Below are 129,419 nucleotides of genomic sequence, written 5' to 3'. Positions count from 1 at the left end.
TACTCTTCAGTTCCTTGCTGATTGTTATATAAGTAATTTGTTGGTCAGTGAGAATCATATTCCTATCTCTGGGCATAAAATTAAGCATATCTATAATATGAAGAACTAGATAAATGTGTCTCTTTGCTAAATTCTTTTGGAGCTTAGCCTGCTTCAATTGGTGTTACAATTACAATAACTTTGCCCCTTGACCAGGAAATGAGTTCAAGCCTGCAAATTCTTTTGAAACACTTTGCGACACTGGTCTGTGATCCCAAATTGCTGGGGTCCTTTTCCCAACTTCAACATTTGGTAGCCCATATGGGGAGAGTCTGGCCTTCTCTGGCTTGATTCCTTCCTTTCATGGTAAGCCCTCCATTTTTTTTCTCCCACAATCTTATAGATGGAACACTCAAAGCCATTGGGAGAAGACTTGTCTGGGTCGTCATGAGCTCCACACTCAGCAAGTTTTCCTTGACTAGGGATGCCCAGCCTGGGGAATTTTTGTAATTTTTGACAAAGTTAACCTTTGTCACTTTTCCATCTTATTTGGGATGCCAGAGAAAATGAAGTACTACTGTTAATGGGCTGAAGCTTGAGTTGATGCACTGAGGTCTCAAGCACGTGAGGCTAAATAGTAATTGGACCATACTCTATTATATATGTTTGGAGAAAGAATGGCCCTTGCTTATTCTTTATGCAAGTCCTGATGTGTTGTATAGGAAATGATGATTTTGGTGGGTGGGGGCAGAGGGGCAGGAAGAGAAGCGGGAAGAGACTGCTGGCTGGCTTCCTGTTGCAGCTGCACACATTGCGATCATGATCCCCACTTCACTTGCGATCCCCCTTCACCTCCGATCCTTCTTCACCTCTACTGAAAATAAAGATTGAAGATTTTCCCTTAACCTGAATTCCTGACTCCGCCTGATTTTAAAATACACGGTCATCACATACTACAACATAGCTTTTGACAAAATTTTATGACTTTTGGCAAAGATGGGACAGTCCTCTTTCATGTCATTTTGTCTGTGTCTGCATCTCTGTGCAGAATGTCTGTGTCATGTTTGTACTGTGATCTACATTTTGTTACCTGGAAAGATTTAAAATGCAACCAACAAGAAAAAACCTCTATGCTGTAGTTAGAATGCTGGGAAAATTTCTTTAAAAGTCTAACATTTTTCCTTGGATTTCAGCTCTGTCCAAACTGGGGGCTGCACAAGAAGTTAGCTAATTAAAATTAAAATAACATCTTACCAGATTCTCAAAATTTTGAAAGCAATGATTAAGAAGTTTGGAAATTGTCATTTTGCAAGAAAAATTCCTGAAACATTGGGGGTAATTCCAGAAATTTATCCCATTCTGGAAGAAAAGAAAAAAAGGAAAAACAAACCAGTTAAACAGCAACTTTTGCTAATCTTTCCTTGATTCCTAGCTTGTCTGGAGTCCCCTTCTGCTCCTTTGAAAAAGCATCCCTGAAGGTTCAGGGACCTGGTCCACTTCACTCCCTGGAGTGGTCTTGAGTGTATTTCAGTTGGGGGTATTGCTAATGAAATTGATATAGCCTAAGTCCCTCTATTTGCTAACTCCTCTCATCTCAAATCAGATTAAAACTCAAATTCTGTCAAAATAGAAATAGAAGTAGAAATAGGGGAAACAACCATGGGGACTCCCACAACCTTATCCAGACCTCCCAAACCCAGTTTTGAAGGAGTGGGTATAATGTTCAATGATCATCATTCCCTGAACCCCAGGGCTCTTGAAACCACCTTCAAAGGGATTTCCTGGCACCAGTCACCCCAACTTTCAAGAGGTTCTGTCCAGGAACTTCCTGGGAAGGATCTGGGCACCCCTGGCATGGCAGTGTGAGGTGAGGAAGCCAGTCAGCCTCTGCATTTGGTAAGATCACCATTCTCTGTTTCAATTATGGATATGCATTAGTTGTGTAATTTATGGCAAATTATTTTATCTCTGTCCAGTTTTCTGATTTGCAAAAAGAAATAATTGTTGTTGTAAAGATAACATGATTGCAAAAGTGCTTAGTATAAAACATGCTATATGAATCTTAATTACTTTATAGGATATAATTGCTTCATATTTGATAACTTTAAGCGGTTTTTTTTTTTTTTTCCATCATGGTTTTCAGGACCTGGAAGGATTATTGAACTTCCTGAAAGCCATGATGAAAAAAAAATCCTTCCATGGGGTTTCATCTGAAGTTGCTTTGCCTTTAGGAACCTCAGGATTTGAGGTCTGTTCTTCTCTCTCCCTATAAAAGCTGTCTATGGTGAGAGTTCTTTTTATTTTTTTATTCATTTTTCTTAAGGTTTAAGGTCTGTTCAATGCAAAGGAGTGACAATTGCTTTAATTTGCCCTGGGGCAGTTCTGCTGATTGATTTCCAGTGGTGAATAATGGCAGCTGGGTCTGACGTTCTTCTGGAGTTCAATGGTTTACAATTTGCCTTTTACAAAAGGCAAATCTGCCAAACCACCTGTTTGCAACTAGGATAGAGTGGTCTAAGAGGCTCACAGAAGATTCCCTGGTGTGTGGGAGCTACAACACTGACTCTTAGCCCCATTTCCTTGCCCCAGTCTCCCAGTGCTGTGGTCTGGGCTTGGCAGACTGTCCCCCTGCCCGTTTGAAACAGACCTGTTCTGAAGTTCTTCCAAGGTAGCTTCTTCTAGAAATGTGTTGTACTTCAAATATTTGTGGAATCTTTGACTCCAAAACGAGTTAATCTGCTGTTGGTTTGAGAGAAGGTCAAAGGAGGTCACAGAGAATCATGTCTGTTCTCCACCATCTTCCTAACTCCACTTTTAATTATTCTTTTTTTTTTTTTTTTGCTTATATTTGGCTCCTGCATTTTTGACCTGTTTGTGAGATTTGTTTCCTCCAGGTTCCAAGCTATGAACTTATAACTATTTGTTCACCCTGAATACCATTGGCTAACTGATTCTGACATCTAGCACCTTTCTGAATGCTGCTGCTGCCATTTTCAAGTCACATGCCTCCCCCCCTCAGTCTGGACTCCACTAGGCAGGGACAGCTCTATACCTTATCAGCTTGAAGCAGCTCCACAAGATGAGATCTTCATCCCTTTGTCCCAAATGAATTTGGAGTGTGACTGATTGAGGGAGGAAATGATGTAATATAGCTTTTAGGGAAGACAGGAATGATTTTGAGGTCTGATTCTGAATAGATCACTCCTCAGTTCCTTGCTGACTGTTAGAAAGATAATCTGTTGGTCAATGAGAATCAAATTCCTGACACTACTCCTTGGTCCTTTCTTTGGGCCATAAAATGAGCATATTTATAACATGAAGAACTAGATAAATGCTTTGCTTCTGTCTCTTTGCTAAATTCCTTTGAAACTTAGCCTTCTTCAATTGGCATTAGAATTACAATAAACTTTGCCCCTTTACCAGAAAATGGGTTCAATCCTTATAAATTCTTTTGAGAGACACCTTGTGAGACCAGTATATGACCCCAAGTTTTTGGGGTCCCTTTCCCAACCTCAGCATCTGGAGAGACTTACATGAACTGATGCTTAATGAAGTAAGCAGAACCAGGAGATCTATTGTACATCCTAACAGCAAGATTATATGATGATCAATTCTGATAGACATGGCTCTTTTCAACAATGAGATAATTCAGTCCAGTTCAAATACTTGTGATGAAGAGAGCCATCTGAACCCAGAGAGAGGGTGTGGGGACTGAATATGGATCACAACATAGTATTTTTACTTTTTATTGTTGTTTGCTTTAATTTTGTTTGTCATTTTTTTTTCTTTTTGATTTGATTTTTCTTGTGCAGCATGATAGTTGTGGAAATATGTATAGAAGAATTGCACATGTTTAACATATATTGGATTACTTGCCATCTAGGGGAGAGGGTAAGAGGAAGGGAGGGAAAAAATTTGGAACACAAGGTTTTGCAAGGGTGACTATTGAAAATTATCTATGCATATGTTTTGAAAATAAAAACCTTTAATAAAAAATGATTATGTGATGATCAACTGTGATGGAATTGGTTCTTTTCAACAGTGAAATGATTCAAAGCAGCTCCAGTAAATTTGTGATGAAACTTGCCACCTGCATCCAGAGAGAGAACTGTTCAAGGTGGTCTGAGCACATTATGGTTGTTTTAACTATGGTAATAAGACAGTCTGGAAAACTAAGTTCCCAGAATAGGCATTTTAACATTTCCTGAAGAAGGGGAGAGAATAGGCTGACTTCAGGATTCATATCAATCTCAATATCAATGTGGACATAGGGAAGGTGAAGGAAGAAAGGAGGGAGAAGGAAAGGAAAAAAGGAAAGAGAAGAGAGGGAGAAAAGAAGGAAGGAATGGAAGACGGTAGGAAAGAGAAAGAAGGAAGTTAAGGCAAAGGAAGGAAGGAATTAGAAGGGAAGGAAAGCTTCTCAAATGGGCACTTGTAGTTAGGTCTTGATTGGTGTAGCTCTACTCACAGAATATGTTGTTTGTCCTCTGTTCTGGAAGAGGACAATGATTGCAGTCATAACTTTGTACTGGATCAGTCACTTGCTTGTTGTGACTGATCCAGTACATTTATGACTGTAGTTATTATTTCTGAATTATTGCTCAGAGTTTGGCAGAGCTCACTATCATTTATAGCCCTTTGCTGCCCCCTGCTGTCCATTGGACTAACACAGGGAGGTATTCTACCTGGAGCTGTCCAGTCCAGATCAGAGAATCAGAATAACACATTATGGCTGGGAAAATGCTAATGATCATCTAGCTAAAACAGAGAAGGAAGTAGAGGCTTACTGAGATTAAGCCACGTCCCACATTAAGGAAACAGTTGCTTGTATTTCTAAGAAGATATATGCTGTGCTTGCTGTCCCTGGTCAGGGTTGTCAGCTTTAGAATCTCAAAAGGCTCTGCCCCAGGTATAGAGCCCCAGGTAGGGCACTATAGGGAAGGATGACTAGAAAACAGGAACTGGCTAGTCTGAGTAGCTGTGTTTTGTCCTAAAGGACCTTTGGTCTGAGAGGAGACATAGGTCTGTCCTGGATAGTCTATGGCCTGAGGGGTAAACCCAGAGACGCCTGTCTTCAGAGAGCCTTTACTTGTTCCCAGATTCTATGGAGCTCCTAGATACTAGGAGACAGGGAAGAGAAAAATATAGACCTAAGAGACTTTGAGATGAGGTGAGCTCAGTGGCCACTGGAATGCAATCTCCAAATCTCAATTATTTCCTCAGCCCTATCCATTGTAAACTATTGCCTGAAAGGGAAAGAGAAGTATTTAATTTTTGAAGGGGGAGAGAATATGAAGGGTATACATAGCCCCCCAAACAGCCACAATCCTGAAGCTTACTTAGGATATGGCAGTCAGTGCTTTTTTTCAGATGCTAAATTTAGATAGTGTTGAGAGAACTTAGTATCATAAGAACATAGATGTAGACCTATAATGAAATAGACCCCATGGAATCCAAGTCCCCGATTTCACAGAAGAGAGAGCTGAGAACATAGAGAACTGGCTTGCTCAGGCTAACATAGCTGATAAGCTCTGGAAGTAGAATTTGAATCCATGTCTTCCCAACACCAAATCCAGTATCTTGTTCATTATGCTGTGCTACTTAGCATAGGTGGCCTTCAGTGGGGAGGAACCACAGAGCTTAGCAACTAGTGAGCAAAAACAACTAATTAAAAAAGGCAAACAGTGGGGTGAGTTCTTCCTGCCCCCCACCCTTCCCAGCATGATTTGTAGAGTTTGCCCTTGGACTGACGGCTCTGTCTCAGCCAATCCATTCTTCACACTATCCCCCAAAGCCACTTCCTTATAGAAGCCTTCTTTGATACTTCCCCTGTCCCCCAGCCAGCCACACTGCATAGTTTCCTCTTCTGCCTTTGAATTCCTAAAATATTCCTCACCCAGATTGCTTTGGGAAGCTGGTATTCCAGTTGTCTGTGATGGGCTCCGAGTCTCTCTGGCTTGAAAGGTCCAGGTTTTGGAGCAGGGCCAGGCCTTTGGAGTTGGTATGCTACAATAGGTGGGAAGAAAGACAACCTGAGATTCAGTATAGACTGAGGGGGTGCAGAGCATAAAGCTGAGGTCAGCGGGAAATAGCCAGATAGAAACAACAAGGTACAAAAGCCTCCTAGATATTGTCAAAGTCCAGTGTCCTACCTTTTGGCCTATTTGACTCTGAGCTGAGCTGAGCTAACATACAGGAACATCATAGGTATTGTGAAGGGCCAACTTCCTAATCTTTGACCTACTTGACTTCAGGCTAGCATACTGGGACACCATAGATGTTGTGAAGGGCTAACTTCCTAACCTTTGTAATACTTTACTTTGGGCTAGTTTCCTAGGGTGCCATAGATGTTGGGAAGGTTGGAGAACTTAGTTTTTCATCCCAATATTCTCACTTTTTCCCACTTTATAAGCATCTCTGTTCCTTCAAATCTCTAGCTGAAGCTACCCTGAGCTGATGAAAATTGGTTGAAGGAATTTGGCATCTATAGCTTGGGGAAGAGAAGACATAGGGAGGGCTTTTGTTCAAGTATTTGTTATATATATAGAGGAGAGATTAATCTTGCTTTGCTTGGGAATGTAGGCTGAATCAGCAGCAATGGCAGTCCTGGTACAAAGACAAGCAAAAAATGGTTCCTCCTCTCAAGGAGCTCATATATAGTTTGGGGAAGACAATGTGCCAACAGCTATATGCAAACAAGTATGGATGGGGTTAGAGTAGGTGAACTGTCCTCTGAACAAAGCTCACCAGCCCTGCACAGATAGAACTTTTTGATCTCTTTCGATCCCAGTTCTGTTGTATAATGTCTGTGTGTATTTATGATTAGGTCCTGCGTCACTAAGATGACCTAGGATTGGTAGACAAAGCCTGAAGTTCCAATGAGATCAGTCCCCAAGGCAAGCTGGGAAGGGTGCTGATAGGGATCAGCTCAGTTATAATCTCAGTCAAATGTGAAGGTCTTGAGTAATACTACCTGAGAGTATCCAATCAGAAAGCCAAGTTATATCAAACTCCCAAGGTTAAATGTCCTGTATAAATTTGACCATGGCATACAACATCTCTGCTAAAGTCCTTTTGTAACCCAAGGAGTTCTGCTTCCTGGGATTATTCTCCTCATCCCCTCCCCCATGCCTCATGGTGTCTTTCTCCTTGCTGTAGCTAACTAACTCTTTTAGCGTACTAAAACTCCTTTATGGATTTATTGTACTTCAGCCTCATTGGTATATTCCCTTTATTTTGGTTAATTGTGAATTCCACTAGGGAACTTGTCTTTTCCATTGTTTTTTTTTTTTTTTTTTAATTTTTAATAATAGCTTTTTTTGTTTTTCAAAATACATGCAAAGATAGTCTCCAACATTCATCCTTGGAAAATCCTGCCCTTTCCTTTGTTAATTGTTAATATCTGTAGAGGGCTGAAACTCTTAAGTCGATGCACTGAGGTTAGGACAGCCAAGCACTTGAGGCTAACTACTGATTAGACAATACTCTATGGGCATATGCTTGGAAAATGGCCCTTCCCACTATCCTGTGCTGGCTTGATGATTGGTGTATACAGAGAATTGTAGGAGAGACTAGGGGGTGGAGTAAGACTAGCTAAGGTCACTTTTGCAGTGGATGAGGAAGAAGGAGGTTGTGGAGATTCTACTTCCATCCCTTTCACTTCTACCCCTAAAGGCCAAGAATAAAGACTAAGGAGTTTTGCTTATCCTCACTCTGGCTGATTCTAAGGTATCCTAGTGCTAGCATGGTCGTCACAAATATCCCTTTCCTTGCTAACTATCTGCTCTCTTAAATCTATTTCATATTTACCACTCCTTGTGCCTATTTTGCTTCTTCATTTTGTCTGTAATCTCTTATCACAAATAAAAATATCTTTTGACAAAGAGAAATTGTTTGGGACAAAAAGACCTACCCAAATTGACGACTACAGAGATCATTAGGAGCATGTGAACTGCTACCGAAACCCATCTTTTGGCGCCAAACCCCAAGATTTGGTATGGAATCCCAACCTCATCATTTGATGTGGCGATTGCTGACTTCAATCTCATCATTGAGATTACTTGACTTTCTCTAGGTCTCAGTTTTCACTGTGTAAAATGAGGTACTTGGTATTTGGTGACTCAGAACTTTTGTGACTCAGGATATTGGACTTTATGGCATTATGGGACACTGGACAAATTCATTTTCTGGTAGGATGTATCCCTTGAGAGTTGATATTTAATTTTTTGTTTTTATGTTTATATCCACAGTGCTTGATATGAGAGATAATAAATACTGTAATTGGTTGACCACAAGTTCAATAGAAGTCAATGGTATGCTAAAAGGGAATCCTTCCTGACTCCTCTGTTCTAAAAAGCCTCCCATTTCTGACATTCTGGCTTCTAAGCTCTTAGGTCCTTCACAGCTCTGATATATTCCAAGACCCAGTCTGTACTGAAGCACTTTCAAGTTCTTTATTCTCAGGTTTCTTTCAGATGGGATATTCTCTCTACTAAATTATTTTTATTCTAAACTCCTTCTCAGCTCTGAAACTTCATGTTCTCTGTTCTAGAGTCCCTGCCAGCTCTGAAATTGTTGTTTAATTTCAAACACCCCACTAGTGGCAGCTCAGTAAAATCCACCTGTATGCTTTGGAAAGGCCTGATATCAGGGGGCCTTCCTCCTTTTTGGACTTGTCATTGGGCCATCCTATTCAGTCTTTGACAAACAGGACACCTGCTGACAAGTTACCTGCTATTGTGTACAAGCCCAGTGCCACAAACTTAGCACCATGTCACACAGGGCTTGGACACCTCAATGACTGCCCTGATGTAAATGTTGGAGTACATGTCTCATACCTGCTGTGGTGAGTACCTATCTGCCATTAGGGAGGAACCAGTGTCCCTCTTTATCCTTCTGAGCACCAAGGCTTTGGATTTCCTACTTCTTTTCTAGGGTGAGGGAAGGTAGAAGCATTTGAGGCAGAAATGCCAGAATTAGCACCATCCTTTCCTCTGTACTTACAGATTCCTCTTCTCCAGCCCATTTTGCCTACTCATCTGCAAAGCAGTTTCCCCTTGTCTCAAATGAATCTCCTCTTTGGTGCCCCTGCACATGAATCACTGCAATGTTCTTAGGTAACATAAGATTAGTCAAAATTTCAGTGACCAATGCCCTGTGTGCCAATTCCTTACCTTTACTGTTTCCATTCTTTCCCTCAAGTAATTTATAGAATCTAATTTCTTTTTCCCTTCACTTTTAAAGTGACCTAAATATTTTACCTCACATTTCACAAATTTCAATTTGTCTTAAGAAATTTTCAGTCCCTGTACTCCCAAATAATTTGACAAAACTGATAGTGACTTGGATAAGGTCACTCTTTTTCCTCCCTACCACAAGAGGATCATCTACAGATTGTAAGACTTTAAACAGTAAGAAATTTATCCCAGAATGTTCACATAATTCTTACATAGCCAAGTAGATGTTCCATAAATTGAATATTATACCAATCATTTTGCTTTTAAAATACCCAATACACAGAAAAATCCCAAACTACATATTGTCCATAACAAAAACATTTTCAAAAGGACAAGGACAAAAACTATTATTCTTGGAGTCCCTTTAAATAATTGGCATCAATACAGTTAATTAAAAATTCCTATTTTCACATAAAAGAATCTGAAAAGTTCTTAAAAACACCAAGTAAACTTTGTGAAATAACCCTTTCAAACTATATATCTCATTTATGATCATATTCCTTAAACAAGAAAACCAATATGCTTCAAAGAAACAAATATTCAGTCAATTATCGCCCTATGAGAGCAACCTCTCTCTTTAAAAGATTAGACTGCTTTCTTCAGCAGTTTGGTTGCAGCTGGAACAAAGGCCCCTTTTCACTGCTACCCTTCCCCCCACTCAATTTCCTACACAGGAATCCTTCTCAAGATTTAGGCAATCAGTTTATTTACTTTCTCCCAATATCAAGTTTCTTCCCAAGTCTACCAGGCTCCCCAACTTTCTCTTTCATTCTTGCTACATGTTTTAAACATATATAAAAAAAAAGCAGTAGCTATACCACCTGTCTCTATACTCACCCAGTCCAGGTATTTGGCAGAGGCCTTCCTCAAGCCCTGCAGCCACTTGCATGCTTCCTCAGGAAAATCCTTTCCTTGGGGTTTAATGCAGTCCCAACAGGAAAACAAATTTAGGAGGGCTAATCCCTCAGGGTCTCCCTCAACCCAGCCTCCTGAGAGCAGGTACCTCAAGTTTACACGTGTACATATCTTTCAAGCTTGTGGTGCTGGCCATTAAGACTCTACTTCCTTCAGTCTTCAATTCTGCTTTGCACTGAGTATCTCTGCCTCTGGTCATTGTCTAAGAGGGAGGGAGGCTGTACACCCAGAGCCAGAGACCATGGAGAAAACTGCTCCGTGGGTGTCTGTCTCTGTTCGGGGTGCACAACCATCTCTCCCAAAGACCTCATCTTGGATGAGCCCCCAACTGTTTGGGACAAAAAGACCTACCCAAATTGATGAGTACAGAGATCACTCATAGAAAGCAGAATTACTTATTAGAATCTCAAGAAGTGGACTCCATCCTTGTCTGTGAGACATATTTCACAGCAGGATAGAGCCAGAGCCTTGAAAATGCTTACAGCTTTTATACATTTCACACTAAAGAACCTCCAAAATCCCATTCTCTATATGTTGTGATTGGTCTTATAAGTCTACTGTTCCCCTATTTGGTCAGTGGAATGTAGTAGACAATATATATATACATACATACATATATATACATATATATATATATATATATATATATATATATACAGTCTCTGATCAATATGTGTTTAATCTGTGAGTTCTTCAACTTTCCACACATTCTAATCTTGGCTGTGTTGATTTCATTTGTGTAAAATCTTTTTAATTTCATGTAATCAAAGTTGTCCATTTTGCATTTTACAATGTTCTCTAGTTCTTCTTTGACCATAAATTCCTCCCTTTTCCAAAGATCTGATAGGTAAATTGTCCCTTGCTCTCCTAATTTATTTATGATATCACAGTTTGGCATTTTTAATCCATTACTTTGATGAAAGCATATATGATATGCCTATCAGATTTTATGACAACACCAAGCTGGAAGGGAGAGCTGAATGAGAATCAGGCTCCCAAAGGGTATTAACAGGCTAGTGTATTGAATTAAATCTAAAACAACAAAATTCACTATGGATTGAAATAAAATCTTGCATTTGGGTACAAAAAAAATCAACATCACAAAATGTAAGATGGAAGATGCATGGTTAAACAGCATGTATTCTTTTTTTTTTTTTTTTTTTTCAATTACCCATCATTTATTCCTATATTCTTTTTTTTTTTTTTATTTTATATAATATTCTTTTTTTTTTTATTTTTTTTTTTTATTTTTTATTTAATAGCCTTTAATTTACAGGATATATACATGGGTAACTTTACAGCATTAACAATTGCCAAACCTCTTGTTCCAATTTTTCACCTCTTACCCCCCCCCCACCCCCTCCCCTAGATGGCAGGATGACCAGTAGATGTTAAATATATTAAAATATAACTTAGATACACAATAAGTATACATGACCAAAACATTATTTTAACAGCATGTATTCTTAAACAGATAGCAGTATACTGGCCTGTTGAAGGGGAAAGGGAACTGTTCCCTTTAAGATTATCACTCTGAGATTATGTCCCCTTTGATCAGGATCTCCCAGGAGTTGGGGACAGAGCCCAAACCTTTCATGATAAGAGAAGCAATACTATTCAGGGGCAAATCAACTCCCATAGAAATTCTAAATTCTCATTCATTTGAGGAATCCTGATCTGATCAACTTGGGCTGTCCCAGCCCCCATCAAGAATCCTGGTCTGATCAGCTCAGGCTGTCCCAGTCCTATCGAAATACATACTATAACAACTTCCTCAACTCAAGTCTTTGCAGATGGTCCTAAATAGCTGCCAGGACTCTTTTGCCCACCAAAAAAGCATCCTAGTGCCAAAACTCCATTTCCCACTAGAAACTGATTTCTATCCAACAATAAACTTTCATTTTGCAACTAATAATCCGGGAATGGGTGAATTCTTTCACTCCTAAACCTACGATCAATTTAAAGGGGATATTTAACAATTCTTATTGCCATTAACCAACCTCTTGACCACCAGGAATTGAGACTATTCAAACCTCATCACTGTGTTTAACAATTGACTCTGAAATGTTCTGCATTTTTTTAAAGTTAAATCTGCACTAATAACATTTCTCAATCATTTTCTTAAATCCAAATAGTAGCCAAAACAATAAATCAAACTCAGATTTGTAGTATTTGCAGGTTTCTGAGGTATAAATGCTCATCTTGAAAACTTAACAATTTGTTCTTACCAGTAGGTTAAAAACTGACTCCAGTAAACCCTTAGATTAATCTGGGGGTGCGGTTAGGGAGGGTCAGAATGAAGAGGGGACCCTGAAACTCTGAAAATCCTTAAAGGAGAAAATCTCCTTTGACTCTGCCTTAGTGAGGGACTCTGCCCCAAGGGACAAACAGTTTCATCTTTGTTATCTGGGTGGGGTCAGTTCAGTCCTGAAACTCATTGAATTCAATTCAAATTCTAGCCCTAACTGAAACCTAGCAAGGAGCCAACTTGGGACTCTACCCATGGGCCCCCTTTAGCTAAATCTTTCATTATAAAAAGAGCCAAACTAAAATCTTTTCTTTGCAGAGGTTCCAAACATGCCATGCCATGCTATGCTTAGCATGCCAAGGGCCTCTGCCCACTGGAACACTCTTTCCAGTGCCATCATCTCTTTACCCTCACCTATTTTCCTAACCAGACTTTAACCTTACTTCTAATCCCCATAATAAACCTCTTTTATCAATCTAGGTTTTCAGGTTTGTAAATTCCTTTACAGAGGATCGCTGCACTGCCAGAAGGGAGTCTCCAAAACTCCCTACCCTTGCACTGAAATCTATCCTGAACCCCAAACCTGCCACTAGACCTCATTTAACTCCCTGACCACCAGAAACTCTAATTTCATTTGGGTTCCCCAAATCTAAACCTCATCAAGAAGACAACAAGCTCAACATGAGTCTGTATTGTAATGAGGAAGTCCATAATACTAATGCTATCTGGTATTGTGCACTGAATTCCAGGAAGAGTGAGATAAGCCTAGGTTTCACAGAACTGACTACAATCTTCCAAATGAGGCCCATCAAATACTATGGTAGTGAGTCTATCTGTTAATTTTAAAATTATCCAAAGAATAAGATCTAGGGCAGTGAAGGACCTTGAGGCTATGACATATGAGGATCAGTTGAAAGACCTGGGGATATTTATCTTAGTGACAGAATTAGAATAGCCAGGAGTTCTGGGGAATTTAATGGATCACATTGACTCCAGGTGACAATTCTGGAGCCAGCTCAGTTCCCTTTCTATTCAGTGAAAATCTATTTCCATTTTTGTCCTTTGAGAAAACTTTATTCAAGTATGATAATTGTGGGAAAAAAAAAACTTTATTGCATTATTTGAATTTAATCCTACATGGCTGGGAAGCTGGTCTCCCTCGACCTGCTCCTTAGAGACCTTTAACTAAGGATCTCAGTTATGTTAACCAGATCAGATCCAAAAATTGATGCAAGAAGCTTTTTCACAATTGTACATTTCTAGTAACCCACATGTCTTGTCTGAAAACCTACTCTGTACTGGTTAATTAGTTATTGTCTGTGTTCCTTGTATTGAATACAGATTGGTTGGTTGTTGTCCTTTGTTCTCAAAGAGGATCAAAATGACATCACTGTGTTAGAGTCAAAATGTGGTGTGTCTGTGACTGAGCAGACCAATAGGAGGTAGGAGTGCTCTGTCACAGGTCGAACACAAATAGTCCCTATGAACATTTGGGATAGCTTCTCTAATTTTGTGCATCTCGAGTTATTTCTGAGCTAATTCAACTCTGCTTTGATTAGAGAGCATACCCCCTTCTCTAATGAGGGCACCCATGCTGGATAGTCCTGTGTCAGTGACTTCCATGTCATAAATCAGTTCTAAAGTTCTTAAGAGAGACCTTGGATTGAGTATGAATATTTGAAGGGAGTGAGATACCTTTTTTTTTTTTTTTCCTGATTTCAGATCACTTTCCCCTCCCTATTGAAAAGTTCCTAATTTTTCATCTAAGTAGAAACCAGATAACTTAATTTTGTATCCTAGTTAACAGTTTCCTTTGGATCATTCATATTTGATTGTTTTTATTGCATAAAATTCTGTCTCCCTCTCTTTTTTGGTTCCAGTGCCAATGTTGAGGGGCCTAGGCCTAGTTTGTTGGGCAATTGGCACGAATTGCTTAATAAATCAATCTGCTCAGAAGTTCAAACCTTGATTTCCTCAATCATTTCAGATTCTACCCATCACACTGGAGGAGAGTCACAAAGGGTATGTTTGCTGTTGCCATGAATCTTAAGAACAGTCATGAAGAGAAAAAATTGGACTTTTTCTGCTTGGACCTAGAGAGAACCAGGAGTGATATTGTGTGTGTGTGTGTGTGTGTGTGTGTGCGATTGTGTTTGTATGTGAGTGTGTGTGATTTGTGTATATGATTGTGTGTATGTATGTGCATGTAGGGAATGATATGTGAGAGATCAGTCAGTCCATTTGACTAATAATATCCAGCCCAGTATTAGGTCCTGGCTTCAGGATTGCATTCATTCCATGGAATCCCAGAATGTTAGGCACGTGTATGTGTGTGTGTGTGTGTGTGTGTGTGTGTGTGTGTATGTTGGGGAATCTCTGGAGAGAGGTCCATTTGGACTGAATATTAGGAATAACTTCCTCACAATGAGAGCTGTCTCAGAATGGAACAGATCTCCTAGGGAGGTAATGCATGGACTCCTCCTTCCAGGAGAGGCTGAGTCACCACTGGTGACATGGATGTTCCTTCCAACTTTCTATCATAAAGAAGAGATGTCCCTTAATCTACACAGAAAGAAAGGTTTCCATTACATTATTCCTAATTTGTACTTTCTCTACTTCTTAAATCATAGTCCAAATGAACCTTCTCTTGGGTTCTGGGTCATGTGGATGTAGAACTAAAGAGGGAGGGAGACAGGTATTGGATCTGGGTAATGAAATTCAAGATTTACCAGGTTGGCCACATAAGGCTGGGACAAGTGGTTAGAAGGAAGTAAGAGGTGGTTGCTCTGGGGCTCCAGGCTTCTAGAGGAGGTGGAATTCCAGGAAACTGGCAGCATTCACAGAGACCAGAAGCTTTGGGTTTCACTCTCTTGATTGGATCAGAACTTGACCCTTTTCCCTGCCCATGAGTGTCTAGAGGAGGACAAATTCTCAGGAAAAGCTGCTAATGAGACTGAAGAGAGCTTGTGCAAACTCTAGATAATGGAGCTGGAATTGTTTAGCCTGGGAAAGAGAAGGCTTGGGACTTTCTTGGACAACAGCTTTGCTTCTCTAGAAGAGATTTTTCTCTTTGGGTAACTTTGCATTTCTTTAGCCCCATTCAAGTTTCCCTTCTCTCTCCCCTCTCCTGATCCCCCTAGAAAGCAAACTTCTTGAATTCAGGTTGGATTTTTTTCTTTTTGTAGGCCCAATATCTAGCAGTGTTTGGCCCAAAGTAGGCTCTTAATAATTGCATTTAGAGTGAGACTTGATGGCTGAGTTTTGAGATTAGCCTCTTTTGGCTGGGTTCCAGAGGACTAGAAGGACTTGAAGCATTAGTGGGTTGATGGGTGAGTGGGTGGAGCCTCAGAGACAGACTTTAACCTGGTTGCTCCCAGGCTGCCAGGAGAGTTAGGGGGCTCCTTGTCATGGAAGCTGTCCAGAGTAGTTTGACCAGATGCCTGGGGCCCTTCCAGCTTTGGGCTCTTGGGAATTTCCCAGGATTCAGAGCCAGAAGGTCTATTGAGTCCAACCATGTCACTTTATGATGATGAAGTCAGAGAAAGAAATAAGATGGCTAGGATCACTTCAACATGGAGCATGCTGATGCTCTGTCCCATGCTGCCAACTGCCTCATAGAGAGGGACTCACGTTACTCCTGGTCTGGCAGAACAGGTTTGAAGGCTGGCTCAGGCCTGGGGCTAGCTCTCCAGGGGACTAGTTTTCAGCCCTCTGTGTACCCTCCTCCCCTCGTGCCCCCAGCTCCAGCTCCTGACCCACACTTCCTTGGCCTCTCATTGGCTGTGCCTGCAGGTGAGTCTTCTCTGTCTATCATTGGTCCCCAAAAGGATTTTCAGCCCCTCCTCTGGCTTGGAGCAGCCGGTGACTTGCCTATGAACTGACCCTAGGGGGAGAGCTAACAAAGAATTCATCACTGACCCATGGCCAGATCTTGTGACAGTATATAAAAGACAAAGGTTGCACCCTCTTCTACAGTGTCCTGGCTCTGCACGCTCCTGGGAGAAAGCTTCACTCAGTACTATGGGCATTGGCTTGGGATCATCCTGGCTCCTGGGAGACCTCGCCAGCATCCTCCAGACCGCAGTTCTGCTGGGCCTGGTCCTACTGCTGCTGAAGGGTGGTCAGTTGTACTGGCACAGGCAGAGGCTACTTCGAACCTTCCAGAGCTTCCCAGGCGCTCCTGCCCACTGGTTCTATGGGCACCACCTGGAGGTAAGCAAAGCCCAGAAGGAAGTATCGAGGAGGGAGAGGCACTAGAATGATATGTGAGAGATTGCCCAGTCCATTTGACCAACACAATATCCACTCCAGTGATGTGGCCTATGATGGGGGGGTTTATCACCAGGGGTTCAGTCATGTGAAGAATTCACAGTGGTCATTCTCTTTGGTAAAAGGTAAATTTATTTAGAGCAGAGGGTACAGACAGAATGAGAGGATACAATAGACACCAGGAATGGTAAATATGAAATAGAGTTGGAGAGCATCTGAAAGACAAGTTCCTCTGTGAAACTCAGAATTTACCCAGTGGAAAGGGGGCACTCCATGGGGCATGCCCTTAGCTGGAAGGCTAAATCCTGAAAGTGACTTAGCCCCCCTAAAGAGCCAGCTAGCTCTAAGGAGGAGAAGTAGGGTTGGGAACATAGTAGAATTAGGGAAGATACCACATGGCATGGGGGAAGGGGAAAAAAAAGAGGAAGGGGACAAGGAAAAGGAAGGGGAAGGGGAAAGACAACATGTGACCAGCTGACCCAAAAGAAGGCAGCAACAAGGCCATGTTGTTTTATAGGGAAATTTTAGCCTCAGGTTTTTGACTTAACTTGGATTTCTGACAGTATTACCTTTTGGAAGATGGGACCAAGGAACTAAAGTGCTCTCTATTATCAGAACTTCTTCCTGCTAATTTTTAGCAATTCCTCTGCTAGCCACACCTAACATTAAAGACTTCATCACCAGTATTAGGTCCTGGTCTCAGAATTTCATTCATTTCATGGAATCCCCAAATCCCTGGCACTTCCAAGGCCTTTCTTTCTTTCTTTCTTTCTTTTTTTTAAATTTTTATTATAGCTTTTTATTTAGAAGTTATAGGCATGGGTAACTTTTCAGCATTGACAATTGCGAAACCTTTTGTTCCAGTTTTCCAGATGGTAGGTAGACAAATACATGTTAAATATGTTAAAGTATATGTTAAATACAATATATGTATACATGTCCATACAGTTATTTTGCTGCATAAGAAGAATCAGATTTTGAAATAGTGCACAATTAACCTGTGAAGGAAATAAAAAATGCAGGTGGGCAAAAATAGATTGGGAATTCTAAAAATAGATTGGGAATTGGGTAGTGGTTCATAGTCATCTTACAGAGTTCTTTCTCTGGGTGTAGCTGGGTCAGTTCATTACTGCTCTATTGGGACTGATTTGGTTCATCTCATTGTTGAAGAGGGCCATGTCCTTCAGAATTGATCATCAAACAGTGTTGCTCCAAGGCCTTTTCTTATATCCATTTAACATTTATAAAAACATTCTGTGTTCTTCTGAGGTATAAGGAATTAAAAAGATCCTATGGGATCAGAGGGTCATATGTATGGAACTGCAGAGGACCATTTTGGCAAGTGTGGAAACTAAGGCTCATGAAGGTGAAATTATTTAGCATCATAGTTCTAGAGCTGGAATGGATCTGAGAGGTCTTCTCTATTTTTTTTTTTCCTGAGGCAATTGGGGTTGTGACTTGCCTAGAGTCACACATTTTATAGATGAAAAGATCGAAACTCAGGGAAGTTGTAACTTGCCTCAATCAATAAATCAAGGAAATAGACCTTTATTAAGGACCTGTTATACACCCACCACTGCCCCTATATATATAAGGAAAGACAAATGCATATCAATATGGGATGAAAAAAACACAGAATCTGGGTGATGGAACAAAAAAGTGCTCAGAGAAATGCTATATGATCAATATGTCTGAATTTCAACAAAGCACTGATCCATGTCTCTTAAGCTATCCCGAAGATAAGATGGAAGGATGTAGACTGGCTGACAGAAGAATTAGGTGAATTCAGAGTTGCTTAAGTGACTAGACCTAATGGAGATTGTTATGGTTTCCGGGGAGGTTATCTGGTGGGGTGCTGAAGGACTTTGTCCTTAGCTCTGATGAGTTAGATATTTAACTGGGGCCTTGCATGAAGATCTGTGTTACAGTTATCAGACTGAAGATAACACAAAGCTGAGAACAAAGAATAAATAATTCATCTTCTCCCACCCCAAGTTTTAGTTTTTCCCTCCAGTGCAATCTCTACTTATGCAAGAATCTCTTTCTATATCATGCTCTAGTGGTAATCTACCCTCTATTTGAAGACCTTCAGTAATGGGGAATTTTCTTCCTTATGAAGCAGCTTAGATTCACTTTATTTAACAGATGAGGAAACTGAGGCTTGAGGGGGCTAAAATAATTTGTTCATGGTCACATAGTAAGTAAGTATAAGGTACAGGCACTCAAGGCTAGGTCTACTTGATTTCACTTCTCCCATTATAGCATATTGAGGTTTTCCTGTTTGAAGATCCAAATTTCTGGGATCTGTTGCCAAGAATGAGAATCAGCTGCACTAAACTGTACAGAACACATAAATCTTGTAGTTTGGATATCAAAGACTGAAATTCCAGGTCTACCAGGGTCAGAGTCAAAGACACTCCAACCTCCCTTCTGCCTCCAATGTTCAGCAAGTTTGAATGATGTTGATTGATTTCCAGGAACTGAATTAGGGATCTAATTAACCCTGTGACCTATAGCTTGGATGCTTGAGGGTTAGGTCAAGAACATGGCCAAAGTCAGTTTAGTCAGTGAACAAGCATTTATTAAGTACTTGCTGTATGCTATCCTGTATGCTGTGCTAAATTGTGGGAATACAGATACAAAAAAAAAGTCATTCTCTGCCCTCAAGGATTTTATAATCTAATGGGGTCAGAGGAGAAGAGACAACATATAAAAGGAAATTTAAAAGGGGGTGGGAAGAAGTAAAAAGGAGGACTTTTAATTTGCATTTCTCTAAGTAGTAGTGATTTAGAGTATTTTTGTGTGTAACTATTAGATAGCTTAGGTTTTCTTCTGAAAACTTCCTATTCATGTCCTTTGACAATTTATCAACTGGGGAATGGCTCTTTTTTTTTTTAAAGAAAAAAGTAAATTTGACTCAGTTGCCTACATATTTGAGAAATTAGACCTTAATCAGAGAAACTTGTTGCAATTCCCTCCCCCCTCCACATTCCTGTTTTTCTTCTAATTTTGGCTACATTAGTTTTGTTTCTGCAAAAGCTTTTTAATTTCATGCAATCAAAATTATTTATTTTACTTCCTATAATCTACCCTATCTCTTGTTTGGTTATAAACTCTTTACTTATCCATAAATTTGATAGGTATATTTCCTTAGGTTTATTTATTTACTTATACCACCTTTTGTGTCTAACTCACTTATGGTCTATAGTATAAACAGTTGAATTATGCCTACCTTCTGCCAAATTGACATTCAGTTTTCCTAGAAATTTTTGACAAATGTTAAGTTCTTACCCCAAAAGCTTGGATCTTTAAGTTCATCAAACAATAGATTACCTTGATCATTTACTACTATGTACTATGTACTTAAGCATTCTCTGGATCCATCACTCTAATTCTTAGTCACTACTAAAAGTTTATTTTGAGGATTACTGCTTTATAATACAGGTTGAAATCTGGAACCACTAGGCCATCTTTCTTAACATTTTTTTCCATTAATTTTCTTTATATACTTGACCTTTTGTTCTTCCAGATGAACTTTGTTACTATTTTCTTTAAATCAGTAAAATAATTCCTTGGTAGTTTGATTGGTATGGTATTGAATATGTAAGTTAACATGTAAAATTATCATTTTTATTATATTGACTTGGCCTACCCAATTGTTTAGGTCTGTATTTATATGAAAAGTTTTTTTTTTTTTGGTTGTTGTTATTTATTCACATAATTCCTGGGTTTTTCTTGACAGGTAGATTTTCAAATATTTTGTATTGTCTGCAATTACTTTAAATGGAATTTCTCTTTCTCTTTTTGCTAGATTTTGTTGGTAGTGTACAGAAATACTGATGATTTATGTGGGTTTAAAATAAACTCATATGTGTAATATATATCCTGAAACTTTCCTGAAGTTATTAATTATTTCAACATTTCTCTAAGTATATCATCATTTCATCTGCAAGGAGTGATATTTTTGTTTCCTTGCAGCCTTTTTTATTCCTTTAATTTCCTTTTCTTGTCTTATTGGTAAAGATAGCACTTCTAGCATAATGTTGAATAATAGTAATTGTTGGAATACACCAGAGCTACCTGACAGTGACTGCTGGAGATCCAACCCAGAATGGATCTCCTCTCATGAGAGGATGATATAAGGAGATTGAGAGGCAGTTGCCATTCTCTGACCTCTCTGACTGAGAGACCAGCGCATTGTCTGACTTCCCTCCTCTTCCCTCTGCCTCCAATTTATTTCATTTTCAGTCTAAAACACCTGTGTCAGCAAAGGCTGCCTTGCAACTCCTTCACATGCTATGATCCATAGTTGTGGAGAATTGAGCTGTCCCTTAACAATTCCCCGTTTTTTGTTTTTTGCTGTTATTTTCTTCCCACAGCATGGTTTGCACACTGAGGAATGCAAGCAGCACTATCACTTCTGGATGGTTGTAGCAGGTGTTGATATGAGGCAAACTTTCAAACAGAGGACTATAGTTAGAATAGGCATTTAAGTCTCTCATCAGTCTCCTGGCTTGGCCCTTTAATGTGTTGGCCCATTTAATTATTCTGATTAAAAAACTCTTACTGGGGCTCTTCTTCCTTAACTCTGGAAGGATCCTTCTCACAAATAGCTCTGGTTCTTCTTGTAATTCTTGCCCCACATTGGGCGCCATATGTTGGAATACACAGAAGAGCTGTTGGAATACATGGGAGCCACCTGACAGTGACTGCTGGAGATCCAACCCAGAATGGATCTCCTCTTGTGAGAGGATGATACAAGGAGACTGAGAGGCAGTTGCTGTTCTCTGACCTCTCTGACTGAGAGACCAATTTATTGTCTGACCTCTCTCCTCTTCCCTCTGCCTTCAATTTATCTCATTCCCAGTCCACAACATCTGTGTCAGCAAAGACTGTCTTGCAACTCCTTCAGATGCTATGATCCACAGATGTGGAGGCTCTCAGAGAATTGACCTGCCCCTTAACAAGTAATGATAATGGGTATCCTTGCTTCACTCCTGAAGAGTGAAAACAAAGACTTGAAGCTTATCCCCATTACAGACAATACTTGCTCTTGTTTTTAGAGAAATACCACTTATCATTTTTAAGAAAGCTTCATTTGTTCTTATGCTTTCTAGTGTTTTTAATGGGTGGTATACTTTGTCAAAAGCCTTTTCTGTATCTTTTGATATACTCATATAATTTTTGTTGTTTTTATCATTGATATGCTCAATTATGTTGATAGTTTTTCTAATATTGAACCAGCCCTGTGTTCCTAGTAGAAATCCCACATAGTCAGAGTGTGTGACCTTTGTGATTATATTGCTGTAATCTTCTAGCTAGTAATTTATCAAAAAAATTTTGCATTCATCAAGAAACTTGTTCTATAATTTTCTTTCTCTATTTTTTTCTCTCATTGGTCTAGGTATTAAAACCATATTTATGTCATAAAAGGAATTTGAGAGTACTCCTTTTTTGCCTAATTTTCCAAATAGTTGTGATTAACCGTACTTTAAATGTTTGATAGAATTCATTTGTGAATTCATCGAATCTGGGAGATTTTTTCTTAGGCAGCCCATTTATGATTTTCTCAATTGATTTTTTTCTAAGATAGGATTATCTAATTAGTTATTGTGTAGATGGCTGAAACTCTTGAGTCAATGCACTGAGGTTGGTTTGAGCACTTAAGGCTAATTACCGATTATACATTACTATGGGCATGTCCTTGGGGAATGGCCCTTCTCACTATCTTGTGCTGGCTCGATAATTGGTGTATACCAAGAATTGTAGGAGGGACTAGTGGGTGGAGTAAGATGAGCCAGAGTCACTTTGGCAGTAGAAGAGGGAGAAGGAAGGTCATGGAGATTCTGCTTCCATCCAATTCAATCCTACCTCTAAAAACCAAGAAAAAAGACTAAGGACTTTTGCTTATCCTGACTCTGGCTGATTCTAAGGTATACAGGATGCTAACGTGGTCATCACATTATTGTATTTCCCCTTCTGTTAATCTGGGCAATTTATGTTTTTTTATAAGTATTCATTGACTTCACTTCGATGACCTGGCATAAAAGTGGGCAAAAAGACTCATCATAATTCCTTTAATTTCATCTTAATTTGTGATGCATTTATCCTTTTCATTTTTTATACTAATAATTTGGTTTTCTTCTTTCTTTTTAAAATAAAATTAGCCCACAGGTTATTGATTTTATTGGTTATTAATAAAACCAGAACTTAGTATTATTTATTATTTCAATAATTTTTTCCCCTGAGGCAATTGGGCCTGTGACTTGCCCAGAGTCACACAGCTAGGAAGTGTTAAGTGTCTGAGGCCAGATTTGGACACATGTCCTCCTGATTTTGGGGCTGTTGTTCTATCCACTGCACCACCTAGCTATCCTAATTGTTTTTATTTTTTAACTTTCATTTTTATTCATTTTTCCTTTCATTTTCAAAATTTCCATTTTGGCATTTAAAGTTTGTTCTAGTTTTCTTTTAGCTGCATGCCCATTTCATTGATCTGCTTTTTCTCTCTTTTACTGATGTGTGTATTTAGAAATATAAAATTTCCCCTAATTACCATTTTGACTTCATCTCACAAATTTTGGAATATTATCTCATTATTGTCATTCTCTTTGATGAAATTATTTATTGTTTCTATGATTTGTTTTTTAATTCACTCCTTCTTTAGAATTGTTATTTAATTTCCAATTAGCTTTTAATCAATGCTTTTGCAGCCCTTTAGTAAATGTAATTTTTATTGCATTATGATCTGGAAATGGTGCATTTAATATTTCTGCTTTTTTGTAGTTGATTATGATATTTTTATGCCTTAATACATGATCAATTTTGGCACCATGTATAGCTGATAGGAAGGTATACTTCTCTTTATTCTCTTTGAGTTTTCTTCAGAAGTCTATCATATCTAACTTTTTAAAGTTTCTATTCATCTACTTTATTACTTTCTTATTTATTTTTGGCTAGATTTATCTAGCTCTTAGAGGGGAAAGTTGAGGTTCCCAATTAGTATAGTTTTACTGTCTATTTCCTCTTATAATTCATTTAATTTTTTCTTTAAGAATTTGGATGCTATTTGGTATTTAATATTATATTATTTCATTTTCTGTCATTCCTTTTTAGTAAGATGTAGTTTTCTTGTTATCCCTTTTCATTAGGTCTATTTTTGCTTTTGCCTTGTCTTTAATCATGATTGCTACCCTTGCCTTTTTTTACTTCAGCTGAAGTATAATAGATTTTGCTCCATTCCCTTATTCTAAGTCTATATGTCTCTCTGTTTCAAGATTGTTTCATGTAAACAATATATATTGTTGGTTTCTAATCCATTCTGTTATCCATTTATATTTTATTGATTAATTAATCCTATTCCCATTCCCAGTTATAATTGTTAACTGTGCATGTCTCTCCAACCTATTTTTCTGTTCATCCCTCTCTTTTTATTCTCTGTCCTCTAAAATCTATTTTGCTTTTGATCACTGCTTTCTTTAATCTGCCCTCTTTTTTTTAAATCACCTCTTCTTTCTCTTTCCCCCTTCCCTTCCTACTTACCTGTTGGGCAAGATAGATTTCTATTACCAGTTGAGAATGATATAATTGAAATTAAGGTAAAATGAGACACAAAGCTCCTATCACCAACAATTTACTAGCAAAAAATTAATTAGCCAATAAATAAAATCGCAATATTTTCAGTGATTCAAGACCCCCAAATGAGGGATAATTAAAAAAAAACTTTTTCATTTTCTTTCTTTTTTCAATTATCATTAAAGCTTTGTATTTTAAAAGCATATCCATAGATAATTTTCAACATTCATCCTTGCAAAATCTTGTGATCCAAATTTTTTCCTTCCTCTCATCCTCTGCAGTAGTTGGCAAGCAATCCAACATATGTTAAACGTGCAATTCTTCTATACATATTTCCACAATTATCATGCTGCTCAAAAAAAATTAGATCAAAAAGGAAAAAAATTAGAAAGAAAACAAAATACAGACAAAAATAAAAAAGTGAAAATACTATATTGTGATCCACATTCAGTCTTCACAGTCCCCTCTCTGAGTGCAGATGGCTCTCTTTATCACAAGACCATCAGAACTAGCCTGAATCATCTCATTGTTGTCATGAGTCATATCCATCAGAATTGATCATTGTATAATTTTGCTGTTGCCATGTACAATGATCTTCTGGTTCTTCTTACTTCACTTAGCATCAGTTCATGTAAATCTCTCCAGGTCTTTCTGAAATCATCCTGCTGCTCATTTCTTATAGAACAATAATATTCCATAACATTCATATATCATAACTTATTCAGCCATTCTCCAACTGATGGGCATCCACCCAGTTTCTAATTTTTTGCCACTACAAAGAGGGCTGCCAAAATTATTTTTAGCCCATGTGGGTTCCTTTCTCTCCTTCATGATTTCTTTGGCAGTAGAAACACTGCTGGATCAAAGAGTATGCACAGTTTAATACTCCTTGGGCATAGTTCCAAATTACTCTCCAGAATGGTTGAATTAGTTCACAACTCAATCAATATATTAGTGTGAGGGATAATTTTTATAGACAAAACGTGTAGCATCCAAAAAACAGAATGAAATATCATAAATAGAAAAAAAAACCCAATACAATTGGTTACCAAGTCAGAAGCCTCATAGATGTGGAGAACAAAATAATTGGTTGGAAATTTGGAGTGTGAGGCTAGCAACCTTTCTTCCCATTTTATCACTGGGAAATTCTGATTTAGTCCACTTTTGAGAAAAACAAATGGTTTATAGATAACAGATTTTTTTCTAATTCCTTTAATAGCAAGGATTGCTAGTAGCATAGAATTAAGAGATTTAAAAAAATTGATTTCTAGGAAAATGAACTTTTAAATTTTACTCGGAAAGAAACACCAAACTAATGAACCTATGATGTAATTCAAAGACAAAGAAACATGACTTAGTTCTTGGATGATTGTTATCATCTTCCATATAGAAAGGGCCACAGTTTAGCTTTTTTTTTTCTTTTGAGTTAATTGATTTCTCTTTAATCTTCCCTTTTTATACTTCTCTTGAATTTTGTATTTAATCTTGTATTTAAAAGTGAAATTTTACATTCCGTTATCATCTTTTCATCAGGAATGCTTGAAAGTTCTCTATTTCATTAATTATCTATTTTCCCTTTGGAGAATGTACTCAGTTTTGCTGGGCAAATTATACTTGTTTGTAATACCAGCTCTTTTGCTTTCTGAAATAAGCTATTCCAAGCCCTCCCTTCCTTTAACATGGTCATTGCAAAATCTTGTATGACCCTGAACTGTGGCTCCATGATATTTGAATTGTTTCTTTCTTGCTGCTTGAAGTATTTTTCCTTTGATGTGGGAGCTCAATAATTTGGCTATATTATTTCTGGGAGTTTTCATTTTGGGATCTCTCTTAGGTGGTGATCAATGGATTCTTTCAATTTTTATTTTACTTTTTGATTCTAGAATATTAGGGAAGTTTTCCTTGATAATTTCTTGAATTATGATGTCTAGGGTCTTTGGCTTTCTGGTAATCTAGTAATTCTTAAATTATCTTTCCTTGATCTATTTTCTAGGCCAGTTGTTTTTCCAATGAGCTATTTCACATTTTTTTATCTTTGCATAATTTGGACTTTGCTTTATTATCTTTTGAATTCTCCTGCAGTCATCAGCTTCCAGTTTTGTCGATTCTATTTTTTAAGGAGTTATTTTCACAGTGAACATTTGTGCCTCTTTTTCTATTTGGTCAATTATGTTTTTTTAAAGTATTTTTTGTGAGTATTTTTTGGCCTCTTTTACCAAACTGTTAATTGTGTTTTCATAATTGTCTTCCTCTGTTTTCATTTTTTTTAAACCAAGGTTTTTCCTCTACCACTCTTATTTGATTTTGAAAATTTTTTTTAGCTGTTCCAGAAATTCTTTTTTTGGCTTCAATTCACATTTTTTTGAGGCTTTGTTTGCTAATATTTTGACATCATTGTCTTGCTCCTCTCCATCATCTTAGAAGCCTTTTATGGTCAGGGTCTTTTTTTCTTGTTTACCAATTTTTTTTACACCCTATTTATTCATTTGGAACTTTATTTTAAGATTGGACTCTGTTCCTAGTGTGTATGTGGGAGGGGCTCAATCTCAAGCTTAAGTTAATTCTGCTAAACTAGCTAATTCTGGGGATTTCGAAGTTTTCAATGCTTCAAGGTGGTATGATCTGGGGAGAGATATGGTCACAGCTTTCTTGGTCTGCACTCTGGTCCTTACCCAAGAAGAGTTCATTATCCCTTGAGATTGCAATTGATGCTGTTCCTCAAGGCCCCTTCTCCCTTGAGACTAGAAATGATATTATTCCTCAGGTTCTCTAATTGGGGCCAGAAGTGATACTGCTTCTCAGGACTTTCACTCCCTCTTGATCTAAAATGTTTTTCTCTGCCCTCAAACTTTGACTCAAAAGTGACTATAAGAAAAATGACTCAGAAGTGATTATAAGTTACTAGAGGAGCTAGGTGGTGTGGTGGATAGAGCACCAGCCCTGAAGTCAGGAGGACCTGAGTTTGAGGAATCTAGATATTGAGTAAAAACTAAGGGGTCCTTGCCCTCAGGGATATAAATTCTTCTGGAAGGAAAACAATATTCCCAGGTAAGTAGATCCTAACACACACACACACAACAACAACAACAACAACAACAACAACAACAACAACAACAAGAAGTAATTTCAGAGTAGAGAGGTTTCATTTTATTTATTTATTTATTTTTGGTGGAGGGGATCAGTAAGGATTTCTTAGAAATTAATATTTGAATTGTGCTGTGAAAGAAGGAAGGGATTCATTTAGGAAGAGCTGAGGAGGGAATATGCCAGGTCCTACACCTGTGGAAAGCCGGGCCTTACCTCCTTCTCTTGAGCTTCAAGTGCGCATGTGGACACAAGCCAGCCAGCCAGCCAGCCAGGCTTGAACCCATCTCCTAGTCAAGGAGCAAAGTTTTGTTGAAAGTAAAATGGTATGCCATTACAAAGCAGACTGGATTGTAAGGAATTGTAAGGAAATTCAGTAAAGTAACTGAAGCAAGGAGAGACATTTATATAATTTTCAATCATAGATATGCTAATTCTATGGCTCCTAGTAGGAAGAAGTGGTTCTCAGTTGACCAGATTATTACTGACAAGATAACTAGTCAGCAATGAATTGGAGTGGTCTTGTTCACTATTGTTTCAGGAGTTTGATCTGTGGAAGTTTCCTGAAGCTATTTGGCTAAGAAGTGGTCAGAATCAGATAGATTAGGTGTGTGTTTGCTGAGGCAGATTCCAAAGTCAGAAGACCCAGGACCACTGACCCATTAGGACAGAAGCCCCCCAAGATCAGGAGACCACAAAATCACATTACATCAGCAATACATTTTTAAAGAAAGTTCATCACATACAAGTGTACAACTTCTTTATAAGCTACAAGTCTTTGAACTTATTTATTTCTTTTGAACAATGTCTTTCCAAATATTTCTCTCCAAGCCTTACTTTTTCTTTTATTAGCATTGGAACCACCCAGTATTAGAGTTTGTGCTGATTTGATTTGCAAGATTTTCCCAAATTCTTTATAGATTTCCCTAGAGCTGAATCAATCATTACTTCAATTAACAAATGCTTCTTAAGCACTTATATGCTAAGAACTGTGCTAAATCCTAGACTAAAGAGTAAGGCAAAAACAGTCCCTTCCTTTATGGATTTCACTTTCTGATGAAGAGATAATATGCAAATAGCATGTAAATGAAAATGTTACATAATAATTTTAAATAGTCAATTTAAATTAAAAAAATAATTTTGTATTCATTAACTAAAATAAGTCAATTTTAAGCGATATAAACTATTAGACAAATGGTCTATAAATAGGTACATAAAAGAAATATATAGAAAAGTTGAGATGTAATTTCAAATCAAGTGAAATTTGAGCTGAGTCTTGAAGTCAGGGAAGCTAAAGAGGTATAGGTGAAGAGGAAGCCTTCTAGGTAGGGAGCACAGCTAATGCAAAAGCACAGAGTTAGGAGATTGAGTGTCATGTATGAGGGATAGCCAGTAGGTCAGTCTAGTTGGATTAAAAAGTGCATAAAGAGGAGTAAAGTAGAAGAAGACTGAAAAGGCAGGAAGGGGTGCCACCGGGTTTTAAATGCCAAAGGCAACCAATGCTGGTTTCTAAACTGTAGTTATTTTCATCTTGGTCTTTTTATTTTAGTACACATGAATAACATTGCAATACATTATGATCAAATATTCCATGAATAATATTCTTGTAGATTTTAGATATACAGTGAAGCTCATTTTATCAATTTCTTTCCTTGCTTCTGTGTGGAATGCCTGTAAGCCATTTTCATATTTGGCTGCAACATCCTTCTTCCTTTTGTTTTGCTTATATAAAGAAAATAAAAGATTAATAGATTCAATTCTTATGGCAATATAGTCAATCATTGGTAACTGGGCAAGATTCCCAAGTCTGAAATGTCATCAGTCTATCAAAGTATGTGATTTCTCTAAAAATGTTAATTCTTAGCTTATCCTGCCTCTCTTCCTCCCAACCCAGCCCCTTATTACCACTATAGACATAGAGGGATTGAGAGCCATTTTGCAATTTTTTGTTTCATGCATTGTCATGATCAACAAAATTTCATTGCCTTGTGGCCAGTCATATGTTTCTCTATGATTAGGTAGTCTGGTCCTTGGAGAATGGATTCAGAAGTGTACTATAGGTATTGGATTAGAACTTTGTGGAGGAGAGAATAAAAATAAAAGAAAGGAGGGGGGAAAAGAAAATCAGGGGGAAAGGAATGATAGAAAGTGCCAGAAAAGATAGGAAAGGGTGAGATAAGGAGTATAGGTAGAGGAGATAGAATTGACAAGGAGAAGAACTGTCTTCTGAGATTGAGATGATGTTGAGGAAGTGTGTAATGATGTAGATGAAGAAGATTGAGACAGATGGCCCCTATCTTTTTTTTTCCAATAACATATGAGATCTTCAAGGACAACTAGATAGTGTAATGGATAGAATACTGGGCTTAGATCCAAGAAAATTTCTCTTCATGAGTTCAAACCTGGCTGTATGATCTTGGGCAAATTGCTTAAATTTGTTTGCCTCAGTTTCCTCATTCCACACTTGTATGTGATAAACTTTCTTTAAAAATGTATTGCTGATGTAATGTGATTTTGTGGTCTCCTGATCTTGGGGGGCTTCTGTCCTAATGGGTCAGTGGTCCTGGGTCTTCTGACTTTGGAATCTGCCTCAGCAAACACACACCTAATCTATCTGATTCTGACCACTTCTTAGAGAGGAAAACAGTGAACCACTTCATTATCTTTGCCAAGAAAAACCGCTAAGGGAATCGCTAAGAGTTGGACATAACTGAACAACAATAGGGTCCTCTGCTTAGAGGGAGGGAAATGATGATGCTCACATTTTGATTGGAAAGTCGACACAGATGTCTGGAATATGACCAAGATAGGAGATCAATAGCAGCTTTGGACAACCAATGATGGTTCTAACACTTTGTAGCTGGTAGGATTCCCATCTACTTACCTATCATCCATCTACCTATCCTTATGTCCATCCATGCATCCCAACTACCCTTCCCATGTACATTCTGCATTCCCATTCTTCCTCTCTATAATGCTTTAATTCATTGGTTAAATGCCTATAATGTGAAAGACATTGCTATTGGTACAATCGTAGATAAAAAACAACCAAAAATGAAATTGTCCCTGCTTTCAAGAAGCTTACATTCTCTACCAGTACTACAAATGCCAGCATTTTCTGATTCTTTGTGCTAGACAGGAAGAATGGCCAATGGCATATTGGGAGAAAAAATTTTGTCATCTGGTGACAGGTTTATATTTGATTAAAAAAACACCACCATCAAACTTTGTAATCCTGAAAGATATACAGAAATGTTATGTCTGAGAAGATAATGAACTCCCCTTCACTATGGGTCTTCAAGCAGAGCCTGGATGAATATTATCTTTTCTTTATATTCTTTGTGCTTAGCACAGTGTGTGTTACATACTAGATGATTAATATATGCTTGCTGATTATTTGTTGTTATTTGTTGGAGATGGGATGATAGGATTCTTTTTTGGGTTGGGTGAGGTGATCTCTGAGATCTTCCTTGCTAACTCTGAGAGTCTGCAGTTCTGAAGATGAGACCATCCCCTTTCTAAAAAATGAAGGGCAACTATTCTAGAATGCGAAAGGGCTTTGGAAATAGTCCATTTGAATGAGATTTTTAGGATCGATAAACTGGTCCATTGTTTGGCCTGGGACTCAATGACATCTTTAATAAGCCATCATCCAGCTTATACTCAAAGAAGGAGGGATATAGACAAAAGAGTGCTATATTTGGGTCAAAAACCTTGAGCTGCCATTCTGTCTCAATCACTCTTTACAAAGGTTACCTTGGACAGCTCCTTTCCCTTTTCTAATATCATAGTCTTTCAATGTAAGATACAGGGTTAGACTAGGTGTAAAAATTTTTTTAGTGATAATTTAAAAAAATCTTTAGTGGTGGGGAATGCAAGCATTTATTAAGCACTTGCTATATTCAGAGCCTTTATTGAGTTACAGAAGACCCCAAATCTCAGAGACTTTAGTGTCTGTCCTCATGGGCACACAGGTCTAGTAGAGGAATAGGACACAAAATTAGATAATTAGTTTAAAATAATACATGACAATTGGGTTATGGTAGCTGGCATTTTTATAGCACCTTATGTATATTAAAAATAATAACAGGATTTAGCATCTATTATGGACCAGGCACTGTATTTAAGTGCTTGATAAATATCTTTTTTGATACAGCAGTCATGAAATATAGGGCCTATTATTATCACTCTAATTTTATGGAGGAGGAAAGTAAGTTTGAGAGAGGCTTAAGTGACTTAGGGTTACCCAGGTGGTAGGTATCTGAAGTAAGATTCAGACTGAAGTCTTGTTGATTCAAGCCTAGAGCTCTATGGAGTGTGCCACCTAGAAAATCATGGAAATTGTAAACAAATTAATTTGCATTTCTCTGATCAATAAGGTTTATGGGAGGAAGTTTTTTTCCCAGGAAAAAGCTTTTTTAAATTAAAGCTTTTTATTTTAAAAACATATGCATGGATAACTTTTCAACACTGTTCCTTGCAAAATCTTGCATTCCACCCCCTCCCCTGGATGGCAAGTAATGCAATATCCGTTAAACATGTGCAATTCTTCTATACATATTTGCACAATTATCATGCTGGGCAAGAAAAATCAAATCAAAAAGGAAAAAAGTGAAAACAAAATGAAAGCAAACAACAACAAAAAGAGTGAAAATGCTATATTATGATCCACACTCAGTTCCCACAGTCCTCTCTCTGGGTGTAGATGGCTCTCCCCATCACAAGACTATTGTAACTGGTCTGAATCATCTCATTGTTGAAGAGAGCCATGTGCCTCAGAATTGATCTTCATATAATCTTCTTGTTGCCATGTGCAATGATCTCCTGGTTCTACTCACTTTATTCAGTATCAATTCATGTAAGTCTCTCCAGGCCTCTCTGAAATCATTCTGCTGGTTTTTTCTTACAGAACAATAATATTCCATAACATTCATATACCATAACTTGTTCAGCCATTCTCCAACCGATGGGCATCTATTCAGTTTCCAGTTTTTTGCCACTACAAAAAGGGTTGCCACAAATATTTTAGCCCATGTGGGTCCCTTTCCCTCCTTTATGATCTCTTTGGGATAGAAGCCCAATAGAAACACTGCTGGATCAAAAGCTGTACACAGTTTGATACCTCTTTGGGCATAGTTCCAAATTGCTCTCCAGAATGATTGAATCAATTCACAACTCCATCAACAATGTATTAGTGTCCCAGTTTTCCCACATCCCCTCCGACATTTGTCATTATCGTTTGCTGTCATCTTAGCCAATCTGAGAGGTATGCAGTGGTACCTCAGAGTTGTCTTAAGTTGAATTTCTCTGATCAACAGTGATTTAGAGCATCTTTTCAATAGTTTCAATTTCATCTGAAAATTGTCCGTTCCTTTGACCATTTATCAATTGGAGAATGGCTTGAATTCTTATACATTTTAGTCAGTCTCCTATATATTTAAGACATGAGGCCTTTATTAGAACCCTTGGATGTAAAAAAAATTTAGGAGGAAGTTTTTATTGATCAGAGAGAGAAGGAGTATGAAGACATGTGTGCATTGCCTAACCCTGACCAGACCTCTCCATCATGAGTCAGCTTGGTTCTTTATCAGGTCTGGTATTCTCCCAGTTGTCTCTAAACCTGGCAAGGACTTGGGTAGGTCTCTGCTCAAGTTAACTTCAACTCTTCTTTGTTCCTGGAACCCATATGCCTTTTTGGTTTCTCCAACTGATTGATTTATCCAGGGGCCTCAGTCTCCATTGAACAGATTCAGATTCCAGGTAAGTGACCCCTATTTTTGGTATCCAGCCAGAGCACCTTTGCTTTTGGCCCCAGTGCTCTCAAATTACAAAGAATTCTGGGTGGTCTTTGATCTTTGAACTTCAGTAGAAAGCACAGACTTTTCTTTCCTTCACAGAATTCTCTCTGAATTCCAAGAATGAAGGTTCCAGGTCTTACCTATACTTTCTATCTCCCCTAGGGAGGATCACAGGGTGCTCCACACAGTAGGCATGTAATTAAGGTAGCTGAGTTAAATTAAACTTTTAAAAAAAATTTAGATATTCAGTTCCAAATTCTTTCCTTCCCATTGAGAAGGTGAGAAATATCATACTTTTATGCATATGAAGAAAATTAGATTTTAAATGTGGATAGAAATGCAACAATTTGGACCTGGGATCTATTCCAGTCTTAGGGAATGGCATTAGCAAAAGTGATGAGAAAGGAAAGTGAGCTTGGCTCCAGATGTTGAGGGGTCTGAATGTCAGACAAAGTTCTATCTTTATAGACAATAGAGTTTTGATCAGAAAACTGATCTGATCCTATCTTTGTATATAGAATGAGATTCTGGCAGCTGGTGCTGGCTGGGTTGAGAAGAGAGGCAAGAATACTTTCAGGAGGCTAGGGCAGGCAAGTGCTAGCAAGAGGACCATCCTAGAGTGATGGCTGCAGCAGCAGAGAGAAGGGGCTGGAGGAGGGACATCAAGGGTATGTAAGAGAAGAACTGATCTTCACACTTTCACAGATCTCTCTTTTTCTCAGCATAAATGTTTTCCATATTCCAGCTGTAGGATCCCAAAGTTCTGAGCTAACAAAAGTAATTAGGATAGCTCCAGGAGGCTGATATCTCATTGGCTTGTTATGTCTCCAACTAGAGGTCACTCATTCACTCACTCAACAATTTTTTATTAATCATCTTCTCTATGCCAGGTCCTGTGCTTGGCTCTACATATATGAAATCAAAAATAAAACTCTTATTCCCCAGTGAGTTTCCACTCTAACAGAAAAGACACCATTTTTATTTATGTCTATCTATATATGAGAAATTGAGGGGTGGAGAAAGGAAAAGGGGAGCCAGGAAAGTAATCATATAGAAAGTCATGCTTGCACTGATTCTTTTTTTTTTTTTTTGCTGAGGAAATTGGAGTTAAGTGACTTGCCCAGGGTCACATAGCTAAGAAGTGTTCAAAGTGTCTGAGGCCAGATTTGAACTCAGGTCCTCCTAACTTCAGGGCTGCTGCTCTACCCACTGGCTTGCACTGATTCTTGAAGGAATACATAGATTTTTCTTTTAAAGAATCAAATAGCATTTAATTTTTCCAAGTACAAGCAAAGAAAGTTTTCATCATTTACTTTTGTAAAACCTTGTGTTTCAATTTTTTCTCCTTCTCTTCTTCCCTCCCCAAGACAGCAAGCAATCCAATACAGGTTAAACAGTGCAATTCTTCTAAACATATTTCTATATTCATCATGCTGGAACATATAGGTTTTTTAAAAGTTTATTTATTTATTTTAATACACCTTGCTTTATGAATCATGTTGGGAGAGAAAAATCAGAACAAAAGGGGAAAACCATGGGAGAGAAAACAAAATAGAAAAAAAGCGAATATAGCATGTACTGAGTTACATTCAGTCTCTTTAGTCTTTTTCTGGATGCAGATGGCATTTTCTGTCTAAAGTCTATTGGGATTGCTTTGGATCACTGAAAAGAATCAAGTCTTTCATAGCTGATCGTTGCATATACTTGCTGTTATTATGTGCAATGTATGTAAAAAACTAGGACAGGCAGTGCTAGCAAGAGGGCATCCTAGAGTGGTGGCTGTAGCAGCAGAGAGAAGGGGATTGCTCTTTTTGTTTCGTTCAGTATCAGTTAAAATCTTTCCAAGCCTTTCTAAAATCAGTTTGTTCCTCATGTTTTACAGCATAATAATATTCCATTACTTTCATACACCATAGCCTATTCAGTCATTCCCCAATTGATGGGCATCCACTCACTTTCCAATTCTTTGCTACAACAACAACAAAAAATACACATTTTTGGTACATGTGGGTCCTTTTCCCTCCTTTATGATTTTCTTGGTTTACAGTAATGACACTGCTAGATCAAAAGTTATGCAGTTTGATAGCTCTTTGGGAATAGTTCCAGATTACTCTCCAGAATGTCTGGATGTATTCACAATTCCACCAACAATGTATCAGTGTCCCAGTTTTCCCCACATCCCCTCCAACATTTATCAAATAATACCTTTTCCTGTCATTTTAGCCAATCTGAGAGGTGTGAGGTGGTACTGGAACACATAGATCTTAAAAGAACCAAAGATAATATGTAAAGGAAACATACTTAGGAAATGCTGGACAAGTAGCTTTCTCCAAAGATTCTATTTCTTAATAACTCACTATAATGAAAGAGTCTTACTTAAAGAGTTACTTATATCCTTGCTCTCTCATCTCTTGACTTCATTCCTTGGCTGCTGATTTTCCCAGGAACCATATGAGTGATTCTCTTCTCTCTCTAAGAGGCATTGCTGCTCATCAGACTCCCCTTTTCTGGATGGAAGGTCACCACCCGCAAACTCTGAAATTTAGGACAACTTGTGATGTCTCACAAGCCTGGAACTTCCTTTCTCCTAGCTTTCTCCTAACTAGGTTAGGTTCTGGTATTCACTATTGAGAAAATCCTTCTCCTATAACTAGAGACCAGGAGGTTCAGGAATGACAATGTCCATGAATTATTCCTGGCCACCTGAGGCTCTCTGGGACACTTCACCACTCTTTTGTCTTCTGGGCGAGTAAGTTAACTCTTAGGTCTCTGATTTTTGATCTGTGTCCAGGAAGGGGAGAGAAAGACAAAAGGTGATCATGATCCTGAAACTCTGATCAGGTTATCCAGGCAAGCATATGCAACTGCAAAAATTACTCCCTCTGGTTCCTACCTGCTACACTCTTGCTAATTATCTTGAAAAAAGAAGAGTAAAGGTGACCAAGCAAGCCAGGTCTTCTGGTCCACTTTCATTGGCTAGCACAAATGGTAATCCCTCCACTCTTTTTTTTTTTTTTTAATTTAATAGCCTTTTATTTACAGAATATATACATGGGTAACTTTACAGCATTAACAATTGCCAAACCTCTTGTTCCAATTTTTCACCTCTTACCCCCCCCACCCCCTTCCCTAAATGGCAGGATGACCAGTAGATGTTAAATATATTAAAATATAACTTAGATACACAATAAGTATACATGACCAAAACATTATTTTGCTGTACAAAAAGAATCAGACTCTGAATTATTGTACAATTAGCTTGTGAAGGAAATAAAAAATGCAGGTGTGCATAAATATAGGGATTGGGAATTCAATGTAATGGTTTTTAGTCATCTCCCAGAGTTCTTTTTCTGGGTATAGCTAGTTCAGTTCATTACTGCTCCATTAGAAATGATTTGGTTGATCTCGTTGCTGAGGATGGCCTGATCCATCAGAACTAATCCCTCCACTCTTGACATAGTCTACCTTCCTGCGTCTATTGTTCAATCATTGTCATGTCTGACTCTTCATGACCTTGTGGACATCCATGTGTACATCAATGTTGTGCATGAGGTTTTCTTTGCAAAGGTTCTAGAGCTGTTTGCTATTTTCTATTCCAGGGGATTAAGGTGAACAGAAGTTAAGTGACTTGCCAAGCTTTACACAGCTAGTGTCTGGTTTAGATTGGAATTCAGGTCTTCCTGACTCCAGGCCCAGGGTTCTATTCATTGAGCCATCTTGCTGTCTCCTCTTTAGTCTAAGCCAAACCTTTATACTACAGAGCAGCATCAGTCATTGAAACTTGCCTCTAAGGCAGATTCAAGGGACAACTCCAAAATCACCAATTCATTTTGGGGCAGCCCCACACACTGAAATTTAACCAACAACCAAGTCTTGTTCTCTTGCCAAATTTCATTGGGCATGCCTATTCCCTTGGTGAAAAAAAACCATTTAAAGGCTCCCCCAAAAGACTATCAAATTGATTTCTGAATTTTCCCAGTTTCCTAATTCCTAAATGTCTTTTAAATGCTTCCCTACCTCATCTACCAAATGTAACTGGGTATGCCTTTGGGAACATTATCCCCACTTCTAGATAGCTTTCTGAAAGTTCCAGCATCAGGATGCTCACCCACTGCCACAGGCCCCTTCTTCATCCACCCTCTGTAGGGAGATTTTGAGACACTTCCAAAATCAAACTAGCAGCCTTTTGTAAGGGTGCCGAACTCCTACAATTAGGTGGATCCTGAGCTCCCTCTAACACATATATCCACAAAGTCAACACACTAACACAGTTTTGTAAAATCTCTTTAGCTTCATGTTTGCCTTGGTGCTTGCAAAACCCACAATCAACAATTAGGAAAGAGATGTAAAAATAAGTGAGTAAATGGTCAACTAACAAGAAGAGAAAACAGACAAAATAAGAGAGAAAAAAACCCAAGTTTTCCTTTCAAAGGGAAAGGAGTAAGCCTTTAATAGATAATATTTAGTAATAAATAAATTTATTCTGTATAATTATATAACATATTATAGAAATGATATAATATACAACATATATATGAATATATTATATGATAAATAAATAAATAAAATAAATAAATATGTATTTATTTAATTATCTATTAATATTTATATATTTAGACTATATTCCTGGCACTGTGCTAAGTGCTGGGGATGCAAAAAGAGTCAAAAGACAATCTCTGCCCTCAAGGAATTTCCAGTCTGATGGTGGAAGATCACATGTAAACAACTATATATAAATTATAGACAGGATAAATAGGAAAGAATCAACTCTCTCTCAGTCTCAGTTTTCTTATCTGTAAAGTGGGGTAATAATAAGAGTCTACTTCCCAGGGTTCTGAGGCTCAATTGAGATTATGCTAGTTATTATTGTGAGGGATGTAGAAGACCCTTACCCAAAATGATTACTCAAAGATCATCCAGTAGAAATCAGAAAAGTCGTTTATTCAAACCTCCAGAGGATGAGCTATCCCATCACGAGATAAGAAAGAGAAAGCTAGTGGTAGGAGAGCTAAAGAAGTAGTAAAGATACATAGCTTTTATACAACAGATTACATCACAAGTAAGAGAGCATTGAGAAGGGGAGAAGGAGGCATCTAATTGGTAGTTGCTATTTGGTGAAATTGGAATGGAGGATTTCTGTTTTCCCGAAATCATCTGATTTCTAGGAAACAGAAAATCAGGCCTTCAGGCTTAATCAAGCACAGTGGTTCAGCTAATAGACTAAATATTAATAAATGTCAAATACTAATAAATGTCATCAGCTCAGGTTAAGCAAATATGTTTATAGCTGGCCAAGGCTCAAATAAATATGAGCCTGCACATATTATACAGGTCATAGTGGAAACACAGAAATAATGAAAATAAAATACAGAAAAAGAATTCATACATTCCTGTAATATCTCTCTATTCACACATTATTATTAAATATATTAATTTACCAATTCAATCAACAATTTGATCAATCCAAGAGATCTTGAGTTTTGATTATATACAAGACTTAGTACTGGGGGCTAAGGCAGAAGCAGAAAGCACATAGAACTAGGAGGACTGTCATTTCCCCTGTTTGCTTTCACAGTGACTGAGGGCTGAAATCTGCTGAGATCACAACAAATGCCACAGATCGCCTCACTCACTGGACACATTGGAGCCTCTCCTTTCACCTATGGCTGTTTCTTTTGCAGTTTCAGAAGAAAGAAGAATTAAAGCTGATGGTATCCTGGGCACGGAAATTCCCTTGTGCCTTCCCCCGATGGTTCACTGGGTTTATGGCCACTCTCCAAATCTATGACCCTGACTACATGAAAGTTGTTCTGGGCAGATCAGGTGAGAGGAGCACCCCTATATGTCCTTTTCTCATTTCCTTCCCCCCAGGACCCTTTTCAAAAATTCCACCTCAGTTCTCTGACAGGTGTCCTGTCCTTACCCATTCCCCATATTTTCTGCTCAATTCCTACCATCCCAAACCCTCCCATTTTCTTCCCTTATAGGATCCTCCCCAATCTCATGGGTAATTGCTCCAAGGTGTGTCCCCACCTGCCCCTGGGGAGAATCTCCAAAGGAAGGGGAGTTTGGGAAAGGCTGCCTTTCAGATCATGTATATTCCCTTTTTTGTGTTTCAGATCCAAAATCTAATTTAATCTACAGATTCTTCATCCCCTGGATTGGTATGTTCAAGTCCCCAAGATTTTGGGGGCCCCATTTACTCCTTGTGCTCTGTCAAGTCCTTGTTTTTCCCCTATATTACCTTCAACCCACCAGTCACCACATTGTTCTGGCCACTCATTAATTTTGTTTCTTGGCTAGGCACTTCTGGTTAGGTGATTTGCCCAGAGTCACACAGGTAGGAAGTGTTAAGTATTTGAAGTCAGATTTGAACTCAGGTCCTCCTGAATCTAGGGCCAGGGCTTTACCCACTGTACCATCAAGCTGCCCCATCTCCTTCACTCTTGTTAGACTGTAGACCCATTCTGCTAACCAGCCTCCCTACCTGCTGCTTGTTCTCCCTCCAACCCTGCCTCTCCTTGCTCAGAAGCCTTCATTGGTTTTTCACTATGATGTGGGAAAATCCAGTGAGATCATATCAGTAAAGCTCTTGGTAGGTACTTGACCAATGCTTCTTTCTTTCTTTCTCCTCTCCTTAGTTAAGAGTAAAGTCCACAGTACGTAGACCTCCCATAGAATCCAGCCACAACATCCTTTCTAGCCTCATACGGTCCTCCCTTCCCCCTCACATACATTGCTATGCCCGCCAAATGACACCTTTCATTATCCCTTGCACACAACCTGGGCTTTCTATTCAAAACACTTTTATTCATCCTTTGCCTGAAATACCATTGCTTTTCCTCATATTTCCCTCCCACAATCCCATGTTTCTGGTTGTAAAAATGTACAAGGCACAATTCTTTTATTTATTGATTCATTTATTCTACAAATATTGCATGCACTCCCACATTGTTCTGTTTTGGGGTGTGTGTGTGTGTGTGTGTGTGTGTGTGTGTGTGTGTTGAAGGGGAGATATAGACATACTCATGGTCTCTGTCACAACAGAAAAATCACAGTTTCTTAGAAAAGGTATGGGCTGTACCCATGATGCATGTCAAGCAGGATGTAAGAAGAGCTGAAGGACAGTGTTTGGGGGGTACAGAGGAGGGAGGAATGCCTGCCAGGTAAGAAGAATTTCTCCCCGGGGGAAGGTAACATGATACCTGCCCCTTGAAGGGTAGGATTTAATGGAGAAGGGAAGAAGGCATTCTAAGGGTAAAGAACAATGTCAGTGACTGGCCAGTGGTAGGGATGTATTCAAGTTTCTCCTTGGAGAGTCCTCCCATGCATTCTCTTTTCTCAGACCACGGGCCACCTGGACCCTTGGGGCTCTCATCATGCCTCATCTTTGACCCTTTGTCTGTATTTCCTGGGCTCAGGGAGAGGGCTCCTGATCTTGAATGGGCCAACCTGGTTCCAGCATCGGCGGCTGCTGACGCCTGCCTTCCATTATGACATCCTGAAGTCCTATGTGGTACTAATGGCTGAGTCTGTCCGAGTGATGCTGGTGAGTCTCCCGTAAGAGTGCCCACATAAACAGGTGGACATATAGACCCTCACGGGCCAATGCACACTGACATCAACTAACAATGCCCTTTCCTTCATAAAATCCTGAGGTGGAAGGGACTTGGGAGGCTAGCTAGAGTGCCCCTCATACCTAGAGATGAAGCCCCACTACAATATCCAACAAGAGGCTGCCCAGCCTCTACTTGCAGACTTCCAGTGAGGGGGTGTTTGTTAGTATAACCCTTTGGGCAGTCATGGTATACCCTCAGGAAGTCCCCGTCTAACACACATTGTGGCAGGGGAGCAGGGTTTGGGAGGAGGCCATCCACTCTCCCTTCTTCCTCCAATGATGTTTCTCATGGTTTCTTGAGCTTCTTTGGACCCCATGGTACTTACTGTTCATGGACTGTCCCCAGTCCTGGAGGAGGAGGATGGGAGCCAGAAAGGCAAATGGCAGCCAGTGTCCAAAGCCTCAGTCATAGATGTTGACTCAGGGGTAGGTACTCTGTGTGAGCCCTGAGCCGAAGAAGGGAAATGGAATTCAGTCATGGTGAGAGAGTGGAAATGGTTACTAAGGCAAGTAGGGAGGTCCACACCATTTCCCAAAGGGATATTTTATGTCCAAGGAAGGACTGTGGGAGCTGAGGTAGACGGTAGAAAGCAAAGAGCACCATCAAGACCGTGGAAATGATGATGAAAAGAAGCAGGGGACAGTATCGACTGTGACCCCTGTGAAGTGAGAGCAGAACATTTAAGCATGAAAGCTGAGTGGGGAATGGAGCCTGACATATGTATGTAGACCTAAGGCCAGACCCAGACCAGGTCAGCTGTGGGTATTCATGGCAGGAGAGGGATTCTGTTGGCCCTCCTCTCTGCTTCCAATCTAAGGAAGAAGTTAGTATTGAATCAAGAAGACCCTGTCATAATAGCCAAAAGCTACTTCTCCAATATAATCACATGGCTTTGGGGGCTTGATTTTCTGAAAATCTGTTGTTTTGACTCTTTAGTTAAGGAGTCTTTGGTAAGCATAGCATCCTGCTCAGGCTACTCATCCAACTTACATTTGTATTGCTAGACTGAGACTCCAGTGGGCTGCTCACTCCTCCTCCTCAGGGTTCTGAAGGGGTTAGATTTATTTTTTTAATTAATTTTATTATAGCTTTTTATTTACAAGTTATTTGCATGGGTAATTTTACAGCATGGACAATTGCCAAACCTTTTGTTCCAATTTTTCCCCTCCTTTCCCCCATCCCCTTCCCCAGATGGCAGGTTGACCAATACATGTTAAATATGTTAAAGTATAAATTAAATACAATATAAGTATACATGACCAAACCATTATTTTGCTGTACAAAAAGAGTTGGACTTTGAAATAGTGTACAATTAGCCTGTGAGGGAAATCCAAAATGCAGGTGGACAAAAATAGAGGGATTGGAAATCTATGTAGTGGTTCATAGTCATCTCCCAGAGTTCTTTTGCTGGGTGTAGCTGGTTCAGTTCATTACTGCTCATTAAAAATGAGATGATATAGTTAATCTCATTGTTGAAGAGGGCCACGTCCATCAGAATTGTTTATCATATAGTATTGTTGTTGATCTCCTGGTCCTGCTCATTTCACTCAGCAAGGGGTTAGATTTCTGGTACTGTTGCTCATGAACCCCCACTAGTGTGCTTTCCATTAATTATCAGGCAGATTTATTTGGCTTTTAGCAAAGACATTTACTAAGACATTAACAAGAATAGAAGTTACCAAAAACATTCTCCTCCCTAGTCTGGGGCACATTCTTCCATGAATATACGTAGCACCCATGGAGAGAGTGGGCACAATCTTAAAACACAAAAGTAGTGAAGCGTACACGCAAAGGGCATATGTAACAAAGGGGCAACTCACAACTCTTGATTGCAATTAGTCCTTTGCTCCTTTCAGAGAGGTTTTCTCCTGGCTTTTGAGGTCTTTGAGGGTTAGTATCTTATAGAGTCCAAAGCCAACACTTCTCTCCATCAAGTAGCCTCATGTTCCCTGATGCCGTCTTTCTTCAGTGACAAGTGCGTCTGGTACAATGAGGTTTTTTTGTGCTCCAGTCTCTTTGATTCCAGCCAGATGCCCTTACTGACTGCTACTGGTTTAGTCTCTCCAATGACATGGTCAATGGGTAGAGTAAGAAAAAAAATTCTCAACTTTTTCTACCACCATCATTACCATCATCTCCTCTCCTCACCTATTGCACTATTTCACTCCCTTCTCCCACTATTCCACATAGCTAGAAGGTAAATGGATATCAGCAAAGATTGTGATAGTGCCAAATATTGACTGTTCTGTAGGTAGGCTCCTAATAATACTTACCCTTGAACCAACTAATCAACAATCACTTATGAAATTCTGAGTATGTTTTAGGCATTGGCAAACAAAAGCAAAAACAAAAATAGCCCCTGCATTAAAGAGATTTATGTTCTTTTGACATGATAAAACATATGAAATGTTAAGGAAATAAACACTAAAGTCAAAATAAACAGAGTGATTTCAGGAACATTCAAGGCCTCTTGAAGGAGGTGACACCATAGGGGATCCTTAAAGGGACCTAGAGTTTCAGGAGGTTGACATGAGGAGAGGGATAATTTCATGCATGAGGGACCATATGTTCAAAGGTATAAGGGCAAGAGATAGAATATCATGTTCCATAAAGAGCAAGTTTGGCTAGGCTGAGAAACATGAGAATTATGAGTGATTTGTTTGGAAAGATAAGCTGGGGTAAGATTGTGAAAAATTTTAAATGCCAAATAGAAGAGTTTGTATTTCTCCTCCTTCTCCCCCATTTTCCCCCTCTTCTTACTCTTCCTCTTCTTCATCTCCTTCCTCTTCCTCCCCCTCTTCTTCCTCTTCTCCTCTCTTCTTCCTCTTTCTTGTTTTCTTTGTTCTTGTTCTTCTTGTACTTATTCTTGTTCTTGTTCTTCTTGTTCTTGTTTTTCTTGTTCTCCTTCTCCTCCCCCTTCTCTTCCTCTTCCTCCTCCTCCTCCTCCTCCTCTTCCTCCTCTTCCTCCTTCAACTGAAAGGAGAAGGCTTGGTACAGCTTCTGGGTGTAACAATTCAGAAGTGACTAGGAAAGAGTAAGAATATTGTCACGTAGCAGGGTGGGCCCCGGTGACATGGGAGAACCTTGCTGGGTAGTGTGCCCCATCAGCACAGTGACCTATACAGAAATCTCTAGCTCTTCAAGACTGAGCCCATCAAAACACATGTACACAAGTGCATGTATGTGTGTGTGTGTGTGTGTGTGTGTGACTTCAGGTAACTTCTTCTACTCTGTGTCAATTGTGAACTGGTAAAATCAATAAATTACTGCATAAAATCACTGAAAGGAAAGTATCCCCTGAAAATTCACAATTCACTTCAAGAGATATGCCTCCTGGCATATCCTGTGAGCACTTCTTTCCACAACCTGAAAGACCAGGTCAGTTTTCGGACATAGGTCTAAATGAATTAACTTGATTAAAAAGCTATTTACTGGAAATTAGTATGGCAGAAACTAGGCATTGACCCACACTTAACACCGTACACCAAGATAAGGTCAAAATGGGTTCATGATCTAGGCATAAGAATGAGATTATAAGTAAGTTGGAAGAGCATAGGATAGTTTACCTCTCAGACCTGTGGAAGAGGAAGGAATTTATGACCAAAGAAGAACTAGAGATCATTATTGACTACAAAATAGAAAATTTTGATTATATCGAATTGAAAAGTTTTTGTACAAACAAAACTAATGCAGGCAAGATTAGAAGGGAAACAATAAACTGGGAAAGCATTTTTACAGTCAAAGGTTCTGATAAAGGACTCATTTCCAAATATATATAGAGAATTGACTCTAATTTATAAGAAATCAAGCCATTCTCCAATTGATAAATGGTCAAAGGATATGAACAGACAATTTTCAGATGATGAAATTGAAACTATTACCACTCATATGAAAGAGTGTTCCAAATCACTATTGATCAGAAAATTGCAAATTAAGACAACTCTGAGATACAACTACACACCTGTCAGATTGGCTAGAATGACAGGAAAAGATAATGCAGAATGTTGGAAGGGATGTGGGAAAACAGGGACACTGATACATTGTTGGTGGAATTGTGAACACATCCAGCCATTCTGGAGAGCAATTTGGAACTATGCCCAAAAAGTTATCAAACTGTGCATACCCTTTGATTCAGCAGTGTTTCTACTGAGCTTATACTCTAAAGAGATACTAAAGAAGGGAAAGGGCCCTGTATGTGACAAAATGTTTGTGGCAGCCCTGTTTGTAGTGGCTAGAAAATGGAAAATGAAGGGATGCCCATCAATTGGAGAATGGTTGGGTAAATTGTGGCATATGAATGTTATGGAATATTATTGTTCGGTAAGAAATGACCAGCAGGATGAATACAGAGAGGACTGACGAAACTTATATGAACTGATACTGAGTGAAATGAGCAGAACCAGGAGATCATTATATATCTCAACAATGATACTGTATGAGGATGTATTCTGATGGAAGTGGATTTCTTCAACAAAGACAAGATCTAACTTAGTTTCAGTTGATCAAGGATGGACAGAAGCAGCTACACCCAAAGAAAGAACACTAGGAAATGAATGTAAACTGTTTGAATTTTTGTTTTTCCTCCCGGGTTATTTATACCTTCTGAATCCAATTCTCCCTGAGCAACAAGAGAACTGTTTGGTTCTGCACACATAAAATGAATCCAAGATCTACTGTAACCTATTTAACATGTATAGGACTACTTGCCATCTGGGGGAGGGGGTGGAGGTAGGGAGGGGAAAAATCGGAACAGAAGTGAGTGCAAGGGATAATGTTGTAAAAAATTACCCTGGCATGGGTTCTGTCAATAAAAAGTTATTTAAAAAAAAGGTACTTAATGTCAAAGAAATAGCAATGTCAGAATTTAAGCAGCTTTGTCAATTATATAATGAAACAGTCTAAAAAAAAAGCTATTTACTAAATGAGTAATCTGTACAAGGCCCAGAGATAGCTCCTCTCTAAGAATTTATACTCTAGAGGCCAAATTAACAAACATCTTTGATTCAAAGGAGATCAGGGAATTCTGCTACCTGTTATTCTCAGGATGGTGTGATAGCGTTCCTTCCTGGATATCTGCAAGTAGACTGAATAATTAAGCCTTGATCTGGTGATGCTTGAAGCAGATGCTTCTCTAGCTCTTCCCAGCTCTGACATCCCCTGTTCTAAGCTCCCTCCCAGCTCTGACACCCCCTGTTCTAAGCTCCCTCCCAGCCCTAACATCCCATTCTAAGCTCCCTCTCAGTCTTGACATTCCCTGTTCTAAGCTCCCTCCCAGCCCTAACTTCCCATTCTAAACCCCCTCCCAACCCTGACATCCCCTGTTCTAAGCTCCCTCCCAGCCTTAACATCCCATTCTAAGATCCCTCTCAGCTCTGACAGTCTCTGTTCTAAGGCCCCTCTCAGTTCTTATGTTTTTTATTCTAAGATTGTCCTTCCCCTCTTACATCAGCTGTGAGAGTCTGGGGCTTTGTCTCTGATCAAATGCAAAAAATCTAGACAACGGATTGTGGGGAACTTAAGGAAGGGATGATCCTTTTCTTCTATGGGGATGAAGGGTTTTCTAGGAGTGTGTGTGACAACTGAGCTGCTCTTGGAAGGAAGCAAGAGGCTTGGGAAGGTGGGGGGAGTAGAATACATTCCAGGCCTAGTGGATGGTGTCAGCAACCTTGGGAGAAGGTGGGAGAGGTGGAGTATGGGATATCCATTTTGCCAAGGATGGAGAACATGGGAAAGGGAATGATTTGGCTGCAGCTGGGGAGCCATGCATGCTGAGAGCTGCCTTCTTCTGCTGCAGAATAAATGGGAAAAGCTCATCAGCCAAGGCTCGAGCCTGGAGGTCTTTGAGCATGTCAGCCTGATGACCCTGGACACCATCATGAAATGTGCCTTTAGCCAAAAGAGCAACTGCCAGACGGAGAGGTCAGTGATGGCCAGATTGGCCACGCTCCCCAGGCAGCCCAAGTGCTACTGTTGGTCTGGTCCCTGTTTTCCCTTCCTTTAAACTCCATCTTTCTCATTACCTCCTACAGGAAGCCTAGCCTGTTGTATCTCCCTTACTGCCAGTGACCAGTGCTGCCCCTCTCTCCAAGTCACCTCCCAGAAATAATTGGTCTAGGTTCAATTTTCTTTGTCTAGGCTCTCTCCCTAATTTCCCCTGCTCCTCAAGGACAAAGATGGGTTCATTTTTGTTACCTTTATACATATCCCCAGTACCTGGCATGTCATACACATTGGATAAATGCCTCAATTCTAGAGGCATTGAATTTCATCCCTGTACAGTAAGGAGACTGGGGGACAATGGCTGGACCTCCTTACAACCAGTAAGATCTGGGATCAAGCCCAGTCTCCAACATGAAATGATCTAGGTCTGACTCTTGCAAATCACCTCACCTCTTAATGCTCCAGCCTGTTCAAATTTTAGTCAAAATGCTGACTGGCATCGGGAAAGGACTTTTCACACCAGTAAGTTCCCTATGCCAATGAAATGATAATAGCACGAATGGCTAGCATTTACATGACACTTTTAGATGTGTAAAGACTTTTATATTTTACCGGATTTTATTGTCACAAGCCCAGTCTCTGTCCCTGCCCTTCCTGCCCCACAAAGTGCTCCTTCCCAGCTCTGGCTGGTCTGGGCCCTTCACCCACCCAGTGCCATTTTTCCCTACAGGAATGCCGACTACTATATCCAGGCTGTGTGGGAACAGTCAGCCTTGATATTTGCTCGCCTTCGGTTTGCCCTCTATCACAATGATTTCATCTACTGGTTGACTCCCCAGGGCTACCAGGCTCGCCAGGCTGCTCGCCGGGCCCATGAACACACAGGTACTGGTTGCCCTTGTCTGCTGTCTGAGGGCAAAAGTAATTTAAGACACCAACCACTGAAGAACCCCCAAAGAAGACCCTGGAAGGTCCTCATCTAGCTTTTGTCTGATGGGGATGTCATGGACTCCCAGGCTGGCCTATTGCGTATCATGTGGTGTTATCATGTCCAGTTCTAGATTCTAGGTCAGATCTACACCACAGCCCTTCTGACAGTTGGAACCAGGGATCCTATCCTTGCTGAGTCTTCTTTCCTCCAGGATGACTATCTGAAAACAGCTGATCTTCTCATGAGCCATTCAACTCTGAATCCCAATTGGGAGGTCCTAGTCTTCTCCAACTTCCCCACTGGGCCCAGTCCCTAGTAGTCCCAAGAAAAGATTTTTGGAAGGCAGAGTGACAGAAATGAGGCTTGGCTCATCTCCCAGAGTATGACCTTTGTTTCTCTCAAAGGGAAGGCTCTATTCAAACAGTCCTGTCCACTGGGAAACTGGTTTTGGATGAACAGCAAGAAATCCTTGCTAATAACTAAATCATGGCAATGTGTCAAGTCTGTTAGGGTGTGTATTTGTGTCTTTGATGGGTCTTGGCTCTAAGATCCTATCATTCCACTTGTAAAACCACAATACCTGGTGGTGCTTAATTAAAACTTTTTTTTCATTGATTCATTGATGGATACATACAGGGTCCCATAATTGTGTAATTCATAGCTCAAGCCAATGGCATAAGACACCTCGTTGGTGGGGACTGATTGGCTGGTGCTCTGATTCTGCCTGAGGGCAAGAGTTTGAGAAAACAGATGCTCCCTCTTCCAGCTCCCAGGTTAAAGGGAGAAGACGCTTACTTCCAGATTCTCTTTGGGGATCTCTCCACCAATGAAGAGAGACTCATGCAACTGAATTAAGACCCCAGTTACATTTGTACACTCTCATATACACACCTTTATGAATACATAGACACATGCTCATACACTTAGACATGCTCAATTCTTATTCACTAATAAAAAGCAAGCATTTTAGGATAAAGCTTCTTAAACTGTGGGTGACAACCCCATATGGGGTCCCATAAATGAATATGAAAATTGCAAAAAAAAATTGGCAACAGTAAATAATCTCTGAACACAATGACCAAAAATTAGCTTGAAATCAAATGTGTGATGAATCTGAGGTGTTTCTGGTAGCATATTACATCATGGGACTTCCCTGCAGTCTTGGTTCTGAATACAGAGAGATTGTGCACACTTTGTCCTGTGCATGCACGACTGCTGACAGAAATACGTCAGTTCAAATTCAAGATAGAATCACATTAAAATTTCTCAAGCAAAAAGTGGTCTTGAGGGCAAAAGTTTAAGAAAGTCTGTGCTAAGTTAAACTTTTCCAAATTTCTTTATCTGCTAATTAGGGATTGATATGTTTACCAGATTGTATTATTAATGAAAAAAAAAACAAGCATTTATTAAACACCTGCTGTATGCAAAGCACAATTCAAAATCTCTGAGGATAAAAGGAAAACAAATATTCTTTGAAATTCAATTTAAGAATTTCAAGAACTTCAATTATTGAGTTCCTATGATGTACTAGGTACTAAGGATATGTATAAATAAGGAATTATGTACATACATGATATGTACAGGGTAAATGGGAAGTTTTTAAGGGACAGGTCAATTCTCTGAGAGCCTCCATAGCTGTGAATCATAGCATCTGAAGGAGTTGCAAGACAGCCTTTGCTGACACAGGTGTTGCAGACTGGGAATGAGGTAAATTGGAGAGAGAGGGAAGAGGAGGAGGTCAGATAACACAACGGCCTCTCAGTCAGAGAGGTCAAAGAGCAGCAATTGCCTCTCAGTCTCCTTGTATCATCCTCTCACAAAAGGAGATCCATTCTGGGTTGAATCTCCAGCAGCCACTGTCAGGTGGCTCCCGTGTATTCCAACAGCTCTCCTATGTATTCCAACATATGGCGCCCAATGTGGGGCAAGAATTACAAGAAGAACCAGAGCTGTTTGTGAGAAGGATCCTTCCAGAGTTAAGGAAGAAGAGCCCCAGTAAGACTTTTTCAGTTGGGGTAATTAATCAAAGGGTCGAACCAGGAGACTGATGAGAAACTTAAATTCCTGTTCTGGCCACAGTCCTCTTCTCTGTTTGAAAGTCTGCCTCGATCAACACCTGTTACAACCATCCAGAAGTGATAATGCTGCTTGCATTCCTCAGTGTGTGGACCATGCTGTGTGTGGGGGAAATAACAGCAAAAAAAAAAAAAAACGGGGAATTATTAAGGGACAGCTCAATTCTTCAAGAGCCTCCAAAGCTGTGGATCATAACATGTGAAGGAGTTTGCTGACACAGGTGTTGCAGACTGGGAACAAGAAAAATTGGAGGCAGAGGGAAGAGGAGAGAGGTCAGACAACGCAATGGCCTCTCAGAGAGGTCAGAGAATAGCAATTGCCTCTCAGTCTCCTTGTATCATCTTCTCACAAGAGGAGATCCCTTCTGCAGGACTGGGTTGGGTTTCCAGCAGCAGGTGGCTCCTTCTATTCCAACAGGAAGTAATTTCAGAAACAAAGTACTTAGAATCCTAATCTCAAAGACAACCTCTCCTGAAAAAGTACACAATACACATGTATTACATTATTCTTATAACTCAGTGGAAGGGAGATAAAAAGCATGAGTTCAGAAGATAATATCTTGATTTCAAGCTATTGAATCCAACCCTCTCATTTTACAGTTCAGAAACCATGGCAGAGAGAGGTGGAATAACTTGTTCAAGGTCATACAGCTAGAAAGTGTCCAAGGCAGGAGAACCTGATTCTTCTTGACTTCAAATCCAGTGCTCTCTTCCCCAAGGAAGCAGCACAAGGAGATTTGTGTGTGTGTAATTCAATAATGCATGGGCACAGAGAGCTCACAGCTTGCCAAGGGAGTTTGTTCTTTGACCCATGAATGTGAACCACTTTCCTGCAGATAAAGTGATTAGGAAGAGGAAGGAGCACCTGCAACAGGAAGGAACCTTGGAGGCAGTCTCGAAGAAACGACACTTGGATTTCTTGGACATCCTCCTCTATGCCAGGGTGAGAGTTGGCCAAGCCTGGGTGTTGCCTCTAGGCAGGAAGAAAGCAGTTTCCCATCCCTTCTCCCCTCTCCTTTTTTTTTTTTTTTTTTTTTTTTTTGGTGCTTCCCCTTCCCTATGTTGATGCCCTGAGAGGCATTGGGACCAGAGTGAACCTGGGTGACCTTGTGGGAGTATCCATCCTGATTTGAGATTTTATGCAGTTGATAGGGCTGGCTACATAGGGTCTCTTAAATCATCTTTTCGCAGCTGTGATCTGTTCTCTTAGAACCTGCCACTCACACCAGGAATTCCTTCTGGTTTCATATTTAGTCACAGAGAGGGAAAGCCTCTGAGCTGACTTGGCTAAGCCCATGCTTTGATAAAAGGAAATCTCACCTTAATATACTCCCAGTGGTGCTGATTGAAGCCCATCCATGGTATGGGAGACTCTTATATATATTTCCTCTTTAGTGAGTTCCCCCCAGAAATTGGGGTCTTTCTGTAGATTTCTTGAAATTTCATGAACATCAGTGGAACATTTAGGCCAGTCAATTATTCTCATTCTCTATTAATCTTTTTTCTTTTTCTTTTTATCTTATTTAGCTTCAGCCTCTCCTTTGAGTTCCATTCTCATACCCTAAATGATTTTGGGGCATTTTAGACTGGATTTCCTGTGACAATCTCAAATTCAACATCTCAAATAGATCTCATAATCTATATTTCTCAAACTACTCTTCTTTCCTATTTCAATTCAGTAAGCACTTATTAAGTATATCATGCTCTCTAATATAAAAAAATAAAAAAGAGCATATTTGAATGCCCAAATGGAGTGCCATCTCCCCTCAGAAAACTTGCCTGAAGTCATCATTAAGTTACACTTTTCTGTAGCTTTTAAAGTTACTTGTCATTGGAGTTTGGCATTATGGGCACTTGACTTTTATCCCCCAAGTGGGCTGGTTTAGGCTTCCTGAGGGCAAAGTCTGGGTCTTTGCTAAGATCTTCCTTAAATTTTACTCCTCTCCTGGCACAAGTAACGGGCACATGGAAGACTCTTGATAAAGGCTGGTTGGTCCCTGACATTAGTGGCTTCTCTTCATCCAGAAAGAGAATGGTGACAGCTTGTCGGATGAGGAGCTGAGGGCTGAGGTGGACACTTTCATGTTTGAGGGTCACGACACTACTGCCAGCGGCATCTCCTGGCTTTTCTATTCTCTTGCCATGAATCCTGAGCACCAGGAGAAATGCCGAGAGGAGATCAGGGGCATCCTAGGAGATGGGAAATCCATCACTTGGTGAGTGGCTGTGGGATCAAGGTCTGCTTTTTTTCTCCCTGTTTGTGCTCCAGAGGAGCAATTTTTGGTTCCCCAGTTGTCCCTTTCCTGGTCTGAAACTCCTCCTGAGCCCATCCTCAGTCTCTTCATCCCATGGACTCCTTGTGCTTTCAGGGAGCACTTGAGCCAGATGCCATATACCACCATGTGCATCAAGGAATCCTTCCGCCTCTATCCTCCAGTACCAAACATCTCCAGGGAGCTCAGCAAGCCCATTACCTTCCCTGATGGCCGCTCCCTACCTGCAGGTAATATGGCACACCCACTTGTTCATTCTACTAGCTCATGGGGCCCTCGATGTGTCTGGAAGATTGGACTTGACAACCTTGAGGGAACAGTGGTGAAAACTCTTCAAAAAGTGAATCCTAGAATCCCACAAAGTCCCCCCACTGAGTACTCCCTAGGGGAGGTAAGGATATAAACATTTATGAGCACCTATTATGTGCCAGGCATTGTGCTAAGTGCTTTACAAATGATATTATGATGCTTCTTTTACATTTGAGGAAACTGAGGCATAGGTTACACAATGAGTATCAATTCCAATTTGAAGTCAGATTTTCCTGACTTTAGTCCCAGTTCTTCATCTGCTGCTTCACTCCAGTGCCACTCATGGCTCTAAGAAAGGGTCCCTTTCAAGGGAAGAGGATGGGGAATTAGTGGGAAGACCAAAATGAAGCCCAAAAGCCAGTGGCTGGAGTGAGGCTGGGAATGGTTACCCTTTGTTTTAGGGGAAGTGACTGGGAAAACAAAGGTTTAACAGTGAACAGGCAAACTGATTTCTAAATGGAGGAAAAATCAGGGATTTTCCAAGTTAGGAGTGGGAGAATGAACTGATGAAATACTCTGAAATCAGAAAAAGAGGTGTCCCACTCTCCCCAAGTGTCTGCAATCAAAGGAACAGACACAATAACTAACTAACCAGTATGAGACCAGTGGGCAGATAAGACATATGAGTTACATGGTTCTTTGGAACTGGCTGGGTTTCTGTTAGCATAACCAAGGTCCTCAGCTAAGGGTTTCTAAGCAACACGTAGAGATAGATGGTCCAGCTTCCCACTACATAGGGCTAGTTTCAAACAATGCAATACAATGTTCTTGCAATTCCACCAATTGAATTAAGTTTTCACACAAGACAAATTAGATTAGATCTGTAACTGAATAGAAAAGGAACTGAGTTGGCTCCTACTCCCTGAAGTCAGCCTACTCAATTCCCACCATCCCTTGCTGTTTTACCCTACTACCCCAACCCCATCCCTGCCTGCAGGAGAGAAGGGAGAAGGAATATGATCTCTGTCTTCAAGTGTCTGGAAGGCTGCCCCATGGTAGATTGGACTCCAGTATTTTTTTAAACTAGCTTTATGTAGTATTTTACATATATGTTTTTGGTTTGTTTTGTGTGTGAAGCAGTTAGGATTAAGTGACTTGTCCAATGGACTTATTCTTGGCGACAGGGTGGGATATTTTAGATATGCAAGTTTAGATCTGACATCAGGAAAAACTTCCTCCAAATCAGAGAGATCCAAAAGAGGAAAGGGATATCCTCCAGGTGTATTAATTGAGGTGTTCTAGATTCATAGCCGGTTGAAATCTTATAGAGCACACAATCCAACCTGGTTCCTTGCCTCTGTTGCTCATGGAGTGTGAGGGAAGTGGGTACCCTTTTCAGGGTCATTGACTCTCACTGTTGCTTCCCTGACCCACAGATCATCATCCCTGTGTCAGAGATAATAGTAGTCAGTGTTCCTTGACTCTTGATCTCTGGAGTTTACTGACCTCCTGCCCAGACAGAGACAAAGTACAGGGTTTGAGGAGAAGTGACTCTGAAATCTAGTTATAGAAAACCCTTATCCTGAGGATGTCCTGTGTCTCCCCCAATGTTTTCTCAACCAGCATGACTGACACTTTCCACCCTAAGAATGTCTCATTTTTCTCAAGATTAGAGAATACATGTCAATGACTGGGCAAATTGCTGATCAAGTGTGCGTTTGCACACTGGAAGATTGCAAGAATCCTTTTATAGGGCAAGAGGAAACAGGCTGAGTTGGGAGGAAAGCCAACATTAACTGGAAAGCTGGGCTGGGTTAGTGGGGGGGGGGTCTGTGGATTGTGGAGGTCTAAAGGCTGCAGGTGAGCCAGGAAGTCCATTGTAGCCCTGGAAGCCAGCCTAGTGGAGTGGAGCTGCCTGGATGAGCAGCTGGAAACTTGGGTTGTAATGCAGCCTCTGCCCCTGACCACTGGGCAGTTGTGTCACTGGTGTCACCTTAGGCATGTCACTGCCATTTGGGGGCCTTCACTTCTACATCCGTGGGCAGAATACAGTGAAGCTTTCTTGCAGTGCCAAGTCCTAGATCCCATGGGGTTCTGAGGCTAAGCAGGGATTTCCAAGAGCCTGAATACTTTTCTAATCTTACCCAATCCCCCCAAACCCAGTGCCCTGGCTGCCTGTATCCTCCCTTCCCTACTCACAATCATGACTGGAGACAGGGAGATACAAGTGGGATCTGGTTAGGTCCTAGAAACTTTTATGACTCAGATACATAGGAACTGGAGCCCTCCTGACCAAATAACCAGGCTCACTGACTGCCTGGCTACTGCCATGAAGCTAGACTTTGTGCCTCCCCTGCTCCCAGTTGGGTGGACTGAGGGCCCAGCACCTATGGGCTACTAAATAGAATAGCAGAAAAACTAGTGGACATGGAGTCAGGTAAACCTGATTTTGACTTTTGCTGTAGCCACTTTGCTGAACAAGTCACTTAACTTTTACCTGCCTCAGCTTCCTCATCTGTAAAAGGGGCATGCTAATAGGGTTGAAAGGGCTTTAGTAACTTAAAAGTGCTTTACAGATGCTGGTTATTATTATGGCTGTTGTTGGGGGGCGTCAGTGTCTCAAGTGCTGCTTCTTTTTGCCTCTCCAGGAACATCTGTCTCCCTTAACATATATGCCCTTCACCACAATCCCGCTGTGTGGCCGGAACCAGAGGTGTGTCTGCCCCTCAAAGGGGATGGGCTCAAGGGTCTGTTATGATTGATGGGGAGGGAGGTAGGTAGGAAAGGCTGACTGACAGAGGAAACCCTGGATAAATAAAGTGGTGATGAAACTGGGGAACTGTGAGACCTGTTGGGTTTTCTAAGGTCTTCCAAATGTGGAGGAAATTTGAGAAATGGAGAAATATTGGGATGAGGAGGATCAGAAAGGGGATTGGGTGTCTGAGGCTGGACTTGGATGTTGAAGGAAGGGAGAGACCATGGCTGGTAACCAGATGGAATGAAAGAAGTAAATAATGTAAAGAGAAGAGAAGGATTACCAGCACCAGGAGGGAGCATTGTGTTCTGGTCTGGGAAGCAGAGTTTAAGAAGATGATTTCTGGGCAACTAGGTGGTACAGTGGATGGATCAGCCATCTTGGGTCAGGAAGACTTGTTTTCAAATTCAGCTCAGACTGTATAACCCTAGAAAAGTCCCTTAACTCTGATTGCCTGTCAAAAATGTCACTGCTAAGTTGGAGAGTGTTTAGAGGGGAGCACTCAGGATGTGGAAGGGTCTGGAAGCCACATCATAGGAAGACCATTGAAGGAACTGGCCTTTTAGACTGGAAAACAACATAGAGAACTGTCTGTCCATAAATATCTGTAGTGTCTTTTGGGAGGGGTCAGGTTTGTTTTGTTTGGCCTTCAAAGGCAGAACTAGGGTCAATGGCAGAGTTTCAAAGAAGTCTATTTAAGCTGGTGTCCAAAGGTGGGAATGGGCTGTCCTAGTAGGCTTTTAACCAACTCTACGGCGGTGTAGGGGGGATTCTTTCTTGGCCATGAACCAAGACTGGATGTTTGCTGAGGTCTCCTTTCTAAATATGGAGGAAATTTGAGGCATGGAGAAATGCGCGCTGAGGGTGATCAGGAAGGAGGTAGACTGTCTGAGGCTGGGCTTGGAGGTGGAAGGAGGGGAGAAGCCATGGCTGGTAAGCAAAGGGAATGAAAGAAATAATTAATATAAAAAGAATAGGATTTCCAGGGCAACAGGAAGGGTCACAGAGTCCTAAATCTAGAGCCACAAAGGCCAACCACCTCATTTTACAGGTGAGGAAACTAAGACTTAGAAGGTGCCGTGACTATTGAGCATCAGAGGCAGGAGAGCCATGAATTTATAGCTAGTGGAATCAGCTCCATTTCATGGTGTCTCAGTAGCCCTGGAGCAAGAGCAAAGAGGGTGGATTATGGGAGAGTCACCCAAGGATGAGCACCTGCAGGGCAGGAGTGAAGGAATTAAAGGGATTCTAGTCAAGTGGGCAAGAAGTTCTGCTGTAGCAGCTAATGAGAGATTGAAAGGGCAAACCAAGTGGGATATGAAGGCAATCCAATTTGGAGGCCAGGAAGGAGAGCGAATGGACAGGGAGGGGCCAGGTAGCTCAAAGTCTTAAGAGTAGCCTTAGATTGGAGCTGAGAGAGGCAGGACTGGAGGAAGTAGTGGGGAAGAGGAATTTCAGGCTTCACAATCTTGGCCGTGGTGTAGTTCAGAGAGATGCAAGGTCTGAGATCAGTGTGAATATTGAAAAAGTGGAGGATGAAGAGTAAAGGGAGAGGGAGGAGAATGCTTGGGAGCCTGGTGAACAAGTCCTGGTACCATCCAGGGGTTGGCAGAGGATGGCATCAAATCAAAGAGAGGGAGGTCCAAGTAGGATCCAAGGATGGCAAAGGTTGGTGATAAGCAAGATCTGGAGTTGGCGGGGGGGGGGGTCAGGGGAAGAGAATGGCCCTCCTTCCTTCCTCCCACTGATGCTGGCTCTGATTGGCAGGTGTTTAATCCTCTGCGGTTCTCGCCAGAGAACTCGGCCTTCCGGCACAGCCATGCCTTCCTTCCCTTTTCTGCTGGTGCCAGGTGGGTGTCTGGGTGACAATCTGTGTGTTATATACATCTGGGTGTGTGGGCTCCATGCACCCATGTCAAGATCCCCCCACAACTCTGGTCCAAGCCCCAAACCACCTGTTTTCTGCTGCCTCACCCTCACCTGCTGACCCAAACTTCCCATCAGCCCCCCGTCTCTCTCTGTGGCCGCTGCCGCAGCTCACACTCCATCCCCCCTCACAGCCCTGTTGGGTCACTCTCCTAATGCCTCTTCCTGCCTCCTATTTGTTCCCTGACCAATCCAGCTCCTGGTTGGGTAAACACCACTTAGACAGGGCAGAGTGTAGTTGAGATAAGGTGAGTAGCATTTGCTCAGACACAGGATAGATCAGTGGAGACTGGAAATCAGGGAAGCCTTCCTGGAAGAGATGGGCCTTGGAGAAGAGTGGGTGGAAGGGGAGCAGATAGAGAGAGAAGAGTGACCTGGAGTCATAGAATCTAGAGAGAGCCCGGTGTGGGTGTCTATGGTAGAAGAAAGTGGGAGTGGGAGAAGATAAAGGGGAATTCTGAGCTGGAGTTGGAGGCAGGCTTTAAAAGAGCTGGGGGGCCCAGGCTCTACTGAACCCACCCTGCTTCTCTTCCCTTTGGCCCATGGTCCTTAGGAACTGCATCGGGCAGCAGTTTGCCATGACTGAGGTCAAGGTGGCTGTGGCTCTGACCTTGCTCCACTTCCGCCTGGCACCTGATGATACTCAGCCCCCAGAGTTCATCTCCAAGGTGGTCCTCAGGTCCAAAAATGGGATCTACCTGAAGCTGAAGAAGCTCTGAGGAGGCTGCCCTGAAGGAGGAAGATGGCTGTCTTCCTCCCTCCCTGCATTTTGACCCAGCCAGCTAGCCCTGCCCAGGCTCATCTGGGGGGAAGAGAGCTTCATCTACCTGTCCTACCTGAACTCTTGACCCAGTCAGCCAATCAGCCCTGCTCAGACTCAGCTTCAAGGAGGCGGGGCTTCATCTGCTTGTCCTCCACCCACTTTGACCCTCCCAGTCAGCCCTGCTTAGGCTCTGCTATGGGGGAGGGATGCTTCATCTACCTGTATTCTGTCCTTTATTATCTGTTTACCCACAAATGTTTTTATCTGGAATAAAAATTCAATCACTCAGAACACAGTTCTAAGGTTTTTTTGTGGGGAATGGATGCCTGTCTGCAAAGGGAAAGAAAGGAGAGTGTAAAGGGCTGAAACTCTTTAAAGGTGTACTTGAATCAGACAACCAAGCACATAAGGCTAATTACCCATTGGACAATAACTCTATTAGCATATGTTTGGAATTTCTCTTCTCTTGGTTGATGCTAGCTCAATGCTTGGGGTTAAGAGGATTGTAGGTAAGGATTAGGGGATGGAGTGAGAGAGGTGAGAGAACTTCACTTTGGCCTTAGGATGAGGAGGAGAAAAGGGTGGAGATTCCTGGAGATTCTGGACTCTAGAATCAAGGAGGGATCCTTGGCAAAACTCCTGGCAGTTTTATCCATCTCCTTCACTTCTACCCCTAAAGACCAAGGACTTTTACTTATCCTGATTCTGGCTGATCCTGAGGTCTCCAGGGAGCTAGCCCAGACTTTACATTTTGGTGCCTAAAGTGTGAACTAAGGACCCTAATTTCACTGAAGAAGTCCCGGGTGACTATTTTAATAGACAAACAGGGAACTTGCTTTAAGGGCTAGACAAGTCACCTTTTCTAACTGAAATGGGGCAGATATTAGGAAAAAGATTCTCCCCCAGCCCCAGCCCCACCCCCACCCTGAGGGAATGCTATAGAAAGCATACTTAAGTTGATCAAGAGACAAGGTTTGCTTGTAACTTGAGAGCAGATCGCTAGACTCTTGGATACATTAGAACTCATGTCCCCTTGGTTCTTCAAGGAAGAAGAAATAAAGGCAGATAATTGGAAACTAGTAGGAGATTAAATATATGAATACTACAATGATAATGGTCTTGATTCAATTTCCAAGGAAACATTCTATATATACAACATAAAACAATTATCCTTAAAGAATCCTGCAAGTTGTAGAAAAAAGAAAAGTTTTAAGAACAGCCAGATGAGGAAGCATGAGGAAAAAGAGGAAGATAAAGGACAGATTAATTGCAATATTGCCAGAGGGCTTGAGGACCTAAGTGAACTTGAAGGGCATGGTGATTCTCACTCTCACAGACCAGCTTCGACTCCGCCTACACCAAAGCAGGTCCTTGACACCTTCTCATCAACTTCACCTTCCCAGATGGAGGGAGGAGGAGTAGTCAGAGGGGCAGTGATATCACCAGCACCTCCCCCCACAATCACCTCCTCCTATGACTAGATTGGAAAAGGCACTACTTAAAGCCACAGAAGAAGGGCAGAATTTAGCTGATATGAGAATAGGAATGTATCCTGTAATTCAACAGTTAACTCTTCAGGTCAAAGAAGTAGAAGATATACTCCTTTTAATCTAGAATCCTCAAAAACCTAAAAAAGGCTTGCACTCTTTATGGGGCTACATCAGTTTATGTTAAGATGTTATTACAGAATTTGGCTTATGAAATCTTAACCCCTAGTAATTGGAAATCTATAGCAAGGGTATGCCTAGAACCTGGACAAAACTTGTTGTGACTTTCTGAATATAGTGAGCTCTGTAGGATACAAGCCTAACGAAATAGTCAAAGTGAAGTTAATACTCCAATCACCTATGACCAACTAACAGGTGTAGGTTCTTATGCAGACATTTCAGTACAGATTAATTACCCCATAGCAGCATATGAGCAAATTGCTTCTGCTGCTATCAAAGCATGGGGTTTTATTCCAGGCAAACAGGACAAAAATAGCACAAAGGCCAAATGAACCTTTTGCTGATTTTGTGATTCATTTGCAGACAAATGAACTATTGGTGAATATGCAGCAACAGAAATTATAATAAGGCAACTTGTTAAAGAAAATGCTAATGAGGTTTGTAGAAGAATTATACTAGGAGTACACAAGGATGCTCCTTTAGAGGTGATCATAAGAGGTTGTGCCACAGTGGGCAACATAGCCAGGCTATGATGCAGACTTCTCAAGATCCAAACATGGGAAGAGAGGGTTCCTTTTGGCAAGGGACTTCCAGAGAGACTCATCAATGCTTTCAATGTGGTAAATTAGGGCGTCTAAAATCTCAATGTTGGCATAGAGACAGAGTTAGAAAACAGGATGGGAGAACAAGACCCAAAACCCCATGTACAAAATGCAACCGAGGCTTCCATTGGGCATCAAAATGTAGACGGATTCAGGGAAATGGGATGAAGGGCCCAAGGCAAAAAATACTTGGGGCATGATGGCAGCTGATGCTACACGCAGAGAGCCTTTAGAAGGTCAATACCCAAACATGACCAATCATCCAGCAAGTAATCTGATGGAAGAAAGTGATTACACAATCCATCAGCCAGGAAGCAACCTGATGGGAGAAAGGGATTACAATTGGGGAGAATAGAATTATATGCAGCTGGGGCAACTGGGATACCCCCTGGAGAGGTTAAATCTGTTCCTCCAGCCTATGGATCCCTTGCCTCCAGGCATAATAGACTTGATCATTTCACCTCCTGAGAGTACTTACAAAACAGTGTCCATCCATACACTGATGTGGGAAACTGGGGAATGTGTAGATAATATCGCAGTCACCAATACAGGTAGATAATGTGTGACTTATCATCCGGGAGAAGTAGTAGCATCATGTTTACTGATACAGAATCCTTTTTTTTTTTTTTTTTAGAGAAGGAATTAAATTTTTTTTTAATAGCCTTTTATTTACAGGATATATGCATGGGTAACTTTACAGCATTAACAATTGCCAAACCTCTTGTTCCAATTTTTCACCTCTTACCCCCCCACCCCCTCCCCTAGATGGCAGGATGACCAGTAGATGTTAAATATATTAAAATATAAATTAGATACACAATAAGTATACATGACCAAAACGTTATTTTGCTGTACAAAAAGAATCAGACTCTGAAATATTGTACAATTAGCTTGTGAAGGAAATCAAAAATGCAGGTGTGCATAAATATAGGGATTGGGAATTCAATGTAATGGTTTTTAGTCATCTCCCAGAGTTCTTTTTCTGGGCATAGCTGGTTCAGTTCATTACTGCTCCATTGGAAATGATTTGGTTGATCTTGTTGCTGAGGATGGCCTGGTCCATCAGAACTGGTTATCATATAGTACTGTTGTTGCAGTATATAATGATCTCCTGGTCCTGCTCATTTCACTCAGCATCAGTTTGTGTAAGTCTCTCCAGGCCTTTCTGAAATCATCCTGTTGGTTATTTCTTACAGAACAGTAATATTCCATAATATTCATATACCACAATTTATTCAGCCATTCTCCAACTGATGGACATCCATTCAGTTTCCAGTTTTTAGCCACTACAAAAAGGGCTGCCACAAATATTCGTGCACATACAGGTCCCTTTCCCTTCTTTATAATCTCTTTGGGATATAATCCCAGTAGTAACACTGCTGGATCAAAGGGTATGCACAGTTTGATAACTTTTGAGTCATAGTTCCAAACTACTCTCCAAAATGGTTGGATTCGTTCACAACTCCACCACCAATGCATCAATGTCCCATGTTTTCCGCATCCCTCCAACAATCATCATTATTTTTCCTGTCATCTTAGCCAATTTGACAGGTGTGTAGTGGTATCTTAGAGTTGTCTTAATTTGATCTCTGATTAATAATGACTTGGAGCATCTTTTCATATGACTAGAAATAGTTTCAATTTCTTCATCTGAGAATTGTCTGTTCATATCCTTTGACCATTTTCAATTGGAGAATGGCTTGATTTTTATAAATTAGAGTTAATTCTCTATATATTTTGGAAATGAGGCCTTTATCAGAACCTTTGACTGTAAAAATATTTTCCCAGTTTATTGCTTCCCTTCTAATCTTGTCTGCTTTAGTTTTGTTTGTACAAAAACTTTTCAGTTTGGTATAATCGAAATTTTCTATTTTGTGATCAGTAATGATCTCTAGTTCTGCTTTTGGTCATAAAGACCTTCCCTTCCTACAGGTCTGAGAGGTAAATATCCTGTGTTCCTCTAATTTATTAATAATTTCATTCTTTATGCCTAGGTCATGAAACCCATTTTGACCTTATCTTGGTGTACGGTGTTAAGTATGGATCAATGCCTAGTTTCTGCCATATTAGTTTCAATTTTCCCAGCAATTTTTATCAAACAGTAAGTTCTTATCCCAAAAGCTGGGATTTTTGGGTTTGTCAAAGACTAGGTTGCTATATTTGTTGACTGTTTTATCCCTTGAACCTAATCTATTCCACTGATCGACTACTCTATTCCTTAGCCAATACCAAATAGTTTTGGTAACTGCTGCTCTATAATATAATTTTAGATCTGGTACAGCTAAGCCACCTTCATTTGATTTTTTTTCATTAATTCCTTGAAATTCTTGACCTTTTGTTTTTCCATATGAACTTTGTTGTTATTTTTCTAGGTCATTAAAATAGTTTTTGGGAGTCTGATTGGTATAGCTAAATAAATAGATTAGTTTAGGTAATATTGTCATCTTTATTATATTTGCTCGCCCTATCCAAGAGCATTTGAATATTTTTCCAATTGGTTAGATCAGACTTAATTTGTGTGAAAAGTGGTCTGTAACTTTTGCTCATGAAAGTTTGATTTTCCCTTGGCAGATAGGATTCCTAAATATTTTATATTATCAGTAGTTACTTTAAATGGAATTTCTCTTTGTAACTCTGACTGTTGGATTTTGTTAGTGATATATAAGAATGCTGATGACTTATGTGGGTTTATTTTATAACTTTGCTAAAGTTGTGGATTATTTCTAATAACTTTTTAGTAGAATCTCTGGGGTTCTCTAAATATACTATCATGTCATCGGCAAAGAGTGATAATTTGGTTTCCTCATTGCCTATTCTTATTCCTTTAATCTCTTTCTCAGCTCTTATTGCTAAAAGCTAGCGTTTGTAATACATATTAAATAGTAACGGTGGATAGTGGGCAACCTTGTTTCACTCAGATCTTATTGAGGAATGGTTGCAGTTTGTCTCCATTACATATGATGTTATTGATGGTTTTAAATAGATGCTGCTAGTTATTTTAAGTGAAAAGTCCATTTATTCCTTTATACTCTCAAGTGTTTTTAATAGGAATGGATGTTGGATTTTATCAAATGCTTTTTCTGCATCTATTGAGATGATCATATGGTTTTTGTTAATTTGTATTAACATGGCCAATTATATTGATAGTTTCCTAATATTGAACCAGCCCTGCATTCCTGGTATAAATCCTACTTGATCATAGTGTATTATCTTGGAGATGATTTTCTGTAGTCTTTTTGCTAATATCTTATTTAATATTTTAGCCTCAATATTCCTTAGGGAGATTGGTCTATAATTTTCTTTCTCTGTTTTCAGCCTACCTGGTTTAGGTATCAGTACCATGTCTGTGTCATAGAAGGAATTTGGTAGGACTCCTTCATTCCCTATTTTATCAAATAATTTATATATGCATTGAGAATTGTTCTTTAAATGTTTGGTAAAATTCACATGTAAATCCATCTGGTCCTAGGGATTTTTCTTAGGGAGTTGTTTAATTGCCTGTTCTATTTCTTTTTCTGAAATGGGACTATTCAAAGCAATTTATTTCCTCCTCTGTTAGTCTGGGAAGTCTATATTTTTGGAGGTAGTCATCCATTTCATTAGGTTATCAAATTTATTGGCATAAAGTTGACAAAATAACTCCTTTTTATTTCTCTAATTTCTTCATTGGTGGAAAGTTCTCCCTTTTCATTTTTAAGACTACTAATTTCATTTTCTCTCCTCCTTTTTCTAATCAGATTTACCAAAGGCTTATCTTATTTTATTGGTTTTTCATAGAACTCAACTCTTAGTTTTATTAATTAGTTCAATAGTTTTTTTTACTTTCAATATTTTTAATTTCTCCTTTTAATTTTAGAATTTCCAATTTAGTATTTGATTGGGGGTTTTTAATTTGGTCTTTTTTAGTTTTTTTAGTTGCAAGCCCAATTCATTAATCTTTTCTTTCTCTGTTTTATTCAAGTAAGCCTCTAAGGATATAAAATTCCTCTTATTACCGCTTTGGCTGCATCCACAAATTTTGGTATGATGTCTCATCATTGTCATTATCTTGAGTGAAATTATAATTGTATCTATAATTTGCTGCTTCACCAATCATTCTTTAAGATGAGATTGTTTAGTTTCCAATTACTTCTTGGTCTATTTCCCTAACTTTTTGTTGAATGTAGTTTTATTGCATCATGATCTGAAAAAGCATTTACTATTTCTGCTTTCTTGCATTTAATTTTGAGGTCTTTATGTCCTAATATATGGTCAATTTTGAATAGGTTCCATGAACTGCTGAGAAGAATGTATATCCCTTTCTATCTCCATTCAATTTTCTCCAAAGATCAATATACCTAATTTTCTAATATTCTATTTACTTTTTAATTTCTTTCTTCTTTGTTTTGTGGTTTGACGTTGTCTAATTCTGAGAGTGCAAGGTTGAGATCTCCTACTATTACAGTTTTGTTGTCTATTTCTTCTTGCAACTTCTCTTAACTCTCCTTTAGGAAGTTGGATGCCATACCACTTGGTGCATATATGTTTAATATTGATATTGCTTCGTTGTTTATGCTAGCCTTTAGCAGGATGTAGTTTCTTCCTTATCTCTTTTAATTAGATCAATTTTTGCTTTTGCTGATCTGAGATAAGGATGGCTACCTGCTTTTTGACTTCACCTGAAGCATAATAGATTTTGCTCAGCCTTTACCTTTACTCTATATGTATCTCCTGCTTTAAATGTGTTTCTTGTAAACAACATATTGTAGGGTTCTGACTTTTGATCCAGTCTGCTATCTGCCTCCTCTTTATGGGGGAGTTCATCCCATTCAAATTTATGGTTAGAATTACTAAATCTGTATTTCCTGCCATCCTATAACTCCTCAGATTATGCTTTACTTATTCTTGCCTCCCCACCCTCTTTCCCTTTAAACTTATGTACCTCTTGTATCATGATGCTTACCCTCTTTATAATCCCTCCTCCCCTTGAGTCTTTTCCTTCCTTCCCTTATTACTTTTCTTCCTTTTCCTCTCCCCGTTTTAATGAGGCGAGAGAATTTTCTAAAACAAATGTCAATTATTTTTTCTTGAGCAATTCTGATGAGAGTAAGATTCACACAATGTTCCTCCCCTCTCTAAATTCCTCAGATATGATAAGTTTCCTTTGCCTCTTTGTGGATGTGTTTCTCTTTATCCCTCCTTCCACCTTATTCTGCCATCATCCCTTTTCCATATCTACTCTTTTTATGTTATATCAGTACAATCAAATTATACATGTATTCTTTTGTATATCCACAACAGAAATACAATTCTCAAGAGTTATTTTTCCTTTCTGCATCTCTTGAGTTCTATGGTTGGAGATCAAATTTTTGTTTAGTTCTGGTTTTTCTTCAGAAACAAATGGAATTATTTGTTTCATTAATGTCCATCTTCTTCCTGGAAGAAAATGCTCAGCTTAGTGGGTAGTTTATTCTTGGCTGCAAGTTCTGTGCCTTTCGGAATATCATATTCAGGCCTTCTTTCCTTTAATGTAGAGCAGCAGATCTTGGGTGATCCTTATTGTGGCACCTCAATATTTAAATTTTTTTTTTTTTTTTTGTGCTTGTAAAAGGTGTTTTCCTTAATCTGATAGTTCTGAAATTTGGCCAATATTCCTTGGGGTTTTATTTTAGGGTTTCTTTCAGAAGGTGTTCGATGAATTCTTTCAATGCCTATTTTACCTTACTGATTCGTATTACATCTGGGCAGTTCTTTTGATGATTTCTTGTAAAATAGTATCTAGGCTCTTTTTTCATCATAGTTTTTGAAAGTCAATAATCCTCAGATTATTTCTCCTAGATCTATTTTCCAAGTCTTCGTTTGCAAGTAGATAATTCATGGTTTTTCCAGTTTGTCATTTTTGTTGTTCTTGACTGATTCTTGCTGTCTCAATGAATCATTAGTTTCTATTTGTTCAGTTCTAATTTTTAAAGAATTATTTTCTTCATTAGCTTTTTTACTTCTTTCTGTATATGTCAAATTGAGTTTTTAAATGTATTGTTTTGGTCTGTGGAATTTTTTTCCATTTCACTAATTTTTTTAGTGAATTATTTTCTTTTCAATTCACAGATCCTACTCTAGTGAATTCTTTATTTTTTCCAATTCACCATTTTGTTTCCTCACTTCCTGGAATTTTTAACTTTTCAATTTGTATTTCAGGAAGTTGTTGCTCTCTTGTAAGGCTCTTTTCCTTTCCCATTTATCTTCTAACTTCTTTTGGAGACTTTTAATGGTCTCTTCTATGAGAGCATCATGTAAAGGAGGACAGTCTGATGCATGTTTGCTGTTTGAGGTTCTTCAGGTTTGTTGACCTGACTTGTCTTTTTCTGCATTAGAAGCTGTTGATCGTTCTTTTCATCTTTTATTCATGTTTTAAAGCCTTTAGGGGTAGGTCTCCTAGGGCAAGGGGGTTACCAGCTCCTCTGCAGAGCAGGAGAGATGTAAACCGATTTCGCTCCGAGGTATGGGAGTGCTCTGAGTGAGAGTTTTCCTTTCCCCCAACAGGAAGTGGATTCAGCACTGGCCGAGCTATCGAAGTGCCCAGTTGGGCTGTGTGGGTTAGCGATTGCCCTCGGCTAGAGACTAAGGGGTGAAAGTGTCACTGCCCCAGGCCGGAGCCTCTTGTGGGACTGTGAATATTAGCAGCTGACCACAGACCACCGCAAACTCTGCCCCAGCATCTCTGCCTGATGCAAATCGGCCCTGGGAAAGCTCTATGGCCCCAAGCCGAGCTCCCCACTGCGCAGATTGGAGGCTAACCCGGGCTGCGCCCTCCTGCCTGTGGCAGGATCACAACTGCCCCAAGGAAAAGCCCGTACTGCGGGTTGGGGCTGCCCGCTTGTGCTGAGATCTGTGCTTTCACTTTCGGTTTGAGGCTCTCCTCAGAACCTAATTTCTCTCCCAGTCTGTGCTGATCTCCCCCCTGGCCCCGGAACCAACCTTTTTTTGGCGAGACTGCAGATTTTCTTCGGGTGAGTTGTTCTACTTCTTATCTTTACGAATTGTAGCAGTCAAGACTATTTTTGAGGCTCGATATAATATTGATAAAGAGGGTAAGAGAAGAGCTTAGAAAGTCGCGTTTGTCTTCTCCGCCATCTTGGCTCCGCCCCCTCTACAGAATCCTAATAAGCAACCTGGTGATAGTCACCCAGATTCTGACTCGAAGCCACAAAATCCAGGAATATACTGGACAGCAGCTGTGAGAGCTGACTGACCTATGCTCACTATCTATATAAATGGTATAGCATTAGAAGGATTGGTAGATACAGGTGCAGATCGTACAGTCATTAGAGATGCCAACTGACCCAGTCACTGGCCAACGATTAAGGTAGACACTTATATCTCTGGCATAGGAGGCTCAATAGCAGCTGAAGTTAGTGCTACCCCTTTAAGATGGACTTTTGAAGGCAAAACAGGAATTTTTACTTCTTTTATAGTGGAAAAAATCCCCATCAATTTGTGGGGAAAAGACATTTTACAACAATTAGGACTACAAATGAGTACTTCAGTTTTTTAGGCAGGGCTGCTGTTGAAGGCCTCCCAACACTTTCATCTGTTCCTATCCAATGGAAAATTAATACACCAGTGTGGATAGAACAGTGGCCCTTAGCTAGTGATAAAATTCAGGCCTTATTTGATATAGTACAGGAGCAATTTGACCAAGGACACTTACAACCTTCTCTAAGTCCTTGGAATTCCCCAGTATTTGTTGTAAAAAAGAAATCTGGAAAATGGAGAATGTTGACTGATTTAAGAAAGGTAAATGAAACTATAGGAACTCTTCAGCCTGGACTTCCATCTCCTACTCGGTTGCCTAGAGAATGGCCTCTTTGGGATATAGACATTAAGGATTGTTTCTATTCTATCCCTCTAGAGAAGGAGGATATGAAAAGTTTTGCCTTTTCAGCGCCCAGCGTTAACTTAGCTGAACCTTATAAAAGATATGAATGGACAGTTTTGCCACAGAGAATGAAAAACAGCCCTACTATGTGTCAAATGTATGTTGCTGCTGCTCTTATTCCAGGAAGAAAAGCATTTCCAAAAGTAATGTTACTACATTATATGGATATATTGGGATGTGCACCTGAGGAACAAATGTTTGTCTACAAAAAACTGCATGTCTACAAAAGATCATAGAAACACTAAGGAAATACAAATTGCACATAGCTCCTTTGTGCAAAGGACATGCACAAATTCAAAGACACGCTCCTTTTCAATATTTAGGATATGAAGTATACCCTAAGGTGCTTACAGTACAAAAACTGTCCTTAAGAACAGAGAAGCTAAACACCTTAAGTAACTTTCAGAAATTGATAGGAGATATCCAATGGATGTGACCAGTGTTAGGCTTCACTACCTATCATTTGCAACTGTTATATGACATTTTAAGGGGAGACAGTGCTTTATTCACCACGTCGGCTTACAAAAGAAACTCAAAAGGCTTTGAGAGAAGTTGAACTGGCTTTATCCAATGTGGTTGAAAGAGTCACTCAAAAACCCTTGGAAATATCAGTTGTTGCTACACAAGAGGCACCCACAGCAGTCCTTCATCAAGGAGACAGTGTGATAGAGTGGGTGAACCTCCTGGCACAACCAGAACTAAGCCTTATTCCTTACACAGTGCTTATGGCTAGAATTTTATTAAAGGCCATTAAGCGAGCAGTACATTTATCTGGGAGAAGACCTGACAAGATATACACTTTTTATACTAATGCACAAATTAATGTATGCCGTGAAACCACTCCAGAGTGGCAAATTTTATTGGCCACAGCTCCAAATTTTACACACAGGTCTCCATTAAAAATAACCCGACTATTACATAATTGGCAATGAATTTTTGAAGTAAGGGTTTCTAAGATTCCTGGAATAACCTCCCTCCAATACTCTAAGTCCAGGTAAACAGGACAAAAATAGCACAAAGGCCAAATGAACCTTTTGCTGATTTTGTGGTTCATTTTCAGACAAATGAACTATTGCTGAATATGCAGCAACAGAAATTATAATAAGGCAACTTGTTAAAGAAAATGCTAATGAGGTTTGTAGAAGAATTATACTAGGACTACACAAGGATGCTCCTTTAGAGGTGATCATAAGGTGTTGTGCCACAGTGGGCAACATAGCCAGGCTATGATGCAGACTTCTCAGCTGCATATAACTCTATTCTCCCCAATTGTAATCCCTTTCTCCCATCAGGTTGCTTCCTGGCTGATGGATTGTGTAATTGCTTTCTCCCATCAGATTACTTGCTGGATGATTGGTCATGTTTGGGTATTGACCTTCTAAAGGCTCTCTGCGTGTAGCATCAGCTGCCATCATGTCCCAAATATTTTTTGCCTTGGGCCCTGGGGCTGGGCCCTCCATCCCATTTCCCTGAATCCGTCTACATTTTGATGCCCAATGGAAGCCTCTGTTGCATTTTGTACATGGGGTTTTGGGTCTTGTTCTCACACCCTGTTTTCTAACTCTGTCTCTATATATATTATATATAACCTCAACCCATTGGAGGGAGACAGAAAAGGAGAAGACCTTTGAAACAAAGGAAAAGACACAAGAAACATCAGATGGTTTCATCTCTGAAATGTGCCAATGACTTAACTATGACTTAAGTATAAAGAGAGTAGTCAGAACTCCTTTTCAGTCCACTCAGCAGAATGAATTGCAGGCAATCATTCTAGCTCTTACTTATTATCCAGGAGATATAAATAGAATATCTGATTCAGCCTATTCAGTAGGTATGGTATAAGGAATTGCCACAGCCCAAATAAAATTTGTAGCTTCTATGATATATCAGCTCTCTAAGGAACTTCAAGAGCAAATGAGAAAGCATCCAGATAAGATTTATATTTTGCATGCCCACTCTCATAGTGGACTTTCAGGTCCTATTTTTGATGGAAATTCAGAGGTAGATCGCCTTTTAACCATGTTAGCTAATACTTCTTTATTTCAGGCAGCCCAAGAATCTCATTCTAAATATCATCAGGCTGCTAGAGCTTTATGTTTGCAATTTGGGATAACAAGAGAGTAAGCTAAGAGCATAGTAAAAGCCTGTACAGCTTGCCCTTCTTTCCCTGCTCCTACGCTCCCTCCATGGAGGAACCCTCATTGTTTGAAGACCTAATGAAATCTGGCAAATGGATGTGACCCATTATAAATCTTTTGGTCGTCTATCTTTTATCCATGTTGTGGAGACACCTTTTCAGGATTCACTTTTGCAATAACAGCAGCAGAATAGACAGCCCGAGTAGTCATTGAATTCCTTGTCCAAGCATTTGCAATTATGGGTGTGCCACAAGCAATAAAAGCAGATAATGGACCTGCATATACTTCTAAACATTTTGCACACTTGTGTGCACAGTATCAGATTTTACACACCACTGGTATATCCTTTAATCTTCAAGGACAGGCAATAGTAGAGAGGAGAAACAGAGACATTAAGACGCTCCTCCAAAAACAAAAGAAAGAGGGAAGCACAGGTCAACTCTGGAGAATTTTTAAATTTAGCTCTTTACACTATTAATATTTTGATTTTTGATAAAAGATGCATTGGCTCCGGCAGACAGATTTTATAACCCACTGGAAGAGCAATGTCCAGTGCGAGCAGCTCACTATCTTTAGATAATCGTCAGGTAATGTGGAGAGACCCAGAAAGTGGTGAATGGAAGGGACCAGATAGGAATCAGATGGGAGCCAACAAGCCATATTCACCTTGTCCATTGGAGGGAGACAGAAAAGGAGAAGACCTTTGAAAAAAAAGGAAAAGACACAAGAAACATCAGATGGTTTCATCTCTGAAATGTGCCAATGAACAACAAAAATTGTTAATGAGACTTCAAAATCTGCAGAAATAATTGGATTTCATGATACATGATGAGACTGTTGCAGGACTTCAAAAACTTACAGAGATCATTGGATTCCCTGACACATAAAATAATGGACAATTGGTGTTGGACTATCTCTTGGCTGTTGAAGGAAGTGTATGTGTGATTGTTATTTATATACCCTCCTTCTAGGACTTATGGATATGTATAATTTCTCATGTTGATTCATACTGCTCATTACATTACTGCTAACCTGTATTATATTACTATGTGCTTGTGTAATACCTCCCATGCTGATGGATTTATCCTGTTTCATGTAAGACCCTTCAGTTCAGAGGAAACCTGTTAACAATATCTAGTTTGGTGTTGTCACCTCACTGAGAAGTCAGGGAGGGCGTGATTACCTCTATTTTGGTGTTTTCACCTTCCTTCCTGAAAGTCAGGGAGGGCGTGATCACCTTTTTTTGGTGTTTTCACCTCTCTTCCTGAGAAATCAAGACCACCTGTGTTCTAAAACAAAAGCGGGAGATTAGCATCAGTCCGAGTCTCTCCAGGTCTCTCTGAAATCACCCTGCTGATCATTTCTTATAGAATAATATTATTCCATAACATTCATACACTGTAACTTATTCAGCCATTCCCCGACTGATGGGCATCCAACTCAGCCACTTTTGAAAGTGGAACCCTAAGAATATTACTAATATCTAAACATCTAAACATTACTAATGACTAATATCTAAATATCTAAACAACTCACAAGTTACATTCTTCAGAAGATCATTGGCTTGTAAAGGAGATGATCTGGCTCAGTTGCAGCTTTACCAATTTGTCGAGGCAGTCAGAGAAAGTCGAGTTGACAACCGAGGTAAGGCGGGGTTGATACTTAAGCAGGTGTGAACTCCAGGTGATAACTCGCCAAAGTGTTAAGCTTTTTCCTTGGCTGAGCAGACGTCATCTACAAGCCTTGGCAGGTATATAAACCGTGGTTCTCTCGGAAGGCATTTCGAGTCCGAGAGACTTCAGGTCAGGAACCTGCTCGTGCTCGAGGAGAAAGGAGGAGAAAGGAGGAGAAAGGAGGAGAAAGGAGGAGAAAGGAGGAGAAAGGAGGAGAAAGGAGGAGAAAGGAGGAGAAAGGAGGAGAAAGGAGGAGAAAGGAGGAGAAAGGAGGAGAAAGGAGGAGAAAGGAGGAGAAAGGAGAAAGTTTCTCTTTTTCCTTCCCTGTCCGCAGCAGTCTTGTTGCACTGAAAGAGAGTGATTAGCCCAAGATGGCCAACCGCCCACTGAACTACGCTCACCGCGTCCACCGCACCGACCTGCAATCCTTGGTGGAGAAGATCATCCGGGCTCGAATTTACGAGTCCCAGTACTGGCAGGAGGAGTGCCTCGGACTCACAGATGAGTTGCTCGTGGACAAAGCCACGGAACTGAGGTCTGTGGGGGGTGTCTATGGCCCCGACGTCCAGCCAACACCGTTCCTCTGCCTCACCTTGAAGATGCTGCAGATACAACCCGAGAAAGCCGTCGTCCTTGAATTCATTAGAAATGAGGATTCCGAGTACGTCCGCGCGTTGGGGGCCTTGTACCTGAGGCTGACGGGCACGGCCAGGGACTGCTACAAGTATCTGGGACCTCTGCGCAATGACTATCGAAAAATTACGATCCAGAACCGAAACGGAGACTTTGAATCGATCCGCGCAAATGAGTTTATCCATCGGCTACTGCACAGCGAGCAGGTCTGTGATATCAGGCTGCCCCGGCTCCAGAAGCGCCGTGTCCTGGAAGAAACTGGCCCACTGGGACTTCGAATCAGCGTCTTGGGGGAGGATGTGAACTCCATTGAGGAAGAAGACATGTCCCCAGGCCGGCTAGAAACGAATCCATCCGGGTATCATCGCCGACAAACTTACAGAGACTGGGGTAGTGGCTCCCTGAAACGGCTCTACAGGGGAAGCCAAAGTCCGTCTCCAAAAAGGAGGAAGGTAAGCCTCAGTTGGGAAAGATCTCCCAGCAGGAGCCTGAGGCACTACGGGCGTCGATCCCGGGTGCCGAGCCGGTCCCCGGCCTGGAGCCGGTGTCTAGCTCAAAGTCGGTCTCCCTCGCGGTGTCAGTGTCGCTCCTTGAAGCGGCTCTACAGGGGAAGCCAAAGCCCGTCTCCAAAAAGGAGGAAGGTAAGCCTCAGTTGGGAAAGATCTCCCAGCAGGAGCCTGAGGCACTACGGGCGTCGATCCCGGGTGCCGAGCCGGTCCCCGGCCTGGAGCCGGTGTCTAGCTCAAAGTCGGTCTCCCTCGCGGTGTCAGTGTCGCTCCTTGAAGCGGCTCTACAGGGGAAGCCAAAGCCCGTCTCCAAAAAGGAGGAAGGTAAGCCTCAGTTGGGAAAGATCTCCCAGCAGGAGCCTGAGGCACTACGGGCGTCGATCCCGGGTGCCGAGCCGGTCCCCGGCCTGGAGCTGGTGTCCAGCTCAATATCGGTCTACCGCGCGGTATCAGTGTCGCTCCTTGAAGCGGCTCTACAGGGGAAGCCAAAGCCCGTCTCCAAAAAGGAGGAAGGTAAGCCTCAGTTGGGAAAGATCTCCCAGCAGGAGCCTGAGGCACTACGGGCGTCGATCCCGGGTGCCGAGCCGGTCCCCGGCCTGGAGCCGGTGTCTAGCTCAAAGTCGGTCTCCCTCGCGGTGTCATGTCCCCGAGCCGGCCTCGCCAGCCAAAGCCTGTCGCCCTCCAGAGGGGTCCCCGTGGGAAAGATCCTCGGGCAGGAGCCTGGGCCCCTAACGGGCGGTCCCGGTGCCGATGGTCCGGTCTGGCCTGGAAGCCGGTGAGCTCAAATCGTGTCCGCGGGTTCCTGTCTACTGGAGCCGGACCCGCGCGTCTGTCCGGTGTCCTCAGAGCCTCTCGGCCGGTGCTGGTCCCTTAGCCTCGGGAGCCATCCCCGGGCCCGTGTTGTCTAGGAACCGTCCCCGGGCAGCCGATCCCCCCGGTTCTGGTCCCCTACTGGAGCGGTCCCCGGGTGGAGCGATCCCGGCCCGGTGTGGTCCCTACCCGGACCGCCCCTGGGGAGCCGATCCGCCCGGTGCTGGTCCCCACCTGGAGCCGGCCCCCCTTTGGTGTTTGTCTAGGAGCCGTCCCCGGGGCCATTCCCCGGCCCGGTTCTGGTCCCCAACTCGGAGCCGGTCCCCCGGGGTGGTCCACCCGGGTCCTGGGTCTCCCGAGCCGTCCCTGGGGAGCGATCCCTGGCCCGTGTTGGTCCCTCCGGGGCCGACCCCTGGGCGGTTCTCTGGGAGCCCCGGGGAGCCGATCCCGGCCCGGTGTTGGTCCCCCACTGGAACCACCCCGGTGGAGCTGATCCGCCCCGGTGCTGGTCCCACCTGAGCCGCCCCCGGCGGTGTTTTCAGGAGCCATCCTCAAGAGCCGATCCCGCCGGTGTCACTCAAGCCGGTCCCCCGGGTGGATCCGATCCCCGGTCCGGTGCTGGTCCCTACCTCGGAACCGGACCCCCGAGTGGAGCCGATCCCCGGCCCGGTGCTGGTCCCTACCTCGGAGCCGGTCCCCCGGGCGGTGTCTGTCTAGGACCAGTCCCTCGGGAGGAGCCGATCCCCGGCCCGGTGCTGGTCCCCAACTCGGAGTCGGTCCCCCGGGTGGATCCGATCCCCGGCCCGGTGCTGGTCCCTACCTCGGAACCGGACCCCCGGTGGAGTCGATCCCCGGCCCGTTGCTGGTCCCTACCTCGGAGCCGGTCCCCCGGACGGTGTCTGTCTAGGACCAGTCCCTCGGGAGGAGCCGATCCCCCGCGCGGTGTCTAGCTCAGAGCTAGGTATAGATATTTTCTTTGTGGAGGCAATATCTACTACCTATCTATATCTACCTACTTACCTACCTACCTATCTATCTATCATCTATCTATCTAGTACAGTTTCATTTTCATAGAGCTGGTTGAATTATTAAATATTTACCAGCTCATCCCATCATTTATGAAATCCCACAATTTCAGAGAGAGATTTCAGAAAGCATCCTATCAAATCTGTATACCTCAAAATTTTCTGTTGGTCCTTCACTCTGCTATTCCATTGCCATCTTCAATTCTGGGTAAAATCCTGGAAACCGTCATTAAAGATAGGATGAGCAAAACTCTAGGAAAGAAAGTAGCATCTTTGACTTTTTCAAGAATTGAATATGCAAGAATAACCTAACCTTAAAAAAAACTTGCTGCTCCTCTTGGTATTCCTTGTTTTCTTTTTTAAATAACTTTTTATTGACAGAACCCATGCCAGGGTAATTTTTTTACAACATTATCCCTTGCACTCACTTCTGTTCCGATTTTTCCCCTCTCCCTCCACCCCCTCCCCCAGATGGCAAGCAGTTCTATACATGTTAAATAGGTTACAGTAGATCTTGGATACAATATATGTGTACAGAGCTGAACAGTTCTCTTGTTGCTCAGGGAGAATTGGATTTAGAAGGTATAAATAACCCGGGAAGAAGAACAAAAATGCAAGCAGTTTACATTCATTTGCTAGTGGATTCTTTCTTTGGCTGTAGCTGCTTCTGTCCATCCTTGATCAATTGAAACAAAGTTATATCTTCTCTTTGTCGAAGAAATCCACTTCCATCAGAACACATCCTCATGCAATATCGTTGTTGAGGTATATAATGATCTCCTGGTTCTGCTCATTTCACTCAGCATCAGTTCATGTAAGTTCACCAATCCTCTCTGTATTCATCCTGCTGGTCACTTCTTACAGAACAATAATATTCCATAACATTCATATGCCACAATTTACTCAACCATTCTCCAATTGAATTCTCCATTCATTTTCCAGCTTCTAGCCACTACAAACAGGGCTGCCACAAACCTTTTGGCACATACAGGTCCCTTTCCCTTCTTTAGTATCTCTTTGGGGTATAAGTCCAGTAGAAACACTGCTGGATCAAAGGGTGTGCACAGTTTGATAACTTTTTGAGCATAATTCCAAATTGCTCTCCAGAATGGCTGGATGTGTCCACAACTCCACCAACAATGTCTCACACATCACACTGTTTTCCCACATCCCTTCCAACATTCCGCGTTATCTTTCCCTGTCATTCTAGCCAATCTGACGGGTGTGTAGTGGTATCTCAGTGTTGTCTTAATTTGCATTTCTCTGATTAATAATGATTTGGAGCATATTTTCATATGGATAGAAATAGTTTTAATTTCTTCGTCTGAGAATTGTCTGTTCATAACCTTTGACCATTTATCAATTGGAGAATGGCTTGATTTCTTATAAATTAGAGTCAATTCTCTATATATTTTGGAAATGAGACCTCTATCAGAACCTTTGACTGTAAAAATGTTTTCCCAGTTTATTGTTTCCCTTCTAATCTTGCCTGCATTAATTTTGCTTGTACAAAAACTTTTCAATTTGATATAATAAAAAATTTTCTATTTTGTGGTCAATAGTGATCTCTAGTTCTTCTTTGGTCATAAACTGGGGGTTTTAGAGCCTGGCACAGCCAGTATAAGTCAGCAGTGTGAAGCTAAAAGTCCATCCCCTACAGGCCTGAAGTTGAGAGTGATGTGTTGTGGAAAGAACATGCTTAAAGTTGGGGTTCAAATAAAATTAAACATCCTAAGAATGGGCTTAAGGATGGGTAATTAGTGCCAGTTGTGAGGGGGCATTTCTAATTAAAACCAGATCTGGGGAAGATGTTCATTTATTGATTCCAAGTTTGGATGAAACTCAGGCAGAGATTCTTTATTGACACCCCAAATTAGGAAAGGATCTAAGATAACTAAGGCAACAGAAGAAAAATAACTCATAGAGCCATTTGGAGCTACGTTCAAAGAGCTATACAACTGTGTATACCTTTTAATCCAAAGGTGTCAAGACTGGGTCTATATCCCAAAGAGATTATAAAAATGTTTATGGCAGCCCTTTTAGTAGTGGCAAGGAACTGGAAACTGAGGGGATGCCCATCAGTGGGAGAATGGCTGAATAAGCTATGGTATATGAATGTTATAGAATATTATTATTCTATAAGAAATGAGGAACAGATGGATTTCAGAAAAGACTTACATGAATGCCTCTGAGTCAAGTGAGCAGAACCAGGAGAACATTGCATGCAGTAACAGCAAGATTGTGTGATGATCAAATGTGATAGACTTAGCTAGATAGTAATCCAGGACATTTCCAAAAGACTCATGATGGGAAATGCCATCTGCATCCAGATAAAGAACTATGGAGATTGAATGCAGATCAAAGCAGACTATTATCACTTTTTTGTTCTTTTGTTTTTTCTTTCTCATAGTTTTTCTCTTTCATTTTGATCCTTCTTTCACAACAAGGGTAATGTGGGAAGATGTTTACATGATCACATGTGTATCAGATCGCTGTCTTGGGTGGGGTAGAGGGAGAGAGAAAAATTTGGAATTAAAACCTTAAAAATAGGAATGTTGGAAACTATCTTTACATGTAATTGGAAAAAATAAAACATTATCAAATGAAAAATAAAGCATAAACAGAGAAATAAAAATTACTCAGAAAGCACTGCAGTGGGTCAAGAGTTTGACCCAATCAGAAGCTTCTAGCATCAGCTACCTGAAAGGATGAACATTGGTCAGAACAATGGAAAAGTACAATTCCTTTTGTCTTTGCATCACTTAAGTGACTCCATCTTGGAGTCCTAGCATTATAGGGATAATATTTGTATGTATGCCTCAGTTTCCTCATCTGAAAAATAAAGTAATTGGAGATGGCTTCTCCTCACAGCTCTAGATCTGTGCCTTTATGCTTCCCTATTCCCAGACTGGTCTATCCTTTGCACATACATTTCCAAGTCCCTATAAGGAGGGGACAGATTTTTTCCCCTTCTGAATGAAATCTCTAATACTCTTTCTCTCTAGTGGACCACTTAATTGTTTTGTAAAGCTTCTGTAAGTCTTAGCCCTTTCCCCTCTTCCCTCCAGTAAATAACCCAGTTGTTCCCTCTAAATCCAAATCCCGCATGATTTTTCTGTTTTCCTGATTTTCCCAGTACCCTGAATGTGAGTGCAGGCAGTGAACTCTGGTCTGGGATTAGGGCCAAATCTGTTGATTGATGGGGGTTACAAAGATCTTGGTGTAAAGATTGGGGAGTAGGGGGTGGGGTGGAGAGGAAGGGAGAAGGATGTGCTGATTCTGGCCTAGAGAGACTGGGGCAGTCAACACCATGAGCTTTCTGCTCTCCTGTGCATGGCTCCAGGGTGATATATCTGGGATTCTCCAGACGTCATTCCTGCTGATCCTGATCCTGCTAATACTGAAGGGGGCCCAGCTCTACTTGTGCAGACAGAGGCTGGTTCGAGATTTCCAGAGTTTCCCAGGTCCTCCTGCCCATTGGCTCTATGGGCACTTCTGGGAGGTATGTGAGGTCCCGGGAGGAGGAAGTGTGCCTGTGATTGGGTGTGAGGTGACTGTCCATCTACTCAGTTATGGAGTAACTGCACAGCTATGGCTGCTGGGACTAGTGCTTTGAAAATTCCCTTGAAGTCTTAGCCACAGACTCTGAGGGGGAGGGGTACTTTAGATGATCCAAGTTCAGGTCTAGAGAAAGAATAGATAGGGCTAAAGTCACACATTTGGAAGCCTTTAGAGACCATAGCCTGGCAAGAGAGAAGGCTGGACCCCATGGCTTTCAAGCTCACTTTCAGTTCAAAATTTGTGCTATCTAGTCCAACTTCCCCATTTGACAGATGGGGACAAAGATCATTTCTGTCAATCGATCAGTCAAAGCATTTATTGAACAGTTACTGGTCTGGGCTTTGGAACTGGATCTGACTTTTCCTGTCATATAACTAACTAAATATAGAATTAGAATTAGAATCTAGATCATCTGTTTGCCAGTGAAGTGGCCTTCAAATAATTTTAGTAATGGAGAGCTCCCTCCCTCCCATGTAATTATTTTCCACTGTTAGCTCATTGTTAGAAGGTTTTAGCTAGAAAAGGACTCTTTGTAATTAAAAGTCCTGGTTGTCCCTCTGGGCCCTTTTATGGTAGCCCTCCAAGTAGTTGAAGAGACCAGTTCTGTGTCCCCTGAGACTTATCTTCCTAGTGTGATGTCATCTTTCCCTTCTCCAAATTCTCAAGGTTCATTGTCTGTACCTCCCTTGTGATCCTAACCTCATCATTCCTTGGGCTACAGCTTTGTGGGTAATTGTCTTATCTCCTCTATCAGAACACTAAGATCCACAAGAGAACTGGTTGTATTAACTTGTTTGTGCTTTCTACCTTCCTTTTCCATGACCTTCCCAATTCCAAACACTAAATTCCCCCTAATGCTTAATAAATGTTTGTTGAACAAATTTTTTTTGGGGGGGCACTCTGCTTCCCCTCTCAGGGGATGGGGTTATTTTGTTCTAAGGGAAGATTTTAGAAGGTATTATTCATCCAAAAAATCTGAGTCGTGAATGGTTAGGTTCCAGTGTTAAGGGGGAGAATTTTTCAGCTTGGGGGCCAGCCAAATACTCCTGAGATTTCACAAGTCACTCCCCAATCATGGAAGTTTCCTGTACTGTTCCTACCTACCTGGGCTTGATCCCAATCTGTTTCTGGCAACAGAAATCTTATCAACCTACTATGAACATGAATGATCCCAAATTAGCAGCTTCTTTTCCTGAGTCAATAAGAGGTAAGACACCAAGAATTGCCAGGCTGTCTGATGCCAAAGGGATTTTCAGAGATGTTCTGCAGATAAACTCTAATAGCCAGACAATCACCCTTGGGTATCTGGAAACAAGGTGCCAGGGAGTTTTAGCTTCGGGTTGGAGACTTGAGACCATCAAGAAAGGACTCAGGAGATTTTTTTTCTAGCTTTCATTAGACTTATGAATTCACCAGTGCAGAGAGCTCTTACAAAGGACTTCCCTCAAACAAGAGATCGGTACTTTTTTTGTAACTCCTAGATTTAGAAAATTGTTTGAGGGCCTTGAGAAATTAAGTGATTTTTCCAGGGTCACTCACCCAGTACATGGTAGAAGAATCCAGAATTCTTTTCTCTAAAATCAGCTTTTAATGCTAAAATCACACTAGGTGTCAGAGAGGTTTTACTTTCCTGGTCTGTATACAAAAAGATTCTACTCAAGTGACTCAAATCCATATCACACTTAAACTTCTTGTTTTACAAAGCCCTGTTAGAGATGGTGGGGCAGCTAAATGGCACTGAGGATAGAGTGCCAGGTCTGAAGTCAGGAAGCCTCATCTTCATGGCTTCAAATCCAGACTCAGAAGCTTATTAGCTGTGTGACCACAGGCAAGAAACTTAACCCCTTATTTCTCAGTTTCCTCATCTGTAAAATGAGCTAGAAAAAGAACTGGCAAACTACTCCAGTATCTTTGCCAGGAAAACCTCAAAAAGGGGCAGAGAGAATAGGACATGAATAAAAGGACTGAACAACAACAGATGGCATCTCATTTGATCATGAAATTGTCAGGGCAGGAATGGATTATTTCTATTTTATAGATAAGACAATTGAGGCTCAAGTTAGTTACCCAGCCACTTAAAATCATAAAATTTTGAGCTTGGAAGTCATTATTTTCTAAAATTAAAAAAGAATTTCAAATAAAGATGATTCTTCTCTCCCTTTTACCTTTTCCTTCTTCTCCTTTCTCTGGAGAAAAATAAATAAAATCTGTTACAAACATTCATAGTTAAGAAAAACAAATTCCTTTATTAGCCATATGCAAGAAAAGTTTCAATTTGTACCCTGAGTGAGAAGTGATAGCACTTCTCCATCAGAAGGTGTATAGTATGTCTCATCATGGATCCTCTGGAATTATACTTGGTCATCGTGTTGACAAGCGTTCCTAAGACTTTCAAAGTTGGTTATGTTTACAGTGTTATTGCTATTGTACTAATCCATTTTTTTTTACTTTGCTTTGAATCAGTTCATGTAAATAGTCCCAAGTTTTTCTAAGACTATCTCCTTCATATTTCTTTTATCCCAAAAGTACAGTGGAATATCCAACCTTTATATGAAACATGAATAACCTATGTAAATAGCACCTGTGCTCAGTTACTAACTCAGCCTCTGCTTAAATTCTCCCGGGGATGGGGAATTTACTATGCAATTTTCAGAGTTCTGTACCTTCCTCTCCTCAGTTCTCTAGGATTGCTCTGTGTAGCCCCACAGAACAAACCTGATTATTTTTCCACGTGACATGCTTCAATTCTCTAAAGTTTCTCCAATTTCACTAGTAAGACTCTAAGAATGTCATTTCAGGATGATGGGAAAGCCATAAGGTGGCTTGAGATTCATGATTCTGACCTCAAAATGAGATCTGAGATAGGCTTCATATTGTCCAAGAAAGCAGTGGTCTGGTTTCACAAATGACAAATTGCCCAGAGTAGACTGAGAGAGAACTAGGTGAGGACAATGGGACTCATGATACTCTGTCTCTGTCAGTCTGTTTTTTACTCTTTTTCCCCCTATCTCTGGAGTGCCCCCTCCCACAAATGCACACAGAATCCAAGACAGGTGGAGTTAGTCAACAAACATTATTCCTCTCCACATCATACATGACTTTGAGGATTTCACAATCTAATAGGGGAGAAAACAAGTGTACAAAATGTAAATAGAGTAGCTGGAAGCCATCTCAGAGTCAAAGGTACCAGCATATGGAGGGTGATAGAAGTGTGATGTGAGGTGAGTCTCAAAGGAAGAGAAGAAATCTATAGCAAATATGAGTAGAGAGAGTATTCCATTCTAGGTCTGGGGGACAGCCAAGAGACATGGAAACAGAGGAAGGAGTTTTGGGCATGAGAAATAGCAAGAAGTTGCACATGATTGCATCTTTGAATTCATGGAGAGAAGTAAAGACCAAGAAATCTGGGGAGGTGGTAGGATCCGGAGCAGAGGGGAATAAGATTGGAGAAGACCTAGGATGGAATCCTGAGGAACACTTATCATTAGAGGGTATGATTTGGATGAAGATCCAGTCAAGAAGATAGGAATGGGCAAAGAGGTAGGAGGAGACGGAGGAGAGGGAGGGAAGAAGGGAGCAGGAGAGAAAGGGGAGAGAGATATTAAGTGTGAGAGTAACAATAAGAAGAGAATGATTAAGAAGGATGAGAATTTAAAAAAAGCCATTCGATTGGGCAACTAAGAGATCACTGGTAATTTTGTAGATCGCTAATTTTATGGAATGATGGGTCAGATTGTGGAAGGTTAAATATGTACCGAGAGAAGAGGAGCTAGAGGCACCAAATACCTCACTAGAGCTGAGCCCAATACTTTGGATGAAGTCTGACAGGGAACATTGCCTTCTTACTTTTGAAACTATGCCCATCCCAATGGACAAATCATACTGATGACTAATGTTAGGTTAAATTCCATATTATTAGTTCAATAGTTTTCTAACTTTCAATTTTATTAAATTCCCTTTTTGTTTTTAGAATTTCAAATTTGTTATTTAATTGGAAGTTTTAAATTTGTTTTTTATCTAGATTTTTTTTAGTTGCCTGTACAATTCATTTATCTACTCTTTTTTCTTTTTTTATTCAAGTAAGCATCTAGAGGTATAAAATTTTCCCTAAGAACTGCTTTGGCTGCATCCCATAAATTTTGGTATGTCATCTCATTCTTGTCATTTTCTTGGATGAAATTATCGATTGTTTCTATGGTGTGTTGTTTTATCCACTCATTCTTTAGGATTAGATGATTTAGTTTCCAATTAATTTTTGGCCTATTATCCCCCCAGCTCTTTATTACATGTAATTTTTATAACATTATGATCTCAAAAAGATGCATTTACTATTTCTGCCTTTCTGCATATAATTGTTTTTATGCCTTAATACATGGTTAGTTTTTGTGTAGGTTCCATGTACCACCAAGAAAAAAGTATATTCCTTTCTGTCCCCATTCAATTTTCTCCAAAGATCTAAAAATACATGACTTTTCTAAAATTCTATTTACCTCCTTAACTTCTTGTTTATTTTGTGGTTTGATTTATCTGGTTCTGATAAAGTGAGGTTGAGATCACCCACTAGTATGGTTTTGTTGTCTATTTCTTCTTGCAACTCTCTTGATTTCTCTAGGAATTTGGATGCTGTACCACTTGGTGCATATATGTTTCCTATTCTACTACTTCATTATCTATGGTAGCCTTTAGCAAGACCCTTAGTAATTGCCTTCCTTATTTATCTCTTTTAATTAGCTCTGTTTTTGTTTTTGCTGGACCTGAGATCAGGATTGCTATCCCTGTTTTTTTTTTTTTTTTAATTTTTTTATTTCAGCTGAAGAATAATAGATTCTGCACACATTTACTCTGTATGTATCTCTCTGTTTCAAATGTGTTTCTTGTAAACAACATATTGTAGGATTCTGGCTTTTAATCCAGTATGCTATTTGCTCCCATTTTATGGGAGACTTTATCCCATTCACACTCACAGTTAAAATTACTAACTCTGTATATCCTGCCATCCTATTTCCCCCAAGTTATACTTTTCTCTTTCCTTTCCCCCCTTTCCTCCTCCCTAGTATTTTGGTTATGACCACCACTTCCCGCAATCTGCTCTTCCCTTTTTTAGCCCCACCCCCTTTTTTATCCCTTTTCTCTTCTACTTCTGTTCTCCCTTCTATTATTCTCCCTCCTTCCTTTCCCCTTTCCCCTCCTATTTCCCTATAGGGCGAGGCAAGTGTTAATACCAAACTAAATATGTATGATATTCCCTCTTTGAGACAAATCCAATGAGATTAAGGTTCAAACAATGCTTATTCCACCTTCTTCTTTCTCTCATCTGTAATAGGTCTTTTTTTGCCTCCTCATGTGGTGTTATTTACCCCATTTTGGCTCCCTTTTCCTCTTCTTCAGTACAATCCCTTTTCCACCCCAAGTTTCTTTTTTATATCATCACAAAAAAGTCAGATTATACCTATATCCTCTTAGATACCCTCATAAAGATACAGTTTTCAAGAGTTACACATATCATCTTTCCATGTAGGGATATAAACATTTTAACCTTTAAAAAAATAGTTTTCTTCCTTCCCCTTTTTTTGCTTCTTATCCTTCTATTGACTTCTGTATTTGAAGATCAAATTTTATGTTCAGCTCTGTTCTTTTAATCAAAAATAATTGAAAATCCCCTATTTCACTGAATGTCCATCTTTTCATTCCAGGACCTTCAATCCTTTAAAGTGGAAGCTGCTAGGTCCTGGGTAATCCTGATTGTGACTCTTTGATATTTGAATTGTTTCTTTCTGACTGCAGTATTTTCTCCTTAATCTGATAATTTTGGATTTTTTTTTGCTAAGGCTATTGGATCACACAGCTAGAAAGTGTTAAAAGTGTTTGAGGCTAGATTTGAACTCAGGTCCTCCTGACTTCAGGGTTGGTGCTCTATCCACTACACCAAGTAGCTGCCCCAATAATTCTGGAATTTAGCTATGATATTGCTTGTAATTTTCATTTTGGGGTCTCTTTCAGGAGGTGATCAGTGGATTCTTTCAATGGTTATTTTATCTTCTGGTTCTAGGACATCACAGCAGTTTTTCTTGATGATTTTTTGAAAAATGTAGTCTAGGCTCTTTTTTTTTTTAAATGATGATTTTCAGGCACTCCAATAATTTTTAGATTGTTTCTCCTGCATCATTTTTCCAGGTCAGTTATTTTTCCAGTGAGGTATTTTACATTTTCTTTTCTTTTTGTTTTGTTTGACTGATTCTTGATTCTTCATTGAGTCATTCACTTCCATTTATTCAATTCTAATTTTTAGTGAATTATTTTCTTCAGTTAGCTTTTTAAACCTCTTTTTGCATTTGGCCAATTGAACTTTTAAATGAGTTGTTTTGTTCATTGATTTTTCTATTTTACCAATTTTATTTTTTAGGGAGTTGTTCTCTTTTTCCATTTCGCCAACGCTGTTTTTCAAGGAGTTGTTTTCTTAAATACTTTTCATCAAATCTATATTTTTAAGGAGTTGTTTTCTTTTCCAAACTCTCCTGCAAAGCTTTTATTTCCTTTCCCCATTTTTAGTTCTTTTAAGAACCTTTTTGAATTCTGTCAAGAGAGCCTTTTGATTTGGAGACCAACTCATAGCTCCTTTTGAGGCTTCTTCTGGAGGCATTTTGCCTTTAGTGTTCTCTTCTGGATTTGTATTTTGTTCATCCCTGTCTCCATAGAAGCTCTATGTGGTTAGAGCTCTTTTTGCTTTTTTTTGGTTCATTTTAAAAGTCTGCTCCTGGGGCAAAGGGGAGATTGTCCTGAGCTTCCTCTACAGGGTGGCAAGGATTTTACACTGACCTAGGGTCAGTGTTGTATATTTATTTCCTGCACTGGATAGGCCTGAACAAGTCCTGCTTGTTTTTCTGGGGTTCAGGGGCTCACTATTTGCCTTCTGCAGTTGCCTTCGAAGTTTCACAGCTAGTCTGCTGCTCCATTGGCTTCTGAATCAGGATAGAGCAAGGAAAAGAAGTTACCAAAAATATTTTTTATCATATTTTTTTAATACCAAGATTTTTTGCACAAAGGTTCCATGTCTCATGAGTTGATGGTTTTGCCACTAACCTTCTTGAGTAGTTTGTGTTTCTTTCAGGGCCAGGGTCAAATATGAAGAATCTAGAATGTAGTTTTAGCACATTATGTAGCTAGATGCAAGCCAAGGTCAGGGGCTCCCCCCTCAGTCAGTGCTATTCCAAAGGACTCCTGAGTCTGGAGCCAAACCCCACTTTGTCCCCCTTCTCCTCTCAGGCCTTATCTCCTCCTTCTCCATTTGTTTGTTTGTCTCTTGGTTGCAGTTTCCAGTGGAAGAGGAGCTACACAAAATGAATTCTCTGGCAGAGAAATTCCCATGTGCTTTTCCCCGGTGGTTCTCAGGCTTCATGACATTTCTCCAAGTCTACGACCCTGAATACATTAAGGTGATATTGAGCAAGAGAGGTAAGAATAGTCTTCAGTGGCTTTGAGGCTATAAGGTGCACCTTTAACCAATGATTAGTCAACCATTCAGCCAAAGACTTAGATGATAGGGTGGAGGATGGGACGGCCATCAACTGGACCAATCTATCTGTTAATGATTCCACAAAAAGTCTACGGGTCAGGCACCAGGTTGGCACAAGCTGTGGTCCAAAGGAGATACCAGGGAGCAGCCAGACCTGTCCTTCATGTCAATCAGGAGTGGAGATGCTTCTGTGCCCATCTGTTCAGTACCGCTGGTGTTGGGGATTAGAGATTCAGGGCATCTGATGGATTGTACTGGCATGTGACTGTTTACTGCCCTGCTTTCTTTTGGGCCCCAAGAATGGAGGCAAGGGGAGGGGAATTTCCCATAGCCTCAGGCCAAGATTTTAAAGCTTTTTTTTTCTCAACTGATTTTTTTCCTTTCTGTTGTGAAGCTGAGACCAATATTTCTAAGAACACAGGATTTGGAAGAAGATAACCATTTAGATTAGCACCATTTAATAGTAATAGCAGTAATGCATTTACAAAGCACTTGACATAGACAATTCCATTGGATCTTCATAGCCCTGGGAGATGCCTGCTATTATTATGCCCATCTTACAAATGAGGAGACTGAAATAGAGATTAGATGGCTTGCCAGGGTCACATGGTTGGGAGTATCTGAAGCCAAAAATGAACTTATAGCTTCCTGACTTGGCTAGGTGACACTTAACAGGTCTGAGCTGTCTCAATTTACAGAGAAGGAAATAGGGCCAGAAAGAAGAGGTTTGCTAAGGTCACCATTATTAAAGGGCAGACCCCAGGTTCCAGCCCAGGTTTCCTGACTTTTGTTCCCAAGCCAGTCTTTCCCGAGTTTGTGCCAACTGTCTTTGAGTATGTATCCTGGAGACAGGGGTCCCAAGACTCTCCCTGGGGGATCAGGTATAGAGCAATGGCAGGGAGTCCCTAGGCATATTGTGATTATTCAGAAGCTGATATGCACTGGGCAGCCCAAACAGGTCTGTCTGGGATCACTGATACTTTGTGAATCACAGTCCAGCTTCTCAGAAAAAGATTTGGGATTTTTAGAGGGCCACAAGCTTGTGTGACAAAAGTAGCCGCCCTAAAAGCTGCTGAGTTGTTGGGCCACAAGTTCTTTAAGAACTTCCAGGATCAAGCAAACACACGCTGACCTTTGTCCTCACTGGTCTCATCTGGAGGATTGTAGTCAGTTCTGGGCACTACGGTCTAAGAAGGACATTGTCAAGCTGGGGAGGGAAAGCAGACTGGTGAGGGGGTGTGAGTCCATGTCACAAGGGGAGAGGCTGAGGGACCAAGGGATGATTAGGGAGCTAGAGGAGAGAAGGTGCTGCTGGGAGGAGTGGGAAGTAAGGGGAGACATGCCAGCAATTTTCTAGGATCCAGATAACTGTCATGGGGATGAGTGATTGGTCTTGCTGCTTGGTTCAGGAGTAAAGAGGAGAAGCTTCAAGGAGGAAGATTTATTCTTGGAGGCAGGAAGAACACTTCCCCAATCAATGCTGCCCAGAGCGAAGAGGGCTGCCTCAGGGGCTGATGGGACTTTGGGTCTCTGAACAGGGACCAGATCACACTCATCTGTGGTATGGGAAGGGAAATTCCCTCTGGAGTCTTTCCATGATTTGGACCAGAAAATTTGGGGATACCTCCCAGCTCAAACTAGGACTTGAGCTGAAGGATTACCTGCTCACCAACCTTGCATCTACTAGACTAAGGCTCACTGATGTTTCTAGGGCTCTTCCAGATTAATGCTTCACCCAAGGGTCTTATTTAATCCTCATGATAATCTTGTGGGGTATGGGTCACGAGGTGGGGCCGGCTTTTCAAGGAATGATTCTGGGCTTGACTGGCTCAATCTATAAAATGGGAATAGTCACCCATTTTCTTCCTGAAGGCAGGGGACTGAATGAGACAATCAGGCAAATTTCCTTCCAGCTCCAGATCAATGACCTTGAGCTATCCTGCCACAGTCTCTTTATATCTCCTGCCTGGGCAAGGCCAAAAAGCTCAAGGGCTGAGAGCTTTTCTGGATCATAGGGATAGGACCCAACACGCTCTCCTTCTAACCTCTCACCCCCTTGTCACCTCACCAGGCTTTCTCAGGAGGAGACAGCAGAAAAGAGCATTAAGGAGCTTGGCTTCAGCCTCTCAGAGCCTCCTAGTCCCACAGACATGTATGAACCAGCTCCCTCCTCACGGCCAGGGCCCAGATCATTGCTGAGGGAGGGATTAGAATGGAATTAGAGGGGCTGGGTTACAGACCCAGACCCCAGTGGGGCTCAGGCTAGGGGTTGGGCTGCAGACTTGGGACCAGCGGCTCAGGTTGGGAGGAACTGGATGGCAGACTGGGGGAACATTTTTTCTCCTGGCTCAGTCTGGACACCAAGTGCAGAGGCAAAGGAGGCTGGGGGGAGAGGGCAGTGATTACTCCAAATGAGGCTGCATCCTTGCTCTGCTCCTAGCCTATTCATCTAATCTGGGTCAAGCTCCCTCCTCTCTCTCTGGGCCTCAATTTCCTTCTCTATCAAATTAGGGGGTTTGCATTAGATGGCCTCAAGCTCTTCCCATCTCTGACTACCTTTGTGTTCCTTCAGATCTTCCCGTTAAGATGTATCCTTGTCCTCCTGATGGAACCTCATTTGCCTCTTGTGTGTGAGTGTGTGGGTATGTTGCATGTGTATACATTTGTGAGTGTGTTTATGAGTGTATATACAAGATGGTTATGGTATGTGTGAGTATGTTGTATATGTGCGTGTGAATATGAGTGTACATGGGGATGTGGGATGTGAATGTGTGTGTGTGTGTGTGTGTGTGTGTGTGTGTGTGTGAGTGTGTGTGTAGGATGCAGGCTGAAGGGGATGAGAGATCTCCCTGATCTCTTTAGGTAACCGGCTCTCTCTCGGCTCCCATTTCAGACCCAAAGGCTCATGCGATCTACAGATTTCTCACCCCTTGGATCGGTACGTGTTTCTGGGCACTCTAGAAACTGCGGAAGTGCAGGCTGAGGGAAGGAATGAAGGTGGCCTGATGCACTGAGGAGGCTTCTGGGAAACTGACCCTCTCAGAGCAGCTAGCTAAGGCTGACCGCTGAACTCTTGGCAGTGAGAGCACTCTCCTACTCCATCCTGTGACCTTGGCCCCTATTTATTTAGGGACACAGAGCCCCCGTGGGCATGGCCAACTCCCTCTTTAGGAGGTCACAAGGGCACATTGATCCACTTTCCCTTGACTTATATGTCCAAGGGTAAGATAAGTAATAACTGATGTCTATTCTACAACCTGCTTCTCAAAAACTTGGTCCAGCAAAGGAATCTCCCCTCCCCAGACAGGCTTTCCATCCCACAGATCCAGGTCTGGGGCCCTCCATGCCTCTTTCTGCCCTCCTAACTCTGTCTATCTCTGGGGGTTCAGGGAAAGGGCTGCTGGTCCTCAATGGCTCAGAATGGCACCAGCACCGGCGGCTGCTGACCCCCGCCTTCCACAGTGACATCTTGAAGCCTTACGTGGCACTGATGGCTGACTCTGTCCGAGTAATGCTGGTGAGTCTCCCCTTGGTGTGCACACACGGACATATGTGTTCACTCTCATGATACACTCAGGCACTCAGATGTACACACATGCACATAAGCACACACTTGTATATCCATACCCAGATTCACAGACATACAGAATAAAAGCTGGCATTTACCCAGTTCTTAAAGGTTTGCAAAACACTTTGTAAATATGTCATTTGCATCCTCACAACAACATTGGAAGGTGGGTGGTATTGCTCTTTCCATTTTGTGGAGAGAAAACTAAGCAAACAGAGATTACATGACTTATCCAGGTTCTCACAGCTGGTAAGTGTCTAAGTCTGGATTTGAACTCAGGTCCTCTTGACCCAGACCCAGCAGTCCATGCACTGTGTCATCTAATTGCTCAATTACAAACAATATATGGATAGAGCACTAGCCCTGAAGTCAGGAGGACCTGAGTTCAAATGTGGCCTCAGACATTTAACACTTCCTGGTTGTGTGACCCTGGACAAGTCACTTAACCCTAATTGACTCAGCCAAAAAAAAAAAAAAAAAAAAAGTAAATTACAAGCAATATAATATACACAAGACGCACATACATGCTCTTGGACACACATATACCCATACTCACTGACACACAAAGACAGGATATGGACACAATTTTAGACACATTTTCAGACGTAGAGAGACAGAGTCCTCATGGTGGGGTGCCTAGACTTCCTCGCTCTTGTTCTGTTCTCTCCTCACTGGCAATGTCCATAGTAGAGAGATGATCTCCTTGTATTTGACCAGGAGAGTCTCATTTGCTTTTGGAAAACTGGAGAACAAGGATAAACAAAGAGAAGGGAATAAGCATTTATTAAGCACCTACTATGTGCCAGGTACTATGCTAAAGTGCTATATAAATAAATCTCATTTGATCCTCACTATAACCTTGAAAAACTATTATAATCTTCACTTTACAGATGAAGAAACTGAGGCAAACAGAGTGAAGTGACTAGCCACATATCACATAGCTAGTAAGTGTCTGACTCAGGTCATCTTGCCTCTAAGACTCCCTGACTTCTCAGTGACTAGACTGCTGGATCAAGGCAATGTTGTGGAAATGGTCTCCTTTGATTTAAGCAAAGCATTTGAGGAAGTCTCTTTTCACCCTCATTTTATATTATTCCCTCTCCAATATTCAATGATCACTCAAATTAGCTTTCTCTGTATACTCATCTGCTATGCTCCATCTCCTTTTCTGTGCCCTGTTATATCTCACCCCTTCCCCCATACCTGGAATGCACCCCTCTTTATGTCTACCTCAAAGAACCCTTTTCTTTTCTTTGAGGCAATTGGGGTTAAGTGACTTTCCCAGGGTCACATAGCTAGGAAGTGTTAAGTGTTTGAGGTCAGATTTGAACTCAGGTCCTTCTGACTTCAGGGCTGGTGCTTTATCCCCTGTGCCACCTAGCTGATAGGAAAAAATCCTTTTCTTAAGATCAAGTACCTCCTACATGCAGCCATTCTCATTCTCATCTGCCTCATCTAGAGAGCCCTTCATAGTTAACTATTTTGTATTCATGTCTTGATGGTTCTGGACTCATTCTTCCCCAGAAAGGAAAGACAGACCTCCCCTGAAGATTCTAGGGCTTCCTTTGATGGGGTAGGGGGATTTTCTCTTATGTTATCAGTCCCATTCTGATGTATTTTCTATCTAAGGTTAACTACCAGTGATTAGCACCAGTTCCAACTAACCATTAACATCAATTAGCATGTACAAAAGAATATTTACTTTGAAGATACAGCAAACATAGGAGCACAAACATATCTAGGGACACAGTCTCCCCTGCACCCTCTCTCCCTAAGTTTCTAGAGAGCACTTTCCCCACCAATTCACTTCCAAATATGGCATGACCAAAGGATGGATGGATGAGTTGGCATTTTTATTATTGCTGGTCTGAACAAATCAGCTTGTCAAGAACTTTGTTCCTCATTATCTAGCTTTTGTCAAATCCTACCATGGACCAGAACTCTGTTAGCTCATTCTCTGCCAATTGCACCGAGTAGGACCTCATCAAGACTAATAACTGCTTATTCATTAATTAGAAAGGGTAGAAAGATGTGAACTAGATAATACACTAAATAAATTAGCCACTGGTGGAAAGAATTGACTCTAAGAAATGTCATAAATGGTTCATCAATGTCCACCTGAAAAGAGACCTCTACTAGGGAGTATTTCTCTGAATTCTGCCTCTCCAGAACCTCCAGGATCAAACAAAAAGTACTGTTTGGCATTCAAAGCCCTTAACCTGCTCTTTCCACTTTTTCTTTTTTCTATCCCTCATAGTTGGAGGCCAGCTCCAACGAATAGGATGAGTGTGGAAATGAAGCACAGGGACGAGGCAGGATTTTGTCAAAGCAGTCCATTTATCGATCTGAGAGCCAGAGTTTATATATATTCTTTATGCTAGTGTTGCGTTAACATCAGATGTCTCAGATGGCACCATGTACGTTCCAGGGTTAATATATATCCCATCCTTCGGCCTTTCATTTTGACATTAACTTTAAACAGTAACTAGCAGTAACAATGTGCTTATTGTAAGAGATTTATAACTAGCAGTAACAATGTACTTTTCATAACAGAGCCCAAAATTGTGTAGTTTGTGAGGCCTTGTTCCTATTACATGCATTTTCCACCAAGATTATCCTAAATTTATCTTGAGAATGTCTTTCATTCATTGTTATGGGAGATGGTGAGCCAATGTTTTGAACTGAGCACCCTTACAGAGAGCCTCAAGTAAAACCTTTCCGTACATGAATTTATTCAATATTGGCCTCTACACCCATTCTTTGGGCCAGTGATACTTCTTTTCTCTGCCTTGAACAAGACTTGTCTTGACTGGGTATTTTCCCTGTCTGTGTTCCTTGCCTGGAACTTTTTTTCTCTTTAGCGTCAACTCCTGGCTTCCTTGGTTTCCTTCAATTCCTTGTTAAAATCCTACCTTCTAGAGGAATCCTTTCCAGATCTCTATTAGTATCTTCTCTCTGAGATTAGCTCTTGTTTATCCTGTCTACACCTCATCGATCCATGTCTGTTTGCATGTTGTCTCCCTTATTAGATAGAGCAGAGATTTTTATCTTTCTTTGTGTCTCCAGCACAGTTCCAATGGGCAATGAATGTTTATTGACGAATTGGCTGACATATGTTGGAGGAGAATCAAAAATGTAAAAAGATCTTGAAACATATGTACATGTGTCCTGTGCACAGTGCTGGGTACGGGAGATACAAATATAAAAGTGAGTACCTATTCTCGAGGAGTTTACATTCTACTGTAACTAGGGGTATAACATATCAGTTGAAAGAAAATTATAGGATTCATACAAAATTAATACAGAATGATTTTGGTCATGATGAGACTAAAAATTGGAGGTACTTGAGCTGAGCTTGAATGGAATAAGAGATACTGAGAGATGGCATTGGGGAGGAGGGCATTCCAGGGATAGAGGATGACCTGTGCCAAGGTAGGAGATGGAACATCATATACAGAGAGCATCAAGTAGCTCTGTTTGGACAGAATATAGAGACCAGGATGGGGAACAATACATAATCCAGATTGGAAAGAAGGCGGGGCTTTAGATTGTGAAGGGTTTCAGTGCTAGAGGAGTTGATATTTTCTCCTAAAAACAAGCAGGTGTCTCTGAAAAGTTTATTGATTAGAATTATCAAGTTAACTATATAGAGTTATAGATTAGGAATATCCATTTGGTAGCTCTGTGAAATATGAATTAGAGAAGAGAGAGATTAGGGGAAGGAAGACCAATGAGCTATTTACTGTATATAACTACATGAACATAGAAAGGGAAAGGAAACTAGACAACCTTGCAGCCTTTGCAGTGGAAGAAAGGAAAGAAATATTTGTTAATTGCCTATTACATGCTAGGCATTGTGATAAGAGCTTCCATAAATGCTGTCTCAATGGACAGAAAGTTCAAAATAAATCAACAGGTCATAGACTTAATATTCTTTGCCTGGGCCAGAACATATCAGAAACATATTATTCTAGATGTCACATTTTGAGAAGGACATTGGAGAGCTGAAGAGCATTCGAGAGGACATTAGCACGAGTAGTGAGGAAACTAGAAGGTATGTCACAATGATCAGTTGTGGTATAGGGTGCATCTAGGGAAGATCCTTTGGTGTGAAGACTGCCGAGATCTTTCCAGGGCTGCTTTTCCAGATTTCTACATGACATACCCAACTCTCACCTGTGGCTCCAAGAAGTTATATTATGTTCAGTGGCCATATTCTGGTAAACCATTTTGGTAGACAGTCTAAACCAGGTTGAGGGTAGCTGGGGGTTTCAAGCCCATTGTGAGTTAGAAGGGTGTCTACCCCAAGCACTGAAGATTTCCCTTGGTGGGATGGGAAGATGACAACAATTTTGTCTCAATGCCATGAAGGCAGCTGAAGCAGGTGCTGTGGAATTCTTAGAGCTTGGTCAGATATCAAAGATATCAAAGATGACAATGTCATCCACTGCATCCTGGACCATTGCCAGTCATTTTGACTTTTGTCCAGCCACTGGACTTTGGTGACTTTGGAAGAGTGAATGAGGCTGACGATTTCTTGCAACTCTGCATCATTTAAGTCCAATTTATGCATGAATCAAAATACATCACCTCAAAGTTCTGTGGGGACAGCAAGTGACAAAGCAGCGGTTGCAGCTACACTGGGAGCTCTAGTCACAACCTTGCACACAGGTGGCCCAGGACATAGGGTTGTCTTGCTTACTGAAATAAAGCAGCAATTGGATTTGGTAGCCCCTGGGTGTCTGGGCAGTCTTTTTGAAGTATTGTGCCATTCACCTCCTGGCATGAGGAAGGAGCTAAAAAAGCTGCCCTAAAATAGACTGCTTCACCTAATCCTGACCTACTTGGGATTCCACCTGCAATTGAAACACCAAACACCAAACACATCAAAAAATATATGACAATTTGCAAAGATGGTTTCACTAACTACTGGTATATGGAATGTGTGCACTTACGGACCACACAAAATCTTGTGAGAGAATTCAGCAAGTCTTATATCCAAATAGTAGCCATGAGTGAAACAAGACTGGCAAATGATGACCAGCTTACCGAAGTTGGAGTTGAATACGTTTTGTTAGAGTATCCACAGCAAATGTTTGCTGTGAAGCTGGCAAAAGTTTTGCAATCAAACTAATTTAACCAATAAGCTTCTATGCTTAGCAACAGATCGAATGACAGGCTCATAACAATGCAATTGCTACTTGCAGAAAAGTGCCTTTCACCATCATCAGTGCATATACTCCCACCATAATGAACTCTAATGACACCAAAGAAAAATTTCATAAAACACTGGAGATCTTTATCATCAAAGTGCTGAAAGTACTTTATGATTCTAAGTGACTTCAGTGGAAAAATAGCCACACCCAACCAGGCATGGTAGAGAATTCTTGGAAACAATGGAGTCAGAAACAGCAACATCCAGGGTCGCTTACTATTGAAGATATGTGCATCTCATGACCTTCCCATCACCAACACTTCCATTTGCTTAAATTCAATAAAACTTCTTGATTTTACTCTCATAGTATTGGCACTTTATAAATTTATGTCCTTGTGAAAAGAAGAGAAAGATAGGGTGTGAGAATGAAAAGTTAATGTGTGGTGCAGAGTGCTGGACTGATCATAGATTTATCTTCTTCAAGCTAAATATTCACATTCAAATAAAGCACTGGTCTCAAGGAAAGGTGACCACCAGAAGACAACAGATTAGATCATTTTTTCCAGGGAGAAGCTTGTTACTAACTTGAAGATAAAGATCAGCCAACACATGGTTGCCAACATTGGAGGAGAAAATGAGTGAGCAGTTTTCAGAGATTTTGGTATATAGCTCCAAAGAAAATGAATGAGCAGCTGTCAATGCTTTTACAGAGATGCTTTTACAAAGCATCAAGACTGGTCTGTTGAAAATAATGGGGAAATTCAGAAAGCTGTTAAATGAAAAACAAGAACTCCACAGAGTTTACTATCAGGATGTTTTATTTGTCTCTAAGGAGGCAGCATTTTACTTTTATCAAAAGCAAAGTACAAGCAAAGTTTACATAGATGCACGATTCTTGGTTCAGTAAGAAGGCAAATGAAAGTCAGTTTTATACTATTTGTTGCTGTTGTTGTCCTTTGTTTTCTTTTCTTTTTTATTTAATAGCCTTTTATTTACAGGTTATATGTATGGGTAATTTTACAGCATTAACAATTGCTAAACCTCTTGTTCCAATTTTTCACCTCTTACCCCCCACCCCCTCCCCCAGATGGCAGGATGACCAGTAGATGTTAAATATATTAAAATATAAATTAGATAACAATAAGTATACATGAGCAAACTGTTATTTTGCTATACAAAAAGAATCAGACTCTGAAATATTGTCCAATTAGCTTGTGAAGGAAATCAAAAATGGAGGTGGGCATAAATATAGGGATTGGGAATTCAGTGTAATGGTTTTTAGTCATCTCCCAGAGTTCTTTCTCTGGGCGTAGCTTGTCCTTTGTTTTCAAAGAGGATCATGACATTAGGAAGGTGATGCCATGACACTCAAGTGACTTGGATTTAAGTGAGAATGGTTTATGTAAGGTCACCAGCCTCCCTTTCTCCTCCAGATCCATTTGTGTTCAGTGGCCAGATCAAGATTAATGAAGATGGCCTTGGAAAGATGATCTTCTATTTGAGAGCCAATATGACTTTAGAAAGGGCTGAGGTGTGTTGATATAAAGCCCTACACTCCAAGAGAAATGCCAGGCACAGAACAGAGGCTTGTACACAATGTTTGTTGATCTTTGATATTGTCAGGCATGTGAAAACGTATGGGAAAATTTGATTTCCCACAGAAGTCCACCACTATTGCATGTCTGTTTTAGGTTAGTGTGTTTGCATGGATCCTGGATAATGGATGATGTTCTTATGCTTTCCTGATCACCGATGGAGTGAAGCAGTGTTGTATGTTTGCTTCCATGTTTTTTAACATGATGTTTTACCAATGTTGTCAGATGCTATCAATGAGGATGAAATTGATTTTAAGATTAACTTCTACACTGATGGTTAAATAATTTAACCTGAAAAGACTATAAACCAAAACTAAAGTGGAAGGATAGCTAATGCATGACTTCTTGAAAAGTGTGAGAAAGAGACTGCCTACAAAATGAGTTAAAGTTTACGGAGCCATTGTGCCAACCTCATTATTATATACTTGTGAAATCTGAACAACATAGTAGTGCCATGCCAGGAAACTGAATTTCTTCCATCTGAATTATCTTTGGAAGATTCTAAAGATCATCTGGCAGGACACTGAGTCCTTTCTTAAATTAAACTGCCAAACATTAATACTTTATTGCAGAGAGTACAACTCTAATGAGCTGGCTATGTTGTTGACCAAATGTATATTTGCCTAAAAGACTATTTTACAGAGAACTCACACAGAAAACACTTGCATGGAGGCCAGAAGAAGCAATATGAGGATACTCTTAAGGTCTCCCTGAAGAACTCTGGATTCGATTGCATGACATGAGAGACATTGGCAAAGAACTTCTCAGCATGGCATGTCTGGCATCAAAGAAGGCTCTGTGCTCTATGATAAAAACAGAATTGAAGTACTCAAAAGAAATGTGAGATGTGCACATTCAGAGACATCTTTACTGCAAAGACTCAAATGGACTACTTGTGCCTGATCTATGGTAGAGCATTCCAAACTTGTATTGGTCTGATTAGTCACAGTTGAACATGTTGTACTTTTGTTCCTTTTCAGGAATGAAAGAGAGTAATCATCTTGTGCCAGGCATTGTGATAGGAGTTTTCATGAATATTTCAACAGACAGAAGGTTCAATTTAAATCAATAAGTCATAGCCTTGCAATCCTCTATTTGGGGAAGAACATGTCAGGAACATAGGGTTCCATTTTAGACAGACACTCTTAGAAGTGGTTAAGAAACTGGAAAGCCTGTTAGAAGGCTAAGTTGAAGGAACACAAATGTTGAGCCTGTAGAAATGATTCGGCGTGGGGGAGGGCAGGAGAGCTGCCTTTAAGTATCTGGAAGATTGTTATGTGAAAGAAGGATTAGCCTTGTTCTGCTTGATTCCAGAGACAAGAATCAGGGTCAATGAGAAGAATCTGCAAAGAGCAGATTTAGTCTGGATGACAGGAAGAACTTTCCAATAATCAAAGCTGGCCCAGAGTAGAGAGATTGATGGAGTCTTTCTCAATGGAAGTTTCCAAATAGAGGCTGCATGATCACTAATCAGCAATACAGTACAGTAGACTTTCTCTGAAGTCCTTCTCATGGTTTGGGCCAGAAAGTTTATGGGATCCCATACAGTCATTGTGATTCTATCTAAAGGTTTACAATTGAACTCAGCAGTCTGAAGTTTAATAGAACAAGACTCACTGACATTTCTGGGCTCCTACAAGTCAATGTTTTACCCATAGGGTCTCATTTGATCTTCACATCATTCTGGGAGATTGGGGCCATATGAAGAAGAAGAAATAGAGTTTCAGGGAGGTGAAGGGACCTAGGCTACACACTGATTAGGTATCCAATGTAAGGGTTTGAATCTAGGTTTCCCTGATTCCATCTTTCTGTCATCTATACTCAGCCTTCTATTCAGTTTTTTATCCTCTTGGTATTTGCACCCTCCTCTCCTTAGCACTTCTCCTATTCTTCACACTTCCTCGAAGATACTATGGAGGAGACCACATCCTACCTGACTAGCTAGAAATCAGGGTTCATCTTCCATTCTTAGAATCTCCTTTTTAAACGTGAAGACCAACTGGAATCTAGTAATCCAAGATTTGTTGACTGCAAGTGGCAGAAATACAGACATATGTAATCTCAGTCAATTACTAGGTCATCAGGTCTTTGGCCAGTAGAGTATGTCTCTGGCAAACTCCAAGATTTCCCTACCTTGGCTTACGTGCCTCTTTTTCTTCCTTAGACAACTTTGAACCAGTAGCTAAGACTCCTCCAAGAGCATTTCTGGCATTTAAGAGAAATGTAATGAAATGAAATCATTGTAGAGTGCCTAGAATTGCCAACTCCCAGAGTTGGAGCACTTTATTTTAAGTCTTCTTGAATCAGATTAGGCTGGTAGAACATGGGCCAGCGATATCCCTCTACCATCTAATTCCCATCTTGATTCAGTCATCAATTATGGTTAGCCTCCATTATATTTAGGGAAATATAGTCGGTGCTTCTTTCATCTTTCCCCATTAGATTTGAAAGTAAGGACTTTTGGCTTTTTTTTTTTGTATCTCTGATGTTTACTTCATACAGTGAATGGTACATAATAGATGCTTGAAAAATACTTATTGCCTGACTGGCTGACTGAAGGACATCCTGGAAGAGGGGAGCTTTGATCAAGATTATCATTCTTTTTTTTATTTTAGGACAAATGGGAGAAGCTCAGTGACCAGGGTTCGAGCCTGGAGATCTTTGAGCATGTCAGCTTAATGACCTTGGACTCCCTCATGAAATGTGCCTTCAGCCATCAGAGTAACTGCCAGATGGATAGGTTAGTAGAGGCATCTTTTAGAGACTGTCCATACAGAGGGGTCAGTGAATTATGCTAGTAACGATGCCAGGTATTCTGAGTCCTAATCCTGGTCCCAGACTAAGCCCTCCCTCTCTTTCAGGAATAGAAACATAATTTTGTCAAACAGGATGTCCCAAAAGTCTTAGTGCAGGTGTTCAGCTAGAATAGTTTGTTATAGTTTAGCAAACCATCTTTAATTCTTTCATTGCACAAGCAATCTGCAAGCAGATCTTGGAAGGAGCTCACAAACTATCAGACAGGCAATAAATAAACAAATATATTTGTCCTCAAACAGCAGAATAGGATGTCTTTGTTGACTGAGTAGATATGAGGATGAAGCAAGTACTATGTTGACTGATCATTATACTAGTAAAGGGCAAGAACAAGGAGCATAATGCTCTAAAGTGCATCATTCCAGGTCTCCCCCAATCCTTGTATATTCCCTAACTTAGAGAACAGGTTCTTCTCTAAAATTTAACTTAGTTTCCCTTTAGAAATGAGTTGGGTCTTTTGTAAGAAGGACATGGGATTTAATGTGGTGCATTGTTTAATTGGGGAAAATCTAATAAGGCTTTCATTCTGATTCTCATTCTGATAGACCAAAGACTTCAGATTAAAGTATTGTTCTAATATTGTTTTGTAACATATAGCCTAAAGAAGGAAGAGTTGAGAGGTAAAGTCAGTATGCACAAAAAGGGCATGGAACAAGTTGCCTGAATGAATGGAATAGCCATAGGAGAGCATGGGGAGGAGAGAAAAAGGTTAGGGAAAACTCACAAGGAAAGTAGGAATCAGGAAGAAGATAAATAGGAGATTACTGATTATAAATTCTGCAAGGACAAGGGACCATTTGATTTTTGTCTTTATATCTCCAGTATCAGCATAGTGCATGGAATGTAGGGAAGCACTTAACAAAGCTTGTTGAATGATTGAGCAATTCAAAGGGAGAGAGGAAACTTAGTGCAATTCAAAGAGAGAGAGAGGGAAGGAAAACCAGGAAACTAGATTCACTAATCATCTTTGAGAGTGTTTTCAGTAGAAATGGAAGCCAGATCTACAGGTTGTAGGTGAAGGGGAAGAAAGGACAGAGAGTGTAGGTAGTTTTTTAAATTGGAAATGAAGGGATGGAAAGTGATGGGAAGATAGATTTGGAGAGATGATAGGATTGAGAGAAAGCTTTTTTGTGAAAGGGGATCTGAGCTTCTGAGTATAGGGGGAAGAGCCAAAGGGAAGGAGAACCAGGAGACTAGATTCACTAGTCATCTCTGAGAGAGGTTTTCTCTCTCTCTACTCTGAGAGAGTAGGATGGAAGCCAGATCTACAAGTTGTAGATGAAGCACAAGAAAGGATGGAAAGTGTAGATAGTTTTTAAAATTGGAAATGAAGGGATGAAAAGTAATAGGAAGACAGATTGAAGATATGACAGAGTTGAGGGAAAGTTTTTTATGCAAGGGCATTGTAGCATGCTTCTAAGTATAGGGAGAAGAATCAATGGAGAGGAAAAAAGAGGGACACACAGAGAGATAGAGAAACAAATAGAGATAGAAAGACAGAGACAGAGGCCAACAGACAGACAGAGAGAGGGAGAGAAACACAGAGAGACACACAGACAGAGACAGAGAGACAAAGAAACAGAAGACAGAGAGGCAGAAAGCTGAAAGTGGAAGAGGAGAGAGAGACACACAGAGACATAGAGAGATGAAGAGAGATAAAGAAAAGAGACAGAGGGTGAGATAGACAAAGCAATGGGGAGAGAAAGAGAAGAAGAACACACAGAGAGCAAATAGACAGATAAAGAGACAGAAAGAAGGGAGAAAGGGAAATAAAGGAAGGAAGAATGAATATTGGAGGTTAGAGGGGTGTAAGATGGAAAGAATGACAGAGTGAAAGGAGATAGGTAAGAGATAGGAAAGAGAGAAATGGAGACAAGAGAAATAAGGGAGAGAGGAAGAGAGAAGACATAATGTTAGAGATTAGTACTGTCTAGAGAAGATGGGGAATACCATTGTATCACAAGAGCAAAGATTGGAAGATACCCTAGAGGTTATTTAGTCCAACCTTCTCATTTTGACAGATGAAGAAACTGAGACACAGAGAGGTTCAATGACTTATTCAGAGTCACACAGTTAGTGGGTTTCAAAGCAGAACTTGGCTGAGCTCCTTAGATTGCCAAGGCAGGTTTTTTTTTTCTTTCACTTCCTAGTTGGGTGCCTTGAGAACTAGTTGAGTAGCTGGTTCTCCAAGAGATGATAATGAGCCATGCAGGGATTAATAGATGAAATGCTGCTGTTAACTTTGTCTCTTTCTGCTTTCACTATCCAGAATCAGTGCCCAGGTCCTGCTGATTTCCCTTCAGCCAGAGATCTGTAGCCACTAGGTTTTTGTCTATGGGGCTGTGATGGTCACCCCTGAGAGATGTGTGATGGAATGCTCTAGGGAATCTGCCCTTGGTCTTGTTTAGTTCAAGACTTAGAGAACAGGACCGATGGCTCCAGGGCTGATGGAATAAGGCTGAAGAAGAGCATAGTCAGGAGAGAAAGAGGAAATAGTAGGTAGGGATGCACAGGATCCTAGGTGTGGCACAAACTCACTTTGGAGACTCTTCAAAGTGAAGTTGAAGGTCATGTTCTGTTTCTTCTGTCTCCCCTTCAGGAACTCAAACTCCTACATCCAAGCTGTTCATGACCTAACCTACCTGCTGACTTATCGAATAGAGAATGGATTTCTCCATAGTGATATCATCTACTGGCTCAGCCCTGTGGGCCATAGAACCCGTAGGGCTATCCAAAGGGCCCATCAGTACACAGGTATTGTTTACTTGTGCAGGTCTCTTTTGGTGATCTCAGCGCACAGTCAACATCTGAGCTTCTGAGTATAGGGAGAAGAGCCAAAGGGAAGGAGAACCAGGAGACTAGATTCACTAGTCATCTCTGAGAGAGGTTTTCAGTAGGATGGAAGGCAGATCTACAAGTTGTAGATGAAGCACAAGAAAGGATGGAAAGTGTAGATAGTTTTTAAAATTGGAAACGAAGAGATGAAAAGTAATAGGAAGATAGATTGAAGATATGACAGAGTCCATAGGAGTCCACAGACTTCTAGATGGAGAAGTAACCTTTGGGAGGCCCAGGATAATAGAACAGATCTTAGACATCACTTGGTCAATTTGAGCCCAAGGAAGAAGTAATCTATTTAAATTCATACAGATGGTAGGTGGCAGAGTCAGGATTAAAGCCTTTGATTCCAAATCCAGTACACCCACTTATTAGTCCAGACATACTCACATATTCCCATCTGTCTCTTTTCCCCTCCCATCCTTTTCATCTCCCAGATCCTAGTGTTCATTCCCTTTGTCCCCTTTTTTATATTTCAATCCTCTCTTCATATCCTTCCTATTCCCCTTAATTCCTCTTTCCCTCTCCATCCATTCCTCCTTCTCCCAGATTTTTCCTCTCTCCTCTCTCCATCCTCTTCAGCCTCCTTTCTCCCATCCATCCCTTGCATCAGTATCATTCACACACAGAGAAATTTTAGAAAAGACTTGAAGCTAGGCCAACACAAGGAATCTAGCCCCAGTCTCAACCATCCCACCTAAATACACATTCTGAAATACCCAGAGGTAACACCAGAGATGAGAGCCATACAAGCCCAGAATCTTGTAAAAATCTCCCTCATACCAAAGCTCACAGAAATGTGTATATTTATTCAAGCCCAAGCAGGCACTTGCATGTGCTCAGGCTTCTTGTATATTCACAAACATGTGTGTGCAACCCACAGGGTGGATCAGGGAGCAGCAGACATTTAGGATCTCTATTTCTGGTACATGGAGAACCTTGCCAACCAAAGAGTAAGACAATAGTTCCTGAAAATGAGCACGCCCTCATGTCTTCCACCAAAGTCTTCTCACATATTCTCTCCAGGCAACTCTCCTTTCTGCTGCTGAGGTCAGAGCTCTGGTGCATCATTCTCACTCCCAGGCAATATAAAAGCCTACAGGAAGAAGAGAAGGAAGAAAAGAAGGAAGAAAGAAAAGAAAGAAGGAAGGGAGAAAGGATGAATGGTAGGAGAGAAGGAAGAAAGGAAGGAATGAGAGGGGAAAGGAGAGAAGGATAGGAAGGGAAGGAAGGAGGGAAGAAAAAGGAAGAAAGGAGGTAAAGAGGGAGAGAAGGAAGAAGGAAAGGAAGGAAAAAGGAAAAGAAGAATTGAAGGGAGGAAGGAAGAGAAGGAGGAAAGAAGAAAGGAATCAAGTAGAGAAAGAGGGAAAGAAGAGAGAAGGAAAGGAAGGAAGGAAGGAAAGAAGGGAGGGAAGAAGGAAGGGATGAAGAAAACATGTTTTTATTAAGCATGCACTATATGCCAAGGATTGTGTTAGGTGCTGAGGATATAATACAAGCAAAAAAGAAAGACAGTTCCTGCACTCAGGAAATTTACATTTTAATAGGGAAAGACAACATGTAAAAGGAGGCTGAAAAATGGGGGAAGGGGAGGAGGAGGGAGGGGGAGAAGGGGGAGATAAAGGTATTTGACAGGGAACATGATTTCAAAGTCTGGAAAGTGAGGAAGAGGAAGGGAATGAAGGCTCGGCAGCCTGTGTCCTTTCACAAAGTGAACATTTCAGAAGAAACTAACCATTGAGAGAACAGAGTAAGCTTGATGGAGAAATATTCCACAATGAGAAGGCCACAGGGGAGATTGGATAAGGAAGTCCTAGGTGCTAAGGAAAATTCTGGGATAATTTAGCAGTAATGACACAGTTTTGAAGTTTGGAAAGTTAAGAGCTGTGAGGGATTTTTGAGGGTTTCCAGCCAACCCACCCATTTAGCAATCTTTGTTTTGTTTCTTCAGAGAAAATAATCCAGACTCTGCTTAAACATGTCTGGGAAGAGAGGTATTGCCTACAATTTAGCACTCTGCTCTCTAGGAATTTCCCCTCCTGATCCCGTCAGGCAACTGTCTGACAGAAGAAAGAGAAAGGAAAATATTTCTAGACATACATAGTTATCTCCCAGGGATTTGGGGATTCCTGATCCATGATTATAATTTGTTTTCCTGGAGCAGATCAAGTGATTCAGAGGAGAAAGTGGCAACTCCAACAAGGAGAACTGGAGACCATCTCCAAAAAGAGACACTTGGATTTCTTGGATGTTCTCCTCTGTGCCAAGGTGAGCATTATGGGATCTTGGGGCTCCTCCCATGGGAGAAGGGTTGAGTGCAGAACTTGTCCCTGCCCTATTAATTTAAGCATGAATATTTATCATTAGTGTTTATTTTAAACATCTCAGAACTGGAAAGAATCCAGAGAGTGTCTACTCTACACTCATTCTAATGCATAAACTTCCTCTACAGCAAGACTTTAAAAAAATTTAAATCAAATCATTTTAGGTTATAAACATGCATTCATTTTTTTATATATTTCCACACAAGTCATGTTGAGAGAAAAATCAGAATAAAAAAAGAAAAACCATGAGAAAAAAATAGAAGAAAAAAAAAGGTGAAAATAGTATGTGCTGACCCACATTCAGTCTCCGTAGTGCTTTCTCTCGATGTAGATGGCATTTTCTATCCAATGTTTATTGGGATTGCCTTGGATCACTGATACTGAGAAGAACCAAGTCTGTCATAGTTGATCATCATACAGTTTTGTTGTTAAACAAGATTTCTTAACCTGGAGTCTTAACGTTTTTGGGGAAAAAAATTACATCTTTATTTTCACTCATGTTTGGTTTCCTTTAGAATCTCTATGCTTTATTTTGTGCATTCTGGGAAGGGATCCATAGGCTTTAGCAGACTACCAAAGGGATCCATAACACATGAAAGATTAAAGATCCTTACTCTCCAGTTTCTCTGACAAGTTGTGATTTCATTCTTTGCTCTGAAGACCACTTGACAGGAAGCCTCTCCTCAGGCTGCCCATTCCTTTGTTTGACAGTTCTCATTTTTAGGTGTTTTATCCTTCCCTCAAGTCAAAATATTTCTCAGTGACCCCATCCATTGGTTCTTATTTGGGCTCCGGTGACTAAACAGAGCAATTTATATTCTCCTATATGGTGACCTTTCAAATATTAGAAGAGGGCAACTATCTCTCCCACCCTTAGTCTTCTCCAGGGTAAACATTCTTAGCTTCTTTAAGCAGTCCTTATATGGTGGAGTTTCAAGTTCTACTCACTCTCCTTGGTTGCCCTTCTTGGGGTTTTCTCTTTGATTCCTGTAAGTGATCACCATACTCTAGATGGAGTTTTTTGAAATATTTTGTCTGCATGTTAGACTTCCATAGATGTCCATAAACTAGATATACCCATTTAATCTGATTAGGTAGAAGGCTTCCAAATATGGCTAACAAGAAGGACTTTTCTTCACTCAGACAGAGAGCGGGGACAGCTTGTCGGATGAGGAGCTGAGGGCTGAGGTGGATACATTCATGTTTGAGGGCCACGACACCACTGCCAGTGGCATTTCCTGGGTCCTGTATGCCCTGGCCACACATCCTGAGCATCAGCAAAAATGCCGGGAAGAGATAAGGAGAGTCCTGGGGAATGGGGCCTCCATCACCTGGTAAGTACTCAGGAGAGAGAAGGAAAGAGGTTCTCTCTTATAGAGCATCCCCTATCCTCTTACTGGTTTCATGCAAAAAAAAAAAAAAAAAGCTTGATTTTTGTGGGACAGGACAAAAACTTGGTACGTTGGGTTCTGCTGACTTTTAAGATGATTGGAATCCTGCCTGCTCCTCTCTGTATTTCCTTGATTCTCTTTTGGAATGAATCAATCAGTCAGTTAACTTTCATTTATTATCCACTTCTTATGTGTCAGGTGTTATGCTCTAGGTATTATGTATACAAAAGCTTTTGTAACAGTCCCTGACCTCAAGGAGCTTACATTATAAGTAACAAAAAAAAAGAGTATCTGGGGATATGGTCTCTCCACTCACATAGCTACCACCCACTCTGGTTCAGACCCTTTCATCTCTGTCCTGGACTACTGCAATGGCTTTCTAATTGATCCTAATATCTCAAGTCTTAGTCTATCAAAATGATATTTCTGAAGCACAATTAGAACCATGTTATCCCCTCCCCCTGTTCAATAAATTCTAGCAGTAATAGGGAACTACTATTACCTTCATGAGCAAATATAATATTCTCTGGTATTTCAATCTTTTACAATTTCACCCTCTCTATCTTTACAGGTTTTTATCTCTTAATCTCCTCCACACAGTCTATGATTCAGCTACACTGTAGGGAATTATAATAAATGAGGAGGCAGATTCTGAGGTATACCATTTATTAGTAAGATAAACATAACAAACTGGGTCAAAGGACTCTCAGAAGTCACAAAGACCCCGAATATAGATTTTGCACAGATTTTTACACCTTCAAAGACAAAAGACACAGGATACAAAGCACAATATAGAATTTGGTAGTCTGATTTCTTATTGGAGGAAAGATTAGGGACTTTCCAAGTTTAGAGGAGGAGAGCAAGTGAATAGAATTTCCCCAAATGTTTGCAGGAAAACAACAAAATGAAGGCTATTCACAAAAGGGAAGCAGTTCACAAAAATTTTCATAATTCTTTCATTTGATCCTCAGGGCTATGGATCAATGTGTATAAGTCAAATTTATAAGGTTTTTTATGTCATTATCAGCATTATGCACCAAGAAAAGAATACTGGGAAGGACCATTGCAAATAATTTAGAACAACAGCTAATATAAAGCCTGAATATAATAATAATGTATAAAATAAAGACAGTCCACTTTCCTATGATGATTAATATAGAATTCTCCTACAACCAAGTGAATTAAGCAATCCCCTGCGTCCCAAATAAAAGTCACTGCCACAAATAATGAATTGTTTGGGGGCTACTAATCCCCAAGGAACTTGAGAGGGAGGATATTTAATTCTTCCAAAGTTCCAATTATTCTTATAGTATGAATTTATACAGAAGTTTGCATCATACTTAGTCGGCCAAAAAAAAATGCAATAACACTTTTTTGTCTCTAATTTCATTAAGGAGGAAAGTTTCAGCATAAATAAGAGAGTCTCCTTGGGTAATATCAGGAAAAGTAAAAGGCAGTCTAAATATCTTCAAATCTCATACATCTTCAGGATCATTAGGATCTAACTTCTTGGTGACATAGAAATGAACACTTAGAAGGGGAGCACTAAATATAAACAACAGTCCTAAATATAATGGCATCAAGGGTTCCATTAAATTTGAAAATAACTTGTTATAAAGTTGGGACAGTTATATTGGTCTTGACATACAAATAATTTCCTACAAATACTATGGGGAAGGGAGTAAAAATCCCTCTCAAAGATATTTTAGGATGTTCAGAATCAGTGGGCGGGAGAAAATTTCACTTTCATCAATAGTGAATACAATCCATCAGTCAGGATATGATGACAAACCTAGCAATTAGTTCCTAATTGCTCCAAGATGATACAAAGCACTTTCTACATCACCACGGAATTTACTAATAGCATTGTCTTTTCCAGTCCTCTTAGGAGAAGTGGATTTGAAAAGAATAACCAGAATTAAGCAACAACAAGGATATGAGTAAGATACACACTAAGTATGACTGTGAGGCAAAAAGCAAACAATATTGTAAAAAATGTCCATTTTCCCATCCTAAAGAACCAAATCGAAGTTGTTGACTAGCCATTGACATTGAAATTGGAAATGGCATTAAAGAAAAAAATATGGAAAGAGCAGCCAAACTAGGTCAAGCATCCATCTACCCACATCCATCCATTCACCCATGCCAGATGTAATGCAATTTGGAGATATTAAGACATTGATTAAAATAGCTGAACAAGGAAATTAAACCGTGGGAAAAAATTACAGACATTATTAAGAGAGGGAAAGGCAATTAAGCAACTATTGATAATTTCTACTCCATTTGTTTCCTTTCCCGTTCCTACAAAATACATCAGTAATATATAATAATGATTTCTACCAATATCAGAGTATTCCTGAAGAAGATATAACAAGGGAAAAGTTAGGCTTCCACATATAATATTCTAAAATACATAGCATATTTATAATCACATAATCGGCTGAAAGCTGTGGATGGAGGATGTTTTCACTGGTTTTTTTTTGTTGTGATGGTTTTTGTTGACCATGACAATGCTGTTGGATAAAGTGAATTAGTCATTATGAAAGGTGCAGTTGGTCCTCATCACTTTCTATTCCCTACCTTCCCTAGCCTGTGGATATCTAATTACAACAATTGTTACAATTAGATTGTTGTGATTTTTTTAATCTAAGGGTAATATAATTATCTATCAGGCCCATGTGTTCCACTTTACTGCTTTATGAAGGTTTTTTTTAAAGTTAAGGCTATAATTACAATAGCTCAGAGCCCCCAGTTAGGAAACTTCTTGACATTTAAATAAAATTTTGTCACTGTTTCAATTTAAGTTTCGATTTATCCTAAGTGAATTCATGATCTTTTTAGGTCTGAGGCAAGACTTTTTTATTTTTACTGGAAATATCAAGATTAAAAACATTAATAGAGCAATTTTCAATGATTGCTAATGAAGAGGTAAGGAGAGGGAAAGTTGGAGAAAGTAGCTATTTTCTCAGAACTCCCCTCAGTCCTTAAATAGGTGGGGTCAGCCTGTGGTTTGAATCTTTTGCTCTGAGATGTCTATAAAAGTTGATGGCCCTACAACATCTCTCCTTTTTTCTGCTACAACTCAGCCTTCCTTTTGTTTTCCTCTTGCCTATTATTCTTTCTGCTGCTATCAGGTCTTTCCAGATTAGCTCATCCAATGCTGGGCTAGGCTGGGGAGCTTGACCTTATTGTTGCTACCCTTATCTTCCCTCTACCTCCGTCTCTCTGTCTTCTTCTGTGTCTGTTTCTCTCCTACAGGCTTTGTCTTTCTTTCTTTCTCTCTTTGTCCTACACCAATCTGAGATGTATTCTTTGCATACTTCTTCAGAGATATTTAAAATTAACACTATACAGAAAAACCACACTCCAATTTTGATCCCATAAGAGATTCGCATTTTCTTGAAATTGGAAAAAACTTTCAGGGGTCTTTAGTGACTTATCCCCCTGCCCATCCTACTCCACATGATAGTCCATCTAAGTCTTTCCAGTAGCATTGCTATATCATAGAACTAGGTAGACTAAAACATCACTTTCATAGTTACCTTTAAGAAATTCTCTCCCATCCAAATACATATTTTAAAAAACTTTACAAATTCCCAGAAGAGGTGAAATAAGACAGATAACTTATTATAAAGGAGTTGGTCTTTGAAACCCCAGGATTTAATCATAAAATATTAAACTAACTATAGAAACTTGAAGTTCCTTGAATAAATTAGAATGGGGACCATAGTTTGAACTCATCATTCTTGATCATGGTGCTGGGTGACCTTTAAAAGCTTAGTTGTTCCAGGGAGGTCTCAGGTTTGAAGAGGACAAAAAATTCTGACAAAAAGCAGAGAAAATACTCAGAGCTAAAAACAGTGAGATTCTAAGAGGCTGTGGAACAGAAGGTCTCAAAAAGAATTTAGAAGGTGGCTTTGATTGCTGTTGTTGTTGTAGGACCCCTTAGGCGCCAATAAAATCTCTGGACAATTTCCCAAACACAATCTAGTCACTGTATCTATTTAATTCTGGGTCTGCCTTGTTGATCACCTGAAGTTTAAGACAATAGCACTGATAGCCAAGCTCTAGTAGGTTCTGCCATGATGGAGGCTGTTCTCTGAAGACCAGTCTCTGTATACACAAAGGCATTCAATGATGTTGAGTTGGCCTCCATGTGATATGTTCTTTGTTGGCCCCTAAGTGATATGTTCTTTGATTATGATAAACCAAGTTCCTTTTAATCATTCTGACCCCAAATCCCATTGCCTAATAAGCTCCATTTCTCAGACTCTCAATGCTCTTAGGCTGCTAGGTGATGAAGTGGGCAGTACTGAACCTGGAGTCAGGAAAACCCAAATTCAAATCCAACTTCAGATACTTACTAGCTGTGTGATTCTGGAAAAGTCACTTAATTTCTGTTTGTCTCAGTTTCCTCAGCTGTAAAATGAGGATAATCATATTTCTCACCTCCCAGGATTGTTGTGACAATCGAATGAGATAATATTTGTAAAGCACTTAGACAGTTCCTAGAATATAGTAGGAGCCATAGAAATGCTTATCCATTTCTCTACCTTCTGTTTGATTTCAGGGACCATCTGGGTCAGCTTCCATATACCACCATGTGCATCAAGGAAGCCCTACGTCTCTATCCTCCTGTGCCATCTATTGGTAGGGATCTTAAAGAAACCATCATCTTTCCAGATGGACGCATCTTAACTGCAGGTATCAAGTCTCCTCTTTTCACTTATACTACATGTTGTGGCATACTTACTGAAAGTTTCAAATCAGAATAGACTGTATCTTATGCCAGACTTTCTATTTTTAAATTCTGTCAGGCAGGGTAACTTTTTCTGCTCCTGAAAAAGGACTACTCATCTCTCTTGTTTTCTCCTCACACTTTTCATACTTGGGTCAGTCATGCTCTTCCCTGTTTATTCTATACTTCAAAAGGAATCTCAAAATCAAAGGGAATTCCCAGATAGATCAATGTACTGTATAGGGCCCAAACTCCTATCCTTCCTTCCTAACTCACTAGCCAACAGCACTTAGTCTCTTCCTTTCCAACAAAAGTAGAGAAAAAAAAGAGAATGTGGAATTTAAGGAAATGCTAATTATAAAAATGACTGAAAGTTGAAATCTCAGAATTAGAAGTAACTATAAAAATTGTCTTATTGAATCTCCCTACTTTTTGGGAAGAGAAACCAAGATTTAGAGAGGGAAAGGGAATTATCCAAGCCATTTGTCCATGTCACAAACATCACAATTATGCCCTCCATCCTTCTTAGCCCTTTATGCTCCTTCTTTTCTGATTCAGAGTTTATATTTCATGGCAGAGAAAATAGAAGTGAAATAAGAATTGAGCAATTCTGTCTTAGCTATCCCTGGACACCTTCTTTTCTTCAACAGAAAAAGCTTTTAGGATGGGGGAGGGACTTGGATCTCCCCCTTCTCCAATTCTCCCATCTCCTGACAGCCCATTCCTTAGGACTCCTTCTGAAAGCTTCAAATGGGATGGTGAGATGTTGGACACGACTGAAAGTGACCGAACAACAAAAATGCTGGATGGGGCCAATTGACTTGCATGTTTAATAAGTCTCAAGGAAGTGCTTAACAGCCCTGGAAAGGGAAGGGAAAAGTTGGCAAACTTTGCCTTTGATTCCTGCTACTTGCTGCCATTCCTGAAAAAGTCACTATTTCCCTTACATTTCTTTTTTCTTTTTCTTTCTCTAGGAAATTCAGTTTCACTGAACATATATACTCTTCACCATAACTCCAGGGTGTGGCCAGATCCAGAAGTATGTTGGCCACCTAAAGATGGGGCTCAGGGGAGATGACATGTTGTGTGTGGACTTTTTAGGGAGCTGGAGAAGCACCCTGTAAAGCTTGAGAGATGGGTGCCCCTCTGGTACTGTTAGTCCTGGAATCCTGCCTCTGTTGGCTGCTATCCTAGGAGCTGGCTGGTTTAATATAGCATGAGTCAGTATGGGAAATATATGGGGGGATTATTGCATGGGAGTGGGGTACAGCCCCCCCCTACACCTTCCCTGATATAGATCCTCTCTTGCAGGTATTTGATCCTCTCCGATTCTCCCCTGAGAATGTGATGCTCCAGCATTCCCATGCCTACCTGCCCTTCTCTGCAGGATCCAGGTAAGCCAGCTTGACCAGTATGAGTCTCCTGAATAAGCATGTTGAATGAAGAAATGAATAATGAATAAATGTATGAAGCAAATTAATGAATGAAATAATGAATCAATGTCCTTTAGAATCAGACTTAGAAAGTAGAAGTAAGTGTACGTCACTTTCCAGGTTTTCAATGGAAGAGAAAGTAACAAGGGAAACTACATCAAGTCCTGTAAAGGCTCTGAGGTTTTTTTCAGTACCTATAGTTCTGTTTATCTTCTGTTTATCTCAGTTTTCTCAACTGTAAAGTGGAAATAATATTAGCATCTACCTCCTAGGGCTGTTGTGAAGATCAAAAGAGATACAATTTAAAAAACACTTGGCACAGTGTCCAGTACATAGTAGGTACTTAATAAAGGCTTGTTCCCTTCATACCAGTTTGTTGTGCGGTTGTCATGGATAAGAAGTAAGTTTTATCCAGTTCTCTTAGTCAAGGGATGTACTGGCTATGAGCCCTTGCATCCTTCCATCCTTTGAGACTCCAAAAGCCAAAGCAGTAGGTTTGTGTTCTTCCTCCCTTTCCTCCAGTTAATATTACAGCTAGGATCTAAGTAAAGTGCATCATTTCTGCTGGAGGGCTCGAATGGTTTTGTTAACTCCTTTGAGATTTTTGTTCTAGTTTTAGTGTTCCTCACACCCGCAGTAGGGTATAATTTCAGCTCAACTGCCAAAGTTAGCATTTCTTTAAGTAGCTTCTTCTCAATGTCTACCATGGTCAGAGTGGATGCTGAGGGGAAATTGTACTCTCCCACACATATTAGCTTTTCTTCACCACAGATACTTATTATATCTGGTTGGCTGTGTCTGTGTTTTCCTGATAAAATGATCTGTTGCTGCTAATGTATATAACTAATGTTTTCATTCTTTCTTTTTAGAGTTTAGTTCTAAAGGCTGGCTAGAGCTTAAAGTCTCCGATGGATTTCCTTGAACATACTGAGCCCCAAGTTTCTCAAATCTTAGTGTCATCTTAGATCAGTAAAACAGGTTTCTTGGGACTTTTCTTGACCCATACATCGAAGCACTTCAATAGCCATAGAATAATATGCCTTAGATGGCACCAACAGCTTCCTGGTGCCATATGTGTGATCAGGCACATTTGAGTGTTGTGCTCCATTACTTGCTATTGTTTCAACAGGAGGGAGTCTGCTTGGAAATGAAATGGCATCATGGTGTGTTTCTTGAATCACTTCTCATTGTCTTTTATCAGTCATTGATTGTCATCTATGGACAGCTCAGGGAGCAAAGGCTGAGTTGGTGAAACAAAGCAGAAAGTAGAAAACTTCCTTTCTTGGTGACAGTCCACTTGTTTTGACCCACTTGCTTGTGTCTTATAGAACTTTAATTTTTCACTCAGTCTCACATTACGTAGCTCTGAGACAGAGTAATTACATCCACACTAGTCTTCCTTGGTTAGTGGTGTCTGCTGAGTTCACAGATGACTAGACCTTTATGTCAAGGAGCATCTAACTCAGTGAAGTCAAAATTCAGATCAGAGGATTGCTGTCAGTTCACTCTGGAAACGTTAATTCTAGACATATAGACCTTGAGCTAAGCCAAGAATGTCTGGTGATGTGTGAGGCCCTGTGTCTCATTGAGTTCTTTTACTAAGAACAACTAATTGCTGGCAAACAACACTCCTTTGAGAGAGAGCTGTTCCCATGACCAGCAGGCTGGCAATCATGTGCAGTATGGAAGGCTGGCTTGGACCAATACAGGACCCCTCATGTATGTGTGAGCTGATTGGCCAAATCTTTGAAAGAATGTTCATATTATCTGTCCAGTGGTCTCCAAATGGCAAATTTGGTCTTCCTACTTCTAATTCTCTTCAAACATATATGGATAAGTGTGGTCATCCAGTGGATTAGCAATGGAAGCATAGATCTTAATACATGTGTAGCATTAACTGCCAAATCCTACAAAATTCTTTATTCTTGGAGGCTCTGGGGACATGTCCAGTTCAGAAGTTTTTCCATCTTGTCTGGGTGACTGCTTATGTCTACCTACAGCACTGTGTGACCCACATACCTAATAGAAGAGCTCCCAAATGGGCATCTGTCAACTGATGACTTCCTACTAGCTATTTTTTTGATAAGAGTACTTTTATATCAATCTTTTATGTTCTTCCAATGTCTTAGATAGATAGATAAATGGAGAGAAATAAGACAGAGCATTTATTAAGCACTGACTTTGTGCCAGACACTGTGCTAAGCACTGGGAATACAGATATAAACAAAAAGAAACATAGAATTTGTCGTGAGGAGCTTACATGTATTTTTTTTTATAATTTTTTATTGACAGAACCCATGCCAGGTTAATTTTTTTTACAACATTATCCCTTGCACTCACTTCTGTTCCGATTTTTTCCCCTCTCTCCCTTCCCCCCTCCCCCAGATGGCAAGCAGTCCTATACATGTTAAATATATCACAGTATATCCTAGATTCAATATATGTGTGCAGAACCAAACAGTTCTCTTGTTGCTCAAGGAGAATTGGATTCAGAAGGTAGAAATAACCCGGGAGGAAAAAGAAAAATGCAAAGAGTTTACATTCATTTCCCAGTGTTCTTTCTTTGGGTGTAGCTGCTTCTGTCCATTATTGATCAATTGAGACTGAGTTAGATCTTCTCTTTGTCGAAGAAATCCACTTCCATCAGAATACATCCTCATACAGTATCGTTGTTGATGTAATGATTGAGGAGCTTACATTTGAATGGGGAGAGACTCCACATAAAAGGGAGCTGAGAAGCAGGCTTGGGGTGGGGAAAAATCCTCATGGGGGAGCAAGGTAAGTCGTGGGCTTTAAAAAGAGCATGAATGAGAAATAAGTTAGCATGAGAAGAAGGATGTTGGAGTGGTGGTGAAGTAACCCGGGGAGTGATGGGCTGGTCCTTCTAATGATAATAAGGTCACACACCAGCAATTTGGGAGTGATTCATGTTTAATTACTTTTCAGGCATCATTTCTTTAATAGAAGGAACCTTGAGATGTCATTGGGGACACTCTTAAACTGTCTCCAACTGGACAGTTGAAAGCAATTTTTTTGAATTCCCTCTACCAAAGAATTGGATAGTACCTATTGCTCCCTGGTGGCCATTATTGGTATTGCAAGCTGTGCCAGGAAAGTCATACACATCCTACAAGCATTTATCTATCAATCAATCAACACTGTGCTAGGTATTAGGGATATAGAGACATACAGCCTCTGGGAATGGTTTGGAAGAGAAAGTAAGCACTGGAGAGTCTAAAGCTTCTTGAGTTTAAAGGAAAACAGAGAATCTAAAATGAATTATTAACTCAGGGGTAGATTCAGATCTTTGTGGGAAATGAGGGAAGGAAGAGCTAGGAAAGAGCTGAATTTCCCCAGGGGGTGGCAAAAGTATTAGCAGGTTTTTCTTGGCCTTTACTCTATTAGTCATTTAGGTGTCCCCCAGGGCATCTTGGGCTCAAACCGTACTGTCCATTCTTGTTCTAGAAGCAGCACCAAAATACACTTGTGCTCACCCAAGCCAGAGTTGGCTCTTCCTGCCTTTCATTCATGTCTCTTGCTTGAAATTCCCTTCCCCTTGCTAGGGTTGCCTTACTTCTTGGTTCTTCTGCCCCCAAACCCCATTGAAATCTGAGATTAGAGACACAAAGGGGGAAGACTAGGGAATTTGGCTGACATAATAATAAGTAAAATAAATATCCAAAGAAGGCATTATAGGGAGACTGCACCTTAAAGATAGGAAAGCTTTCTGTGTTTATGTGATGAGATGTAAGAGTGGGAATTAACTAATTTGTTAGTTAACAAAGATAACTAAAAAGGAAGTCATATAACCAGAAAATGGTAGTTTGTTTAATTAATTATAGGGATGGAGTGTGGTACAAGCACAGGACTGGAAGAAATCTGTTTTCAGATTTCCCTTTGATATGTATTTTGCCGTGTGACCATAGGAAAGACATTAAGCCTCTGGGCCTCAATTTATTTATTTATAAAATGGGGAAAATAATAACTGCAGTATTTGTCCCTTGTGGGATTGCCGCGCAAATCGACTAACTTGTAATGTCTGGGCTAGCTTTCTGGAGGTCCTTCGGATGAGCCTTGGTCTCAGCAGGATAGACACCATGAAAATGGTCAGGCATTGACCAATGAGTCTAGAGTCTTTATTCTGGCCCAGTCTTGATCTTGGTGGGGGAGTGCAGGAGGAAGGAGAACTACCAGGAGGATGGTCAAAAATAGAATGTCCCTTCTCTAGTCTTTCTCAGCCCTTAAATACCCAATTACAATTACATCATGACAGCATAATGATTATGTGGGAACTAGAAAATCATCATATCACTGTGCTAAGTACTAAGTATATGTGTACTAAAGAACCATCATCTCATCAATTCCACTGAATTAACACCTTGTTGTAAGTATCTTTGTTTCAAGCATGCTTCTTCACAGTTCTGGCCCTTTACATTAACTCATCATCACTCTGATTCAGTTTTTTCTCAAATTGACACTCACCAGTGTGTTTGGGATAAATCTGGCTCAGAAGCATAAAATTCTGAATACGAACAAAAAGCTTGAAGATGTCAAAACAAGATGTTAACTCTTAGTTTTTAATGTCAACTCTAGTACGGTCTTATGGGTGCTTTGATCGTAACCTGGAGAGTATACTTTTTATGTGAACTAAAAAATAAAGACAATCCTTGTCTATTGAAAGGCAAAATATTAGGGAGGAACCAAAATCAGTCTTATCTTAACTTTTATTCTCATCTTTAGGACTTTGTGATTTCTTTACCCTGAGATACACTGAGTTATTCTTGAACTAAATGCATCCATTATATTAAAATTGTCCTTTATTATACCTCCTGAGTTCTCTTCCCTTTTATCTGCTTGGGAGAATCAGAGACTTGAAACATAGGGTTTGAGTAGGAAGCATTGGTTCTGATTTCTAGTTTCTCCTCTTACTTCTGGATTCTAATTCTGGAATTAGAAACTAGAAATTCATAATTAAATAAGTAAGGGGAGAGACTAATAATCAAAAATGGTATTTTTTTTTAGGGAAGGCCCATGATTCAAGTCTCTGACTCTCCCAAGCAGGTAGAGGGGTCCTAGGAATCCTGGGGGAATAATCAAGGATAGTTTTTACTATCCTTCATTTTACTTCATTTTAAGTGAAAACATATAAATAACATGTAATGTACTTTGCAGTGTTCTCTCCCCCATTGACATATAAGTTCCTTGAGAGTAGGGACTATTTTGCCTTTCCTTATATCCCAAACATTTAGCACAGTACCTGGCACAGAGGAATTTGGCACTTGAGTGACTAAATGTCAGCAATTATTCTTCTTTGATTTCCTGGGAGCAGGTATCAAATTATAGCGATGGGAACTCAGTGTTTCTATTGTAAGAAACAGTTCCGAGCAGGGATTGAGAAGAAGTATCTACTGGGAAAGCCCTGTGGGTATCAGCTTCCAGCCTTTTTTCAAATGTTGAAGCTTCCTGAAATCATCTCATGAAAATATGAAGAAGCCCAAAGATCTTTGCTGGTTTTGTTGTACTGGACCATTTTTACTACTTTTGCTTTCTAGGGAAGAGCAAATTATGGAAAGGTAATGAAGACCTTTCTGTGATAAAATATGGTTGTGGAGGTTTAGAATCCTCCTGGGTGACTTTCCTAATTTGTCTTTGTTGTGTTTTACTGTGTTGGGTGTGACACTGGGGACATCTTGGGTGGACCACACCAAGACCTGCATGAAGTCTTGGATAAAGAAAATAGACTGGTTGTGATAAGTCTTGAGCACAAAGTTAATGTCAGTTGCACAACTGATAACACTTGTTGATCTTTTCTCCTTAGTCATGGACATGCTTGTCTAGGGACAAGAGCCTTGACAGTCAGTTTAAAAATATAGCTGGAATTGTCTATGGGAAGTCTTTTTTTTAAAATTAATTAATTTCTTTTAATACACACTGTTCTAGGAACCATGTTGGGAGAGAAACATCCGTGCAAAAGGGAAAAACAATGGGAGAGGGGGAAAAAACTGAAAAAAGAAGTGAACCTAGCATGTGTTGATTTACCTTCAGACTCAGTTCTTTTTCTGGATGCAGATGGAATTTTCTGTCCAAAGTGTATTGGGATTGCTTTGAATCACTGAACCACTGAGAAGAACCAAGTGTTTCATTGTTGATCATCACTGTGGGAAGTCTTGAATGCCAGGATGGGTGACTGAGATTGAATGAATCTCTGTTAGGTCTTAGGTTAAAGGAACCTAAAACTTTTTTGTCCTCATTTCTCTTCCATCCCTCCAGGAACTGCATTGGACAGAAGTTTGCCATGAATGAAATAAAGGTGGTTCTTGCTCTCACCTTGCTCCTTTTTGAGCTGAAGCCAGACACCATGAAGCCTCCCCTGCCAATTTCAGAGCTGGTTCTAAGGTCCAAAAATGGGATTCACCTGTGGATGAAAAGACTCCATTGATAACTGTCTCAGGGAGAAGAGGGTGAGGGGTCCTCCATTTCTTCAATCATCTCTCTGATTATTTACCTGTAGAACTTTCCCTTGCTTTTGTCTTTCAGTCTCGGCTATAATAAAGTTATCACAGACTAGAATCTAGAGGACTGGGCGTTTATCCCTTTTCCGGGAGATGTGGAAAAGAAAAAGAATAAGGATAGTGAGAGAATGATGGGAGGGAAGAGTAAAAGAAAGAAGAAGGAGAGAAGAAGACGTCAAAATCCACCTGGATGAATGGGTTCCATTTCAGGGATAAACTTTGGGATGGATGTTGAGCTGTCAATGGGGCCACTTGAAATCATGGTTGAATGAACTGAGTGAATTTACCTGCAGAAAAGATTTAATTGAGGGGCATGGGAAACATTTTCAAGTACTTGAAGAGCTGTCCTATAGAAGAGGGATTGGATTTGGTCTTCTTGGCCCTAAAGAACAGAACTGGAACAATGTGTGTGTGTGAATGTGTGTATGGAGTCTGGATTCTACCTTTCTAGACAAATACATTATACCCCTTTAAATACTTTATGTTCCAGTCAAATTAATCCACTTGTTGCTTGTTATATGTGACTTACCACTTCCACACCTTTGTACGGGATGTCCTCAAGCCTTTTCCAAGTCTCAGTTCAGGTATTACTTCCTACATGAAGCTTTTCTCAATCTGCCAGCTGTTTTTCTTCTCCTGTTCCTACCTCGTGTACACTCTGTTTCTCTCCATAGGATGTAACCCCGGAGGGAAGGAGATGTTTTGTCTTTATCTTGGTATCCCCAGCATGGAACACGGAAGCTGGCACAGAGTAGATGCTTAACAAAGGTTTGTTGGACCAGATTCCAAATCCTCTAGGGACCGGCCTACAATTGCAAGAGTGGCCACCACAGGGCAGTAACATGTTAGTCAATCAGTTGACAAGATTTTTTATTTTTTTGTGTTTTAGCACTTGTCAGTTGATCCCTGGGCTAAACTGCAGCCAGCACTAAATAACATCTTAAGGGTTAATTACTCTGTAAGATCAGGGTTGTTCAAAGAAGCAGGCTCCCACTCCCTCCATAACCGAGGTTGAGAATAGGACCATTGACCTCTTACTGACTTTAGTGGGATCTAAGAAGTGCTGCTGTCACAAGGATGTCAAAAATCTGGAAGTCCCCTACATGAACATGTAGTTATTGGGAGAACATGTCAAAAAGATGTAAATTTAAGTTAATCTTGGTGATGATTTCATGTAACTGGAACAAAGTATCACAGACTAGACAATTGATGACTATGTTTCGGTAAACAGATCGTTATTGTTAGTTACTGTTTAATGTTAATGTCTAGCTAGTAAGAACGTAACCATAGAATGTACACTAAGTAACCTAGCGGTCATCTGGTGTCGTAGCAATGCCAGGTTAAAGAGTAGAGACACTGGCTTTCAGATCAATAAATGGATCATTTTGCCGAAGTAACTGCCTGCCGGGTGTCAGACTTTCTTCTTGTCAAGGCCCTTGAGCTAGTATCAGTAAGCACTGTGTATACAAGGAAAGGGAAACTGTCCCAGGACTCAAGGATCTTTTATTTGAAAGGGAATGGACAAATGCAAAAGTCCTAAGTACAGGCCAGAAACTGTAAGTGTTTGGAAGTGAGTGTGTGGAAAAGAATCTTGCTGGAGAGGATAAGGGTTATAAAATAATGCAAAAGCTATAATGGATCTAAGCCTTGAATTCTACTTCCAACACCAACCTCCTCCTTCACAATGCCTTTTGTAGTACATTGTGCAAATGAATTTAAATGAGGAAAGGTTGTGCAAAGTCACCAGCCTCATTTTCTCTTCCAGTCATCTATGTTCAGTGGCCAGGTAGAGATCAGGATGACTGGGATGGCCGTTAGGAAGAGATAATAAGTCATAGCTGGAAGAATCCTCATTGAGGTCAATTCCACATTCTACAAAAAATTCCAACCCAGGTCCTTTGAATTCCCTGTCATGGCATTTCCACCCTGATGTCATTCTCCTCTTCAAGAATAAAGGTCAAACAACCTCTGTGAATAGTACTAGGAACTGCCAACTGGGGCCTGGACTTTGAGCAGTTTCTTCACTTATTAAATGAAGGGAGCAAGCCCTTCTCTTCTCCAGATTAAACACCTTCTGTTCCTTCAACAGAACCTCTTAAGGCACGGACCCAAGGCTATTTCTCATCCATACAACTGCTCAATGTCCTTGTAAAAATGTGGTGCCCAATTTTTGAACCCAGGCTTCCAAAGGAGGCCTGAACCTGGCAAAAAACTGACCCCAGACCTGCTGGTCCTCTGTACCCTCTGCCACACTGTTAGGAGTTGTGACTTTCCCAGACTCGTGGAGCTAGTGCTGCAAAGTGTTTTGGAGGCCAGTAAGAGTCATCTTAGAAACAATAAAGTGGAGGTCCACAGGAGGGAAACAGCTGGACTAAGATTACAAGGTTAGCAAAGTCAGAATTTGAACCCATGTCCTGTTTCCACATCTAACATTCCTCCCACCACTGGGCTGGATCCTTGCACTTGGCCTTTGGTTCTCTAGGCTAGATCCTCCTTGTCCCCTTAACAGCATGATCTCATCCCCCTCTGGTCTCTGCCATTTCCAGACTTTTTTCAGTTCTCCTAGACACTCTAAGCTCTTCCTCCCCTATGGCTTCTCCAGGTCTGATGAGAAGGGTCACTTCTTTTCTTTTCTTAATAACAGCTTTTTATTTTCAAAATACATGCAAAGATAGTTTAAAAAATTCACCCTGGCAAAATGCTATTCCAAGTTTTTCTTCTTTTCTTCCTTCTACCACTCCCCTAGACAACAAGCAATCTAATACATGTTAAACATGTGAAGTTCTTCTATACACATTTCCACAATTATCATGCTGGACAAAAAAATTAAATCAAAAAAGGAAAACTATGAAAAAGAAAAAAAGCAAGCAAACAACAACAAAAAGGTGAAAATACTATATTATGATTCACATTCAGTCCCTACAGTTTTCTTTCTGGATGCAGATGGCTCTCTCCATCACAAGTCCATTGTGACTGGCTTGAATCATAGGAGGGTTACTTTTTGAGGGGGATGAGTGAAGAGATTTCTGGATTCTCAAAGTTGGAAGGAAGCTTTAAGTTTACTTAGACACATCTTCTCAATGTAGGATCCTCAAGGAGTCACCCAGTCTCTGAGGGACATCTGTAGTGTTAGGGAGTTCTTATTGGGAAGATCTAGCCCAGTCCAATGAGCTTGTCAACTAATATGAAGGTCAGGTCCTGGGGAAAAGAGAATCTGCTTCTGGAGAATCATTGGCTCACCAAGGAGTTGTAATTTGAAAGAGGAGCGTATCATCAGGGATGGAGTGGCCTGGGAGAGTACGAAGGGATGGAGGGATTGGAATTCATGGGGAAAAAAGAATAGGTTTAGGGGGAGAAAGGCTTAGAGAAAAGAAGGATAGGAAATTGTCATCAGATCAAGAAGCTTCAATGTTCTCCAACCTGGAACTGAAACATTTGTAGAGCTAGCAAGGTCAAAAGCTGCCCATCCAAAGTATAGCTAAGGCAAGTGGAGGAGTATGTCCCCAGGGTTCTGTAGTTTGGGGAAGTGGGAAGTTAGGATTTTTGAGAGAGCAACAACATATCTGCTGAAATCTTTAGTATAAGGGCAGGATTAGGCTGGAGAGACTTGTGAGCTGCTGTAGAAGTAGGAAGTTTATTTTTTCTGTGAGTCTGAAAGCTGCCTTCATGTTCTTTCTAGGGATGCTGGGTCTCAACTTTGAGAGAAGGAGACAGTCTCTCACATTCTATGGAAGGATTAAAGAAGCTCTAAGTAAGCTTCTGTGGCCTCTGGGAAGAAGGTTCACATTATAGGACAATTATGAGAAGCAAATGTGAAAATATACAGAAGGCTATGAGTGGGATAGGAAGTGCTGTGGGAGGCTTTTGCCTTTCTGTCCCGTGATATAAGATTATTTTGGCCAGGGACTGAGTATTTGTCTAAGGACTGGCTGTTCTGGTAAAAGGAAATTTAATTAAGAACAGAGGTGAAGGTGGGGGAGGGGAAAGGGAAAGAATGACCTAGAATCAATTGCAAAGCAAGATCCATAGAGAACAGCAGACAGAATAAAAGAAAATTAAATGCAGTATTACCATGCTTAATCTATATGAAACAGTGTTTTCTTCATGAAAGGCAACTTTTGGATGTATTTCAGCAAAATTCCTAACCCCTAGAGCTGTCCAAGGAGGAATGGGCTGCTTTGAGAAGGGTGGGCTCCCTCTTCCTGGAAGCTTTCAGGCAGAGGCTGGATGAGCACTTGCTGAGGGTGGTCTAGTGGCGTCCTTTGCGGGGATATAGATGGGCTGAACTGGGTGGTCATTGAAAAGCTTACCACTTCTCAATGCAATTCTCTGGCTAAGTCAGAAGCATTCTACAAAGGCTGGGGTGGGACAGATCTCTAGATTTTGAACGAGATGGTCTTTAGGCTCCAGAAGGGGATGGCTGCTCTTCCAGGAGAAACATTGCAGATTTGACACTCAAGTCAAGCAAGGCTTTTGTCATTTGGTTTAATTTGTGGAGACCCCTAAGTCCCACTTACACAATGAGGAAGCTCAGAAAGCTCAAAAATCTTCAGAGGAGGCTCAGGCAAGTCTGAGCTGATGAAAATTAGTTGAAGGAGTTGGGGATATGTAGTTTGGGGAAGAGAAGATACAGAGAGGGCTTTTGTTCAAACATTTGTCATATAGAGGAAAGATTGGTCTTGCTCTGCTTGAAAATGGAGGCTGAATCAGGAGCAATGGCAGGCTTAAATCCCATTTCTATGTCTCAGTCACCAAGTATTTATTTAATTTTTATTAATTTCATAAATAAAAAATTTATTTTTGACATTAACTTTAAAAAAAATTAGTTCCAACTTCTCTCCTTCCAGAGTCTCTCCCACTTACAGAGAAGGCAAGAATTATGATATCATTTATACATACGAAGTCATGCAAAACACATTTCCACGTTTGCCCAGGTATTTATTTAGCACCTCTTACATGCCAGGCACTATGCTAAATTCTGAGGTACAAAGACAGGCCAAAAAATAGTTCCTCCTCTCAAGGAGCTCTCACAACTAGTTGGGGGAAGACAATGCACCATCAGCTATATGCGAACAAGTACAGATGGGGTTAGAGTGGGTGAATTGCCCCCTGAACAAAGCTCATCAGCCTTGAACAGGAGGAACTTTTTGATCTCTTTAGATCCCAGCAACAGATTGCGTAATGCTGAGAAGACCCACGTTTATCATAGTTGATCACTGCACAATCTTACTTTGCTATGTACAATGTTTTCTTGGTACTCCTTGCTTTGCTCAGCATCAATTCATGTAAATCTTTCCAGGCCTTTCTGAAACCAGCTGGTTCATCATTTTTATAGAATAATAGTATTTCATTATTTTCATACTATAATTTATTCAGCCATTCCCCAGTTGACAGGCTTCTACTCAATTTCCAGTTCCTTGCCACCACAAAAAGAGCTGCTTGAAACATTTTTGCACATGTGAGTTTTTTCCCTCTTTTATGATCTTGGGATATAAACCCAGTAGAGACACTTCTGGATCAAAGGGTTTGCACAGTTTTATAGCCCTTTGGCCATAGTTCCAATTTGCTCTTTACAATGGTTGGATCAGTTCACAGCTCCACCAACAATGCATTAGTGTTCTGGTTTTCCCACAGGAGATGTGAATTTTTGTTCCATGACCTCCTCACCATCCTATGACTTCTCTGTGCAAAACCTCCTCCTGCACTACTTTTCTATTGGCTCCTCAATTAAATGTAAGCTCCTTGAAGGCAGGGCTGCTTTTGCCTTTGAGCTTAGACCTGAGACTTAGACTTAGTACAGAGCTTGACATAGAAAGTTTAATAAATAGTCTTCCTTCCTCCCCCTTAGTAAATTTTTAACAACTCTTTCAACATGGCTTCTTATGAACTTCCAGGATTGGGGATTTTGGTCATCTTGTGAGCTAAGACAGTAACGTACAGTTTTAGGATGGACTTGGGAGACTATGGAAGAAAAAAGACACCAAGATGGGGACGTGGTTTCCTTTGCAGCTGAAGAGCAAGCACACACAAAAAAGCAGTTTTATAACAGCAACGGTACTGAGGATAGTGGAGAGGCTCCTCCCAGGGTCCTGGGGGAAACTGACCAGGGAGGACCAAGGACCCTTATTCATGGATGCCCACCCCTCTAACTGGAGCACTGGTAAGAGCAGATGCTTTGCACAGACGAGGAAAGACCTGCCTGTCCTCATTCTCATTTCTTACTTTACTTTGCCCAACAGGACTGATTCCCACTTCCCAACTCATTCATTTACTAGGTTACAAGGAATCTTTTCTGACTGTGAATTTTTTCTGACTGCTTTGGGTTTTCTTTATCATAAATATTGGACTCAGATCTGAGCATTTCTTTGTGTCCCTTTGTTCTGAAGGTGAGATAACTCTGGAAGTCTTAGCCACAGAAAGACACTCATTGGAGAGTTTTTTTTCTTACCTTTTCCAAACTGGAAATCTCAATCCCTGATCCATTTTTAAAGTATTTTTAAGTTAGAGCCATTTATCAGGTGTTTTCAGTAATTATAAACTTCCTAAAAAAGGAATGTAAAAGGGAATTCATTTCTGTCTTTTCCCCTGTCCTGGAGAGTCCTTGATCATTTCTCTCTCTCTTCCCCTACCATGGAGAGTCCACAGTCTAAGCTGTATCTTTGGTAATCTGGCTTTCTTTCTGGTCTCCCATTGTGCAATCTTTGTAGAAGCAAGGAGCACTTATGGGTTTTGGTCTTGACTTGATCTCAAGACTCCCTCCTCTCCTCTTCTTAGGGTTGGGGGACTTATGTAGAAAGTTTATGAATAGGTCTGGCAAATCCAAGAGAAACTGGGAAAAAGGAAATGCAGAGTCTGGGAGAGAACTTGAGGAACCTTGCTTTTTCTGTGGGGCAGAGGGATCAGGCTTGAAGCACATGCTGGTTTTAATTAATTATAAATTATATATATAATATATATATATTATATATATATTATATTATATATATTATAAATATAAATTAATTATAATTAATTATAAATTAATCCTGAATTTTATCCTTTTTTTGTGACTTCAGATCAGGACACTTGGATGTCTCTAGTGGGTTATCTAATGCTTCACCCAGGGTCTGACACATAGGAAGTACTTAATAAATGTATATTAACTGACTGATTAGGAAATTGGACGTTATGGGATTTGGACACATTCATTTTCTGGTATCCCTTGAGAGTAAAGATTTCATTTTTTGTTTTTATGTTTGTATCCCCAGTGCTTGGCATGAGGGATAATAAATATTCTAATTGATTGATTGACCATAAGCTCAATAGGAGTCAATGGTGTGCTAAAAGGGCATCCTTCCTTGCTCCTCTGTTCTAAAACCCCTCCATTTTCTGAATCCTGACTTCCATGCTCTTAGGTCCCTCACAGCTCTCACATTCCAAGACCCAACTCTGTAATGAAACAATTTCAAGTTCTTTATTCTCAGATCCCTTTCAGATGGGATATTCTCTCTACTATTTTTTTTATTCTATTTTATTTATTTTGTTCTCTAAGAGTCCCTGCCAGCTCTGAAGTTCTAGGTAAACTCCTACCTTCTACAAGAAGCCTTTCTAAGGCCCTTCATACTTTTACCTTCTTTCTGACTGCCTCCAGATTATCCTGTGAATGTTTGTCTGTGAATGTTTTACTTTCTGCTGACCCATTACTCTGAGTTCTTTGAAAGCAGAGGTTGTCCTTTGTCTTTCTTTGTCTCCCCAGGGCTTAGTACGATATCCGTGTATGGTAGGTTCTTGAAAAAATACTTATTTGCTGACTGACTTCGAAAGTAACATTCTCCGACTTTTGCATTCTGAGTATGGGAACATATAAGGACTACTTGACTTTGAAAGCTCAAGAATCTAGAGGGGATTACTTTCTCTTCTCTTCCCTCAGGACAAACTGACCAATGTGAAGATAGATTCAGCCTAACTTTTAAAATGTTTATCCTGGTCTAGGTCATATGCTTTTGATATCTATTGAGTCAGGGGCTAGGGGGAAAGAGGGGTCACTCATGGTTGAAAAGCTACTCTCTGAATGGGTGTTTTTTGGCTTTTTTGAGTCCTAGGGTTAATTTGATTGGTTCCTTTTTATAGTTGTTGGCAAAATGAGGAGATTGTGGTTTTTCCAATCCTCCACACCAACTGTTATCATTAAGGAGGCATATTGGGGTTGTAGGGAATAGAGAGATAAGGTGAAGAACTCACAGGAATGTATGAATTCTTTTTCTGTATTTTATTTTTATTATTTCTATGTCTCTGTGACCTGAATAAATAAATGACCTGTGTGCAAGCCAATATTTACTTAAAACTAGATATATTTATTTAACCAGAAATGATGACATTTATCTTTGTTCAGTGTTCTCAATATTTAGATTATTAAATGTGTCAGCTCAGTAATCTGAAGTCTGAAGGTCTGACTGACGATTCCTCTCAGAATCAGGGAAACAAACCATTCCGTTCTAATCTACCTTTGGCACCAATGTTTAACATTCAATTAGGAGAGAAGGCCCCTATTTCTCAATGCTCCCCAACCTATGATGTAATCCTTTGGACCAAACCTATAAAAACTGTTTATCTTTCCTAAATCTTTAGCCCTTCTACTGCGAGCTTTCTCTCTTTCCCTCTTCACAGTGGAATTGCCAATTCTTATGAGAATTTATTAATAAATAACTTATCTGCTTTCTACTGAGTGATCTCTGAGTAGTCATTTTGAGTAAGGATCTTCTTCATCCCTCACAGGGTTATTGTGCAGATCACAAAGCTGTGATATCACAGATATTATCTATTTCTTTAGAATTGTTCTTGGTTGATTGCTTGGATTGAGAAATGGGAGGTTAACAAAGGTTGACAGGATAATGACTTATGTTGGTCTCTGTTTAACAAGAGACTGAAATGTTTTGCCTATTTTTAAATTAAATCTGTACTAATAGCATTTTCTCAATTACTTTCTTGAATCTTTAACAGTCAACAAAACAATAAATCAAACTCACATTTATAGTATTTGATGGTTTCTGAGGTACAAATGCTCATTTTGAAAACTTAACACTTTGTTCTTGCCAGTAGGTTAAAAACGGACTCCAGCAAACCCTTAGACTAATCTGGGGGTGGGGTTGGAGAGGATTAGGAGACAATAAACTCGACATGAGTCTGTATTGTGATGGGAAAATCCCATAATGCCAATGCTATCTTGGTACTGTGCATTGAGTTACAGGAAGAGTAAGGTGGGTGTAGGTTTCACAGAAGTGACTACAGTCTTCCAAATGTGGTCCATCAAGTAGTATGGCAGTGGGCCTATCTGTTAATTTTAAGATTATCCAAAGAAGAAGATCTAGGGCAGTGAAGGACCTTGAGACTATGACCAGTTGAATCAGTTGAAAGACTTGGAGATATTTATCTTGGTGACAGAATTAGAACAGCAAGGAGTGATGGGAATTTAATGTTCACACTGACTCCATATGACAATTCTGGAGCCAACTCAGTTCTCTCTCCAGAGAAAAGGTCAAGGGGGAGGCTTCTGTTCTATTTAATCTGGTGGTTTGAGTTGCCCTTTCTCACGAGATTGTAATAAATCTCTTTTTGCTTTTTCTTACTCTGGGAGTCTCTGATTGTTTTTGTGGTCTATACTGCCCCACAGTTTGGAGGCTCATTCTAGGATATTTCCTGTTATGGGGGGGGTCTTTTTTGTCCTGAATCCTTGGGCAGGAACCCTCTGTAGAGTTCTCTGGTGGTCTTTGGATATAGCTCAGGAACACCTTCTTTGATCAGGTAAAATCCTGAGACACTTGGAGAAAGTAAAAATGGAAGTAGGCTAGCAAAGATAGAGGATTAATTTGGCCCAGGACATAAGCCAGATGAGAAAAGTTTGCAATCAGTCAAGTAAATTGTGCGCAACCCAGGTAAAGGCAATAACTGGTGAGGGGAAGAGAGATCTGTCAAACAACTGGTGAACTTTTGGGTAATTTGTATTGGGACTGGGAGAATTTAGACTGTTAGAGTCTGTAAAAAGCTCCCATTTCCCTTTGAATGGCAAGAACTGGTGAGGGGAGGAGAGACTCTATCTGTAAGATGACTTTCCTCTGCCAAGCAATTGGTGAGTCAACTTGATATTGGGAAAATCCTAGGCTGATTCTCCTATTTTCCTTTGGTAAGACTGGGTTAGTCCTCCATTAGAAGAGGATAAGATACTGTGAACCTTAGGAAAAGAAAGTAGCTGGACTCTAAACCTATCTGGTGTCCTGAGAAGCTAGCTCTTTAGGAATAATTGGATTGAAGTACCAAAAGGTTTAGGGATTAAATACAGTTATTTTGTTTGGGCAGGTGTTCAGCTTATTCTGAGAGCCTTTGATTGTTTTTTGTGGTCGATTCTGAGCCATGCACATCCCAACTTGAAAAGTTCCTAATCTTTCGCCAATTAGAAACCAAATAACTGAATTTTATATCCCAGTTAACAGTTTCTCTTGAATTAGTCATATTTGATTGTTTTTAATGCATAAAAACCTGTTTTCTTCTCTTTTCTGGTTTCCCCTGCCAAAGCTGAGGGGCTTAGGTCTTGTTTCTTGGGCAATTGGCATACATTGCTTAATAAAACAATCTGCTCAGAAGTTCAAACATTGATTTCCTCAATCATTTCACATTCTACCCTTCACACTGGAGGAAAGTCACAAGAGGCATGTTTGCTGTTGTCATGAATCTGAAGAACAGTCATGAAGAGAAAGGACTGGACTTTTTCTGCTTAGACTCAGAGAACCAGGAGAGACTCTCTCTCTCTCTCTCTCTCTCTCTCTTTCTCTGTATGAGAGGAGGTGGTGGTGGGGTGACTGTAAAAGATGCTTTTAAATTGAATATTAGGAAAAAACTTCCTCACAATGAGAGCTGTCTCAGAATGGAACAGATCTCCTAGGGAGGTGATGGATGGACTCCTCCTTCCAGGAGAGGCTGAGTCACCACTGGTGACATGGATGTCCCTTCCAACTTTCTATTATAAAGAAGAGATGTCCCTTAATCTACACAGATAGAAGGGTTTCCATTATCTCTGCTCCTGATTTATACATTCTCTACTTCTTAAATCATAGTCCAAATGAAACTTCTCTTGGGTCTTGGGTCATGTGGATGTAGACCTATAGGGAGAGGGAGACAGGTATTGGGTCTGAGTAATGAAATTCAAGTAGATTTACCATGTTGGCAACCGAAGGTTGGGAGAAGAGGTTAGAAGGAAGTAAGAGGTGGTTGCTTTAGGGTCCCAGGCTTCTAGAGGAGGTGGAGTTCCAGGAAACTGGCAGCATTCACAGAGACCAGAGGCTTTGGGTTGGAGATTGATTGGATCAGAACTTGATCCCTTTCCCTGTCCATGAGTGT

General features: G+C 40.5%; 2 protein-coding genes across 3 annotated transcripts; both read left to right on the top strand.

Annotated features, from left to right (window-relative positions):
* The first annotated feature begins 16,309 nt into the window (after positions 1-16,309).
* Positions 16,310-57,924, top strand: LOC100924239 (cytochrome P450 4A6-like). Its single transcript, XM_031969171.1, has 12 exons — positions 16,310-16,590; positions 38,786-38,927; positions 39,224-39,268; positions 40,526-40,653; positions 46,518-46,642; positions 47,394-47,548; positions 50,506-50,612; positions 51,695-51,885; positions 52,039-52,172; positions 54,840-54,904; positions 56,714-56,796; positions 57,426-57,924. The coding sequence occupies exons 1-12, from the start codon at positions 16,399-16,401 to the stop codon at positions 57,589-57,591; spliced, it is 1,533 nt and encodes a 510-aa protein (XP_031825031.1). The 5' UTR covers positions 16,310-16,398; the 3' UTR covers positions 57,592-57,924.
* Positions 57,925-77,829: 19,905 nt separating this feature from the next.
* On the top strand, positions 77,830-120,238 carry LOC100924766 (cytochrome P450 4A11-like). Of its 2 annotated transcripts, XR_002770347.2 has the most exons (13): positions 77,830-78,109; positions 85,479-85,620; positions 88,575-88,619; positions 89,071-89,198; positions 98,615-98,739; positions 101,413-101,567; positions 103,816-103,919; positions 105,119-105,309; positions 109,937-110,070; positions 111,079-111,143; positions 111,416-111,498; positions 117,808-118,633; positions 118,724-120,238. XR_002770347.2 is itself a non-coding variant. In XM_003770450.3 (12 exons), exons 1-12 carry the CDS (start codon positions 77,918-77,920, stop codon positions 117,974-117,976), a joined length of 1,533 nt encoding a protein of 510 aa, XP_003770498.1. In that variant the 5' UTR covers positions 77,830-77,917; the 3' UTR covers positions 117,977-120,238. The 2 variants fall into 2 exon arrangements, 1 of the variants encoding a protein (XP_003770498.1); XM_003770450.3 differs by having other exon boundaries at positions 117,808-120,238.
* Positions 120,239-129,419: the final 9,181 nt, after the last annotated feature.

The sequence above is a fragment of the Sarcophilus harrisii genome, chromosome 4 (genome assembly GCF_902635505.1).
Source record: "Sarcophilus harrisii chromosome 4, mSarHar1.11, whole genome shotgun sequence".
Classification (NCBI taxonomy): domain Eukaryota; kingdom Metazoa; phylum Chordata; class Mammalia; order Dasyuromorphia; family Dasyuridae; genus Sarcophilus; species Sarcophilus harrisii.
This window is presented reverse-complemented; position numbering and strand designations above follow the sequence as displayed.

Excerpts from the sequence above, each read along its gene's own strand:
- LOC100924766 (XM_003770450.3), top strand. The coding sequence starts at position 77,918 with ATGAGCTTTCTGCTCTCCTGTGCATGGCTCCAGGGTGATATATCTGGG. Across the intron at positions 98,740-101,412 it reads AGTAACTGCCAGATGGATAG|GAACTCAAACTCCTACATCC; the intron begins GTTAGTAGAGGC and ends TCTCCCCTTCAG. Across the intron at positions 110,071-111,078 it reads TGGACGCATCTTAACTGCAG|GAAATTCAGTTTCACTGAAC; the intron begins GTATCAAGTCTC and ends TTCTTTCTCTAG.
- LOC100924239 (XM_031969171.1), top strand. The coding sequence starts at position 16,399 with ATGGGCATTGGCTTGGGATCATCCTGGCTCCTGGGAGACCTCGCCAGC. Across the intron at positions 46,643-47,393 it reads AGCAACTGCCAGACGGAGAG|GAATGCCGACTACTATATCC; the intron begins GTCAGTGATGGC and ends TTTTCCCTACAG. Across the intron at positions 47,549-50,505 it reads CCGGGCCCATGAACACACAG|ATAAAGTGATTAGGAAGAGG; the intron begins GTACTGGTTGCC and ends ACTTTCCTGCAG.